Source organism: Zootoca vivipara, chromosome 16 (genome assembly GCF_965207765.1).
Source record: "Zootoca vivipara chromosome 16, rZooViv2.hap1.1, whole genome shotgun sequence".
NCBI classification, from domain to species: Eukaryota; Metazoa; Chordata; class Lepidosauria; order Squamata; family Lacertidae; genus Zootoca; species Zootoca vivipara.
This window is the reverse complement of record NC_142599.1, coordinates 35028192-35142687: the sequence shown is the minus strand read 5'-3', so window position 1 is coordinate 35142687 and position 114496 is coordinate 35028192. Positions and strand designations below refer to the sequence as shown.

Sequence of the window (114496 nt, the reverse complement as noted above, 5' to 3'; positions counted from 1 at the left end):
TTCTGGTGGAGCCTCCTGGGCTGCTGAGGCTCCGGACCTGTCCACCAGCACGACCCTTTGCATGTTTGCTCAGAAGTCGCCCCCACTGTGTTTAATGGGGCTTCCTCTCCCCACGCGCATGTTCTTATAGGGCGGAGGGTGTCACGCCAGGAAAATGAACATCAATTGTATTGTTTTGTTCTTTAACGGGGACAGGGGAACGGCCAGGAACTGAATCGCCAGCCTCCCCTGGGATGACCTTGCCAGACTTTTGGCGCTGGGAATCGCCAGAAATAGCCTCTTTAGGAAATCAATACTTCCCTCGCTTTGTTTTGGGTGGCAGAAGCTTATTGGCCCCCATCGCTTCACCGTCATCCGTACTTGTGGGGAGGGAACGGAGCCTGTCAGTCATGTGCCGCCAGCCAATGCGGGGCAGAGAAGCAGAAGGAAGCCATAGATCCAGGCCGGAGTCCCAACTGGCACCGTGCCAGTTTCCTTTTGTAAACTGGCAGCCATGTTGAGTCCTGGCAATATCAGGGCTTCAGGGACTGCTGTACAGGCGTTTTTAATATTTTATTTTAGGCTTGCCGCTGCCGCCACCTGTTCTTTTCTCCTTTCTTTTATTCTCTTTGATGAAGAGCCACAGCTCTCTGGCAAAAGGCATGCTTTTCTTTTTTTACAAATTTATTTATTTGGTTGTCAAATTAAAATTTCAGAAAGATATGTCAAACATAAATCATAAAAACCCTCCCCTTTGTGGGCCTTATTATTAATCATTACCTCCCGCATCTTGTATGATACTCCAAATCCTTTTCCTCTTCCATTATGTCCAGAATTAAACCTTAAACTACAAATGTTACTCCAATCCTACTACAATGGTCTTTAAGGTAAGTTATAAATTCTCCCCATTCCTTATTAAAATTTTGGTCTTCCTGATTTCTGGCAATCCCACCACATATGAGAAAAAGGTGTCTTAGAAGCCTGGAGAAGAGAAGGTTAAGGGGTGATATGATAGCCATGTTCAAATATTTAAAAGGATGTCATATAGAGGAGGGAGAAAGATTTGTTTTCTGCTGCTCCAGAGAAGCGGACACGGAGCAATGGATTCAAACTACAAGAAAGAAGATTCCACCTAAACATTAGGAAGAATTTCCTGACAGTAAGAGCTGTTCGGCAGTGGAATTTGCTACCAAGGAGTGTGGTGGAGTCTCCTTCTTTGGAGGTCTTTAGGCAGAGGCTTGACAGGCATATGTCAAGAATGGCATATGCTTTGATGGCATTTCCTGCTTGGCAGGGGGTTGGGCTGGATGGCCCTTGTGGTCTCTTCCAACTCTATGATTCTATGTTTCTATGACTCCTTTCATGCAAAAGGACCCATGTTCGATCCGCAGCAAGACATGGACTCAGCCCTTGGACACGTAATAATATTCAGCTAGTTGGACCAAACCAGATCATCCAAGTGTCCCTATTTTCCAACAAGGACAGTCCCGGATTTAAAGAAGCCATCCTGGTTTCTGATTGGATCCCAGAATGTCCAGCTTTTCCTTAGGACATCCCTATTTTCTTTGGAGAAATGTTGGAGGGTACGAAGCTCTGACTCGGAGTAAGGCAGCATTGCATGTTTAGTATTTAAAACAGTTTCAGTCCCCAGTAACTCCAAGTAGAAAACTCCCTGCCTGGAACCTTGGAATGCCACTTCCAGTCAGTGTAGACAATACTGGACTGAATGGGTCCATGTTCTGACTCCATGTAAGACATTTTCCTATGTTCCTTTCCGAAACATTTTGGTTTGGTTTGAAGGCAAAACCTTTGGCGGGGTGTAGCTTAGGTGGGCAAAGGTTCTGACTATGAAACAGCTGGTCTTGGGTTCAATTCCTGTTGCTGCCAAGATCCCTCCCCTAGGAGAGGCAGAACCCTCAAAACTTTACACTAGGGCCTATAATCTAATGGGGTAAGCTTGCACCTGATAGAAGTTTACAAGATTATGCATGGCATGGAGAAAGCGTATGGAGAAAATATTTTTGCCCTCCCCTCTTTCATAACACTAGATATCCAATGAAAGCTGGATGTTGGAAGATTCAGGACAGATACCAGGAGTTATCTTCATGCAGCCCAGAGCTGAACTATGGAACTCGCCTCCCGCAGGAGTCAATTATAGCAAACATCGTGGAGGGCTTTAAAAGAGGATTACATTTCTCCAACATTTCTCTGATGAAAATAGAGACATCCTATTCAACAACAACAACAATAATAACAAATTTTAATTTTTATCTTCTTTATACCCTGCCAATCAGAATGGGTTGCCCAGCCAATTTGGGTGGCTTCCAACATTTATAAACATAATAAAACATTAAACATTTTAAAGCTTCCCCATATAAGGCTGCCTTCAGATGTCCTCTAAAGGTTGTGGTTGTTGTTGTTTAGTCGTTTAGTCGTGTCCGACTCTTCGTGACCCCATGAACCAGAGCACGCCAGGCACTCCTGTCTTCCACTGCCTCCCGCAGTTTGGGCAAACTCATGTTGGTAGCTTCGAGAACACTGTGTCCAACCATCTCGTCCTCTGTCGTCCCCTTCTCCTAGTGCCCTCCATCTTTCCCAACATCAGGGTCTTTCCCAAGGATTCTTCTCTTCTCATGAGGTGGACAAAGTATTGGAGCCTCAGCTTCACAATCTGTCCTTCCAATGAGCACTCAGGGCTGAGTTCCTTAAGAATGGATAGGTTTGATCTTCTTGCAGTCCATGGGACTCTCAAGAGTCTCCTCCAGCACCATAATTCAAAAGCATCAAGGTTGTATAGTTACCTATCTCCTTGGCTCTAGGGTCGCATAACTCCATAACCCCCAACATTTCTCTGATGAAAATAGGGATGTCCTAGGCCTAGGCAAAACCACAAATGACAACTAGCCATGGTGGCCATGCTCTGCCTCCACCGGCAGGGGCAGCACTGCTTCTAAATACCACTTGCTGGGAGTCACAAGTGAGGAGAATGCTCTTACACTCAGATCCTGCTTGTAGGCTAATAATAATAATAATAATTCATTATTTATACCCCGCCCATCTGGATGGGTTTCCCCAGCCACTCTGGGCAGCTTCCAACAAAATATTAAAAATACAATAAAACATCAGACATTAGAAACTTTCCTTAAAAAGGGCTGCCTTCAGATGTCTTCTAAAAAAATCAGGTACAGTCAAACCTCAATTTGCGACCACCTCCGTTTGCGACCGCTTCGGTTTCCGACCACTGCGGACCCGGAAGTGTTTACATCCGGGTTCCGAGGCGCTCGGATGTGCAGAAGCGATCTGCGCAGCTCGCACATGTGCAGAAGCGATCTGCGCAGCGTGCATGTGCGCAGAAGCGTGCCTCGGGGAGTGACGGACTCGGGGAGTGACCAGCTCCCAGGAACCAATTGTGGTTGTAAACGGAGGTATGACTGTAGTTGTTTATTTCCTTGACATCTGGTGGGAGGGCATTCCACTGAGCGGGTGCCACTACCGAGAAGGCCCTCTGCCTGGTTGCCTGTAAGTTCACTTCTCACGGTGAAGGAACTGCCAGAAGACCCTCGGCACTGGACCTCAGTGTCTGGGCTGAATGATGAGGGTGGAGACGTTCCTTCAGGTATACAGGCCTGTTGAAGGACTTCAAAGGTCAGCACCAACACTCTGAATTGTGCTCGGAAACGCACTGGGAGCCAATGTAGGCCTTTCAGGACCGGTGTTATATGGTCTCGGCAGCCACTCCCAGTCATCTTCCCAGAGGCATCTGGTTGGTCATAGTAAAAACACCATCCTAACAGACCTTCCAGGTACTGTATTGAGATCAGCTGTGGGAGACCCCCTTGGTGGTTCCTCTGTCCTCAAAAACTCAGGTGGTCAATGGGATTCCTTCCCCACAGAGGGGCACCTGGCACCTTCTCTGCACAGGTTTTGGAGGAATGCAGAAGACGCACCTCTTTACACCTGAGGTGCGTGTTTTCAGGACCCACCCTGTTCCTGTGGCTGTAATTTCTTTTAAATGTTTTAAATCACTTTTATGTTCAGATTTATTAACTCTTCATGGTTGGCTTTTTTGTTGTTGTTTTGAAAACTCACAATCATACGGAAAAATAATTCAACAAAACGGTCACCGAATCCCACCCCAATCAAGCAAGTATGGTAAGTGTCTTCTAGACAAAATAGCCAAATTTAAAATAGTCGTGTTCTTGCACACCCATCCAAAGACATTGATACTGAATTTTAAAATTGCAAGCCACCCTTGCAATTTGAATATTAGAGCCACGGGTCCCCTAATCCCTACATTAGTCGAAGTTCATGACTAATCACTTATTTTTTTTATTTAAAAAAAACCAACACTGGGTGATATTCAGCTTAGTTTTACTCAGCATAGACCCATTGAAATTAATGGACCTAACTTAGAATGATAGAATCATAGAGTTGGATGAGATCCCAGGGATCATCTAGTCCAGGGATGTCCAACAGGTTGATCACGATCTACTAGTAGATCCCCGGGAGGATTTGGTAGATCACGGTTGATCGCTGGATCCCTTTCCTTATCATTGGTCAAATATAATCTGGCCCCGCCCCCTCATGCCGCCCTCCATTGTTGGACGATCAGTGAGGCTGTTTGTTTCCCCAGTGATCTGTTGGTGTGTGGCTGTTCCCCTTTTCCCTTAAAAATGGACAACAAATTTGTCCTGAACCCACTAAAAAAACAGGGGTTTCCTCCTCCCTAAAAAAAGCTAAGCAACTTTTTAAAAAACGGGGCTTTCCTTCTTAAAAAAAGAAAGCTCAACAACTTTCACCTGAACCCCAAAAAGGGGGGTAGATCACTGCCAGTTTTTAATTCTGTGAGTAGATCGCTATCTCTTGGGAGTTGGCCACCACTGAGTCCAACCCCTAGCAATGCAGGAGTATACACCCATATGGGGATCAACCCCATGACCCTGGTGTTATCAGCACCATGCTCTAACCAACTGAGCTAACTTTAGCAAGTTATTTGCGCTAGTTTTAACAGGTCAGCTTTGCGTAAAACATACTTGAATACTATTCCAAAATACCCCCCCCCCCCAAAAAAAAACCTTCCTTGGGCTATCTTGTTTATGAATTATGGGTGATACCCAATATTAAGTCATACTTCAGTTATTTATGCCCATTGATTTCGATGGGACATGTGTCTAGAAATCGGCGGCCCTCCAGGTTTTGCAGGACTCCAGCTCCCATCATCCCCTGGCCATTGGTCCTGCTGGTTGGGGCTGATGGGAGTTGGAGTTCAAAAACTTCTGAAGGCCCTTACAGATTCCTGGCTTCTTTGGTTGTAATCTATTGCATGGATTGGCAAACTAAGGTGCAGGGGCTGGATCCAGCCCAACAGCCTTCTAAATCCGACCCGCAGACGGTCCGGGAATCAGTGTGCTTTTACTGTACATAAGTAAAATGGGTCCTTTTATTTAAAATGCATATCTGAGTTATTTGTGGGGCATAGGAATTCATTCATTTCCCCCCCAAAAAATATAGTCCAGGCCCCCACAAGGTCTGAGGGACAGTGGACCTGCCCCCTGCTGAAAAAGTTTGCTGACCCCTCTTCTATTGCGTATCTCTATTTCACATCACACAGCAGTTTACATAACCTGGAACAATGTGCCTCAATTAAAACTATAATAAACACAAGTCCCAAGGTGGCTGTGGCAGTTGGTTAGGGGGCGGGGAGTGGATTTTTTATTTTATTTTTAATAATCTTTATTGCATTTCTTAAAATTTACAAGATGAAAATAAATTAATCCATACACCCACTTGTACAAAAAAAGAAAAGAAAATGATACATAAAAGATAGTATGAAAATAAACAAATCAACAAGAAAAGAAAATGATATTTATTGAATACACAAAATTATTTAAGGAGCACAAACCATAATTTGGATATTCTATACACAAAATTCCTTAAAAGACATTACCATCATATTCCATCTTTTCTATTTTCCTTTACCATCACACTAAGCTGGTTTGAGTCCCGTATATTTGACTTCCCTCTTATCTCTTTGCGGTTTACGTATTTCTCTTACATTTAGGTAATCTGTGTTCCATTATTCAATATAAAAATTCCCTTATGTCTGCGAAGTTAGTGTAAGCACAACCAAGCGTTGTTATTGGAACCATATTTTGTCAGATAGGGAGTGGATTCTTTCAGGAGCCAGAGACTATGTGTTTCCAGGGCTGTTTGAAGATTGACTAATACTGTACACAATAAAATATTTTTGGATATGCATTTGTTGTGTGTGCACAAGTTTGCAACATGTGTGTGTAATGTGTTATCTGCATGAAACGTAAGTGCAGGATGAAGTCTACCTGAACCTGTTTACTTAAAATGTTTTGGTTTTTGCCTTCCTTAATAATATATTTATTACAATTTAGTCAAGAGAGCGTGCTTCCCTCAAGGAATGATGGGAGCTGCTAGGAGGATCAGAGCTACAATTCGCATAGTGGTTTCAATCGCTCTACCCAGGGCATTCTGGGAATTGCTACTTGGGGAGGGGGACGGGATCTCCTAACAACCCTTAGCACTCTTAACAAACTCTTAACAAACTACACTTCCCAGAATTCCTCGGGGGAAGTTCATACCGTAGTGGTGTCTTCTTTCTTTGGCATCACTCATACCCAAGTATGATTGTCTTCCATGAACAAGGTCTTAACTGTGTGTCCATAAATGACCGCAGAGGCTAATTCTGGATCCACACGTCTTTCCACGGTGGGGAAATAGATTTCCGGGCGGGAGTTGATCACTTCTCATAGCGTGTTTAAATGCATGCTGTGAATTGGGTGACCTTGGGAAAGTCCCTGCTGTTTCTTCCAGCCTAGCCTACCTCGCAGGGTTCTTGTGATGATAACAGGGAAACAGCCTCATTGGGCTGTCTTGAGATCTTTAAAGGAAAAACGGGATATAAATGTGACAATGAACAAAGGAAAAACGCAACCAAGGGGGAAAGCTATGGCCCTCTGGTTGTTGCTGGACTCCAATTCCCATCAGCTCTCAACCAGCATAGCCAATGGTCAGGGGTGATGGGAGTTGTAGTCCCGTAAGTATTTGCCTTAAAACGGCCAACTGAAAGGTGTTTTGTTTTTTGTTTTTAACTCTGGGGCCATTCCACACACAAGACTAGCAATATAAACACCTTTATTCATTATAATGTGACTGTTTGGCAATTTTGGAAAGAGCCACTCCTGCCTCCAACCTGACTCATTCAAGGGTGGCTTGAGGCCTAGTGCAGGCCAGAAGCCCAAAGACTTCTGTACTTCTTTCCCTCTTTCTCGGCTTATTATTTTATTCTAATTCATTTTCAATGCCAAATATAAGGAGGGCAACAAAGGCGAGGGTGGCCAATAGGGGCCAAAATGCCCTGAGGGAAGAGGAGGGAGGCCAATCAGGTCTCCTTCCTCCTCCACCGCCCCCGCCCCTTTATTTTTTTGCCCGCCGACACATCCATCCATGAGGCAGCCGGTTACCCGGATGTGGCGGCTAAAAAGGGGACCCATTAAAAAGGCGCCCCGCGGGGAACTCCGCCGCCGCTCGTTGGCCTCACGCGACGCCACTCACCCGTCCGGCGGAGCCAATGGGCGCCGCCAGGCGGGAAACCCCGCATCCGCCTCGCCGGACCATTGGCCTGAGCGATCGTCGCTCAAACCGCGCCACCCAATGGGCGTCGTAGCTGGCCTTTGGGAGGCGGGCCGTGCCCGGCGGGGCCCGCTGCCCAATCAGAAGCATTGTTTGTGGTGGGTGCCGGCTCCGGCGGCGGCTGCTGGTAGTGGTGTCGGTGGCGCCGCGTCTGCTGTCCGCCGCCAGCCCGCCCCTTCCCCTCCCGGCTCCCCGCGCCGCCCTCCGCTCGGCCTGAGGGGCCTCGAACTCCACACGCGAACACCCCGTCAGGTGAGGGGGGGGGGAAGAATAAAGGGGGCGGGGCTGAGGTGGTGACTGACAGGGGCAGTGCCCTATGGGGGTCCCCCAGCGGGGGGGCCTTCAAATGAGCGGGGTTGTGAACCAGAGTGTTTTTTTGGGGGGGTCAGTTGGAATATTAGGGTTCCAGCGGGGTGAGAGGTTTTGTCTGCCGCACTGGGGTGTGGGGGGGCCACCCCGTGGCCTTTGGGCTTGTGGGGGGGTGGGGGTGCAGTGAGAAAGACCTTCAATTTTGGAGGGGGGAGGGGAGGGGTGCCATCTTGAATTTTGCAGCTTAAGGGTGCGGGGGGTGGGTGGGTGTCTGCGTGGCGTGATATTGGGGGCGCCACCCACGTGACTGGTGGGGAGGCTGTCCTTTTCAAGGGGTGCCTCTAGGGCCTTCATTGGATTTTAGGGTTCAGAAGAAAGCAGTCTGGGTTTTTTGGGGGGTCGCCTGTTGCCAAACAGGAGCTGCTGTGTTGGGGGGGATGTCATTTTAAATTTTGGGGTTCAGTCTGGGGTCGGCCGTGTGGTTTGGGGGATGCCTTTCAAAAGGTCCTTCTGCTGAAATACGAATTGTGTGCTGGGGGGTGTTTGGAGGAGCCATCCTCGATATTGAGGTTCAGAAGAAGGGGTAACTGGAGCTTTCCTGTTGCAGTGAGGTGAGATGCCGTCACGGTGGCTTTTGGGCCAGGATGTGTGTGAGCCCAATGAGGGATGGGGTAAGGTGTTATTTTTAAGCAGGCACTATCATGGAAATCGGGGATCTGTCTATATGGGGGTGCCATCCATGTGACTTATGAAGCTGGAGGATGGGTGCGGAGGTGCCTTCCATCGATCTGTCTGGTGTCATGTGTCCTGGCTTTTGGGGTTCAGAAGAGGGGAGTGTCTGGGGCTCTCTTACTGCAACAGAGAGGGCAAGGTGCCATCCTAACACCCTCGGGATTGTGGTGGGCGGGGGTGAAGCCTTTTTTTTAGGGAGTGCCGTTCTTCATATCGGGGTTCAGGAAGAGATTTACGGACACTCATTTCTTGTAAGGCATTTACATTACGTTACTATCTTGTGAATATTAAGCTAGGTAGTGAATAGGTCCTAAAGGATTTGGGGAGGCACTCCTTTTGAGAGCACTTGTTAGGAGCTGTCCTGAATATTGAAGGCTAGAAAGTGGGGGGGGGAGGTGTCTGTGGGGCACAGCTGATGCAAGCCATGGAGGTACTGTACCTTTCTAGTGACAGGGGTATGTATGGGTTACAGGAAGGGGGTGTGCATCCTTCCCCTGCCATCCTGAATATTGGGAGTTCCAAAGCGAAAGAAAGGTGGGGTGGATTATGAACGCTTGTCTGTTGTGGGGTGATTGTGATGTTGTGGATCCAGTTGAGGGCTCTTTTGTGAGGTGTTCTGTCTTGAATATTGGGGCTCAGTAGTGGGTTGTCTAAGGGCAGGGAGATGCCATTCTCGTGGATAACCATCTGGGGTTTTATGTGGGTTAGATGGAGGGTCAGGATCTCATTTCACAGAAGCCTGTCATCCACAGTCATTGATACAGAAGGAGATGCCTGTGGGGATGTATCTATTCTGAAATGTGGGGGTGCTGCTGTGAGAGGGTTTTGGCTGCAGTGGAGCTGTCCCTTTTATTTTTGCGGGGGTTCTTGGGAGATGGGGGCATTTGGTTGAGAGTGGTGCTCTTTTTTCTGGGATGGGAGTAAGTTTTCAACAATAAAGTTACAGAGGACAACTTTAACGAATGAAGCCTGAAGTGGGGTTTATTTTAGCCTGAATTTTTGGGGGTGGTACAGCAGAAACTGGGGGTGGTGATGGAGAATCTTTGGAAGATCTTTTTGGACTGAATGGAAGAAATGGCAGAGATTAAATACTGATGGGGAGAAAAAGCTGTAAAGGAGTTCCTCTTAGGGAAGGTGAGTCTTCAGGGAGTTTTTCTGTGGTGTTACTTGAGGATGGGGGAGAGAAAATGATAAGCCCGGCCTAGCAGAAAAGCCCTGAACGGTATCTCCTGCTAAGGGGTGACAGCACTGGCAGGGACAGAAGATAAAATGGGGGTGTACACCAGGCCTTAACTGCTAGTTTTCCTGATGGGAGCGGATTGAGGTTTTCGGGTGTCGCTGGCTGAGTATTAAATTGGCATGTCTTGGATCGGTAGACAATGCAACGATTGCAAGGAGCTTGTTTTAATGATGGGGGGCACACAGCTAATATGGCACCGAGTCAAGAGGGTGGCAGTGTCTGTGTGTGGAGTTGGGGTACCTGCTTTACAAATTGCAGCCATCCTCTCAGGAGAAGATGTGGGGCTTGTCTGTTGTTCCTTTCCACCTGTGGGGTGGGATGCTGGAAACCCTGAACCCTGCTTTGGATTTGATATGGGGGGGGGTGAGCCAGAGAAAGCAAATCCACTCTCGTGCCCCCCCCTTCACTGCTTTTTCATCTCCAGGCAGGCAGGGGCACTTGGAGAAAGGCAAGCCTCTCCACAAGAGCTTGGGGTGTGTGGTGAGGGGAGTTTATCGTCTGTCTCGTCATCACATAATCCTGGTGAAGGGTTTGAAGTGGAGGCAGCTGAGAAATGGGGGCTGGGGTGGGATCATTTTAAAAAACCAAAAAAAACCCCAACAACCTAGGGTTGTCTTCCCTCCCAAATCTGGACTGCGTGAGTATCTTAGCCTCTCTCTCCCCCCCCCCCCGCTTTATCATAGATTTAAGAATTGGGGGGAGGGGAAGCATTGGCACCCCCCTCATGCCTTTTCTTCACAGAGGCTAGAGTGAATCTGCTTTCTCCACCCACTTAGCTGCTGCTGGTGCCGCCACTGCCTCCCCTGTGGGTGGTAAGAGCAGGCTACTTGCATCCTTCACATTAAAATAATAATGATGATGGGGAGGGAGCGACTTCTCTCTCACACACACCCTGGACGCATCCTTCCTAGCCAGTGGGGCAGAGGTATGCCCTAAGGATGTTTCCTAACTGGAGAGGCACATGCCGGCACTGTCTGAAGAGCCCTGTGGGGACAGCGGGTGATGCGTAGGACTCCTTCTCTCTCCCCCCCCCCCCGCCTCCTTCTCCTCGGAGAGGACATTTTATTTGGGAGTGTGCTGCTTTCTTGTTCTTCTGCCAGAGTGGAGGGTTAATGCTTCGGAAGCTTTGACCGGAGATGGTGGAATCTACTGTGGGGGCGGGGTGGAGGCGTCGGCGTCTGGCCGCCTTATTGATCGCCTCCACCTGACGGTCATCACCAGTTTTTTGGGGGGGGGGACACAATTCCGCTTTCTCCCCCATCCCGCCCAGCTGGGTTAAGGGGAAGGTTTTGTCGAGCACAGAAAGTGGGTGGGGAAGGGGTCCAGCCCCTCATCTGGGATTACAGGAGGGAGGAGAGGACGCATGGTTGTAACAAGCAACCACTTAGCGAGGACAATGGTTATTAAGCATCATGCGCAGCTGATTGGAGGAAACCAAGTCTAATTTTTTGTGCGTTTTGGGGTGGGGTGGGGGTACTGCTTGCAGCTCCAACTTCCTCAGTGTACCAAGTGGTGGGTGGGGAGGACTCCCCTCCTTTGGAGATTTGGAAATAAAACCCTCCCAGCTTCAATCCTTAAGGCAGATGCGTTTCAAACTGCCCGAGGAAGGAGCCGCTTTGCTGGATATTGGCGCCTTTTTTTACTGGAATGCCAGAGCCCCACCCTAGCCCAGGGCCACAGTGAGGTGTGTGTGTGTGTACACCAAATTACTGTGTTGGGCACATAGGTAGGTTCCTGAGCTGGGAGGTTTTTTGGTTCGGCGCTCCCTGGCCTGGAGCCCTTGTGGGACGCCTCCTGATGGAGCCGATGGGAGGAAGGGAAGTTGAACGTTGTCTGTATAAACTGGAAAAACCAATAAAAAAGTTCTATATTAAAAAACAAATGCATACACAGTCTGGGCCATTGTGCAAAGCTCTTTAGTTTGCTGCAGCAACAACCTGGTTTTGGAAGATCTCTGGGCATGGCTGCTGAGCCTTCATTGTCATGTCTTGGTGCGGTACAAATCTGATACCTAGTTCTTCACTTCTGTCGGATTTGCGCCCACAAGTTTAGAATTCCTTTCTCCACCCCATGTGGGTTGTTTAGGACTGGGCTTTGGAGCACCTGACTTGTAGGGCCACTGCCATGAAGAGAACAGGATGTAGCCCAGTGTGATACAGGGTACCTGTTTTGCATGCAGAAGGTCCCAGATTACGTCTTTGAATAGGGCTGTGAAAGATCTGTGTCTAAGGCCCTGATGTGTGGCTAACATAATAGTGTTATTCAGAAGTTGTTGGACTCCCTGGTCCCAGCAGCCTTGGCTAGGATGGCCAATAGTCAGGCTGCTGAGAGCTGCAGTCCAGTAACTATAAGGCATCATGTTGGTTCCCCCAGTACAGAAATTGAGTTTAAAAGAGGATTTGACACATTGATAGGATATGCCTATCAATGGCTGCCATCCACAAAGGCTATGTCCCACCTCCCCACTTTGGCCAGTATACTTTTGAACACCACTTGCTAGAAGCCATAGGAGGGAAGGGTGCTATTGCACTTAGTTCCTGCTTTTTCAGGCTTCTCCTTGGGGCATCTGGATCTGTTTGGCACTGTGGGAACAGGATGCTAGACTAGATGGGCCACTGGCCTGATCCAACAGGGCTCTTCGTAGGTTCTTGATACTGTGCTAGATGGACCGATTCCCTGTGAGGCAACTTCCTGTGTTCCTAATTTAGGTGAACACCTAGATTTTAAAACTTCTTCTCTCCCCCATCTGCCACTTCCCGCCAACCAGTCAAGACTGGTATTGGTCCAATGCCAGTGGGCTGGGCCCTTACTGATCTTTGCTGGTAATTTGTTGCAACCAGTTGGTTTGGTCCAGCTGAACAATCTGTGATTGGACCCCATGTCCCCATTTTACTTTTGCTGTTAAAGCAGTTGGAGGGGGTAGGTGGGTGGGCTCCAACCTGATTGGTGCTGGGGAGCATTTAAGCCATCTCCTTTAAGCCCTGCCATGCTTCGATTCTCCTCTCAAGATGCTGTCAGTCCCCGGGGACACAATAAGGGTTTCTGGCCCTGATCCTCACTGTTCATCATCCCAGAATGATTTGAGAGGAGACCCTGTCTTAATACAAAGTCAAACCCATCAGTGTTGTCTACTCCAAGGGTGGGGAACCTGTGCTTCCCACCCACCCCCATTTGCTGCTAGACTACCAACTCCCATGTGTCCCAGCCAGCACATTGCCTCACCCATAGTTTCCCAAACTACTGAGTTCATTTACCCCCTTTAATGAGTCATCATTGAGCCCAAACCCAAATTCTTAGGGATGTGCATGAAATAAAGCCAAGAAATAACAATATACAATCAACATTTATTAATCATTGGTCACCATTACTAGGAATCATAATACATTTAAAAAGAAATATCTTATTAAATTCAAAGCTTCCTCATTGCCAAGGGAAGTGCGCTCTGTGCATGCTCATGACCTTTATTCTGAGGCTTTTTTTGCGCTATATATCATTAACTTCTTTCCCACTCCTAAGTTGTTTTCAGGCTCTTAAGTTTTTCATTCCCCCACCTCACAATCCCATCAACCCCAGGGGGCCAGTATTGACCTCTTTGGAAAAACCCTGGCCTGGCCAATGGTCAGGGGTTATAGGAGTTCCAAGGGAAGCACAACATAAGAAGTCAGGCCATTGGTTCATCTAGCTTAGAACTGCCTGCACTGACTGGCAGCAAGTCCAGGATTTCAAACTGGGGTCTCTCCCATCCCTACATGGAGATGCCAGGGATTGAATCTGTGACCTCCCTCATGAAATGCAGTTTCTCTGCCATTCCCCAAATATTTCCTGTTCTACTCTCATGCACAATTTATGCAGTGCATCCACAAAATCGGGTTGCTGTTCTCAGTGCCAATGCCTCTAGATGCTATGAGGATTACCACAGAGAAGTGCTTTGCTGCTGGATTGGGAAGGCCCAGAAAGCAATAGAAATTTCTGAAAGTGGGCCTCCTGTGCCCCCAGAAATTGTTGGGGAGGGAGAACTTTTGATAAAAGTTTTTGACAAGGCTGTAAATGGCTTTTCCTCTTGAGTGCCTGAATGCCCCTTCTTCCCAATCTGCAGTGTGGAGATGCAGTCAGTGACTTAAATATTCCCACAAGCTGCCTTTCCTGTTTCCATAGAATATGATGCAATTCCAAGCTCCTCAAAACATTTATAGAGCTCAGCTTGCTAGGCAGTAGAAAAGTGTAGACGGGGGTGGGGATGGGGGGTAGAAATGAGATCTCCCACCCATGTATCCTCTCTTACCCCTCCTGACTGGTTTTCAGTGGGGTGGGGGCACCCATATTTAGCCTGCAGGTGCCAGAGCATCAGCAAAGGGTGATCAAATTCAAACCTACCACGTGGGCATGGTGACAATAAAATGGATGGGGAAAGTCATGTCCTACCCCTCAGATTCCTTGGGAGGAAGTGCATAATTTTTTTTTTCATTTTTAAACTCCATTTAAATTCCATTCATTTCAGAGCCCATTAAGTACTCGGACAAAACGAACAGCTTTGTCCAGATGGCTAACTGCTAGCAAAGTAGACATTTGATCAGTAGATATGAAGAAAGTCCTTATAGTAAGCACAGTCCATTAACAGCACCCCCATCAATTTGTTCCCTATAAAAGAACGCTCTTAAATTTGCTTTTTCCACCATCTGTTGTTCTATGCCCTTTCTTTCTGCCTTAGGTGGGGGTTGTTCTTAACCTCCTTGCTCATAACATGGGCCCCCGGTTCTAGCACCCTGGTTCTAACAGCAGAGAGCGCCACAGCGCTTTCACTGGGATCTCCAACCTTCTTAAGCCCATGTGTACATCTTGCATGTTTTGAGCGAGTGCCATGGGTGCCACACACAACCTGTTCCCTTCTCTCCCACTTCCCAAGGATGGTGCCCCCCCACTTCCAAGAGCTAGAAAGTGCACATACCCTCCTTTCACTTTCCCAAGAGATCTGAGTAAAAGTCAGATATGATAGAATTAACCCAAGCCTTGAAAAGCACGCAGAGGTGAAAGAGGAAGTGGGGAAGGACGTCACTCATCCAACTTCCTCTTTCAGCTGTGTACTTTTTAAGGGAGACAAAGGGAACCACCCACACTACCTGATGACCTAGGGGACAGTGATTAGTGGGGGGAGCCTCAGAGGGTTTGCCAGCACCATGGGAGGGCCTCAAGGACACCATTGCACCCATGGGCACCACACTGACAACCCCCTAAGACATTGTGGACCACAAAGCTATGAAACTTTTTCAGGCTTTATTCCAAATGTAGGGATACAGGCAAGAGTTATACCAAGGGCTTGGGAAAAGCTTCTAGCTGTCGTGTGACCCTCTTACTATGTCCAAAAATGTGGGTAGGAAATTGAACTTCCTGCTGTTCCTGATAGGGGTGGAGAGGACCTCCTGCATGAAAATGCCTGTTTAGACTTGTGGGGCTTCCCAAAGCTTTTTGAATGGCCAGGGCGATACGGTATATTCCGGCGTACAAGACGACTGGGTGTATAAGACGACCCTCAACTTTTCCAGTTAAAATATAGAGTTTGGGATATACTCGCTGTATAAGAAATATGACCCAGTGTATAAGACGACCCCCAACTTTTGAGAAGATTTTCCTGGGTTAAAAAGTAGTCTTATACGCAGGAATATACAGTACTTCTCTCTCTTTTTAGCTGAGGATGGCGAGCTGTGCCTGGGCAGAACAAGGGAGCTCCAGTGAAGGTGTCTGGAGGGAGCAAAGGGGAGGAAAAGTGCAGTGTGACCCTTTTAACTGCACCATCCTCATTTTTCTGAGGAGGGGTCTCATAGCGATGGCACCTGTGCCTCCATTTGAAGATGCCACAACATGAACACCTTATTTTAAAAGAACGGGTACGCCTTTAAAATGCTAGGTATTTTTTAGGATATTAAGACTGAAATGTGCCTCCAGTTAACTATCAGTAGTTTGAGAAACAGTGTTGAGCTTTTGACTTAGAACAGGGGTGGCCGACTCCCAAGAGACTGCGATCTACTCACAGAGTTAAAAACTGGGTTCAGATCAATGTTGTTGAGCTTTTTTTAGGGGGGGAGGAAGGGGGATGCAGGGCAAAAATATTGAGATTTTTAAGGGGAGCCAAAGTTTTTGAGCTTCTTTGGGGCGTGCCAGTGATCTGCCAGTGATCTACCACTACTGGACGTCTGCGGTAGATCACTGGCAGATCACTGGCACACCCCAAAGAAGCCAGACTTAGGAGATGGGCCCCCACCTTTAAACCACACTTCTTCCCAAGGTCCCATGTCCATGTCTCCTTCTTTTAGTCAAGTGGGGAAATTCAGGCCCTGGAGCCAATTGCAACCCACCCCGACTTCACTGCCTGGACCTTAGGAATCTCCTTAGGTTGCACACTCCAACTCCTCCCCTCCTCCAGTGTTTTTGTCTCACTGGAATGTACCCTTGAACTCTGATAATGCTGCTTGCTTGCCTGCATAGAGGATTAGAGAAGGATGTGTGTGTAGAAACAAGCCAACTGTAAGAAGGTAAAATTTACATTTGTTGCTCCTCCCACTTTTGCCTCTGGCCCTGCCCACCACTGGAACTCAGGCTGAAAGGGGTTCCCCCACCCCTGAGCTACGTTTTGGGAAATCTCAGGTACCCAGTTGACTAGGGGTTCTTCCCCCCCCCCCCCGATCCTGCCTTTCTATCAAACTTGGGGTTATTCTTCTCCTAGCTTCATTTGGAGCCAGCTTCTAAAAATTTCCTACTGACGCCTTTAAAAATTTAAAGTTGTTTCCCGGCCCTTGCTCTTTGTCCTTGCCAATAAAATACTAACTTTGCTCTTTTGGTAACAAGGCACATTCTGTGAAGTCAGTAGACATTTGCCAGATTTGCAAAGAATTCAGAGTGTGGAACTGGGTGGTGCATGTCTGTTTGTTTTAGGCCGGGATACTGTCCCTTTGGAGTTAAAGCTTTAGGCCAGTGTTTCCCAAATGTCTTAACCAGCCTAACTTTTTAAAGAAATAGTTGTCAAACAGTAGCTTTCCATTAACATGGGTGTAGGGAACCTTTGACCCTCCAGATGTTGCTGAACTACAACTCCCATCAGACCCAGCAAGCATGTCCAATGGCCAGGGGTGATGGGAGTTGTAGTTCTCCAGCACCTGGCGGGCCAAAGTTTCTTCACACTTTTAAGTTCTGTTGCGTCAAAAATGGCGTACGTTTGTTCACTGTTTCTCCAGAGGGTAGGACAAGCACCAGTGGCAGTGAGGCTGCATAGGATATATATATATCTATGGGTCTGGACTGTTGATGACTTGAAAAAACTAAACCAGTTCCCCACCATGCCAAAAAATGTGCATGTTAGGAAGAAGAATGGAAGCATGTTCAACCTCCTCTGTTAGAGTCATTACATGCCTCTGAATTCCAGATCCTGGAAATCACAAGTGGGGAGAGTTGCTGTTGACTCGGGTCCCGCTTGCAAGCTTCCCATCGGGGCATTTTGTTGGCCCCTGTGGGAACAGGATCCAGCAGGGCTGATCCAGCAGGCCTCCTCTTATGTTCTTAACTTCATTCTTACTAGCCTACCAATTTTATGTGCATAATGTTGGGGAGCAGGGATTTGAGGAACATTTAGCCATGCAGACATTCCCCACTGCCTTTAACTCTCGTCAAAACACAGATATTTACCACCCCACTGAGAACTAAGACCCTAAGTGGAACAATGTAGAGTTACCTTGGTTAACAACTAATTAGGCCAGAGGCGGCCACAGGATAATCTCTGCTACCGCCTCCCCCCCCAAAAAATGGTTTGAAAGAAGCAGTCTGTTGTAGCCAATAGAATAGATTGTGCTGCTTCAGAATGTGGTAGGCACTCAGACTACATAGATTGTCAGGAGAGCTGCCATTGCAACCTACAAGGATCCTGTTCTGAGCAGGGGATCAGACTAGATGAGCTCTTAGGCTCCTTCTAATCTTCTGGCATGCTTTTATTTTTTACAAAGTTACAACCCATCCTGGGACATTATGGTGAAGGGCATTGAAAAAATCTGATAAATAGTAATACTAGTTAGCACCTGAACCCAGGGCAGCAATTCATACAGAGCAGTGATGGGAAAACCTCCTCTGTGGGTGAGTACTGCAGGTTCACTGAATTTCTCTCTCTCTCCCCCCACCGTAATTTGACTTATTTCTCCTGATTGGCCATTGATTGCACTGCATACTTTTGAAATTTACTACAGCAGAGCAAGTTCACATGGCAACTCCTGCCCCCCCCAAAGGACCCCCCCCCCAGCTGTTTCTCCACTTGCTTCCTTTCCTGCTCCTTTGTTAGGCTCATTTATGTCACTTGGTGGCACCCATCAACCAGCCACTCGGGGCTGCTCAGCCTGCAGTCTCAGTTGGCGGTATTGAATCCTGCTTCCGAGAGGAGCGCGGACGACATTAAGTGAGATGGATAACTGGGAACTGTTCGGGAGACAAGATTTTTACTGCTGACTAACTCCCTCTCCCTCTCCCTCTCCCTCTCCCTCTCCCTCTCCCTCTCCCTCTCCCTCTCCCTCTCCCTCTCCCTCTCCCTCGGTTTGCTTGTTGGGGTTTCCATCCTCTCTTCTCTCCCCCACCCCCCAACCCTTACAGTCTCATTCTTGTTTGTATGAGGAGCAAGATAATTCACTTTAATGAATTATAAAACTTGTTTCACTGCAGTGGGTCTTCATTTCCCCCCCACCCGCCCTCTTCTTGCTGCCACAGATTTACTGTTTGGGAGTGGAACAGTATTAAGTTAGATCTCATTCCACTTGTTTCAAAAGACCACAATTCCCTGGCTGGTATGTGCAGTGGGAGCTCCCGTGAGATATTTCACTTGGGTGAAGGGATGCTTGCTAGGGGAGAAGGTTGGATGTGAAAGAGAGGTTGTTGGCTCTTAGCAAGGATCAGGGCTCGGGCCACCAGAACCTGGAGGGTTGGCGGGGGGGGGAGGCAGAAGGAGGTACATGGTCCTCATCCAGGCAGGTCTCAAGCTCTAGAGAAGGGATGGGGAAACTTTTCCAGCCTGGGGGCTGCATTCCCTTCTTGGCAAGATATTGAGGGCCACTTGCCAGTGGTGCGTAGTGCCAGAGGCAAATGTGGGCAAAACAGGGAATGTATATTTTCCCTTTGTACAGTAGACTACTACACACACACTCCATTCATACAACCACTGTTATCAAAATTCAAGGACAGAGGGTGGAACCTAGCAGAGTCCCAAGAGCCCAGATAGAGAGGGTTGGAGGGTCGTATTTGGCCCCTGGGCCTCAGGTTCCCCACCTTAGATGTCACTAAAGCTGTCATGGCTGTTTCAACAGGTGTTCTTCCAAGGTTACATAGTGAAACTAGCTGCCACCCCGTTTGCTGCCTAGCAACCCAAAGCCAGGTAATCCCAGATCTTACAGTCCTTGGGATATCTCGTATCGGCACTGGGACAGCCTGAGAACGATGACGCATGTCCTTTCCCTAGGTCTTAGTTGCAGGTGGATATTACTTGAATATTTGATAATATCTGAGCAGCCCATTTTTTGCAGGGGTGGGATTGGTAAAATGCCAATCCACTTTGGGGCTGGGCAGCCATAAGATTGTCCAGTCTCCTAACCCAAAGTATTTGTGAGCAACTTTCCTTCTCGGACATAAAATCCCTTCCCGCTTGCATTTTTAAGAGCTAACTGTGGTTAGCGTTAACATGTGCACCAATCTCAACACCAACCATGGTCAGTTGCAAATTTAAAGATGGAACCAGGTTTGCAAACTCTTGGTTTGAACTTACTGTATATTCCTGCGTATAAGACTACCGTACTTTTTAACCCAGGAAAATCTTCTCAAAAGTCGGGGGTCGTCTTATATGCTGGGTCGTCTTATTAATATGGCGAGTATATCTCAAACTCTATATTTTAACAGGAAAAGTTGGGGGTCGTCTTCTACGCCCAGTCGTCTTATACGCTGGGATACACGGTAATCACAGCTAAGACGAATTGCGCCCATGACTAGCTCTGAAAAGGATAGTTGTTCTGGGAAGGGAACAGGGACTCCTAACAAAGCTCTGGGAAGGGAACAGGGACTCCTAACAACTCTCAGAACACGTAACAAACAACAGCTCCCAGAATCCTTTTGGGGTAAGCCGTGACTGTTTAAAGTGGTATCATACTACAGTGGTGCCTCGCTTAACAAATGCCCTGCTTAATGAAATTTCCGCTTAACGAAAGGATTTTTTGAGCGGAGGTTGCCTCGCTAGATGAATTCGTTTTACGAAAAAGTCGTCTAGCGAATCGCGGTTTCCCATAGGAATGCATTGAAATTCAATTAATGCGTTCCTATGGGCAAAAAAAATTTCAAAAAAAATTCAGTGCATTCCTATGGGATTCGCTAGACGAATTTTTCGTTATAAGAAAAGACCCGTGGAACGAATTAAATTCGTCTAGCGAGGCACCACTGTACTTCAAATGTACGGCACAAATGTGGCCTTAAGTCACGTCCATTGGTGTCAATGGATATACTGTACTCTGTGCATGACTTAGTTGAAGACAACCCAAGAATTTTCAGCTCAGTTCCACTAGAGTGCAGGAAAGGCACAGAATATCAGCTTTTCATTTCAATTTTTTATAGCTCTTGTGGGCTTATTTACAAGGCTGGGTTAGGGGACCAGACTGTGTCGTCTACGCTTGGCTTTGGCGGTTCCAAAAGCCCTCTTTAAAAGTTTCCTGTTTTCATCCCTCAAAACTTGGCTTCTCTTCTTGAAGTTGTACACAGAGTTGCAGTGCTTTGATTTTGGCAAATCTGGAGGCCGCCTGTATGGAGACGCTGTTCAATTACATTCTTCAGACCATCTTAAATTGTCTCGGGAAGTGGTGCAGGTAAAGATGGCTACTACATCTGTTTGTTTGCTTCGTGTGTGTTTGTTAAAAAAAGATAATTGGGAAGCTTCTGCCATCTTTTTTTTTTTGCCACAAGCAAACTCCTCACCCGCATTCGGAATGAGGGCGGCTCTAGCGTGCTTCTCAATTTTCCCTCCTTTTTGAAAGAAGAAAATCCATCTGTTCCGGATGCTGGCATTCAAAATGGTTGCCTTACCCCCCCCTCACTGAACAAGACCAAATCGATTACGTATCTCTCTTCCGCCGCCACCCCCCCCCCTTTTCACCTCTCTCCCTGAGTCATTCTCTAACTCAGGCAAGTCTCCCATCCTAATTCAATCAGGGGCGGTGTGTGGGGGGGGGGAGCAGACTTCACAGCGGTAAAATACTTGAGGGCCTTCTTTTTTCAATAGCTTATTGTTCAGGTTTCCTCGACCATTATGGGGAAACAAACAGCCACAAAGGGGGGGGGGAATCTGGGCATTCAAATGGGTGCTACCCAAGAGAGGTGGGAGAGAATACCTCACATTCCTATGCTTCAGAATCAAATTCTCAAGGCACCTGGGTTTGGGGCTCTTTTCTCTCTCCCCCCTCCTTTCTTTCTTTTAGCCCAGGTGTCTAGTATACTTACCAGTTTGGCAGTATGGTTGGGTGGCAGAGTTCCACCAGTGCACAGAAAAGTCACAGAATGCCACTTCTGCAGTTTTATTTTGATTTTTAAAAAATGGTTTCTAGGCCTTATGGCTGCAGAGGTAGGCTTGGTTATGTGCGAGCAACGCCAGCAGAAGCCTCTGGCTCCCACTATTCCAAAGGTGCCTGAATAAAGGTTGTATCCAACTAAGTCTTACTCAGACGCATTGATATCAATTGACTTAAACAGGGCACATTCACACCACTGTAACAGCACTTTAAACCATCCCTGAAGAATCCTAGGAACTGTAGTTTGTTAAGGGTTCTGAGAGTTCTTAGGAGACAACCCCCCTCCCATTTCCCTCATAGAGCTACAATTCCCAGAATGCACTGTGAAGAGTGATTGATTGTTAAACCACTCTGGGAATTATAGCTCTGGGAGGGCAATAAGGGTCTCCAAACAACTCTTGTCACCCATAACAAACTACAGCTCCCAGGATTCTTTGGGGTAAGTCATGACTGTTTAAAACAGCATCATAGGTCTTGACATATATCAATCAATCTCTTTTACAGTGGAACCTCAGGTTACGGCGGGGATCCGTTCCGAAGGCTCCGCCGCAACCCGAAAACGCCGCAACCAAAAGTGTCGCGTCTGCGCAATTTAGCGCTTATGCGCGTGCACGAACCCAGAAGTAGCCTGTTCTGGTACTTCCGGGTTTGTGCCAGTCTCAAGCCGAGGGTGACATAAGCTGGAGGCTCCACTGTATTGGCATAGAAAAAGTGCATCATATACATGGATCTTGACATATACAGGATGTGAATGTGGCCTTTGTCAAGTCCATTGATACCAATGATTCTACTCTGAATAAGATGTAGTTGGAGACAACCTGAGGATTTTTTGCTCAGTTCTTCCAGAGTGCAGGAAAGTCACAGAAGATCATATTTTAATTTCATTTTTAAAAGTTTCTAACCCTCAGGCCTTCAAATACAGGCTTGGACGTGCGTGTGAAATGCCTGCCTAAACCTCAGGCTTACCCAAAGAGTGGCTGCATAAGATTTTTCAGCTATCAGCAGAGTAAAAAAAAAAGGTAAAGGTAAAGGACCCCTGATAGTTAAGATGACTCTGAGGTTGCAGCGCTCATCTCGCTTTACAGGCTGAGGGAGCTGGCATTTGTCCACAGAGTACCTCATGAATGTTTTAATAACTCCCCTCCCCCAATATCTAATAGTAGCAGTGCTAATTATATGCAAGTAAGCATATACAATTCATAAAATACAATTTTATGCTGGTTGCAGAATTAAGGCTTCTTGAGCGCAGAATTTGGGTTGGCTTGGGTAAGGATTTTGGTTTGTGTTTATGCATACAGGCATGCATAACTTTAGTACAAAGTACAGTATCTGCAACCTGTTTTTAGTGCAGAGAGACTCTTTCAGGGAATGTAAGTATGTAAAGTGCGCTACAACGGGAAGGTGCCCATTAAGAACACAAGAGCCCTGCTGGATCAGAACCAGTAGCCCTTCTAACCCAGGATCTGGCCTCCCATAGTGGGCAGCCAGATGCTGCTGAAAGCAGAGCAATGAAGATGATAGCTGGCCCCCATTTTCTCCTAGCCTCTGGTATTTGGAGAGAGAGAGTGCTTCTGATCCCAGAGGTTCCATTTAACTATCACTCCCTCTAATAGCAAACTCAGGATGCTGAGTGTTGATGGCTTTGTGGTCAATATGAAGTTACTGAGTAACTTGTGGGGAGGTATCAATATGCTTAGGGGAGGACCACAGAATGGTGAGTATCTCCTGGCAGGGGTTGGGAAATGGAAACCAAGGGGGTAGAGGATTGGAATTAGAGTGTCCTGGAAGACATCGTGGTAGGCACCTGAACAGGAGCACTTCATGCTGCAACATTTTGTTGCAGCTCCAACTAGTCATGGAGACTAGCCATTGGCAGAGTTCTTCATTCATTCATCCTATCCCCATTTAAAACCAGAGACTAGCATCACATCTTTTGCCAGGGAGTTCCATCAGTTAATTCCATGCTGTTAGAAGAAGCGCTTTCTTTTGTCTGTCCTGAAGCTGCTACCTGATGGATTTCAGTGAGCCACTAGGAGCATTATACAAGCTTTTATTGAGCCCCAACTGGAATATTTAAACCAGCCTTACAAATAAGAAAGTATTGATGCTCACAATGGTTGTTTTGTTTGTTTTTAATAGTCGCCCTGCATTGTGTTATTAAGGGAAGGGGGGGGGATCCAAGGTTTTAATGAGGTCTCCCTACCTGTTGCTTGGAGGCAAGTCTGACTCACCATAGGCGAGTGAGCTACTTGCAAACTCGGCATTGGTTGACTGGGATATTCTTGAAGAAATCTTTCTAAAGAGACCCTAATTTTCCTTTTAAAAAACCAACAACCTCAAGCTGCATGTTTGCTATGAAACTACAGCATCCATAAATCTATGTACCTTTAAAAGAATGGGAATGGAGTCTGCTTTTTCCCCTCCCTGGTTTCCCCCTTTGCTTGCCCTCCCCCTTTTTCCTCACCAGAACTTCTCCCTGCCAGCCACACCACATTTCTTCATAAACCTTAACACCTTAGAAACAGAGTGAATTATACAAATTAAATGTAATTGACTTGATTTGCATAGTTCTAAGTAGAAAATTCAGAGTGTGTGGAGTGGGAGAGTTAGGATTTCTGTGAATTCCAGTGTGAACAGACCTGATTTACACCCCCAAGACTAAATTGTGGATCGGAACATAATTTTGCCCTTTCCCGAATTTTGTGATGCAATTCTCAGCTTTAAAAAAAAGTCAGGAATGTTTTCAAAATGTGTATATTGAGATAAAACCCATTGAGGAATGTGCCCATTGAGATGAACAATGCAAAATATAGTGGCAAAACGTTTATTTAAATTTGTGTTTGAACGTGTACCTTAAACATGAATTTTCTTGGAGTTTTCTATGAATAAAATTTACTGATTAACGTGAAGTCTGAACTGGGCTTAAAAACATGCACATGTCCGGTAGGCCATGACTGCAAAGAGACTGATCCATCCATCCCTAGAGGGGAATACACCCTGCCCTCTGCATAAATACCCATTAATTACCTTCCTTGTTTCTGTTGTGGGCCAGATTGGGCCACTTTTGCTAATAAGCTCAGCTTGGTTGGCGCCATGCTGGAAATTCTACAGTAATTATCAGTTTGAATTAGGGCCACAGCATTTTAGTTAGTTAAGACTAATCATATGAAAACATCTTTTGATCAACCAAAAAGCTCTTCTGGTTAATAAGCAGGCAGGGTGAAACCACTGCCCCACAGGCTCAAAGGCAGTCTCCCGCTGAGTACCATTGATTGAGGAACAAACAGAGCCGCTCTTTGCTGTGCTAGAGGGCTTCCCACTGTTGACATCTGGAGGGCCACAGTTGCTCTGTCCTGACCAGTAAACAGGACCCAGCCTGATGAAAGGTCTGAATTCTGTGGGACTCATCAAGCAAGATACCATTTTTGGCACAGGTGTGGTCATCTAGGGCGGTATTAGCAACCTTCCCAATAGTGTCCCAAAATTGACAATTTTGCTATCATGTATGTTGATGGCTGCCATATTCTTCTACAGAGGACCGGGGGGGGGCAGTTTTGTTACATGGTGGCATCTTGGCCAACCATCCCTTGTCTTGGATCAGCCTTTAACAGCAGGCATCCCTGAGGTGGACAGAAGGGCCTGGCTTGAGGCAAGCTGCTCCAATAATCAGTCATGCATTCCCAGCTGGGGATGTGCAAGAAATTCAACCCAGCTTGGGTTTTGAGGCGAGCTTGCATAATTCGCACTGTTCGAAACCACATAAGAACCAAAGGACACAGCCGTCCTCTGAAATCCACGCTTCGACGAATTTTGCAGTGCACTTCTCCAGCCTAGCAGCCCAGTAATGCAGGTCCTGGGGTTAAGGCATGAAAGAAAATGCATATATCATCGAAAACGCCATTTCATAATGCATAATATTAAAGGAAATTATTTGCTGGCAGTGGGACGGGGACGTGTACATTAGGCAAAATCAGCATCTAGTAGGCATGTCTATCAGGAGAAATTCGCACTCAGTTACTGATGAATTTTCAGGAGGACCGTTTTCTTTGAAAAATCACAAATTGACGGGGGGAATCACAAACTGAACTGAACTTGAGAAATGAGAAATGAAATGGGACAGCTTTGCCCATCCCTACTCCCATGTTGAGGCCAGCTTGCATTGGCCTTCCCATGCTGGTGGGAAGGGGGACTCAGCTATTGGAGTCAGCCAGGGTAGTACATGTGTTGCATTGCTACCTACTGTAGTAGAAAACTCCCTCCCCCCCCCACTTACACACACACATTTGTGCATTTGCTCACTTGGAAACATTTACTTTGGGGTGAGCCATCAGGTGCTTTGAATGCACAGCCCCTGAGTTTGGATTAGTCTGGACATATTTGTGATTGACCCTTGTGAGGGTGGGGGGCTGGCATCTACCATGGATAAGCTCTCTTCAACATAGAGCGGATGTGGGGAACCTTTCACTCTCCAGAAGTTGCTGAACTATGACTTCCATCATCCCTCACCATTGCCCATGAGTGTAGGGGCTGGTGGGAGTTGTAGTTCAGCAATGTCCTGACAACCTAACGTTCTCCCACAGTTGATGGAGAAACAAGGGAAAAAGACATGAGCAATGTGTTGGCTAAACTTTGGGTACTAAATTGAAAGCCACCATGAATCTCGAGATGGTATGGTAAGTATGTTGCTCTGTCTTTACAACTCTATGGTGAAAGGCTGATATTCCTGGCATTAGCCATTAGAGCAGGCACCCCCCAAACTGCGGCCCTCCAGATGTTTTGGCCTACAATTCCCATGATCCCTAGCTAACAGGACTGGTGGTCAGGGATGATGGGACTTGTAGTCCAAAACATCCGGAGGGCCGAAGTTTGGGAATGCCTGCATTAGAGTGCCAGCCACTTATATTTAATACCCAAAGTGCTCCTAAGGACTGGACTGGGACTAGGCCCCTGGCTTTCCACCCTGACCAATGGCCCAGATAGACCCGGTCAATGGTAGGTTGACAAAGAGTCTGGCCAATCAGGGCATGTTGATTAGATTTCCTGGTTTGTTTGCTCTGTTCACTTTTGGGCATGTGGGAGCCTTGGGGGGAGAGAGGTGTCTGTCAGAGCACTCATCAGTGCAATAATTCCTCCAATAGAACCTGCTGAGGGCACCTGCCTTGGAGCATTGGAGCCTAGAAGCAAAAATTGGTTCAGAGACCGCCAGGCAGAGCGATTTGCCGAATGGCCGAAACCAGTCTTGGAGGCGGCCCAGGAAAGTTTGAGCTGAGGAGGTTATCTTGGTTAGCATGTCTACATGGCTTTCCAGCCTACCTCGCGTGGCCTTGTAGCAAGAACCGAGAGTGTGCTGGCCTTGACACTTTTAGCACTTAGGTCGTCACAGTTGGCCTTGGGTTGGAAGATGGCATCTGCAGCTCACAGCTGACAAGGCATTTTGCAACAGCAGAGTTCGGAGGCAGGTTTTTGACCCATCATGCTCAACTGAGCACCCGTGACACATCTTGTGACCAGTATACAACTGTGAGGGGTGGGTGAGTGTGCCAAGGCTTCTCCCTTACTCAAGTTCTCTTTCACCCTCTCACAATATTGCGCACCTTTTTCTTTTTCTTTTCTTTTTTTTTGAATAATAGGCTGTGTGTTGGTTCCACCTTCCTGTTTTTGCTTGATTCTCCTCTTCACAAGATGTTCCACCTTGGGTGCTTCAGGTCAAAGGTGCCTCCCGACGGGACATCTTTAAAAAAAACACCAGCCAGCCAACCCACACCCATCCAGGGAACTTATTCTTAGCAGCTAAATGGTTAAAAGACCCTTGGAAGCCAATGCTTATGAATGAGAGAGGCAAAGTTTGGCCAGGTGCCAGGATATGCTTTAAGGAGTGGGGGCAACCCAGTGAGAGCGTGAGAGAGACCTGATGATGGGATCCTTATGGGGGGGGGAGGCAGGGAAGGGAAGAGGGGGCACCCGCACAAGCCACGCAGCTGACTGCCTCCAGTGCCACGACCAACTTAATTTTTATATTTATTTATTTTTTTCTTAAGCGATAATTCCATGTCCTGAGGTTACAAACCGGCTGCAACTGGTTTTATTTTTTTTCCTTCTTCTCTCCCCTTCCCTTCCCCTGCCCCCGCTAAGCATCATGGGTAAAAGTAAGCATCCCCCCCTTTTCTTTTGTTTAATATAACGGCACCACAGATGATTGGCAGGGACGTGCCCGTTCCACGACTGGGCTCCGGCAGGTCCCTGGAGGGGGATGGCACGCCGCGGCCATCCATGTTCCACCGAGGGGGCTTCTGGTGAAAAAGCACCCTGGCTTTCCCCCCTACCCTCCTCGTGGGCTGGCGAACCGACTCCCCCTCCATCCGTCTGTCTCTCCCCTCCTCTTGACAAGTCAGGGAGGGAGTGGGAACACGCTACCTGTAAGTATATTCCTCCCTTTTTTCTTTTTCTTTTTACTGCCTTAAAAATAATAATCTCTTTTTAAAATTATTATTCAAACAAAAGGTTCTTTAGGGATTAGCTAAGTCCTTTCCCCCCAAAAAAATGTTTCATCGCTCTCAAACGTCGGGTTTTGTATTTTTATTTATTTTTTATTTATTAAAAAAAAACCTTACTGTCTTGTCTAAATACAATCATGGATTAATTCATTGATTTTTGGCTTTTGACCTCCCTGCTCCCCCCCCCCTTTTCACATGGCTACCGGTCTGGAGCCACAGAGGAAGAATATATTTTGTGCTGGGGGTGGCATGGGCGGCGGTGGAGGAGGAGGCAGGAAGGTGGCTTATTTCGGAGAATGTGGCAAAGACATTCTATTGTCTCTCTGGCATGCTGATAGTTTGATCGAATACCCGAACCTTCTCTCTCTCCCCCGTCTCTCTCTCTCTCCACCCCCCATTTCCATCTCCACCCCCCCTTCCTTTTCATGTCAGCTACAACCCCACTCTGTGAATGGAGGCAGCCAGCTGACGACGGAGAGCGCTGGCACGGTGCCAAGGGCTGGGAGACGCGTTTGCGCGTGTGTGGAGCTTATACGGCGAGCACAAAGCAGTGGCAGGGAGGTGGAAGCGGCATGTGGGGGGAGGGAAAAGAGAGAGAGAGAGGCCTTCCTTGCGGTCTAGGAAATCGCAGCCTATTATATAAGGGAGTCTGCGTCACTCAGGCTGACGGGAGGAGAGTCGAGGGAGAGGAGAGAGAGAGGCTGGTCTCTTAAACCTCCTTTTGTCGTCCCCCCCTCCTCTTTTTTCATTCTGTTTACAGTGATCACTGAGCTAATGCTGATGGCTTATATTACCCCCCCCAAAAAAACTTCCTCTGCCTTCTTGCTGAAAGAAAGAATGAAAAAAAAACCCCACAGCTTCTAGGCAAGCCAGTGTTCCTGGAGGATTTCTTTGCCACCTTTCCTTGCAGAAGGGAGGGGAGAAGAACTCCTCTTACACACACATGCACTCCCCAACCCCCTAAAAAAAAATTGACCTCTCGTCTCTCTCCGAACTGACCCACTAAATTCGAGGAATGAGGCATTTCTACCTTGAAAGGTTCCTGGGTTCCTCCACATCCCTCTGAGTCAAAGATTTCGTTTGGTGGTGTTGCTTTCGTTTGCTATCGCAGAGCGGCTTTCATCGCCTGCTTCTTAATAATGTTGTCTGCTTCGGTTTGTTTGGGGCTTCGAAAGGGATGTGCCACTGTGGTGGTTCAGCTCCTGCAAAGGTATCCCATGTTTATGTTTTACTGGTGTGGGGTTTTTGGTGTTTTTTTTTTTTTGCACCCTCCACTTTGAGAAGCCGCAAAGTTGTGTTGGCCAGCAGGAGTTTCTCTGTTGTCAGGGAGAACGGCACTCTGTACCTGCTCGGTGTATGTATTTCCACGTTGCAAAGCTTCTTTAGCTAAGCGCTAGGTGAAAATTCACGGGGAGCTGAATTCAGTGGGAACGAAGAGTTGTGAGCCTGCTCTTGCTCAAAGGCTTCCACTCTGTCCATGGCTGAAATGAAACCCAAGGCCCTAAGAACAGGAGCGGCCAGTGCCTGTTGGGACTGGCAGGGCAGAAGGCAGAGAGGCCAACCATAGCTGGAGCCAAAGCCAAGGGCAGGCTGTAATCCTACAGTGAACACAATGGGGCTTCCTTTGCTGGTAGACTGCTCAGGCAGGGACAACAGTGGTGGCTGGTGCTCATTGGGACTGATGGGGTGGAAGATCAGGAGCCCAACAGTAGGTGGTGCCAGAGACAATGAGAGGCAGAGCCAACCAGTTCAAGTTTCCTCCCCACCCTCTTCTTGCTAAGTTCTACGAGGGTCAACATGGAGACCAAGAAGCTGGCAGGCAGGGCCACCCCCTGGACTGGTTGTTGTAAGTGGGTAGGTTGGGGCTGGCTGAGGGCAGATAGAGGTTGGTGGGGCTGTGCCTTGTTTGCCCAAGTGGACCACCCTCCACTGCATAAGAAGACCCCTGGATCTGTCCCTTTGGGCATTCTGTTTCCCACAGGGGCTGAGCAGGTCGCCTCTGCGAAGGCCCCAAGTAGACCATGAAAGCCATAGCCCATTCCTGTACCTGTGACACACATACACACAAATACACCCCCGGAACTGGTACTGGAGGTAAACTGCCTCTGAACCTAAAAGTTCCATGTAGCTATTGTGGATAATCACATCTGATCAGCTTACCCACTCTGAATGTATCTCATCCTTTCTCAAAAGGATGAGGAATCTCCAATGGACTCCTATCCAAAGGACTCCCATCAGCCCCAGCTAGCCATGGTCAGCAGTCAATGGAGGAGTATCCTAGGTGGATCTTATTGTCCAGCACCCCCTTTTCCTCACAGCGGCCTGCCAGGCCCTTCTGGGAAGACCACATCTGCACATGAAGGCAGTACCTTCTGTTTGACTATGGTTGTTGCCGAGCATTTGGAGGAATATTGTTGCAAAACCGGGTGGTTCTGCTGAGTTATCATGGCGAGCACCGATTGATGCTGAGCTTTAACCCTCTATGATGCATGGAGATGGTTGGTGCTGGTAAAGTACCAAGTTAAAGCCCCTGGCTGACTGCCGGATGGAGTTGTAGCTCAGTGGCAGAGCAGGCATTTTGCATGCAGAGGGTCCCGGGTTCAATCTCCAACATCTCCAGGTAGGGGCTGGGAAGGACGCCCCTCTTGAACCCGTGAAGAGTCACAACTCTATCCACTTGAAACTCCTTGTTTCAGTGGGAGTGAATGGACTTCTCTGAATGTTGTCTGCAGTCGCTCTCCTTCCCTTGCTTTCTCTCTCCCCCCTCTCTGCTCTCCACCAGTGGGAGTTAGAGGACTGGCCTGTGCTCCCCTGGCCTACTGATAGGACAGAGTTAGGTGGCAGAATCCTGAGCTGGTAGAATAGACTGTACCACTTTGGATTGCAAGTGGGGGCTACTGCTTTTAAGCATTCCCCATTCATTTATTAAAAATGAAAGACACCTAGCATCAGAAATGACTGTATCAGAGGAGAAGTTCCAGTCCAGCCTTCTCTGTCTGTGCTTATTCCCCCTGCAATGCAAAAAGCTTTCCAAGATGTAATCCACTCCCTTCAATCTGACTTGACACAGTCCAGGGTTTTTTTTAAGCCACCACCTTAAAAACCAGGCCTGTTCTGTAGAGTAATGTGGTTTAGAGCCCTAAGCTGGTAGAACAGACTATAACGTTTTTTAGACTGCAAGTCTGGCAAAGCATAGATCCCCCTCCCCTGCATTTAAAGTACAAAAAGATACTTCCTGCAAGTAGGAAACAAATGCAGCAAGAAATAGGCCAGGCTCCTTGCTGTTTTAGATTTATCCTTGGGGAAGTACCAGTATAGGTGTTTGGGGCTTGGGTAGCTGTTGATGTTTGGGGCTTGGGCATATGTCCCTCACTTGCAGCCTGGAATGGCACAGGGACTAAGGAGCGGTCATTAAGAAACCCCTCCTGAACACTCCATTCTGACTCTTGTCGTCTCCAGACAAGTGAACTGATGTGAGAACCCAGGTAGAGTTAGGCGCTAAGAAGGTGAGCCATGAGTCTGGAAGGTCCCCGATAAATTTTTTTATCCTCTGTTGGGAAGCCTTTGACTGGCCTATGGGCAAAGCTGGCTTTTGTTTAGCAAACTGCTTTTCCCTCACCTGCAATAGAAACATAACAAGAGCCCGTGGGAAATCCTCAGGCAGGACCTGAGCAATAGCAGCTCTCCCCGCTCGCGGTTCCTACTAGCTGCTGATAACCAGAGGCCTCCTTCCTTCCCACAGTGGAGTGAGAACATAGCCATCATGCTGGCAGCCACTGATAGCCGCATCCTCTGTGGATTTGTCTAAATCTCTTTTAAAGCCATCCAAGTTGGCGCCCAGCAGTACCTCTTGCAGGAGTGAATTTCATAGTTCAACTGTGCTTTGCATGGAAAAAGTAGTTCATTTCATCCCAAATCTTCCAACAGCTTCATTGGCTGTCACCGAGTTCTAGTATTAGGAGTAAGAGGTGTATACAATGATGAAGAAATATATACAATATAATTCATGGTGTAGAGAAAATGGATAGAAAGAAGTATTTCACTTTCTCTACACCATGCATAATTATGTTGTTGTTTAGTCGTGTCCGACTCTTCGTGACCCCATGGACCATAGCACGCCAGGCACTCCCTGTCTTCCACTGCCTCCCGCAGTTTGGTCAAATTCATGTTCGTAGCTTCGAGAACACTGTCCAACCATCTTGTCCTCTGTCGTCCCCTGTGTATATGGCTTATTATGTTTCCCCACCCCACCACACGGAGGATAATAATGCAAGGGAAGCCCTGCTAGTTCAATTCATCCAGTGCCTGCTGTTCCACCAAAGGCCCAACAACCAGTCCTTGCCAATGGATCTCCTCCCAGCAACTAGTATTCAGGATTAGGCAGCCTCTGAAAAATACAGGTGATGCTTACAGCCATCAAGGCCAATAGGTATTGATAGGCTACTCTACTCCCGCAATTCCTTTCGCTAATATCCATCGCCACAAACAGAGCCCAAGGAAGCTGTCCTCTAGCCCAGTAGTGGCTACTCTGAGTAACAACGACTCTCCAGGGTGTTGGGCAGAGAAAGGTCTTCCCTCTGTTACCTGATCCTCTATAGTTAGTGATGCCAGATACTAATCCTGGCACCTTCTGCGTAAGCGCACTTTCTTTGTGATGTGACAGTGAGTTCCATAGATTAATTCGGTGCTGCATGCAACAAGTACTTCCTTTTGCGTCCTTGGAATCTGCTGCTAGTCAATTTTGTGGGGTGACTGCCAAACCCCAAAGTTTCTCCATCCATAGTTTTATAAACTCGCTGTGTGTGTGTGTGTGTGTGTGTGTGTGTGTGTGTGTGTGTGTAAGTAATATGGCATTGTGTTCTTCGTCCTCGACTTTTCATCCCTTTTCCCCAGCGTGGAATTTGCCAGCTTCACCCCTGCACACTGAGTTGAGATGTTTTCCATTGTGTGTTGGACCACCTTATTGGGCTGGTGTAAGGATTAATATGGTCATACAGAGGAAAATGCTGCAGAGGCTCCCCCAAGTTCTTTCATGGATGTGAAGTGTATACTGTGTATACCTTTTGAAGCAGGATAAACTGCCCTCTGTATGCAGCTAGGTAGTCAAATTTCATGTACTGTTCCTTTCAAATGATTTCCCTTTCTTCAAATCCCAGGTAGCCAAAATTTCCCCCCATCCATCCTCTGTTCATTTTTGCTTGCTTGATCCTCCCTGCCCTACCTCTGATGTTCCTCTGGGAGAAACCGTGCAGCGGTAGGAATGTCACCAGTCTAAAACCCCAGACGGCTGCTGTCAGTCAGTGTCAGCAGTACTGAGCTAGATGAGCCCGGCTGGTCTTACTTGGTATAAGGCAGCGTCTTACGTTCCTATGTTATGGTGAAGGGCCGTAGCTCAAGCACCTTCTATGTATGCAGAAGGTCCCAGGTTCAATTCCTGGCACCCCCCAAGTAGGGCTGAGAAGGTTCCAGTCTGAAATCTCGGAGAGCGGCTGCTGGTCTGTGTTGACAATACTGAACTGAGTAGTCTGTATAAGGTCACTTCCTGCATTCAACAAGCCCACTTTAATGCCGAGAGCTGTTGCAGTGTCTTGGGTGAGCTGCTTTATTACAAGGTGAGCTTCCCAGCATCTTTGGATAATTTGCTTCCGACGAGCTGTAAGGAAGATGCGGGGTGGGGGGAAGAGCCATTTCAATGAGCTTGCGCCGAAATGGCTCCTACGGATAACTGTGCCGGCAGCTGCTCTCTCTGCTTCCTTCGAAAACAAGAGTCCAGTTTGTCTGGGGACGTCTAGCTCTCTCTCATCGCCACTTCTCCGTACACACTTTCTGAGAACCGTTGTCTTGCTGTCGTTGGGGAGCGTGATTTGTAATCCCCACTCCCACAACTGTAATGGATCACGGTGGAATTTGGATCGCGGGCTCCTTGGAAGAAAGCTGTGGTTTGTTTGTAAGGCGAGCTTCTTTTCCTTCTCCTCAGTCTCCAAACTCACAAGGCACAATTGCTGCGGAGAGTATCTCTTTTTGCCAAGTTGGGTGCGGAATGAGAAACGGGGGTGGGGGTGGGGGAGAGAGAGAGAGTGTTGTGCCAGCATAGGCACTGGAAGGAAGAGGCAGGGTCTGAGCCAGTCTGAGAAGGGTGGCTGGGAATGGCTTGGTCTTCTCGCATCTCTCCTCCCCGTCCTGCTCCTCGGACCGCCTGGCTGTCAAGTCCCGGTTTCCTTTTTTGGCGATTGTCCTTTTTATAGCATTGTATGGAAACGTTTCATCTTGGGAGACAGCCATTTTGTGCGTGTCCTGTCTCGAAACGCATCTCTCTTTCTTTTCTTTTTTAACAGCAGTGACATCCGCTCGCTCTCGGAGAAGCTGAGGCGGAGCAGCTTTTGATGCGGGGGGGGGGGAGATCTGGCAGTATTGAGTCAGCACCAGCACCCCTCTCCCAGACCCAGAGGGTGGGGTGGGGGGAACAACCTCTGCAGGGTGGGCTCAGAGCAAGGCAGAAGAAACTGTGCCAAAGGCAGGGACCACGTGCGCCCGTGTGATTCTTAGGATTGTGAAATTTGGAATCTAGATGATCTTGTACAGTAGAGTCTGTTGTAGGCTGAAGGTAAAAAGCAGGATGGAGGCTGTCCTGAGCAGAGAGGTATTTCAACAGCTTGTTAGCCAGCATGCTACGTAGATGGGGCTTTCCACCTAACATGGGCAGTGAGCCCCAGAATGCCAAATTCTGGAGACAGACAGGAGCTGCCCTGCAAGTGGGATTCCCAGGGGCAGTTGTTGGGCTGCTGGGGTGAAAATAAGATGTTGCACTAGATCGGGCTGGGGAACCTTGCTCAGCCTGAGGGCTATATTCCCTTCTGGGCAGCCCTCTGAGGGCCATGTGCCAGTGGTGGGTGGGGCCAAGGGCAAAGTGGGCAGATCAATGTATGTAAATGTTACCTTTGTGCCGTAGGTCAGTTTCCGCACATGCTCACACACCCTTCTCTATCCTCCATCCAGGCAAGCAAGCATCCTAATCACAGAGTTCAAGGAGACCTTCCAGGCAGGCAGAATCCTCTCTGAAAAGGGGTGCAGCAAGGCTGGTGGGATGTGTGGCCTGAGAAAAACGGGTCATGGAGAGGTATGGCCCAGGGAGAATCCGAAGGGCCAGATGCAGAGGCCTGGAGGGCCACATTCAACCTCCCTCCCCCCTGCACTGGGCAGACATTTGGTCTGACCCTAGAGGGCTCTCTTTGTGTTTTCAGATGACCGGGAGTAAAGAGCCAGGGGAAAGCCGTTGTCTCCATGCCCTGAGAGTGACATTTCAGGGGGACTCTGGCTGTCCAGAGTTTGGAAACAGAAGGGGGGACTAGAAGGCCCCTTGATCTGATTTGGCAGGGCAAAAAAAGCATCACACTTCTACAGGGTGGAAAGTGCCCCATTTCCAGCACTGGGGATCAGCAACTGGCAGTCCCTGGGGACAAATCCAACCCCTGGCGGAGTATTCTTGTCCTCTCATTTGCCAGCATTAGTGAGGGATGTGGGAATGGTGGGGGTTCGATGCTGCAGGATTCTTTGGCGGTGGTAGGGCTGGCAATTGGGCCTTCTTCTCAAAGCAGCCCTCCAGAAATACTCAGTTGCCCAGCTCCCTCTGGAACAAGATATTTGTGAAACCTTGCATGTTGTTTTCCCATAATACTTGCTGTCTCCCAGAGAATGAATAGCAAGCTAGAATAGAATCCTGGGATATCCATAGATGGGCAGACAGAGCAGATGACCATGCTGTAAGCTTGCAGTGGAGTAGTGCATGGTCTTCTCTCCAGGAAGTGGTAGCTGAAAGGGTATGTTGCTGCCTCTGGAGCGGTCAGGCTCTGGGACCAAATGTTCAGATCCTCCTGTGGATCCCAACATCCTTGAAAGTGCTGCAGCTCAGTGGTAGAGCATCTGCTTGGCATGCCGAAGGTCCCAGGTGTCAATCCCTGGCATCTCCAGGTAGAGCTGGGAGAGAACCCTCTCAGAAAACCTAAGAGATCTGCTGCCAGTCAGTGTAGACAGTACCAAGCTAGATGGACCAATTGACTGTATTGTTATAGGGCAGCTTCTTAAATCATCCTGTTATTCAGAAACATGAGGACTGGAATCTTGGTTTATTATTGGGTAAAGGTAAAAGGTCAAGGGCCCCCTGACCATCAGGTCCAGTCGTGTCCGACTCTGGGGTTGCGGCGCTCATCTCGCTCTATAGGCCGAGGGAGCCGGCGTTTGTCCGCAGACGGCTTCCAGGTCATGTTGCCAGCATGACAAAGCTGCTTCTGGCAAACCAGAGCAGCTCACGGAAACGCCGTTTACCTTCCCGCCGGAGCGGTCCCTATTTATCTACTTGCACTTTGATATGCTTTCGAACTGCTAGGTGGGCAGGATTATTATTGGGTAAAGGACTACAACTCATAGGGGTAGACAGCCTGCTTTGCATGCGGAAGGTCCCAGGCAGTCTCTAGGTAGGGCTGGGGAAAAACTCTAGTCTGGAATCCTGGGGAGCCTATGCCCATCAGTGTAGGCAATATGGAACTAGATGGGCAAATGGTCTCAGTATGAGGCAGGTTCTTGGAGTTCCTATGGAATACACTGGCTTGAGAGTAGGAAGAGGGCCTTTTCCATGGCCGTGCCTAGGCTCTGGAACTCTCTCCCAAAGGAATCATGTCTCACCCAAAACATAGTCAAAACCTTCCTTTTTTAAAGATGGCGTTTGACTCATAGATGATTCTTTTGTCTTTATTTTTATGATTATCCAGGGTTTGATCTGCTACTCTGGTGGTATTGGGAGTGGGTGTTGTTCAGTATTTAGTGTCTTAATGTCTCTGTAATTGATATTTCAAATTGTGCTTTGATCTTCTTATTAGCCTCCTTGAGTTTTTAAATACCGGTAAGGAAAGGAAGGGTGTAAATGCATTTAAAAGAAAGCAGAGAAATTTACCACCACCCAGAATTGCACAATTATGGGGCACCAACAGCAGCCTTCTGGGCACGGCGTATGAAACCCCCAAGGAGAGGAGTGTGTAACATTCTTTTAAGGACTCAAAAACGTTTCTTCACCTAACAGTAAAAACTGCAGGGGGGGGAGACACTTTTTTTGCCACACCTTAATTGAAACCCAATAAGTCCCCAGAGGAGCAGACAGAGCAGGTAAAATTTGCTCTTGTAGTCCATCGCCAACCACAGCGAGGGTAGGAACAGGGCAGAACAATGTCTTTGTGGATCTTTTGTTGCTGACGACTCTTGCTGGAGAAGGCCTAAATGCCTGCAGTTCTTTAGCAACTAATTAAAATGGAAAACAAAATTGGAACAGGAGCCAGGAATGTCGACTGCACCCACTGTCTCCCACACAAACCTTGCCAAGGGCACAGGCAATGGGCTCTGCGAAGACCCTCCCTCCTGCTGTTGGCTATAACTGAGCCTCCTCTTTATGCACCTTGCCTGCTGGCTTTATGTGTAGGCCGAGACTCAGGATTTGAGTAGCTTTGAGTCATGTAGGAGAAGAAATCTTGAGAACATCTGGTGGTGGCGGCAGCGGCAACCCAGGACAGACAATAAAGAGAATCCTGATCACCCAAAGAAGAGCATCTGCTAAAGCCTCCCTTTTCTCCATTCAAGAACTTATTAAGATCTTTTGTCTGCAGGGATTTGGTTGGGGGACCCTTGGGCTTTGGGGGCTAGGCAGAGGGGGCTGGTATCAAGACAGGCATCTGAACTGAGGTTGTCTCTACTTCCCTGTCATATGCTGCAGGGATGGGAAATCAGGCACTCCAACTACTACTGCTCTCCAACTCCCATCATCCCCGACTGTTGGCTGTGCCGGCTGGCAATGGTCCAAGGCGGCATCCGCATTGATTACCCAATCGTAGAGGCCACCCATGCTAGAACGCTTCTCGCAACATGGATTAAAATGGCTCAACACTCCATTCTACCGAAGGGAACCTTTTACCCCTTCTCCCTTCCTTGCACACCTTGCAGAAATGTGGTGTGTAACCAACTGCCCTTGGATGACTTTTTCGAAGAATTGGATTTGTGAAAGGAGCGCTGAAATGGCAGCAGTTGGAGAAAATCATAAGAACGTGAGAGTAGCTGGATCAGGCAGGTCCAGCATTGTGTTCTCACGGTGGCCATCCAGATGCTCGGTGGGAGGCCCACAAGTAAGACCTGAGTGCAGCAGCAACTGGCATTTCCAGCTCCAGCTGTGAAGGCACAGCGTAGCTGTCATAGCCTGTAGGCACTGCTATCCTTCTCCACGAATTTGCCTAATCCTCTTTTAAAGCCATCCAAGGGCCATCACTACCCCTTGTGGGAGTGAGTTCCATAAGTTTCAATCCACATGCAGAGTCACTCTGCCTCTATGCGTCGGATACTTGATGGAAGTGAACAAAAGAGAGAGAGAGAGAAGGCCACCATCTTCATGCTGTGGTTGTGGGTTTCCAGAAGGCCTCTCTGGTCAGAAGCCCAGTACTAGTAGCTCAGTACTAGATAAAGGACTAGGTAGACCTTTCAGTCTGAGCCCAAGGGTGGGGAACTTCAGGCCCAAATGTGGCCCTCCACACCTCTCTCTCTGGCCCTTGGGACTCTCCCTAGACCACCCCCCTCCCCATGCCATAACTTTTTTTTTGGCCTGGCTGGAATGTACCCTTAGCCTGTGATCATGTCTCTTGCCTTGCCTGCATGGAGGACAGAGAGGATTGTGTGTGGAAGCCCCTGTGTTCCAGCATGGCTGGAACATTGCCCACTATGGAGCTCTTCAACCTCGAGTTCACAATCCACCACCAGCTTAGGCAATAGTCAGGGGTGCTGGAAATTGTAGTCCAACAATATCAGGCGAACCAGAGCTTGAAAACACTGGCCTAATCCATTGCTCCACCCACTTTTACCTCTGGCTCTCCCTGCCCCTGGCATGCGACCTCCAGAAGATGGGTCACAAGTGAGTGTGGACCTCAAGCTGAACAAAATTCTACACTCCGGTCTGACCTATAAGGCAGTTCCCATCCTTTTGCAATCAATCGGTCGCTCAGAGCATAGTCTGATTTGTGTGTGTGTGTGTGTGTGTGTGTGTGTGTGTGTGTGTGTAGCTTGAAACAGAACCAGATGAACGGCATGCCAAAGCCCTTTGGGTGAGATGCTGTCCAGCCTCCTCCATGTCAGCCACGTGGCCTGTCCTCATTCCCAGAAGCTTTGCAGGCCACAAATCTATCTGTACGGAGAAATCTGACTTATTTGATTTCTCTCAGATTGCTGTGACTCCAGGCCTGCGTCGGATCAGCTGGCTGTCCCTTGGGTTTTGTTCCAACATTCTACTTTTTCGCTTCTCCTTCCTCCTTCCCCCTTGCTCTGCATCTCCATTGCTTTCTTGGTACCTTCACTGTTCCTGTTTGCCTGCTCCGCTCCCCAATGGTTTTACAAGCCCTCGTGGAGCTTCCTGGGGAACTGATTTGGGAACGGGGAGGGCACAGACTCTGCCTCTGTTGGGATTTAAAAACCAGCACCTCCTGCATACGAAGGACCTGCTGGATCAGGCCAGCAGCCCATCTAGTCCAGCATCCTGTTCTCACAGTGGCCGATCAGCATCCCTAATGGGAAGCTTGAAAGCAGGACTTGGAGCACAAGAGCACTCTCCCCTCTTGCGGCTTCCAACAACTGGTATCGAAAAGCAGTACTGCCTCCGACCATGGAGGCATAGCATGGCCATCATCGCTAGTAGCCATTAATAGCCTTCTCCTCTGTGAATGTGCCAATTTTTATTTTAAACCCATCCAACTTGGTGGCCATCACTGCCTCCTGTGGGACCGAATTCATAGATAAACTCTGTGCTCCACGAAGAAACACTTTTTCCTGTCCTGAATCTTCCAGCGTTCAGCTTCATTACGGTAAATATCCATGAGTTCTAGTGTGGTGAGAGAGGGAGTAGAAAAGCTTCCCCCTATCCGTTTTCTCCATTCTGTGCATAATTTTATAAACTCACATCAATCCTATCTAATATATGGTGGTTTACCTATTCATTTTCCCCTAACTATGTTTGCAATAATTTTCTAGTCTTCATGTTGTCCCAAAGCATGAAAATTAGCGCAACATTGTGGTGGTGGTGTTTTCCCCCTGGGAACCATGGCTTTCCTTGGAATCTTTTCAGGGTTACACTGTGCAGAGATTGATAACGTTTAAGGCAAGAATGAGGGAACCCAGACCTGTGGGGAATGCAGGCCTGGGGTCCATCTCTCAGAGCTTTTCCCATCCCCTGCTTCATGCCCCTCCTTGAATGTTTTTCCCTATCTGGGATGACTTGACTCCTTGGATTCTGATTATGCCTCTTGCTTTCTTGGATGGAAGATAGAGGTGTGTGTGTAGAAATTAGCTTACAGTACAAAGTTAAAATTTTCATTCATTGCTCCACTGATTTTGGCCTCTGGACATGGCCGCCAATGGCAAGGTGGCCCCTGGAAGGTTGCCCAGGCAGGGTTGTGGCTCTCAGACTAAAGAAGGTCGCCCCGCCCTGACTTAGAGATTACCTTTCTCTCTTGAGATGTACCAGGGAGTCTGTGCTGCACATTCCAACACTGTCCAAAGCAGGGTCGCTGAGCATGTGAGGCAGGGCTTTCTCAGTTGTGGCTCCCAGACTTCAGTATAGCCGCACTCAGGAGGCCTGTTGAACAGTGTTTGGAATTCGCCAGGCACATTTTGCACCTGACTATTGGCCACTTGCGACCAAGTGAAGATGCCAGGATGGCACCTGACATCTCTCTCTACCATCTGGAGGTACATGCCTGGGGATCCTTGGATCTTGACTCTTTTCACACACTAGCAACACATCCTGTAGAATTCTATCCATTATATTTTATCCACACAATCGGAATGAATTCCAGGAAACAAAAAATTGCATTGAAAAATACGACACTTGAGCCATCTGGTCCAAAATTGGCAACTAGGCATTTCATTTTGGTGACAGTAACCCTGGTTTAAGGAGGCATTTGGTGCCTAGCTTATATATCTGAGTTTCTAACATTGCTGTTGAACCTCTTGCCCCACAGCCTTTTGTAGGCTTGTGGACCACCTTGTTTATATGGGCCTTGGGTTTGGATAAAAACCACCAGGGTGGCTTTCATTTGACTCAGTTTTATCTTTTGTTATCAAACTCCCCCCACCTTTGTTATTCTGTTGTTTTTCCTAAATCTCACCATCAGAACATGGGGAACTTTCTTATGTGCAGCAAAACCTTAGCTCAGTTATGTCTATGCTGACTTCCCAACCCTCCCTGTATGCAAGTCCTAGGCTCAACCCCTGACATTTCCAGAAGGGACCAGGAGAGGCTCTGTGCCTGACAGCCTGGGGAACGTCTGCCAGTCAGTGTGGACAATGCTGTACTAGATGGACTAGTGTTCTTAGTAGAACACGGCTTCCTGCGTTCCTATGTGGCAGGTATAGGACCTGGGACCTTTGCCTGGCAAAGCACTTTGAGCTACAGCCCCACAAACTCCTGTCTGAAACCTCAGAGAGCCACTGCTAGTCAGTGTATAGATGATACTTATCTGGATGGACCAATGGTTTAACTTGTTATGTCTGGGATGTGGAGAATGTGGCCCTCCAGGTTTTTCCAAATTCCCACCTTCCCCAACCATTGGGCCATGCTGCCTGGGGCTGATCGGAGTTATAGTCCAAAACATCTGGAGAGTACTAGGTTGAGGAAAGCATATTTAAACAAATACAACTTACCAGCCGGTATAAGACATAATGATTGTGACTGGGTGAACTGAGCTGAGGTCTGAATTGAGAGGAGGCGTCTGCTGTGCTTGCAAGAGGAAGAGGGGAGGTTGGGCAGGAGCCAGAAGCCAGGTTAAGTGGGGTCGTGCCAAGTGGGAACTGTGACAAAGGGACCCTTGTGCTAAGGATAGCCAGGTCAGCCCTGAGGCCACAACATTTGATGCAGATCCTTCCAAACAATAGCTTGAGTTTGGACGTAATGCTCAACCGCAGATCAGCGCCATGGGAATGGGCCTTGGCAAGCACCCTCTCTCTTTGCTTCTGGTGCAGCCCCAGGGACCAGATCAGAAGCTCTCGCTTAACCACAGTTACTCATTCCACCCAAGCTGTGTCACTTTGGTAATCCAAACAGTGGTAAACAAACCAGGATTGTGAACCACAGGTTGAAGCTGGCTTCTTTCCCTAAGCCAGCCTTCCCCAACATCGTACCCTCCAGGGTTTTCAAAGCATCTGGTTATAAGAACAGGACTAGATGGGCCTTGTGATATTGTGGGACTCCCATCAGCCTCAGCCAGAATTGCCAGTGGTCAGGGATGGTGGGAGTTGGGAGTGAAATTAGGGGAAAGTGCCCTAAACCATAGTTAAGACTAACCAAAGTCTATGCTGGTTCGGACATAGTGAATAACTATGGTTATCTGAAAACCAAAGCAAATATTTCCTGTTTCCTCACAGCCTTGCCTGAGGAGTGGAAGGGAAGTTCTCAAGCTCTGAGGCTGATGCACAAAACTTCTTGCCCGTTGTTTAGTGTTACGTGCAAGCTCGGCCAATCAGGCGGCCAGGATAAAAACCAGTAGGGGCATAAGTCTTGAATGGCAGGAAGGCCCTGTGGCTTTCTTTAATCACTAGGCTCTCCTGTAGGCCTTGAAGACCTGAGTGCTGACCTTACCAGGGATCAAACACATGTCTCAAGAAAGTGCATCTGTGGGTTCTTGGATACCTTCCTTGGCATCCCAAGGTCAGACAAAGCAAACAGTCACTTGCAAATTCTGGGTTTTTTGGTGGGGGGGAGAGGGGTGGGGGAACCCTATTCGTGTCACTCCCAGTCCTTGCCAGAATTTTGTCCCCAGAGATCTTGGTCACATTGGGATTAAAGGAGAACATAGGTGTGCCCCTCACCGCATGTTCCCTAACCCCAGATGATGCAGCCAGAACAAACTTTGGTTGCAATTAAAATAACTTTGCACAGCAGTAGGGTGTTTGTACTGAGGTTTCTTTAGTCCCCATTAAAGCAACGGTTTTCTGTTGGGAACTGTTTCCATAACCATCTCCTCTGGAGTCTGGGAAGGGTCTTTTTCACAGGTATAGAAACTAAGGGGCAGGGGGGTAGGAATATTTACCAACCCGCCAAATTATTTGGCTGCAGGCATCTTTGCTAAACAGAAATGAAGTTCACTTAGGAACATAGGAAGCTGCTTTATACTGAGCAACCGTTGGTCCATCTAGCTTGTTATTGTCTATATTGACTGGCAGCGGCTCTTCTAGGTTTCAGGTAGGATATTCCCACCCCTGCCAGGAAACTGAACCTGGGGCCTTATGCATGCAGAGCAGATGCTCTCCAGTGAGCTGTTGTGGGTCTCTAAAATACAATACAGTACAGTGGTACCTCAGGTTAAGTATTTAATTGGTTCTGGAAGTCCGTACTTAACCTGAAGCGAACTTTCCCATTGAAAGTAATGGAAAGTGGATTAATCTGTTCCAGACGGGTCCGCGGAGTACTCAACCTGGTACTCGATGGTTTTAAACCTGGGACCTTCCGCACACAAAGCAGATGGTCTTCGGCCCTTCCCCATACATTTACCCAGGAGCAACCCCAAGTTTGCAACAACTGAGATAAAGAACTCCCCTACATGAAAAGGTTGAAGCATTTGGGACATGCTAGCTTAGAGAATAGGCAAGTAAGAGATGACATGATAGAAGTTCGTAAAATTATGCATGGCATAGAGAGCGTGGGTAGAGCAAAGTTTTCCTCCCTCTTTCGTAAGCCTAGAAAACATGTGGGCGTCCAATAAAGCTGAATGTTGGAAGATTCAGGGCAGATAAAAGAAAGTGCTTCCTCATACAGCGCATAGTTAAACTATGGAACTCACACCTATAGGAGACAGTGATGGCCACAAACTTGGATGGCTTTAAAAGAGGATTGGAGAAATCAGGGGAGAATAGGCTTTCAGTGATTAATGGCTACAGTTGCTGTGCTTGGCTTCCGTTCTAAAAGGCTGATTAAACTTGCTGGAAACCACAGGAAAGAAGAGGGTTCTTGGGCCAAGGTCCTGCTTGCATCTGGTTGGACTCTGCAAAAACAGTGTATTGGACTAGTTGGGCCATTGGCCTGATCCAGCAGCCAGGCTCCTCTTATGTTCCTAAGACTACAGTCTTAATCTGTTACTTAAATTGAGCGTGGACCCTCTTGGACTCAGTGAGAATTGCTTCTGAGCAAATTTAGGATTGATCCAGCAGCCCATTTGCAAGCTTTGAAATGTGTAATACAGTAGGTGAGGTACAATTCTTCTCTGTGATGCTGAATTTTAGCTTGTGGGGCTGGTGTTAAGTACCCACGTGCCTGTTTTGTGAGGCTATTTTTGTTTGGGTGCAAAAGGGAAGAGGAAATGTTAAAGGTATTGTTTCATTCTAACTCAGAGTGGTAGTGGGGGTTTTTAACTGCTTTTTTGTTAAGCTTCTTTTTCTTTTTTTTAAAGAAAGCGTCTGTGTTGGAAATTTTTGTCCAAAAGGCAATGTTATCAAAATGGAATCAATGAATTGGTTAAACAAGGAGGTGATTAATCAGCAGTGGAATGATTTAATCACCTGACAAGGACTGGTTTCTGAGACATGCACTTAAGTGTGTGCGTTTGCACACAAACACAAAGAGAGAGGGGGGAGGGGAGAGAGAAAGAGTCTGCAGTGCACATCTTCCCTCTAAACATGTCCCTGCATGCCTGACTGTCTTCTGGCTCCAGGCTTGTCCTCCAAAATGCGTTCCCAGCCAAGCCTGCTCTGGAGGTGGGGGAGGTTTGCCTTCAGGGCTGTGATAAAAAGTTGTCTGAGGACAGATGAAAGCATCCCAACATATTGTTTATTGAGCCGGTTTTGCTGCTCATGAAGACTTATACCCCACTTTTCTCACAGAGGCTCGGTGACAGCTTATGATGCGTCCTGGCGCTACCAGTCTGCTTACTGGACCAGGAACGAAGTTCTTCCATTAATTCTCAGAGCCCTAAACAACTTGGGCACTGAGTGCCTTAAGGACAACCTGCTTCTGATAGTGGTCACTTCTGGTGGTTCTCTATTACCTTGTGGTTCCCTGGTTCATACCAGGGACTGAGCCTTTAGTGTCATAGCTTTTAGTGTCCGTCTCTCATAACACTAGAGCGGATAAAATACCTTCTTCACACAATGCATCACGGGAGGCAGTAATGGCCACAAACTTTGGCTTTAAAAGAGAATTGGACAGATTAATGGAGAAGGCTTTCAACAGCTACTAGCCATGACGGCTATGTTCTCCCTCCACCGTCAGAGGCAGTAGGCCTCTGAATACCAGTTACTGGAAGCCACAAAAGTGGAGAGTTGTGCTTGGGTCTTGCTTTATGCTTTCGCACAGGCATCTGGTCGGCCACTGTGAGAACAGGATGCTGGACTGTATGGGCCACTGACCTGGTTCAGCAGGACTCTAATTATGTTCTTGGGTTCTTATTAATCTCTTACTGCAACAGAGCTGGGTAGTCTTTGGTCTGGTTGCACTGAGTCATCCATGGAGCCCCAGATCAAAGGATGTAGGAAATCCTGCTATCCTCTGCTGAGGCTCAGTGTATTGTTTTTATTTTTCCCAGTCTTCCCCAGCCCTCTGGATCTTGCTAGGCTCCCAACTCCCATCATCTTCCCTGACATCTGGCCATGCTGACTGTTGCTGGGACTAACAGGAGTTGTGAGTTCAGCAGCATCCAGAGGGTACTACATTAAGCAAGACTCGGATCAAGAATGAGGATGTCCTGAGCTTCAGCAGAAGACCGCATAGAGTTTTCTGAGCCCATTCAGCAACATCAAATCATTAGGAATCTTTTTTTTTTTTGCATGTTATGTAATGCGCTTGGAAATGATTGTTAAGTGAGAAACCTTCACTATAGAACATAAAGAGGTGTGAAAAGTGTACACTGAATCCCATCAACATCAGGAGCAAAAACGGGGAAGGGAGATGAGATAGAAAAACAGAGGAACAGGCACACTGCTCAGTTCTGGAGCATAGGATTTGTGTGGAGGAAGCCAAATTCATCCTCTGGCATCTCCATTGAAACAGGCATTTCTGGAAAAGACCTCCAAACCCAAGACTGCGGGCAGCTCCCACCAATCAGAGGAGATGGTCTGATTCCCAAGCGGCTTCATATATTCTGATTAGGGATGTAAGAATGAGGGTGATTTCTTTTTCCACCTGCCTTCGTCACAGCATTGTTTCCATTCCACTGCAGTTCAGCTTCTGCCAAATACTATGTTACTCGTCTTGCTGTGCACTGTTTGACATACAGTGGTACCTCTACTTACGAATTTAATGCGTTCCGAACGCACATTCGTAAGTAGAAAAAAATTGTAAGTCGAATCCCATAGGAATGCATTGGGAGAAAAAAATCGTAAGTCGAAGCAACCCTATCTAAAAATTCGTAAGTAGAAAAAATCCTATCTAAACCGCATCCAAGATGGCGGACAGAGCTTCATTTGTAAGTAGAAACATTTGTAAGTAGAATTATTCGTAAGTAGAGGTACCACTGTACTTATTTAAGTAATTCATGGATTTAATGTCATTAAGGACTTGTTTCCACACCTTTCTTATGAATGCTAAGGAAACACAGTTTGAATGGTGAAGAACTCCTCATTTATATCTACTTTGTGGACTGAAAATGGTGAATACATGTTGGTGTTTGATGGATTTAATTTCTATTCTGGGCATGGGACGAATAAGCAGACACCAGAAATTTCTGTTTCCATTTTTGATGGACTTCTCTGACATCTCTAGTTCTGATACACTCAATATCAGTCTGCTACACTCCTGTCCTCGAAATCCTGTCTCAAATGTCACTATAAAAGCAAGCTGCTTTTTAAAGCTACTCGTTTATCCACATCATATACAGCCACGCGCAAAGCAATAAATGTCCGAACTCCCATTCTTGCCCAAGAGGAACCCAACAATTCTCTATAAAGGAAATCAAATAGTATATCAGGACTAGCATTCTTCTCAAAAGCTTCCCAGCTGTATGTAGCACCTTGGCTCGTATATGGCAAGCAAGTACCGTGTTTCCCACATTATAAGACACCGTCTTATGTTTATTTCACTCAAGAAAATAAGCCTATGGCTTATTTTCGGGGGGTGTCTTTTTTATTGTTACTATAAGTACGGTACCTCCTTACTGGGTCCTGCTGGCTCAGGGCTCGGGACGCGCAGCAAGCCGCCTCCTGCTGCTGCCAGATCCCGGAGGCGGCCTACTGGGTCTGGTTGGCCTGCATGGCCTGAAGCTGAGCGGCGGCAGGAGGTCCGCGGGTCCTTCCCTGCCACCAGGGCGCCGGCGGAAGCGCTGCTGGTCCCTTCCGTGCCGGCGGAACGTCGTGGGCTGCATGGCCCGAAGCTGAGTGGCGGCGGGAGGTCCGCGGGTCCTTCCGCGCCGCCGGGATGACGGATGGCAGTGGGAGCACTGCTGGCCCCTTCAGCCGGATGAAGGAAGCGGCCTGCCGGGTCGGTGCCCAGCAGCGCTGCGCGGAGCACCAGATCGAGTCAGTGCCCAGCAGCCCCGAGCTGGATTGAGGAGGCGGTGCTCCGTGCAGCGCTGCTGGGCGCTGACTCTGCAGGCCGCTTACTCGATCTGCTGCTCCGCGCGGCGCTGCTGGGCACCGACCCGGCAGGCCGCTTCCTTGATCCGGCGGAAGGGGCCAGCAGTGCTCTCGCCGCCCGTCACCCCGGTGGCGCGAAAGGACCTGCGGACCTCCCACCACTGCTCAGCTTTGGGCCATGCAGCCCACGACACTCCATCGGCACGGAAGGAGCCAGCAGCGCTCTCGCCGGCGTCCGTCGCCCCTGCGGCGCGGAAGGACCTGCGGGCCTCCCGCCGCCGCTCAGCTTTGGGCCATGCAGCCCACGACACTCCGTCGGCACGGAAGGAGCCAGCAGCGCTCTCGCCGGCGTCCGTCGCCCCTGCGGCGCGGAAGGACCTGCGGGCCTCCCGCCGCCGCTCAGCTTTGGGCCATGCAGCCCACGACACTCCGTCGGCGCAGAAGGAGCCAGCAGCGCTCTCGCCGGCGTCCGTCGCCCCGGCGGCGCGGAAGGACCCGCGGGCCTCCCGCCGCCGCTCAGCCTCAGGACATGGAAACTGGCAGGGATGGGGGATGGGGGAGCGCTTTCCCTCCTCCGCATCCCTCCGTGTAACTCTACCCTGCCAGGCGAGCGCTTGCGCTCTAAAGGAACGCAACAAGGTATGGCTTATTTTCAGGGGGTGTCTTAGATTTCACAACTGCTTAAAAATCCTGCCCTGGCTTACTTTATGACTACGTATTAAAAAGGGGGAAACACGGTAGTTGCTTCCAGCAGAAGCTTCCCTCTTAGACTGTTGAGTGCCTAAAAATATGTGGGCAAGCAATATAGTGAGATATTTTTGTGGATTAATGTCTTCTAAGAACTTGCATGCAAGGCTGTCAAATGTCAGTATGTGTCTGAAGAACTGTATTTTACTTGTTCTGAGAGGAGGGGGGAGCAGTCATTAAGGATAAGGGACAAATTCTGTTTGGTTCACATATAAAGGTGAAAGTACCTAAATTGCACTTTCAGAAACAATACGTGAATCGAAACAGCTGTCCTGCAAAATTCACACCTCGCTGAATTTTGCAACACAGTTCTCTGGGCAAGTGGGGTCAAGTGTGCATAAAAATATATCTTATCAGTGAAAATAATATACAGGCATGCATATTAGGGGAAGTTGCTTTGCAAACGTGTGTATTAGGCAGAGTTGCATCCAAAATTGTATGCTGGGTGTCGTTCACACTAGAATTCTGATCAGTTTTTGTGAAGGCAAATCACAAACCAATGTGAAAATAACTGAACTAAGGATTAGAAATGAAAGAAACTTGAAAACTGCTAGTTTACTTGAAAACTCCTCTCTCTTTATTCATTCATTTTCCTACATTTATATCCTGCCTTTTCTCCAGTCCTGGAACTAGGGTTGCCAGACTCAATAGAGGACAGGACTTCTGTGCCTTTAATTGCCCTGCTCTCTTTTGAGTCTGGAAACCTTAAAGAGAAACCAGCAGACCCTTTGCTTGGAAATTAAACAAAGGGTCTGCTGGTTTCTCTTTAAGGTTTCCAGACTCAAAAGAGAGCATGGTAATGAAAGGCACAGAAGTCCTGTCCTCTATTGAGTCTGGCAACGCTATCTGGAACCCAAGGCAGCTTGCATGTGGTTCTCAGGAGGTATCCCATCCAGGCACAGACCAGACCCAGGCCTGATTTACTTCTGTAAAGCAGAAACCGTGTGCCTTCAAACCATACCCATGCAAATGGCATTTTGCACAGTGGCCCACCAGATGCCTCTGGGAAGCCAGCAAGCAGGGTATAGAGGCAGCAGCCCTCTAGGGTTTGGTTTGGTATTGTTCCCAGCAATGAGTATTGAGAGGTTGACTTCTTCTGCACTTGGGGGGTGGGGTGTCTGTTTTTAGCCATTGTGGCCAATAGCTACTTTTTGGGCTCTCCTTTTCTGTAAATTTGCCTAGGCCAGGGCTCAGAAACCTGTTGCCCTCTAGTTGTTCTTGGGCTCCAACTCTCACCCATCCCCAAATAGCATGGCCGATGGTCAGGAGTGATGGAAGCCGAAGGCCAGCAACATCTGGAGGGCCACAGGTTCCCCATTCCTGGCTTTGGAGGTGTGATACTGAGTGTCACATCCTTGCCATCCTTGTTTTCCCCCTAACTGTATCCTCTGCTCTCCCTTACCATGGCAGGATGGACCGTATGACAGAGGACGCCCTGCGCCTGAATCTCTTGAAGCGGAGCCTGGACCAAGCCGATGAGCGGGATGATGTCCTGGCCAAGAGGCTGAAGATGGAAGGGCATGAGGCCATGGAGCGCCTCAAGATGCTGGCGCTGCTCAAGAGGAAGGACCTGGCGGGCATCGAGGTGCCCCATGAGCTGCCCGTCAAGCAGGACGGCCTGAAGGTCTATGAGGAGAAGCTGAATGGGAACATGAGGCCCCACACGGACAGCCGGTCTTCAGGGAGGCCAGGGAAGGAAAACATCAATGAGGAGCCAGTGGACATGAGCGCAAAGAGAAGGTAGGGAGCCCTTTTGTGTTTGCATGTATATCTTCCTATATGCATAAATATGTAAGGCTGCCATCATGCAGCCCCCCTGGAGGATTTGTCGTGCCTTATCCTGGGTTTCCATGAAGAAAAACCAAAGAGACCAAGAAAATTGAGCTGAGTGGTTGCATGGGGTAGGAAGGGGAAGCACTAGGGAGTAAATGTGGGGGGAATGGCAGGGAGTGTTGGTTGGTGAGTGGAGCGAGCCAGTGCATGAATGAATGAATCTATACCACATTTCATCCTACAGTCATAGGGCTCTGTACTGAAGGTAAAATAAGAACTTCAGTACACCGGGTGGGGTGTAGCGGTCAGACAGGGTCGGACTAGTACCTGAGAGAGACCAGGGTTCAAACCGTCCACTCAGCCTTGAATCATACTGGGGTGACTGGACCAATTGATATCTCTCAGCCGAGCCTACCTTGCAGGGTTTTTGTGAGGACAAAACAAGGAGGGAGAAACCCACATACATCACGTTGAGCTCCTTGTGCAGGGGAGAGAGCAATACAAATGTAATAATGAGCAAATAATGGAAATGACAGCGACATTTTTTTAAAAAAAGCAAAGCAGCACCATAAAATGACAGTACAGTTGGGGGAGAGATTCATCAAATCCATCCAAACCATACTACCCTCACCCTCCAAATGCTTGGCAAAGGAGGTATGTATTTGCATGTCATCTAAAAAGAACAAAGCAGCAAGACATAACTTGGTATGGAGGGAGTTTCATATTTGTCTTTAAGAAGGATAGGAGCACCCTTGGCTCAATGATCTATTTATCTCCCCTTTTTGTTCTTGTCAACACTGTGCAACCGTGTGGAATGTCTTAAGACTGTGAACATTACATGTCTGAAACTTTGGCAAGCCACTGCCAGCCTGTGTAGACAGCACTGAGCTCGATGGACGAAAGGTCTGACTCTGTATGTGGCAGATTCCCATGTTCCTAACTTGATGACATTTTTTAATGATGTAAATCTAACTCATCACATTAGAAAAGCCATACATACAATAATTGCAGTCTGCTTATTTTGAATTTATTTGCTTTGGGTGCCCCTTCCTAGGCCTTTCCTTTTCCCAAAGGCAATGAGGGGAGTTGTTGCCAATCACTATCTGTTCATTTTTTTTTCTTCAGAGGAACACAGTAATTGACAAAACAGATGTGTTATAGGATCTGGGTCAAGCTCTCACTTCCATACGTCACTACTGGGGAAACCATAGCTTTAACTATACAGACCTTTGTCGGCAAGGTGGTGTCTCTGCTTTTTAAGATGCTGTCTAGGTTTGTCATTGCTTTTCTCCCAAGAAGCAGGCATCTTTAAATTTCGTGACTGTTGTCACCATCTGCAGTGATCAAGGAGCCCAAGAAAGTAAAATCTCTCACTGCCTCCATCTCTCTCTCTCTCTCTCTCTCTCTCTCTCTCTCTCTCTCTCTCTCTCTCTCTCTCTCTCACACACACACACACGATCTCTATCCCTACCGTTATTATTTTATTTTATTTTATTGAGTAGATGTCTATACCGCCCTTCATTGGAAGATCACAGCGCAGTTTGCAATATAAAAACACAAAAATGCATAGCATAATAACAAACAAAAACAGTTTAAAGGGACATAGAGAGAACAGGCTGTCTCAGTCTGGGCAATAGCAGTGAGGTCTTGGGAGGGGACAGAGTCATGCCTCCTGTGTGGGCCACACTGCACCCCTGAGCTGACGCAGTGCCCTCAGGTGGAAGGTGACATAGGAAGCTGCCTCATACCAAGTCAGGCCCTTCGTCCATCTAACACAATATTGTCTTCACTGACTGGCAGTGGCTCTCTAGGGTTTCAAGCAGGGGGCATTCCCGGCCCTACCTGGAGATGGTGGGAATTCCACGCACGACCTTCTGCACAAAAAGCTGGTGCTCTGCCATTGAGCTGTAGCTCTTCCCTTCACCCCCAGCCATACCCTGGCTTAGTTCAGTCATGCTGCCGGTAACAGAGGAAGAACCATTCCAGCTGGTTTCTCTGTGCGAAAGGGGGACATTGCCACCTTGCCCATTGCCTCAGGCAGCAAAAGGCCCTGGGTTGGTCCGGCATCCACATCCCTACATCAGTTTTTCTTTAGTGAAATCTCAGCTGCTCTGGTATTTTGCTGGAAGGGTTTGCTCGAGTTGTTTGCTTTGTTTTGAATGCTGTGCTCAGTGGGCATTGCACAAAAGCATGAGCCCTTGCCTGCTGGATCAGGCCAATGGCCCTCTAGTCCAGCATCCTATTCTCACACTGGTCAACCAAATTGCGAACAGTTGTTCTCCCAGGAGGCCACACCTGTAGTCTCTTTGCCCCCAGTTCATGGGTATCTCACTACATCCTTCAATCTGCCCGCCCGCCCCTGCCTTTATCACTGGTCCAGGGGGAGGGAACAGGTGTCAACCAGCCCCAAGGTTTGACTGACATGGGCTCCATCTCAAGATGTGAAATCCTGACTCACTCGCGCAGCTCAGAGGCGCAGTGCCAGCCGTGGGAGGGAGCAAAGCGTCTCTAAGGCAGGAAGCGCCACGGGTGCCACTCAGTTTGGCGGGTGGCAGTGCTGATGGCAGCAGCCCAGGCTGCCTGCCTGCCATCTGCTCTTCCGCCCCTGCTCGCCGGTCATCATAATCCTCTTGTTCCCTTTGCACTCGAACAGAAGGATCTTCCGGGGAGCTCGGGGTGCGGGGCTTGGTTAGCAGAAGGCTGTCACCGACTGCTCAGAGAAGACCCCCTAAGAATGTCAGAAACGTCTTGCAGCTTAGAGGAGGCAGAGCATAGCCATTATGGATGGTAGCCATTGATACCTCTTTCCTCCTTGAATTTGTCTAGTCCTCTTTTAAAGCCATCCACCCCAACCCCTCTCATCAGGCAAGAGGAGGAGACAGGTGGAATTGGAAGAGCTGGACAGATCAGACCCAGGGGGACTGATCCGCCGCAGAGGATCTTGCTCAGTTGTGTCTCTATGTTAATCGGGGGTTAGTGGGGTAGTCTGTATTTTCCACCCGAGGTAAAATAATGCCTGTAGCAACACTTCTGCATACACAGCCTTTCCCCAAGCCCCCAAAGAAGTGGGGAGAGAAGCTCTGCAGGCTCTTTATGCTAGGGACGTGGAAATCTGTGCACCTCCAGAGGGTGTTAGATTCTGGCCGACAGCAGCTAGCATGGGCAGTGGTTAGGACTGATGGAAGTTAAGAAGCAGGAGGACAGGCGTTGCATTGATAAAGAACATAAGAAGAGCCCTGCAGGATCAGGCCAGTGGCCCATCTAGTCCAGCACCCTGTTCTCGCAGTGGCCAGCCAGATCCCCATGGGAAATCCCCAAGCGGACCCAGAGCACGAGAGCACTCTGCCCTCCTGCATTTTCCAGGAATTCAGAAGCACTATGGCCTCTGGCTGTGGTAGTAGCCATTGATCGCTTTCTCTTTCGTGAATTTGTCCAGTCCACTTTTAAAGCCGTCCTGGTCTTCTATGAGGGCAAGTTCATAGCTCGGCTATGCACAGTGTGAAGAAGTTGTAGTGGAGGGTTGCTTTTGGAACTCAACAATATGGTGCCCTCCAGGTCTGCCTGGAGTCCCATCATCCACAATGACCCCTCGGCTCATGCTGACTGCTGGGGCTGGCGGGAACTGGGGGTCCAACGTGCTCCAGAGAGCCACAGTTCTCCCACCCCTTTGCAAATCCTTTGCTTTCTGTGAAAGGCTGAGGGTTACAGAGCAGGTCAGGATCTGTGTGAACCTATGGGTTCTGAAAACAGCCTTTTCAGGCACTCAGTCTCCTTTCAGAATGGCATTTCCCCTCGCTTGATATTGATTAAAGTTTAGTGTGCTTGACGCTTTGTTCCACCCGCCCCCCCCCCCTCCTGAAGTGTGACATAAAGCCATCTGTGCTGGGGGAGAGCTGTGCAACATTGGCCACACCAGTCCCACATGCCTGTAGAGAGAGGGAGGGCGGGAGGGAAAAATCTAAGATCGCTATCAAAGGAAGAAATAATTGCAAGGAGTTGGTTCCCCCCCCCCAAAAAAAAGCTTCAACAAAAAAATGATGACTGAAAGGCTAAGGACCCGATTACAGTTTTCATAAACCATGAAGTGATTTCATGGCATGAAGTGAATAGGCAAAGCTCATGACACAGATTGGGATTGAAGCAGGCTAAATCCTACTCAGAGTAAGACCATTGATGGATTCTAGTTCATCATGGCCGTGATTTTGATGGGTCTAGACTAGAGTAGGATTTAGCTGGATGCAATCCGTTATACCGAAACGTAATCCGACTCATTGCTCGTGGAGCTTCAGTGTGCTTGAAGTTAATGTGTCCGTCTTCTGATCGTACGGAGCTCTGTGGGTGCACTGGTGTCCTCTTGCAGTTCCATACCTGAGGCACAGTGCATGCTATGATGTCTTGAAGCCGAGGCCTGTTGCTCTTGTTAGGATCCTAAGAAGTGCAGCTCTCATCTAGAGACTTATAAGAGCCCCTCGGGCTTCCATCCCTCAATGTGTCAGAGAAAAGTTTGAAAAGCATGGACGGAATCATTTGGGCCGCATGGTAGCAGAGGTTTTGAAAATGTATGGCCCCTGTATCGGTAGAATCTTGCGCGGGGTTCCTTATAACATGGAATTCCACCTCTTCAGAAATCCCTCTTTAGTAGGAGCATGCGCCTAGTCCTCTTGGGAGTGCTGCAAACGTGTAAAAACAGAAAAGCTGTGGCTTTTGAGGCTTAGTACAAGGGGAATGTGTGGTCATGTGCACATTACCCTATACTCCTCGTCTGGTGCTCTCCCACTGCTGGTTTCTGAAGCCGAGCACACGCCACACGACCCACATGCCATATGTATCCTGTACTTTCTGGAGAAATCCTGCTGTTCGGTGTGCTTTCCCTCAAACCTGCTTCCATCCGATTTGGAAAAATAACTCACCGTTAAGCTTGTGAGGTGTGTCCATTTGAGACAGCCATTGAGCATGCTCAGATGACAGCTTCACTTAATAGGAGTTTTGGGAGAAGTTGCAGGCCTAGGGAAAGGAATCAGGTACATTAATGCACTTCAGGTGAAGGCACGGCTGCCGGCTGTGTATGACAGTGTTAAAATGTGACTTGAAAAGTGTGGGGGGTCAAGGAGAGAATGATCTCCCTGTGTTTTGGTATGTTAATGTATACATCGCCTGTGTGTCTGATGCTTAGTGCATGGGAGATATGCGTGTTCATGAGCATGCTCTGCCCAGCCCTCCATCTCTCCTTCAGCCCCATTCCTAGTTATTCTGCTCCTCCCTTTCAACTGTTCCTCTCTAGTATTTGAGGCACACACACCCTCCCAGCCTTAATTTTACAAAAGCTCTAGTCGTGTGCACAAAATAAACTGCCAACAGCATAAATTTACACACAGTGCCCATTGGTCAGCCGAAGTCAAGGGCAGAGACAATTTTCCTGTTACAACACTGATTTGGGGAGGGGGGGTTCGTTGCCAACAAAAAAAAAGCCCTATGTGATGTCATAAAGCATGGCAGCAGCGCTTGGTTACCGCTGGATGACATCGCCCCGTCTCCGAGTGACAGGAAGTGGCGGCCACTGCTGGTTGCCCAGCGATTCCACTTCCAGGTCACTGTTTGACCCAGACCCTGCTTACAAATCCCTTCCTGAAAGGGAGAATCTTTCCAAGGTTGCGATGAGTATGGAGTTCAGGTATATCCTCTTTCCTTGTGAAAATTCTGGAACTTTTCTTATATCGCTCATTTTCTTTATATTGCAGTCTCTCTAGTTTAAAATTTATTGCCGCACGCCCTTTCTGGCTTTTCATGGAGCATTCCCCTTAGAATCAGTCTTCCTCTTTGCTCTCTCCCCCGTTTTTGTTGAGACCCTGCAGTGTGCAGCTCCTTCACAGGGGCCAGAAATATTCATGGTGCCTGGCTTGTTCATCTCCTAGAAAATCTAATTCCCTGCTTGAACCAAATTAATTGGCTGACTACGTGTTAATTGAGGATTAGAGGTTGACCTCCTGTCAGTTAATTGGTGGGGTTAACAAGCAAAGACCCCTGAATTCAGGACACACTGGCTTGTCTCCCTCTTGCACCAAGTTTTAATATAAAGCGGGATCTTGAAAATGTGACTTTTTATTCCTGTTTGAATAAGAGTAGCAGCTAATTTTCCCTCTTTCCTGGTGGAAGGAGCTTGGCTTGCAAACAAATCCACAAGCGTCAGTCTCCTATGCACCTAGGCTAGCAATATGTGGAGTGACAGTAAGCAGCAATTTTTGGTCACACACACACACACACACACCTCTCTGATTGCCTGAAGGCAACGCCGACTCGCCACAGGTGACTAGCTTAAATGACAGTTTGCAAAGCTGGTTTTCTTTCAGTGCAATGAAATCATGGGCAGCCAAAAATCAGTGGGGCTCAGCTGGCAATAGGTTGGCTGCCTGATCCAGCCTTAGGGCTCTTCTCATGTTATCCATGGCTAAGGAAGGGATTTCAGCCTTTCCCCCTGATTTGCTAGCTTTCTACATGCAATGCAGGCTTCTGTGTTTTCTTATGGGGAAGGATTGAATGCTGTGGCACTCACACGGGGCCTGCAGTCTGGAACAGTACCAGCCCAATATGCCTCTGAATCACAGGTGGGGAAGCTGGCCATTGAACTTTGGTCCTTTCGGGCAAGCTTCCCACTGTGGCACCTGCTTGGCCGCTGTGAGAGCGGGACACTGGCTGAGATGGGCCCTTATGGCTGACCCCAGCAGTAGGGGTCTTCTTAACATTCTTAGAATCCTGTTGTGATTCCGCACAATGTGCGCAGGAAAGCTCTTGGCGTCAGAGAGTGTGTGGTGCCTCTGACATCTCCACTGAGAGCACCTCAAGGCTAGGAAGGACCCCTGTTTAGGGTCCACATTCGCTGCACACACAGCCAGCATACCCATGTCTTTTTTCACTGTCAGATGTGTACAAATTCTGCCTTCTTGATCAGACCTCCAGTCCACCCACCGATGCAATCGAGTATCCCAATCAGTATTGCAGCAGAGAAGTGTAAGGAAATAGACATGGAAGAGAAAGCTATAGAGCCAATGATCTGTCCTGGGTAGAGATGAGCCCTAGTGTTTGCTGTCTCCATGGCTTCCTGCTTCAGGATTGGGCAGCCTCAGGCCTGGAGAGGGGGAAGAAAAGTGGTCCTCAGGACTCTTCCCCAGCCACACACCTCTCCCTGTGCATTGCCCTTCCCTGGGCCTTGCTTCACTTTTTTTGAGTGTTTTTGCCCAGCTGGAATGTCTCTTTGAACTCTGATAAATTAGAACAGGGATGGAGAACCTGTGTGGCCTTCCAGGCATTGTCAGACTTCCAACTCCCACCAGCCCCAGCTGATGTTCGGTGTTAACAAGGTCTGGGGGCCATCAGCATTTTTCTCATAATTCCCTATCCTTTCCTTTTCAATTCAGCAGTGACCAGGACAGGGGACGGCTCACACCCTCGCCAGACATCATTGTCCTTTCTGATAATGAGGCCTCCAGTCCCCGTTCCAGTTCCCGCATGGAAGAGAGGCTCAAGGCTGCCAATCTGGAAATGTTCAAGGTAAGTGGCCCCTCAGGCCAAGGGACTGAGCACATCCTTAAGCTGCGAAAGAGTGTGTGCAAGCTCTTGAGCCACACAGATCACTTCTTCAAGTGGCTGTTTGAAGCTGCAGCAAAGTGTCTTCGTAGGCTGCATTCATGCAATAAGTTTAAGGTGCTGTGGCACCACTTTAAAATGCCCCCCCCCCGCCCAAGAAGTCTGGGAGCTGTGGTTTGTTGAGGGTGCTAAGAGTCATTAGCAGGCCCCTTGTTCCCCTTACAAGAGCTACAATTCCCAGTTTCCTGAGAAGAGAGATTAATTGTTAAACTCCTCTGAGAATTGTAGCTGCATAATTCCTGGCAGGACAGGGGATGTGTCCATTCTCCAAATGAACTGCAAATCCCATCATCCCTGACCATTGGCCATGCTGCCCAGGGCTGATGGGAACTGGAGTCCAAGAATGTTGCTGAACTACAACTCCCATCATCCCTAGCCATGGTGGCCATGGCTGAAGAGTGGTGCTTCCAAACCAAGCAGTCCTGCTTGATGGGTGTGGGCTGGCAGGCGAACTGCAAGTGTCTCTTAACCCTCCTTTCACCTCCTTCTCCTCCACCACCACAGGGCAAAGGCATTGAGGAGAGGCAGCAGCTCATCAAGCAGCTACGGGACGAGCTACGGCTGGAGGAGGCCCGGCTGGTGCTGCTGAAGAAGCTACGGCAGAGCCAGCTGCAGAAGGAGAACGTGGTGCAAAAGGTAAGGCTTGGGTGGGGCCATTCTGGCGAAACACAGGAGGACACCCAGACTTCCCACCAGGGCACAACACTGCGCCTAGGAAAAGTCAGCTGCTGCATTGGATCCGTCCATCACCCTTTGCTCATTGGAGCAAGGAGACCATGGGTGTGTGGCGCTGATTTTCCTCCCTGTATATGGAGATACTCCGAAGCAACACCCAGTAGTGGCCAGGGACCATTGGGGACTGGTAGGGCAGAAGGCAGGGAGCCCAATAGCAGGTGGCACCAGAGAGCCGATGGCAAGCAGAGCCATCAAATTGTAGTTTTGTTCCCCATCCTTCTCCTCTCCTCCCTGCTGAGTTCTACAAAGGTAGAGTGGAGACTGGGGAGGAGGAAACAACCAAGACCACCCCCTGGGCTTATTGTGAGGCTGGGAGCTGGCTGAGATGGGGGGGGGGCAGTGTCCCATTTGCCCAAGCAGACTAGCCTCCACTGGCATCACCAGTCCCTGCAATGCATGCTCTCCCGCAGTCTCTGAGACCTGACTGACAAGGCAGTCCAAGGGCCTGTCCACTGGGCTGCCCCACCATTGCAAAGTGGGTGCACCTCCCCATTACTCCGGAAGTGTAAGTTTTATCTTTGTGTAAAGTGAATGTTGCCTCCAGTTTTGAGCCAACAAAACTCTGCTCCAGAGATGGAGAGCTTTAGAGCATCCCAATCACTTGAGTCTCCCTATTTTTCTTTCTCCCCTCTAGACTCCAGTTGTCCAAAACGCAGCATCTATTGTCCAGCCATCTCCTGCCCATGTCGGACAGCAGGCTCTGTCCAAACTTCCCTCCCGGCCTGGAGCTCAAGGGGTTGAGCCCCAAAACCTCCGAACATTACAGGTAAGAGGCCTGCAGCACAGCAGCGTGTCCCCTTCTGTGTCCCATCTCTTGAGCGCCTCATTTCTGGACCCATGGCGGTGTAGCTGTTGTGATGGGAGACAAGATACTCCTAAGCGTTAACAGTCAGAGAAGAGTTAAGGTGTTCACTTTTGTATATACTGAAGTGGTTTGCTTAGCTGCCTGGTGTCACCATTATTAGCCGCACGTAGTTGGCTTGTCCAAAAACTATAAATTCTGTATAATATCCAACTTTGTTAATTTGACTGTTGTCCAAGTGGGCAAATCCACACATCTTCTCCCCTTTCTGTGCAGACATTTTTGAAGACAAAGTGCTGTTGCCCCTGATCGCACTTGTGTGGTGCAGCCAAAGCACTTTTTATTCCAGTCAGTTTTGGTTTTAAAAGAGGACTGGACAGAGTCATGGTTAAAGGGAGCGATGTTTCTGAATAGCCATTGCTGCAAGCCACAGGAGGGAAGAGCTGTCTTGTGCTCAGGTCCTGCTTACCAGTTTGCCACAGGGGGAAAGGATGCTGTACTTGATGGGCCATTGGCCTGATCCAGAAGGCTCTTCTTATGTCTGGGTATCTTAGTGGTTTGATACAGAACCACACAGGTCCCTTTGGTTCCTATCTCTCCTGGTTGAGCTGCAGGACATGGAACCTCAAGGCCATGTGCTTATTTCAGGCCCTGTTGAATGTTTTCTGTGCCATACCTATACATACCTGGGATGCAGACTGACTGTAAATGGAGGCGGTGCCTCATTTGTTCCTGCCTCTTCTCTCATTTGCCATGCCTTAGAGCAGTAAAGCAGATTTTTCTGTTTAGCGCAGGGGCAACAAACCTCCATCCCATGAGTCTGATTGGGCCTAGACATGCCCACCTGCCCTAGAGCATCTGGTATAAGGGGGTAAAGGCAGAGCTTTTCCAGATCAACGGCTCCCCTCTTAAAGCGCTTCCCAGGAAGCCTTTTGCCTGTGCTGTTCAAACCAGATCAAATCCTTTATTATGCGTTCGCAGACCCACTAAGAGCATGCCAGAAATAAAAGCATGAGCAGTGAAACATGTGCTTGCTTAAAATACGATATAATGCAAGGGATAAAAGCATACATCTAAAATACTATAGGCTACAAATGATGAAAAACGTAAGATGCAAATTGGAATTAAAATGAAAGTATCATCTTTTGAGAACTTTGAACCCGCGCAGTTTGATTTCTAACTGTGGCGGGGGAGTCTGTTGATTGACAGGTGGGTGGCTCCACCCAACTTCAAACTTGACACACAGGGGCCTGGGGGGGATATAAAGGATCTGGCCTGCCATCCAGATCCAGTTGCCCACCCCTGCTCCATAGGTCTGTCCAGCTGCTTCCAAGAAATTCCCGCCACTCTCTCTCTCCCTCCGGCATCATTTTCTCAGTTCCCAGAAGTCCATCAGTGCTGTGCTGACCTTTATTTTTCTGTGCAAACTCCACCAAGTTGGAAGAAGAGGCCATGACCCTTTTCACTAGAATGGAAACCGTGCCAAGTGGCTCTGGGGCAGCACAGGGGCGGCTTTCTTGGGAAGTCAGCTTATGAAGACCTACCTGCGCATCCATGCCTCCGGCTGTCCCTGTAGAAAATGCCACAGTTCAAAGGACTGGAAATCAGTAGTGCAGTTTTCACTTCCGGGAAAGGTTTTTTAATGGACTTTTGGCTCATGGCCTTGTCCTGGCATGGGGATAAGGGGGTTAGGACACCTGTCCTATGAGGAAAGGGGGAGGGGGAGCTCCTGTATACCTGAATCTCCCAAGTAAAGCTGAGAAAGAGCTACTGTCCGTCAGTGTCAACAACACTGAGTTGCATGGACTCAGGATAAGGCAGCTTCCGATTTAAACCAGCCAGTTATCCGATGAGGGCTAGAATAGTAGCTGTGGTTTGAATGGATGGACGTGCCTTGCAGACAAGAGGCTGGGAGGGACCTCGTCTTGAAACCCTGGAGAGCCTCTGCCAGTGGGGTATAGACCAACCTTCCCTAAGCTAGTGCCCTCTGCCTACTTTGAGCTCCAGGTCCCAACTACGCCCTACTGGGAATGGCATGGGGGGGTGCTTTATAGGCGGACCTGCAGCACCGCAGAAGAAGTTGCAAATCTCGCCTTTGTTCCATGCTCTCCATCTCTCTAAAACACACGCTTTTCTCCTCTTTGGAGCAGGGTCACACCGTCATCCGGTCCGCCACCAACACGACCCTCCCCCACATGCTTATGTCGCAGCGCGTCATCGCACCAAACCCCGCCCAGCTCCAGCAACGTGTCCCTCCGAAACCGGGCCTCATCCGCACCACCACTCCAAGCATGAGCCCCGCCATCAGCTACCAGCCAGTGAGTAAAGCAGCCCGGAAAGCATGGGAGGGCCAGTGGGCCTGATCTTCTTACACGGCCACCTTGCCCACACAGCAGTTTGAAACTTCTGTTTTTGTGGCGACAAACTGGGGGTGGGACTTTGTGCAGCCCAAAGGACAGCATTTCCACATGGGTAACCTCAGCAGAGGGAGGGGCCAGAGGCAAAAGTGGGTAGAGCAATGGGTGCATACTGTACAAGATCACCTTTGTACAGTAAGCTGTTGTTGTTGTTTAGTCGTGTCCGACTCTTCGTGACCCCATGGACCAGAGCACGCCAGGCACTCCTGTCTTGCACTGCCTCCCGCAGTTTGGTCAAACTCATGTTCGTAGCTTCGAGAACACTGTCCAACCATCTCGTCCTCTGCCGTCCCCTTCTCCTAGGTTTTATTTATTTATTAAGGGAGGCAGGTGGTGCTGTGGTCTAAACCACTGAGCCTCTTGGGCTGGCCGATCAGAAGGTCGGTGGTTCGAATCCACACGACGGAGTGAGTTCCCGCTACTCTGTCCTAGCTCTTGCCAACCTAGCAGTTCAAAAGCACGCCAGTGCAAGTAGATAAATAGGTACCGCTGCAGCGGGAAGGTAAACGGTGTTTCCGTGCGCTCTGGTTTCCGTCACAGTGACCCAGAAAGCTATGGACAAACGCCAGCTCCCTCGGCCTGAAAGAGGGATGAGCGCCACAACCCCATAGTCACCTTTGACTGGACTTACAGTAATTGTCCAGGGGTCCTTTACCTTTACCTATTTATTTATTTTTTAGCTATTTATTAAGTCTATGTGTTCAGTTGAAGACCACATTCCAGACAGGCAAAAGCACTCAAGGAGGGTGTGGAGCAGGGCTGCTGGTGTGTGTGGGGGGATGGGGGTGGTCTGCAGTGAAGTGGCCTGTAGTGAAGGGACGTGGCCTGGAGAGAGTCCCAAAGGTCAGAGAGAAAGGCCTTGGAGGGCTGCAAACCTTAACGTTTTCTTTCTTGTCCCCTCTGTGCTCCTGCGCCTTTCCTCCGCAGCAGTCCAGCTCGGCCGTCCCCTGCCAGCGCACCACGTCGTCTGCCATCTACATGAACCTTGCCTCCCATATCCAGCCGGGCACGGTGAACCGGGTGTCATCGCCCCTGCCCAGCCCCAGCGCGCTCAACGACGCCGCCAACTCCCAGGCGGCCGCCAAGCTCGCCTTGCGCAAGCAACTGGAAAAGACCCTCCTGGAGATCCCGCCCCCCAAACCGCCCGCCCCTTTGCTCCACTTCCTGCCCAGCGCAGCCAACAGCGAGTTCATCTACATGGTGGGGCTGGAGGAGGTGGTGCAGAGCGTCATTGACAGCCAAGGTAAAGGCCAGTGTCAGGGAAGAGAGCAGCAGCATAGGCGGTGCCACTGGGTTGAAGGAGGGTGTCAGAGGGAAGTGAGCTGGAAATCCCATTTCCCATGCCTCCTGATTCAGTGAACAGGACCAGGAGACACGTGGAACTAGCCTATTGCTGTCCACCAGGGGGCCTTTTGGAGCCATCCTGTCACAGATAAAACTTTTACTTACTGGTATGCTTATAAGATTTTTTAAATCCAAAAACTTTTATTATTCTGCTCCGGGGTAGCCTAGCAATAGAGGCAAACTAGGCCACACTCACTTGCATTCCCCCTCCTTTTCTTTGCATAAATGAATGTTTAGCTTGTGCTAAAAGTCGTTGAAATTCTGAACCCTGGAGGTCTTCTCTGCACACACACACACACACACACACACACACACACACACACACACCGGCCTGGAACGGTTTCTGAGAGAAAGGTCCCCCGTGATGCATCTTCTCTGCGTTCTTCTACCCCTCCTTTCCCAGGCAAAGGTTGTGCTTCCCTCTTGCGAGTGGAGCCCTTTGTTTGCGCCCAGTGCCGCACGGACTTCACCCCGCACTGGAAGCAGGAGAAGAACGGCAAGATCCTGTGTGAGCAGTGCATGACCTCCAACCAGAAGAAGGCGCTTAAGGCTGAGCACACCAACCGGCTGAAGAACGCCTTTGTCAAAGCTCTGCAGCAAGAGCAGGTGGGTCCCCGTTGCCCTATCAGAGGGAGGGAGGGAGGCGAGCGGGGTGAATCCAGGTGAACTGGAAGAGGTGCGTGCTTCCTGTCCCTCTGAAGAGGAGACATAGCTCAGTGTCAGAACTCTGCAACCAGAAGGTGCCAGGATCATTCCACAATGGCACCTCCACAAAGGGCTGAGAAGAGGTTCCCTGAACGAAACTCTGGCAAGTTGCTTTCCATCAGTTCAGGCAACACTGAGCTCAGTGAACTCAGTATTAGGCAGCTTCCCATGTTCCTCATTGCTCAGTGTACATTTTGAAGGGCTGTAGCTCAGTGGTAGAGCGTCTGCTTTGCACGTGGAAAGATCTGGGTTCAATCCTCAGCATCCCCAGGTAGAGCTGGGCAAAGATCCTTGTTTGAAGCCCTGGAGAGCTAGTCAGTGTCGGCAGCACTGTGCTAGGTGGATCCAATCGTCCATTGACTCTTTATAAGGTAACTTTACAAGGTCCCTGTTGAATTCTTCGCCTGTGTTTTCCCCTTGCACATTTATTCAGCACGAATAAAGTGTTTTGGAAACCAACTTCGAAACAGTCATCCTAGCTTCCCCTTCCTCTTCTTGACCCTTACCCCTTGGGGCACTGGGATTTGTAGTTTGGGGAGGCAGCAATCCACTGAAATGAACGCATGGGGTTAGATTGGTAAGATTCACTCCCAAGGAATGGGAAGCAGTGGGAAGCTAAGTTTTTTCAGGCCTTCTTGAATGCCGGAACTGACCAGGCTGAGCAAGTGTTAGCTGGAAGTGAGCCCCACCAGCACAAAGGCCCCATATCATGCACTCACCAAGCTAGTCAGTTCCAGTGGCTGGCACACAAGCCGGGCTGTGGATATTAGACTGCAGGCAGGATCATCCGAACGCAGGTTGTTTGCGGGGTGGCCGGGTGGCCTCTGTGCTGCCAGATAACAGCCACACGGCCCAACTCATGACCAGCCTCTTCTTTTTCCCTCCCGCAGGAGATTGAGCAGCGGTTGCAGCAGCAGGCAGCATTGTCCCCCACCGCCACTCCCGCCAGCGTGTCCAGCGTTAGCAAACAGGAGAGCATCATGCGACATCACACACTCCGCCAGGTGAGAAGCCCTTCCTCGCCCAGCCCCTTTTGGCAAAGTGGCCCCTTTCACATCCCACAGCCGCCAACTTTTCGGGTACCCCCTCCCCTCAAAACAGCCTTCTGATCTTGTCCCCCCCCCCTCGGCAGCCCATTCCCCTCCCCACCAAAAGCAAAAGGTTGTTGTCATGTGGTGTGTGGAGGGAAGAGCATTCAATCCGAACATTCAGCAGCTGCAGAAGTTTTGTGGCCTGCTTCTGAAACTTTGCCGGCCGCTCACTGGCAAACCCTCTCAAAATAACCTTTAGCGAAGGAACGGAAGACGGCGGGCTGGTCCTGCTGTAACGATAGTTAAACAGACAGGACTAGCTAAAATGAAGGTTTGAGAGATTGTGAGATACATGATTTATGATACATATGAAGCAGCAGGGAATTTTTTTATACCCTCTCTCTGCTGCAAGAGTTCCATGTTTTGGAATGATGGAATATTGGAAAAACCTATCTGAAAATAGATTAAGTTTAATAATACACCGCTGAGTAATACAATTCAATGTATCTAGATACGGGTAGGTAGCCGTATTGGTCTGATGCAGTCAAAATAAGAAATAAAATAAATGTCCAGTAGCACCTTAGAGACCAACTAAGTTTGTTCTGGGTATAAGCTTTCGTGTGCATGCTTATACCCAAAGCTTATACCCAGAACAAACTTAGTTGGTTGCTAAGGTGCTACTGGACGTTTGTTATTTTTATTATTTCAAATTCAATATATGTTTGTTTTTATTATGATGATGTAATCATCATTATTCCTACCATATTTTTGTGACTGTCAGTTGTTTGGAACTGTTTTTAATATTGTTTTAATCTTTAATTGTTGTTAACCCACCCTGTGGCCTTAGCTAGGGTGAAGGGCAGGTAATTGATAATGCATCTTGTGTGTGTGTGAGAGAGAGGGGGGGGGGGGATGAACACTGGAGGGTGGTCCATTAAGGTGAATGGGGCGCTGTCCCGCCAGCTTCAACCAGCCCACCTGCCTGCACAACCGGTCCAGGGGTGGTTCTGGCTCTGCCTGCCATAGTCTCTGGCTCCACACACTTTTGGTCCCCTTCCTTCTTCCCCACCAGTTCCAGCAGACGCCAATCACACCTCCTTTATTGAATGCATTTGCTAAATTGAGTAGCAATAGTAATATTGAAAAATGAAATGCAGCAGAGCTTTGAGAACCCTGTGTGTCTTATGCAAACATTTATCTTAACCCTCCACACAAAATTTCTATGCGGTCCTGTCCACTCACAACACGTCTGGTTGCGTGCTGAGTAATTCTCGTCGGCAGAAAATGAATCTCCAACTCAGCACTGTGAATCGCCAAACACCGAGTGGAGTTGGGACCCAATGCTTTTATTTGTTTGTGTCCCACTCAATTTCCTGCTGTTCTGTTTCCTCTCTCCAGGCGCCGCAACCCCAGAGCACCCTGCAGCGTGGCATCCCCACCTCGGCCCGCTCCATGCTGTCCAACTTTGCGCAGGCCCCGCAGCTTTCTGTGGCAGGAGGCCTTCTCGGCATGCCAGGTAGAGCCTTCCAGAATTTGGGGGGTGGGGGCAGAGATGTGCAGATGAACCTGCCTTAATATATATCCTGCCCTCTGCCAGCCGATCCCAGCGGAGGTCCCACAGGAAGGAATCTTTCAGCCCCCGGAAGAGAGAATGGGTTGCCCAGATGGGGGGGCAGTTTTGGGGTGGCTGGTACACATTCAGACCACACGGCTGAACCTTTGTAATGGGCTGGGGGGGGGGGCTGTCACAGTGAGGGCCATGTAGTGTTGGAAGGGAAGACCAGTGTATTGCAAGACACACGGAGACATAAATCCCTGTGCCTCAGGACAAGGGAGGAATCAGTCTCTCCTTTACATGCATTGAATAATGCAAATGATGCGGACGATTTTGTTGAAACATGGCATCCTTTTACTGATAACCCTGAAGAATGACAACTACTGAAATCACAGATTGGGCTTTAGCAAACTTAACTAGATGGATCTATCCTGGAGTGGGGAGTGGGAGGCGAGTTGGGGTTCTGTTCTTGTATCTTTTTGCTCTTTTCTGTAATTGTTATATATAGGAAATTTTTAAAATGTATTCTTTTTTAAAAAAAGACAGGAAATAAAAAGGGGCACGTTTCAGCCAGGCAAAAGCACTTCAGAAGGGTGGAAATAGGGGCTGGGCAATGGGATTGGGAGGGGCCGCGTTTGGGCCTGAGGTTCCCCACCCACACATGAGACACATTCCCAGTAGGAATTGGCTGCCTGTGTCTCATAGCAGAAATGTTCCTACCTCTTCCTCTTCCCAGGTGTCAACATCGCCTACCTGAACGCCGGGATCGGGGGCCACAAAGCGTCCAGCCTGGCAGACCGGCAGCGGGAGTACCTTCTAGATATGATCCCGCCACGCTCTATATCGCAGTCCATCAGCGGGCAGAAATAACGCCAGCTGCGCCCCCCTCCCCACCCTTCCCCCCCCACCTGCCTCCCCCCCCCCAATCCGTCGCATGCAGTGCCTGTACTGGTGCCTACCATATGTGGAGGAAAAGACAAAAGACAAAAAAAGACAAAAAAGAAGACGACAAAAAAAAAACCCACAAAAATGAGAAAAAAAGACAAGAACATTTAAAAAAAAACACTTCAGTGACCTGCCCTCTTCCGGAACCAACTCTCCCTCCCGCTTCTCTTCTCATCTCCGGATTTTGTTTGTGGGGAGAGGCCAGGTGCACCCGTCCCTCCTCCATCCTTCCTTCACTCCGTTCCCGAAGTGAGAACGCTTCTGCTTGGATCCTGCACTATACACTATGTTAATGCTTTGTTTTACGCTCCCTTTTATTTTATTTTTTAATTTGTAATGATAACGCGTAGAATTTTTAAACTTGTTGTGTTCTTATTTTTATTTCCCTTTGGCTTAAAATGGACGGCTGAGAGAGAGCGCACCTTTTTTTGGTTTCTTTTTTTAAAAAAAGGAAATCTTCTCTAGAGACTTTGAAAGGCTCTTCCTCCTGAAAGCTGATCGGGGCTGACTCAGGGCTTTCGGCAGAGTTGTTACAGAGGCGCCTCGAGATGGGGAGGTGCAGGCCACCCCCATGGGTGTGGCCAAGCATCTAGAAGGCACAGCCCTGGAAGCTGATGGCGTCTCAGAGAGTCATCCCTGGTTTGGGTGGGTTTCTTTGTTTCCAAAGGAGTGGGCTAGAGGGCCATGAGCTTGCCGTTGGCAGAGGGGGGCACGCTTCTCTGAAAGGTCCATGCCGGGGAACTGACGCTGTCTGCGCCCTTGGAGAGAGGCCTCCGAAGACGAACTGTGTTGGGTTCTTTCAAACGCGCTTTGGCTCTTTTCACCCCTCTGGGCTGTCGGCTTCCCCCAAACTTGCCCCCCCTGTCCGGTCTCCGTTATGCCGCCCCTTGCCCAGGCCAAAGGAGCTCCAGGCGTCATGGCGGTTCCCCAAAGTGTTTCTCCGTGTCCGGAGCCGTCTCTTCGCTCGTCTCTCCTGCACCATTCGTGCCTCGGAGGCCACCGTTAACGGGCCAGGAACATCTTGCAGCGTTGCATCGGCGGAGGGTACCAGAACGTGAAACCGGCCTTCTCTGCCCACCCTTCAGTTGCCGGGGGAGCCCCAACGAGAGAGAGAGAGAGCGCCAAATGTTTCCAGGTCCACCACTGCCACCACCTGCAGGAGGAGGAAGCGAAGCCCTCGAGGTCAGCCCCGGAGGCATTGCCCTGACATCGAACCCTCGCGAGTGGAGAGCGAATTGCTCAGTCACATCCCAGGCCACTGCAGGAGCTCTTTGAGCCCTTACTCCACCCTGCTCTGCTTTGTTTAAATTTTCAGCTTTTTCTGCTCTGCTCCTCCAGTTGTGTCTCCGGTCTGAAGCGATGGGGCGGGAAAGGGAGCGTCCCTCTCTCCCTCCCGGGGTTCCCCCTCCCCGCTGGTCTTTTTTCCTCGCGTCCCCCTTCCAGAAGCACTGAATCAAGGACCCCAAAGCCCCCTGAACTCGCCCACACAGGCATCCCAGCCGGCACTCCCCACCAGGTCTGCGGTGTCCCCTCCCCTCGCCTGCGCCTCCTCCCCCCCCCTCCAATCACTGAGCACTTAACAAAGAAACAGAGGTGGGAGGAACCGCCCATGTGTTGGGAGGGGCCGCCAGATACTTTCCATAAGCTAGCAGAAGGTTAGCATTGCAGGTGTGTGTCGGTGTGTGTAGATTGGGATAGCTAACTCTGAGGTTCTCCCGCTCTTGATGTTGCCAGGACAATTGTCCCATCCCTAGGTTATGGTCCAAGCTCCCTGGGGCTGGTGGGAGTTGGTGTCTGGCCGCATCTTTGAGGGCCACGGGGTTAACTATCAATACACACACACACAAGACATGCATCCCAATAGTTTCCGTTTCCCTGGAAAGCTTTTTCTTTTTGCTCCAGGATCCTTCCGACTGTAGAGATGCCGGCAGGAAGGTTTCCTTTGAAAGAAAGAAAAAAAGGTTTTGCTGCGTCTTAAGATATCTCCTTCACGTGCTACACCCTTCCTCGCCTCCTTGAGGACCCCGAACCCTTGCCCACCCTCCCCAACTTGCTTAAATTTGATCTGCGATCTTCCCCCACCCCAAAACAAGTGCCATTGCCCTCCCCGCACCCCTTCCCCCTTTAGAATCGGGCGTTGCCAAGTGTGAACCAGTTCTAGCCACCTAGTGTTATTGGGGAGGGGGCGGGTATCCTTTTGGTCTTGTGTTGTTGTTTTCTATTAAAAAAACATATATGGTGATGTAAGAAATGTGCAATAATTATTGCCTCTGCCTTTCAGGGCCCAGGCAGAGGCTTTGGTGGCAAGCATTGAACGGTAGCAAACCAGCCACTACTTTGTAGTTTTGGGGTGGGAGGGCAAGGATTAGCCACTCCCCCTCCCCACCGCCATCACCACACTGGCGTGGCATATATGGCTTTGGCAATAGGGCAGAGGACTCCCCCACCCCACCCCCCGGAAGAATCCTGCGTATTGAATCAGTGCTTCTCTCTTCCCCTGGCTCCTCCCAGTCTTTTCCTACCCCAAAGGGTGATCCCCAACAAAGTTCTTCTCCAATGAGACTCCTTGAAATTAAGGAACCTAAGCTAGTCATCTCCCACCCGCCAGGTCTACTCTAAAACTAGTAACAACCCAAAGTTTGCCGTTCTAGATCAGCCAGCCAGAACTCTTCTCTTCCACACTGTTTCTGTTGGGACCACCTTTTGCCCTGTGTGCAAAATGTCCCTCTCCAAAAGGAGCCTTGAGTCTGCTCAGCAGACCAGCCTGAGGACCGCAGTTGGAGTTTTCTCACCTTCCCCCAGAAGAGGGTCTTCCCAGTGGCATTAGCAGCGAGCCTCCTTGCAGAATAAATTCGCTCCTGGCTCAAACTTTCCAGGCTCAAACTTTCCAGGTTGGCAAAGATATATCTCTCTCTTTTTTTGGAAGCAGATGTTTTGGGATGAGGGAGAGGCACTGATCGAGGAAGGATTTTTTCTTCACCTCTTTTTTTCTCTCTTTAGCACAGAGAGGGGAAGAATGGCTCGGGGGGGGGCATTTCTATAGGGGAGAGTGGGGAGACTGCCCTACCTTGTGCACTCAGGCAGGTAACTCCACTTTCGCTTCCCCCAGGAGCATGTCTCTTTAGTATAGAGCAGGATCATGGCCCTTTGGCACTTCTGCCCAGCTCCCCATCCCCTCAGTCCTCCTCTTTAAAACAACGTCCCTTCCCAGGATGCAATATTTGCCTGTGGCGGACACACAACCTCCCTCCTTTCCACCCACCCCATAAATCTCTTACCGTACTTTAAAATTGATTCCCATCTTCCTGCTTTCCTAAAGCCAACAAATGTCTTTCTCTCACATATACACACAAACCAATTTCTCTCTTTTGTTTTTCTGAGGGGGCGGGGGGTTTAATGTAGAAAACCATCCTTTTTCACGGTACAGAATTAAGGGTTTCCTTTTCCATCTTAGGGGTTTTTTTCTCTCTCTTTTCCAGATTAGTCATACGTGCTTTGTGGTTGATGGTGTTTTTATTTTTCTCCCGCGTTTCTTCCATGGGGGGTGGGGAAGAGAGGAGAAGCATAACTCGCCTCCCTTGGCCTCTGTTTCACACTCCTTCCCCCCAACCTCAGTTTTTTCCTCCCATTTTTTTCGCTCCCTTTCTCCTCCCCCACCCCACGACGAGCTCTTCTTAGCTTAACAATACTTGCTGCCGAAATGTTATAACTAAAGACTTTTCTTCGTTGTATATAAGCTATTTCTTGACACATTTAAAAATAAAAAAAGAGAAAACTGAAAAAAAAAGTTTGGGGGCGGGGGTGCGGGAAAACCGACAACAAAAAACAAACCGGGGGGGAAATTGTACATTTGTGTAGAGAAAACAAAAACGACAAAAAGAGAAGACAGCTTAGCCATGAATATTGTGAAAGTTCTTTAACGTCCTTTTTGTAGTGTGACCTTTGTGTACGGCGTTTAAAATGTGCAAAAGGCAGTTTCCTGGAGATAGGGGGGAGGGAGGAGGCTGGGGCGGGGCGCTATGCAGCTCATGTCGCCCGCCCCACACTTTATGCACCCCCCCACCCCAAAAAAGCTGAAATGGACTTGGTGGTAGCCATCATTTCCCCAAAAGGTGCCTTTTCTTTCCCTTGTTTCAGAAGCAAGGAGTCCCATGAACTACCAGCATGCACACGGACTTTGAGCCTTGGTAGAGGCCACAGGCCCAGGGGCTCCCTCCCCAAATACCCGCCCCCCCCCAACCCCAAGTTTTCACAAACGGGGGATCAAAACAAATACTAGTATTAAACTATAAATGTATTTGCACTGTTTGTAACGAATGCTTTAGGCTTGAGACAGCATACACTTCTCTCGACTGTTCCGCATCTGGCGTCCAGAAACTCAGCCCCCGCCGACCCTAATTTCCAGGGAGACACAGTACTTCTCCCTCCATCTCCCCTTTCAACCATTTGCTGATCCCTCTCGGTTTCATCGCCTTTCATTCCTTCCGCCTCTCAATGATCCGCTTTCTATCATCCCCCCAAACCCCTCTTAAATATCAATGACATTCTAGGGACTGTTTGATATTCTTTCCCCTACACCCCAAGAAAGTGCATGCAAGATTTGAGTTCCTGAAAATCTTGGGTTTTTTAAAAATTATGTGGACCGTGCTTCTATCCCTCATGGTTCCAGCACACAAGCAACACCTGCTAAAGTTTCCACTGCCCAGGAGCGCAGAGATTGCGCTCTGCTTAGCTAAGCTGTTCATCCATAAGTGTGAGTGTGCATGCATGTACATACAGGGTCCGATACAGGAAGGGAGAATGTGACTCGTTCCACATCAACCGGCCATTGCCAAACAAGTTCAAAGCCCATCAGTGCAGTGGGGAATATTGGGCTTAATGTCTCTCATACAAAACCTTTGTCAGCTTCAGCTTCCCAAGGTTCTTACCGTGGGAGTGGAAAGGTGTAATAGATTCTCTATGAAAGGCAAGCACTCCAGTACCTTTGAGATCTGTTGAGTGTGAAGAGAGCCGCTTAAATGCCTTGTCCGTCTTAATTGGGAGCCTGAAGCCTTTGCATGCCAGCACGTTCTGAGCAGAGTCTCTCCTTAACTTGAGGGCCATCCTTACGAGCTGTCAGACCCTCTTATGGAGGGCTCTTAAAGAAATGGGCCTTGTCTCTTATCTACTTTGGAGAACGACAATTCCAGAAATGGACCAAAGTGTGCTGCTTTCGCATCTTATGCAGCCCTTCCAATGCCTTTTGTTTATTTGCCCTTAAGATTCCAGGGCGTCTGATTCCTAACACTCCACAGAAAGTTTGGCTCCTTTTTCCAGTGCTATTTCATTCCCCTTTGGGCCAAATCGGGCGTTTGGGAGTAGCTTTTTGACTTCTTGGTCGATGTACTCTTTTTATAAAGCCAAGCTTCTCGTCTTTATGACATTACTAAACTCAAGAGGACTCCAGCATTTAAGGGCTGTAATTTTTGCAGCCTGCCATTATGGGTGCATTCTTTGTGACCTTCTGTCTTGCCAATATCACCTCTCTTGAAATTTATGTTCAAACCCCCCAGGTACGGAGGCTTCAAGGAAAATCTGAGCAAAGCTGTTGTGAAACCAGCATGTGTTCACCATTGATTTGAAGGAGTGTGTGTGTGTGTGTGTGTGTGTGTGTAACCTGAGGGACAGAATCACGTTTTTAAATTTTGGTGTCACATGACGAGCCCCCAGAGCTGACTGAATCAGTCCATCCCACGTTTGAGTTGCAGCATGCTGGATAACATTGATGGTAGCCGAAAGGCACTTTCTCACCTTCCCATACTTCCTGAAGTGTAGCCCTCCTGGTGTGCAGGTTGCATGCAGTGCTATTCCCACTCAGAGTAGACCCATTGAAAGCAATGGGTGTGATCAACTTAGGCCGCTTTTAATTTCTGCGGGCCTGCTCTTGAATATACAACCCTGTATCTTCACATCTCTGGTCCCAAACTCTGGTCCCGGAGATGTCTGCCCAGACCCCTCTCCCTCAACCATTCAAGCGATGGCGTGGTCCCAGTTCCCCCCTCTTCTGTCTCCTGGCCTGAATTCAGGGACCCACACCCCCAGTTGAGCAAAGTGTGCAGAGGGTGGGAGAGTCAACCAGATGAACATCAGGTTGTCCCTTTGCCGCCTTGGGGATGGTTGGCTGCGTGGGGAAGGAACGTGTGGGAATCCTTTGTCCCTCCTGATGTTGCTAAGCGACAGCTCCCATCCCTAGCCATTGACCGCGCTTGCTGGGGCTGATGGGAGTTGTAGTTCAGCAATATCGGGAGGGCCAAATGATTCCTACTTGTGGGGTGTGGACTCCTGGTGCCCTCCCTCACCCAAGCACTTCTTCCTTGGCCATCTCTTTTCAGGACCTGCAGCCATGTTTACCATTCCTCCCAAAGAGGCTGTTGACCGTGAGTCAATCTTACTCTAGTTCTTGAGAACCAACTACCACCTCTTAATACAGTCATAATTTCCCACACACACACATACTCAACCTCCACCTTCTCTCCCCCCCCCCACTCCCATTGTGGATCTTGTATCTCGTAGGGGTCCCCCCCCCTCCCTGAGCACAGCATGAGATCTCCTGCAAGGATCACAGCAAATCCGGGGAAGTCAGTTGCAACCGTCCTACAGCCATATGTTACAGAGGCAGGGTTCAGCTTCACCCCCTTATCTCTTTGGGTCAAGAGCAATGGTAGTCCCCTTGCTGGGGCTGACCAGGGGCCTAACTTGCCAGGGAGGCCCTTCCTCTCCTCCCCACACCCCCAAAACATCCCATTTTGCCACACTCCCTCTTCAGCCTTCAATTCCTCTAGCTCAGGTGGGAAGCTGCAGCCCTCCAGATGTTGGGAACCTGTGGCCTTCCAGATGTTGCTGCAGTGCAGCTCCCACCATCCCTGACCGTTTGGCGCATGGGCTGAAGCTGATGGGAGCTGGAGGTCCAGCAACAACCAGAGGGCCACCGATTCCCCATCCCCACAGCACGGGGGGCTCACGGCACCACGAGTCGTTCCGTTGCAGGAGCAGGGTGTGTGTGTGTTAAAAAGACAAAAAATAATAATCATGAGGCTTAGCGCGCGCACACACCAATTTGAAACCCAGGGCAGCGAGAGATGGCTGAGCTCGGGAGGGATCAGAGAGAATTGCAGCTGCAAATTATCGGGGGGAAGGGGGCAACCTTGGTGGAAATCGGGCCTTTTGCACAATTTTAAGAGGGCTTTTAATTTTAATTTTCCGCATTGTGTTTTTGAAAATCCGGTTTAAAAGGAGGAGGAAGGAAGGAGGAAAAAAAAAAGCTGTTTAAATATTGCCAATTGATTATGCAGTGACCTGATTAAAAATAATAATAATAAGCTAATTTTTGGAGAAAGGATTAAAAAAAACTTTGTAATATTTATCACTTGCAAGCTATGTTTAATAAAGAAAGGAATGGTTTATACATTTTGATGTGACTGGCGCATTTTGGATTTGCTGTCGGGGAGACGCGGGTAGAGGTCTTTGGATGCAGCACGATAGAATTGTTTAAATGAATACTTGTGTTTGCATATGGGTCACCGAGCAGCAGCCTTGGGCCGGGGGCGAAATCTTCAGGGAACGACTCGCCTCTGCCATTGGTCACTCGCCCAACTCCTTGGGTTAGTCCCCCTAGTTTGGGTTAGTCCCCCTAGTGGTGAGGAATAGCTAACACTGCCCTTCTAGTTACAGGTAGGTAGCCCGTGTTGCTCACCTTAGAGACCAACTAGGTTTGTCATTGGTATGAGCTTTCGTGTGCAAAGCATTTGGGACTTTCTGGTTTAGAGAAAAGGTGAGTTAAGAATCTCCGGCCTGCAGGACCTCCCTTACAAACTCACCTCTTGCCAGTTGTTTGTGGATGGATTTGTGAGCATAGGGTGTGTGCATGTAAATTCAGTGTGCACACAGCTTTGGCTCCGCCCATGGGTGGCTTTGGCCCCGCCCACCACTGGCATGAGCCCCACCCATCTTGCGGCTGAAAAGGCTCCCCCACCCGACTTAATCCATATTCTCCCCCAAGGTCCTGGGACCAAATTTCCTTCCCAGCCTTGCAGCTGGAGAACTTCTTAACCGGAGGGGGAAATGGGGACCTTCAAAAAGGGTTCTGAGGGGCCACTAACTTATGCCTCTTCCCCATAACTTTAAAAAAAAAATCACCCTTCAAAGATTTTTTTAAAAGCTTTTCTCATCTCAAGGCGTTTTTTAGTCTGTGGAAGTTGCATTCCAAACTAGGTGAGTGAGCAGTGAATGCCAGTTTTTTCAGGAAACCCTCCAGAATTTGCTTGGGCTAGTTCAGTTACGAAGGTAACTGATGGGCCATTAGGATATTATTATTATTATTATTATTATTATTATTATTATTATTATTTCCTATCTCGCTCTTCCTCCCAATGGAGCCCAGGTTGGCGAACATGCAATGTGTAAGGGTTAAAAATAAAACATTTAAACGCTGTCAAAACATTTACCTGGGAGCAAACTACAGAGATTTTTTGACACTTGAAGTGTATGTTTTTTAGGACCCAACTTAATGCTCGTAAGTGGTTTTAATACTGTGTTTTAGGGCTATAACCTGCCCAGGGACCTTATGGGGAATGGCAGGAAATAGATGATTAAAATAAACTTAGGCTGTAGTCCTGTGTTATGTGGTTTATACATTTAAAGCAGTAGCGTACCACTTGAAACAGCCACAGCTTTCCCCAAAAGAATCCTGGGAACTGTAGTTTGCTAGTAGCTCTGAGAGGTTTTAGGAGGTCACCACACATTTCTCCTACAGAGCCACAATTCCCAGAGTGGTTTAACAATCCAAGGGAAGAGAACAGAACAATACCAGATGGGCGGTGTATAAAAAATAAATTATTATTATTATTACTACAGTAGGAATTGTAGCTGCGCTAGGAAAATAGGGTGTCTCCTATAACATCTCTCGGCACCCTAACAAACTACAGTTCCCAGGATTCCTTTGGGGGAAGCCATGAATGTTTATAGTGCTGTGGTGCTTTAAATGTATAGTGCAGATGGAATCCAAGTCTACTCAGAATATCCATTGCATGTCCTGTCAAGAAACAATACTTTAAAAAAGCCGGACTCATACTTTTTAAATTTCATTCTGTGTGTTTCAGATTCATTGCCCTATGTCAATCTCTGCTAATGGGTGAAAACTTCCATTCCTCCTGCCCCCTCCCACAAAAACAAAACAGAGTACAATCAAGGGTTGTTTTGCACATTGTTTTTTTTTTTAATTTTCAACACAAGACAAGAAAGATTTCCAGACATCAACCCTGCATCCTTGAGGTTTTGAAACCTTCGGTGGCTACCTCTCTTTTGAACTGAGCTGTAAAATTGGGGCCACTGCAGAAGGTGTGATACAAACGGGTTTACTCTTGAGTAGGAATGGGAGAAATCTCTCCTGGCAGTTCATTGGTTTTGTTTGTTTTAAATCACAAAAACAAGGGGCCAAGTTCGCATAATGGTGTAACTTGAAATAAAAATAATCCTGAAAAAGTCATTTTCAAATTCAGAATGGAGGTTTTTTTTTAATTTTAAAAAGAAACCTTCAATAAGGTGAGTTTTTAAAATGATGCTGTACGGTACAACATAACAGAATTTTCGCTTTTTCCTCAAAAAAAAATCAGCAACATCAAAAAAGGGGAAATTTAGAATTAAGTGAAGTTTTGCAGGCCAATTTAAGTGAGGAGAATGTTTTGCCAATTCCAACTTTCCCCTTCCCTTTGCACATTAAATCCCCCGTGGTAATGGGAGGGAGTTCAACATTTGGTATCATCCTCCAAGTTGCTCGATCTTGTTGACACCTAGTTAATTCTTTGAATCGGCAGAGGAGCCCCCTGGAATTTCAAAACCACAAAGTTGCCTTTCCGTTTGTAACCACCAAGCATTGAACAGTGATGGAGAAGATTTGGGGAGTCCCTCTTGCATCTCCCCACCACACACCCCCAAACAAACATTTATAATGGTCCCACTTCCCTGCTCTTCTCCCATCACCTTGTGGCCGTACTCTCTCTCTCGCATAGGACGTTAGCTTTTCCGCGGCCAGGGGGCCTCCCTTCTCCAATAATTAATCTTCCAGGAGGACCCCGGGCCGTGGCTTCTTAAAGCTTGTTTACTTTGTTTCACAAAACAGAAGGTTTTTTCCTAACAATTTTTAGGTTCAAAAGCATTTTCTTGTCTCATTGGTAACTAGCCATTTCCCCTCCTTTACAAAGATGGGCGTAGTGACAGTGGTTCGTCGGAAACGTAGGCCAGGCTTCAAAACTAGAGGATTCTGTTGCCAACCCAACAAATCTCACGGATATGTCTTTGGGGAGTGTTAAACGTTTCGAGACAAGGGGCATTTTTTAGGCTGTTAAAAGCTCCTGGCTGGGTGTGCTCCTTCTGCTCAAAATATCCACCGTGATGAATGTGTATGGGTTGCTTTTAAAATGGGTTCATATTCTGGGAGCTGTTGAATTTTGGGTCCGAAGTGTCTGTGCTCGATGGAAGGTGACCTAACGTCATAGACTACCCCAACCTGGTGCCCTCCAGATTTTTTTGGACTGCAGCCAAGCACAGTCTGTCATCAAAGTTGGTGGGACTTGGAATTACCCAGCAAGGCAGAAGAAGACCTTAACCGGGCAATTAGGTGGCAAGAATGATAATTTTTAATATGTCATAGCACTGGGAATTTGGTTTAAGTTAAGCAAGGTAGCTGGTCAACTAGTCACCTATGGTGAGCCAGAATCTCAGCCAGGTGTGGAACCTTTAAAACAGGACAAAACCTGTCTCTTTTTTTAAAAAAAAGCGATAAATGGGTAAGCTTTTATATGTAAACAGGTAAAACTTTGGGGTCCGAAGTGACTACCACTTTTTCTTTTTCGCAAATGACATTTTTTTGTAAGTTGGCAACGTTTATTTGCCAGCCTGAAGTAGAACAGAGTGGGGGGAAGGTGGGACGGTTTAATTGCTGGAGAAATAATGTTCTATCTAGAGGGGGGCTCTAGAAACAGGTCCTTTCAAGAGAGGCCTGTCTTCGTTCCAACCCTCCAGATTTTCGTAAGAGAGAGAACCTATTTCTAGTAGATGTTCAGATATATATTAGGGCTGCCGTGTTTCAGCTGGTTAATCCAGTTTGAGAAAGAGGAGGAGGGATGCCTCTTCTGAGATGGTGTGGGAAGAGGAAGTCCCTCCAGTGACCGAGAAAGGATGCCTCATCTGAAAGCATACCAGGAGTGGGATTCCTTCATCTGTGAACTGAAAGGGGGAATACCTCTTCTGAGATGACATTGAAAAGCGGATTCTTTCTTGCTTGAGCAAGAAGGAGAGGTGCCTCTTCCAAGAAGATACGAGAAGAGGGATTCCTGAAAATTTAACAGCAAGTGCCTCTTACTGGACAGTGCATGCTGTTGTGATACATGTATCATCTTAGGAAAACAAAACAAAACGGGTTTGGGGAAGGGGGTTAGGGTTAGATTTAATTGGTCGATTCATGTGTTCATGGTCTTTAATCATGTGATACCCCTGATATAACGGATTATGGCCAGTATGCACAGAATTCTGAAACGAGATCCTCCATGAGCCAAAGGAGGCTTTTGACTTGGCCTTATAGCAAGCAGGTTTTGGGGAAAGGTGTTTTGCCCTTTGCTGACTTGCTTACAGAGTGGAATTCGTCAGTTCCACAGAGCCCAACATGTCCCAGATCTGGGTCTAATTCGTTTGCATGAAGCTCTGCGGGCCGATATTTACTGGAGGGTTCCTTATATCTGATTTTGCCACCACTGTGCGTTTGTTAGGAGAGCCCTTTTCGATACCAGGGCACTGGAGAAAAGAAAAAAGGTTTTTTTGTAAAGAAACTTTCAATGTGAACAGGTTATTATTATTATTTAGAAGCTAAAGGAGCTGAGGACGAGGAAAGCTCATTTAGTTGCAATCAAGTATTGTATATTTCTTGCTGCAAGACCTTAGGGGTACAAGATTTCTAGTGATAAAATGGGGAGAAGATCAGGCAAGATCCATTCCTGAAGAGGTTTTTCTATGTCTTTGTCCATATGGAAAAATATGTACGGTATTTTGTGAAAATACACTCGAAACTCAGCATACCTAGTAACATTGTGTCACATGGAGATATTTTAAGCCTCTTTGATTTGGAATATAAATTTCATTGGCTGTGTAATTCCTGCAAAACAGATTTGTGCACATCTGTGTCGTGGGTAATTTGAGGGATGTTTTTTCAAAAAGATAAGAGAGTTATTTCGGGTGTTTGCGTTCACTGTTTGAGCCCTGCATTGTGCATTTACTGGCATAACTGAACAGATTTGTTGGCAGTCAGCTCACTAGTCCTCAAGGTTATCAGCAAATCCAGATTAGCTGATAGCTTGCTCAGAAACAAGTTCCGCTGATCAGTTTTTGTTGTTTTAGAGGGTCCCACAGTTGGCCTTGTTCCTAACGTGTGGAATTCATAATGTGCATTCCCCAGTTAAGCTTCCTGTACATTTGTGCTTGATGAAGCTCTGGCACATTGCCCTGTTGGTTCACATTCAGAGGTAGTTGACCTCACACCTGGAAGCATTTAAAATGGTCTTTCCCAATCTCGTACCCTTCAGATGTTCATGGACTACAAAACCCATCATCCCTGACAGTTGGCCATGCTGGCTGCAGGTGATGGGTCCAATGACTGGGTGTCGTTGGACTCAAACTCCCATCACCTGCATCGTGCATCTATGCCGAATGTGCAAAAGCCACTGGAGAAATATTATTATTAATTCTGTTGGTCGAGCTCTGCCAAAGGTCAAGATTTCCCTGGCAAATCTGTTGCCAGAAATGGGATTTCCTTGGTTCCCTATGTGGCCTTGACTCTATTCTCCACTGCTTTCCCAATTATTTAAGTCTCTGGTGGTTTTCATTTCAGCGGTGCTGGACCATGGGCTTTGTAGTCTTAAAAGCTGTATGACTCACAGCAGCATGAGTTTTGGGTGTTGTAGGTTTGTTTGTTTGCTTGTTTGTTTGGGGGGCATGCAGGAGGTCCCAAATTCAACCCCCAACTTCTCCAGGTAGGGCTGTGAAAGACTCGGGTTTGAAATGCTGGAGAGCTGTTGCCAACCAGCAATAGATCGTGGTGAGCTAGATGGATCACTGGTGTAACTTGGCTAAGGCAGTTTTCTATGTCCTTGCATCAGAGCTGTGCCATGGGTTTTGTAGTCTCCAAAGCTGCGTCAAACCCAGCACCGTGGATTTTGTGGTCTGTCCAACTCCCAAGAGACTGTGATCTACTCCCACTATAAATGGGCAGTGATCTACCCATTGGATTGGCCAGAGTTGTTCAGCATTTTTTGGGAGGGATGAGCCAAAGTTGCTGAGCTTATTTTAGGGAGAGAGATCAGAGTTGTTGAGCCTTTTGGGGGGAGGGGGGCGATCACTGGAGATCATGAGATTGACCAGGGACAGCCCTTGATCTACCAGTAGATCGCGATCGACCTGTTGAACAGCCCTGGTCTTTAAAGCTGTGTGAAAGCTTAAGTTATTTTTTTTCACATTTATGTTTGGCCAACAATTGTGCTGCAAGATGGGGAGGGGAGTATAATTTTAAAGTTGTGTGATGAGCCAATGGAGCAAACATTCCCATATTTTAAACAGGTGCAAAAAGGTGATGCTTGAACAATTCTATAAGAGATGGCTTGTTATGAAAGTTAAATAGTTTGAAAAGTGGCTTGTCCATAGTGTAACGTGAGCTGGGATTGGGTGATGCTGGATATGTGGGTTTCTCAGTATGGGATATGTTTTGTGCTTAACTAAAGTGTTTCTTGTGTTATTTCCTGTAAGAAGGAGTAGTTTGGTGTGTTAACTTTACAACTATGGGGAACATTGTGGTCTTTGTGGTAGGAGGAGCCTACATGAACAAATATGCTGGAATAGTGATGAATTCATCACAGCTTTGCAGCTCTTAATTAAAGCAAATTTCAAAGGTAAAAACCACCACCAGGTTTTCAATTACTGAATCATAGATATGAATATGCTGAGAAACTCAGAAGCCAAGAAGTAACTGGGCAATGGGGGGGAAAGGAAGATGATGGCAAAGGGGAAAGCTGTGGTTTTCATCATCTACACCAGGGTTTCCCAAACTTCGGTCCCCAGCTGTTCTTGGACTACAACTCCCACCATCCCTAACTAACAGGACCAGCAGCCAGGGATGATGGGAGTTGTAGTCCAGCAATGTCTGGAGGGATGCAGATTCCCCACCCAGGGGAAGTTAAATATTTTCCGAAAAGGTTTTCAAGGAGATAAGTCGAAACAGGACAGAGATCTGTCATTCAGTGTCGCCACTGGCAAAGAATGGATAAGAAGTTGTAAGACTGTTGTAAGAGCAGATCCACAGAGGAAGAAACTGTCAAGGCTGGCAGTGGAAAGATTGTAAAGGAGCCAGTGGTATGCAAAGCTTGGGGACCGAATATTCTACCTTGGGATGCCAGGCAGGTGGTGGAAGAAGCCTTCTTCTGTTCAATGTTTCCGGAAACGAGCATCTCAAAGACTTGGGTTGGGCAGCTACTTTTGACATCACAATTAAAAAGTGGGCATCTTTGGTGAGGAGTCTGGTTGATGACTCAGTCCTTGTAAGAAGATACTTTAATGAATGTGGCTTTCTGCAAATGAGGGTGGCGGGCGCCAACCCTGAAAGGGGGCGTGGCTTCTGGGACGGGTGGGGATTTCTTAGAAGTGGGATTGGCAACCACTCAGGTGGCCTTGTAGCTTCTTACCAGACCTCAGCTGACGTTAGTAGATGTCAAGAGCGAGCTGAGCTGCATGTGAGGAAAGGGCTCAGAGAAATGAATTCAGTTGGCATTTTAACACGGACCGACCCGATTTGCGATTCCTGAACCAGAACACAAACTGAAACGCAGCTCCCCGTCCAAATGCGGCACACAAGGATGTGTGTGTTTGCGAAAGCGAAATCCCAGAGTTCATTGTTATATTTGGGGAAGTCGCTTCCAAAATAAGAAGCCTATTAGCTGCATTTTCTTTTACACGGTTTTTGCCTGCTAGTAGAATATCTACGGAATTTAATGCAGGATTCTATTTTTTAAAAAAAGAATTGCACAAACCGACACAAAAATGAGCTTAAGGTTGGGATAATGTGAAATGAAGAGAAAACAAAAGGGGGGCAGATTCAGCCCCCCCCCCTGCCAGCCACAGGGAAGCGAGTGGAGTCGCTCGAGTGGTTTCTTAAAGCTATATAGTCAATGTGTGACCAGAAATTGGACCACCAATGGGCATCTTTGAAGATCAGCTGCAACGGTTTTGAAAAGCACCTTTGGTTATGTTTAAATCGAGGTGGGTAACGGTGGATATGTAAAAACCAAAAGGAAAAAAGGAGGAACAACAGACTCTGGGTTGGGCCCGTTTTGATTGGGCAGTTAATTTTGACAGGAAGTGGGGTGCTGTTGGAAAGCTCCCCATTTCCTGTCTGCCTCTGGCGATCCCGTAGAACCACTGTGTGTGTCTCCGCTCTCTGGGAGACACTCGTCTATCAAAGGGAGGTGGGGAAATCTCAACTCTCGTCAACTAGGAAAAGACATCATTTTTGCCTAAAGCACTAAAAATAATCCAAAAGAAAAAGGTTGAGTATTATTATTATTTTTCATATTTTTTGGGTAGGGGGAAAGGGAAGAGGGGAAAGGGGAAATTTTGGTTATGATTCCTAGAGAAGTAACTAGGGTGGAAAACAGGGAAGAGGGGGTCAGCAAAGCTTTAGGAAATGTCTACCTAATGGTACTTTTTTTCCTTTTCCTCTCATACACAAAACTTTGGGTCAACAGGGCTTCGTTTTTCCGCAAGCGCACAGAGAGAATCACACCTGCGCGAGGCAATTTTTGAGGTCACTCAGACATGCGCTCTCTCTCGCATACAGTCTAACACTGGCTGGCTGTGCTTTTCTTGGTTTGAAAGAGCTGACAATCAAAATCAGGAAGAGAAGGAAAGGACAGACGGAAAGGACACCAGCCTGGGCACTGTGAAGCCATGTTCACACGGACAAAGCTTAGGGGGCTTTTGCTGGGATCATCTAGACCACGTATGTCCACCTCTACAGTCCGAGTGGCTAAGGTGTTTGGTCTAGGACCCACGAAACCAGGATTCCTGCTCAGCCATGAATCTTGAGTGGGTGTGACCTTGGGCCAGCCAATCTCTCTCAGCCTAACCTACCTCACAGGCTTGTTGTGAGGATAAAATGGGTAGGGGAGGAGAACCATGTTTGCCGCCTTGAGCTCCTTGGATAAAAGGTTTGGGTGTCAAGAATATCACCCTCCTGGAGCAAGGACAGCACTTGAAGCCAAGGCTAAAGTTGTGAACCAGCAGAATTTGGAGAGTGCTCTGGGGTGGCCCTAAGGCGAGAGGAAAGCTTTAGTGGTTTACGAGTGGAGGCCACCAAGGTCTAAGACACAATGTCGAGTGTGCTGGCTTTCAGAGACCCTGATACCAATCAGTCGATAGATCAGTGTTATCGATCAAGCCACCAACTCATTGGCAATCAAGTTTTGTACATGACGTTTCCAGGTTTCTACCCCTAAATGTTTAACGCTGAGGCTATGACTGCCCTACTCAGAGTAAACCCATTATAATTAATGGCTCTGAATCGGTTATGCCTGTTAACTTCAACCGGTATGCTCTGAGCAAGAGTAGCATTCGTGTACTTATTAAAAGTAGCAATTCTTTTCTCTCTGGCAGCCAGAGGAATGCTGAGCGTATTCCACTCCAAACAATAAAAAGGAGAAGAGGGGAGATGTGTTGGGCTTATGTGGCTGTGAACTTCATGGCCGAGCTTCCGGTTCGAGTTAAAACCCCGTCCGTTTTTTTTTAAGAAGCCTTCTGAGGAGGATGGAGCTAAGCTTCCACCACATCCTGATATGCCGGCTTTGGTGTCCGAGAAAAGAGAAAGAGACCAGGAAAGGAAGGAAAAGAAGAAAAGGAGAAAGGCGCTGGTGTAACCATAGTGTCTAGTCCTCTGATGTGGACACACTATGTCGGCCTCACGGTCGAGGCTCTTTAGCTCTAAGGGAGGTTCTGGAGGTAATTCTGGTTTGGGAGTAATTTGGAGAGCTAACTTATTGAGCCTCCAACCATATCTTGGATGGCCTCCCTCAGGGGACTGAGGGAGTCCGCCCACAGCCAGAATCTGGGTGGGACATTTTGGTTCTGTCAATAAATATGTTCCCCCCTTACAACTGAAGAGCCGCATGGCAGTCGGGCCGGAGGTCCCAGCTGCCGCGGCTGTTTCCAGAGGGCTAACAGCGGCCCCCTACGTCGTCGGCCACCGTCCTCCCGCTTCTGAGAAACGTCAAATGCTAAGGCTCTGTCCTCGCACACGGTTAAAGCTCTACATCTTTGGAAAGCAGTTCAGCAAACTTTTGTGTATCATCTTAAAAAATATTTGGATAGAGACGTCATATATATAATATATATATATCAAAAAAAGACACTCTGTAGGAAGCAGCAAGAGAAGCTATGGAAAAGGGGAAGGGAATGTGAGGCTTTGGGTGAAGCGTTCCCCCCCTGCCCCATTGCCCCCCTCAAGACAGGAGGACAGAGGTGGGTATTTGGGGGGGGTCCGCTGCTGCTGCTCCCACTTTTGGTTTGGCGATATTTGGTATGCTGGTGCCAAGCGCCCAGGCACCATGGGTGGGAGGTGTCAGAAAGGGACGGTCCTCGCCCCACCCCAAGTGGACCACATGACTCATCTGGGAGTAATTTTGGAGCCTCAACCTCCCCAAAGCCCCGGTAATTCGTAGGGGGTTTGGCTTCGGCACAATTTGGGCAGGGGGAGATCAGCTTCCACATCTATTCTTGAGGCAGCCAAGAATGAGAGTGGGGAGAAGTTGTCTCCCCCCCCCCCGCTTTCTGGCTTTCCCTCAAGATGGCTGCCTCAAGTTCCAGAATCTTCTGGTTGCCGTGGAAAGCTGCTCCCTGTCCCCCCACCTCTCTGCCACTACCCCTTCTCCCTTTCGGCAAGGGGGGGGCATTTAAGCAGCCAGACGGTGGCTGGCAGGTTGAGGTAGTTTTGGTATTTGTATCAAAAATAGATCATTCGGGAGAACTGGGGTGGGAGTAGGGCTCAGGTGGCAGCTGGACCGGACGCTGAGGGGCTGGCCGTCCAGCAGAGGTGAGGTAGATTCTTTGGAGGTTTGCGGTTGGAATCCTGGATGGGTGGTGGGAAATTGGGGTCAGGGGAAGGCCGTGCCTCAACAGAGCTGCCACTGGGCTCCTTGAGGGGCCTCCCCCTATTCCGTTCCCACCGGGCATTGGCTTAACCACTGGGCTGTGAAGGAGGGCAGCGCTCGACGGTCACTTCAAAGTGGGGAGTGTCATGGGCGGTGAGTCCATCGGAGGATGGGGGGTTCTGTGAGGAGAAAGGAAGGCAGGTTAACCGCATTGCCCTTTCGGACGCCGCCTTTTGGCCCTCGAGCTCTGTTCCTCACTCCCAGATGTATATATATCAGACCCTGCTGGCCGTCTCCCCTGGCCCCCGTTTGACCCTCTGAGTATAAGCTCCAGAGAGAAAATATTATGGAATTGAGGCCTTATTCACACTATGCATTAAAAAAACTATGATAACACTTTCGGATAAATTCTGAAGAATCCCGGGAGCTGTGGTTTGTTCATGGTGCTGACAGCTGCTATTGCCCTCCCAGAGCGATAATAATAATAATTATTATTATTCTGTTGGCGGCTCCCAACAGAATATTAAAAACACGATAAAACATCAAACGTTAAAAACTTCCCTAAACAGGGTTGCCTCCAGATGTCTTCTAAAAGTCAGATAGTTGTTTATTTCCTTGACATCTGATGGGAGGGCGTTCCACAGGGCGGGTGCCACTACCGAGAAGGCCCTCTGCCTTCAGCTCCCAGAGTTTCCCAGGAAGAGGGATCGATTACTAAAAACCCCCTAGAATTGTCGTTCCAGGAGGGGAATAGTAACTCTCAGCACCCTTAACAGCTCCCGGGTTTCATTGGAGGAGACCTTGACTGTTTGAAGCGATATGATAGTGATTTAGATCTTCACCCAGGGCTGCTGCAGTGGCCCTTCCCCCGGGGCACCTTGGTTCTACCTGGGGCAGCTGCTGAGCTAAAAGCAGGCATATACTCACACACACATCCATCCTCACCTGGGTAACCAGTTCCACCATCTCTGAAGGTTTTGCCCCACCCTCCAGCTTCCGCTGGTTTCGGGGAGGCTCCCGCGTGGTGGTCTGCACTGGTTCTGTTCCCTGTGGGATGGTCCAGCTTTCTTGGGTCCCTTTCTTACAGAACAGGCTGTAGAGAGAAGATGTAGAGAGAAGGGGTCCTTTCCTGAAACATTTCTTAAATGGTACATAGGAAATCTCCCTAGGATGATTATGGTGATGGTGATTTTGTTTTTAGTTTATTTTAAAATGAAGCCTGTATCTTTTATCTTTCTATATAATATTATTGCAAGCATCACGCTGCATTTTGCAGGGTCCGTGAGCAGGGGGAAGCAGCCCCTAGTACAGTCAAACCTTGGCTGTCGAACAGAATCCGTTCTGGAAGCCCGTTCAGCTTCCGAAATGTTCGACAACCGAGGTGCAGCTTCTGATTGGTTGCAAGAGCTTCCTGCACTCAGCGGAAGCCGTGTCGGACATTCGGCTTCCAAAAAAAACGTTTGAAAACTGGAGCATTTACGTCCGGGTTTTCGTCGTTCGGGAGCCGAAACATTCCAAAACGGGGTTGTTCAGGAACCGAGGTTTGACTGTAATACATTTTAAACTAGGATATCATATAGTATAATAGCATAACATCATCTCTTAAAGTAAAAAAAAAAAGATTACAAGAAACATATGTAACAACAGGGTCACAAAAGTTAGAAGCAATCATATGAGTCACATATACATGGTAGTTATAGTTAAGGAGACTGGGAGGGGACACTTGGAATAAACATTTCAGGAAACTATTACTTTTGTGTTTATATCCTGTCTTTCCTCCAAGGACATGGTTCTCTCCCCCCCTCTCCATTTTATCCTTGCAACAACCTTGTTGAAGTTGGTTAGGAGGAGAGGCAGGGACTGATTTGTATCCCAGGTCCTGTCCCAACACCCTAATCGTGATACCACACTGACTCTACCCATCGTGGCTGCAATCTATTTATGTATATAGTTAGGGCCTAGAGGGAGGCGGTGGCAGGAATTTCAGGAAGATCCACTGGGACATAAAAAGAGAAGTGTTGGGGCATACAATGTACCTCTAGGAAGGAACTACAGTCATACCTTGGTTTTCGAACAGCTTAGCTCTCGAACATTTTGGCTCTCGAACGCCACAAACCCAGAAGTGACTAATTTTGGAACCCAAACACCCAATGAGGCTTCCGATGAGGCTTCTGCAGCCAATCGGAAGCCGCACTTGGGTTTCCAGATGTTTTGGAAGTCGAACGGACTTCCGGAACTGATTCCGTCCGACTTCCAAGGCACGACTGTACTGTGAGTTTTGCAGAGGGCCCTGGGTGAAAAAACATGGGCAACTGTGGGTTAGGATTGAAAGTTCAGCGGGTTACATGGCACCACCGGGGACTTTTCCTGTGGTGTACCCCTCGGAAGAAGGGACACGGGTGGCACTGTGGTCTAAACCACAGAGCCTAGGGCTTGCCGATCAGAAGGTCGGCGGTTCGAATCCCTGTGACGGGGTGAGCTCCCATTGCTCAGTCCCTGCTCCTGCCAACCTAGCAGTTTGAAAGCACATCAAAGTGCAAGTAGATAAATAGGTACAGCTACAGCAGGAAAGTAAATGGTGTTTCCATGTGCTTCTCTGCTTCGCCAGAAGCGGCTTAGTCCTGCTGGCCACATGACCCGGAAGCTGTACGCCTGCTCCCTCGGCCAGTAAAGCGAGATGAGCGCTGCAACCCCAGAGTCGTCCGCGACTGGACCTAACAGTCAGGGGTCCCTTTACCTTAACCCCTAGAAGATTGTGCATGTGGGAATGGAGCCCTTTGGATGGATAAGGTCCTCCCCCCCCCAAAAAAAAACCTGCTGCTATATTTGGCTGTCAAGGGAAATTAGGAAATGCTGGGAGGTCCTAGTGATTCGTACAGAGCAGCCTCCACATCCTCACCTCTTGCGGTAGCCGAACATAAGGAAGAGGACACAGAATATAATGCACGCCATGCCAATGTGGACGCCAACCACGATGCCAGCAAGGGAGCTCTCCCCTTCCTGCCCACACTGGCACACTGAGTTGGCATCTGTGGGACAAAGCACAGTCGTTAGGGGACGGAGGTCACAGAGATGGAGAGGCAGGAGGGTGGGGGTCAGCAATCGGGAGCGGCTCGAGGGGGCAGGCTGCCCAGAGGAGGTTGAGAGAAGAGAGCATCAAAACAGCCCTGCTGGAACGCTCCAAAAGCCCACCTAGCCCTGCATCCTGGGCAATCAGGATGCTACCCATTTCCGTTTCTCTTCATTTCTTGTTTTCCCAGAGATTCAGTGGAAACCTTTAGGAAATGTTGCCATTCTAAGGTTTGGTGGTTCAGAACATCAGTCTTTTTTTAGAACGACACCATAAAACAATACCGTAAATACCATGTATCAATAGAAAGATAATGTAATGCAGAAGATAAAACACAATAAAGTGGGTTGAATTAGATCTTTGTTCTATCTAAAGTTATAGCTAAATAACCAGAAGAGGCGGATTTGCTTAAAACTGACAAAAGACTGATGTTATGAGACATCAGACCTAGGAAATCCCAAAAGTTTCCACGATTTTGGCCACTCTAGTGTGTATAAGTGTGTGTTTAAAAGAATCCTCATGAAAATTCATTAATGAAAATTCATTTTAGTGCAAATTTCTCCCAATAGACACACCTTTGTAATTTCGCCCAATTATAGGCATTTTTGCAAAGCAGTTTTTCCTTATGGAATGCACTTTTTCTGTTATTTTCACTAGTACTGTATATGCATTTTTGTAGAGAAGTGTGAATTTTGAAAATACACCTATCCCAGTTTGTGAATTGTTTCGGTAAATGTAAATTAGGTACATTTGCCTTTAAATGCGAAGAGAATTTAATTTATCCCCCATTGCCAGAAGCATGTGTGTGTGTGTGTGTGTTTCTGGTCCTTACCCAGCCTCTCAGAGTTCTCCTGGAGGGAGACAAACCGCACACTGCTGTTCCCATCGCCATTCCCGTTGAAGGCCTGGAGTTTGATCTCGTACATGGCAGATGGTTCTGTGGGAGAGAGTTTGGAAAGGCGAGTGGAGTGGAGGTCAGGTTTATGGAAGCCGACACTAGGGGGCAGCATTGATGGAGAATCTGAGGGCTAGCTAGCAGGATAAGCTAAGGGATATAGGGGGCGATTTCTCCATCATGTGGCAAGGAATCTGCCTCAGACCAGAACAGACTATTAGTCCATATAATTCTGCATTTTCTACTCCATAGGCCGGCAACGTCCGGCCCATGGGCTGGATGCGGCCCACAAAGGCCGTTTATCCAGCCCACAGGCCGCCCGTGAACCGAGCCGCCCGCTCGGCAAGTCCCCCACGCGCTGTGCTAAACCAGCACGTCACGGGGATTCGCCGAGCGGTGCTGGAAATCGCTTCTGCGCAATCACAGAAGCTGCGGACATGTGCAGAAGCCATTTCCAGCATTCCAGACATGGGCAGCACGGCACCAGAAATCGCTTCTGCGCAGGCGCAGACATGCACAGAAACCATTTCTGGTGTTCTGGACATGGGCAGGGCAGCACCGGAAATCGCTTCTGCGCATGTGCGGCCCATGGACGATAGTGCGTGCGAATGCTCCGGCCCATGGCCGGAAAAAGTTGCCGACGCCTGGTCTACTGTGACCAGCAGCAGCTCTGCAGGGCATCTTCCCACAACCACTGGACCCTCCTAAACTGGAGACACCAGGGAGCTGAAGTTACGGTCCCCCTCACAGGAGGCCCAGGAGGAGACTCACCCAAGTTGCTGAACGTGAAAGAGTTGGCCATGCCGGATAAGAGCTCGGGGCCCTCGTAGTGGGCGCTGGGCAGCTTTCGGAGGTAGAGCTTGAAGCCTTCAATTCGTCCCGGCTTGGCAGGCAGCTCCCAAAAGACGTGGACGGCACTGTTGTTGAGGATCTTGGTGAAAAAGCCCTGTGCTGCAGGGACTGAGTAGACCGGGGGGGGGAGGGAGAGATGAGTGACTGTCCTTCCCACCCAGGTGGAGAGAAGCAGGGATACAGCATCTCCCGTACCTGCGGGGTCTCAGTCCCATGCTATTGTCAGGAAGCTGTCAGTGGCTCCCGTCTGGTTGCCCGTGAATTATAAAGACAAGGAAAAGTTTCTTACAGTCCTTTTTTATTTCCATCTTTACAGAGAGAGGGTATAGAACCCAGCCTCTTGGATAATGGCATTGTCTCGAGTGAATCTCCACCCCCGTCTCTCCCACTTCCTCATTCGTCATCATCATAACCTCCTCTATGGGTGCTGCTACGTGCCCTCTATCTTTGAGCTCTTTGCTCTCCTACTTACCCTGTTTCTCCTAAAATAAGCCATACCCATAAAATAAGCCATAGCAGGATTTCTAAGCATTTGCGCAATATAAGCCATACCCCGAAAATAAGACATAGTGATAGGCGCAGTTCTGGAGGGCGCCAAGGAAGAGGCAAGGCTGGACGCATAATTAAAAAATAAGACATCCCCTGAAAATAAGTCACTGTGGGTTTTTTAAGGAAAAATAAATATAAGACGCTGTCTTATTTTCGGAGAAACACAGTACTATTATTATTATTATTATTATTATTATTATTATTATTATTATTGATTTCTTGGTTTACAAAGGTATGTGCAATGTCTCTTTTTTCAAGTTACATTTTCTATAGGTCAGTTTCATTTGTTGAGACATTAGGGTTACATTAGGAAGAAAAGGGGGGAAGAGGTGGAAGGGGGTCATGGTGAGTGAGGGTGGGGGCCGGGTGACGATGTTTCTATTTTACTTAATGTATGTGTGGGGGTTTTATGTCTGCGTCGCTTGTGCAGGTTCTCTTTGCCATTCACTTGCGTTCCTTTGGTGGTGAGAGAGGTTGGGGTGGGCCTCGGGTGTGGTTGCTTGTTTGTGATTGGCTGTGGTGAACTTTGTTTTCACGTGCGAGTGGAGTGGGTGGGTGTTTTTGAATCAGGTTAGCCATATTGATTTGTATGCTCTCCTACCTTTAAGGATCGCCAGGTTCTGGGAGATGGAGGGTCTGGGATGCTTTCTAATGACAATGTGTCAGCCAGGTGTTGTTCTGGTGATTTCCCAGCTTTTCCCCTCACCTGCCTCTGAGCTGCGACCTCCCTCAAACCCCTGTTGTAAATCTGTACTGTCTTTCCTCTTCCTCTTCCTGGAAGGGTCAGGATGGGGAGGCGGTCTCCACCATTCCTCCTCTGCCCAGTCCCTGACAGCTATTACCATTTGTGGCTGGTGCCCAGAGCTGTAGGGATCCAGGGTTGCTGTGTGCGTGCGTGTGTGTGTGTGTATGTGTGTGTGTGTGTGTGTAAGACCTGTTACTATTTTCGCAGCATCGTCCCTGTCTCCAATGTCCTATATTTGCCCAATCAGCATGAAAAGGGAGCATTGTAGCCACAGAGAAGATGTCCCGACCCTTTGTGCCAATTGGATGAAGGAATCAGTGAAGGAAGGTGAGTTGGCCATTGAGGACGGGCTCCTAGGGTCACTCTGAAGAAGGTGCGAGGGGAAAACAGCGAGGAGTTGTCCCGTATGCTTCCAAGCTAAGCATTTAGGAGCATTAAAGACACAAAGTGCTTTGGTTCCAAGAAAACGGTTATGCACATTCTGTTACGTACAATGGAACGTCAAAGGAAACACAGATTGAATCGTTCCAGGTAGCTCAGTTGGTTAGAACAGGGGTTGTCAACCTGGTCCCTACCACCCACTAGTGGGCATTTCAGGATTCCAGGTGGGCGGTAGGGGGTTCTACGGCACAAGCTGAATCCTCATTCCATCGAGCACTGGTGGGCGGTAAGGAAATTTTACCATCAAGAAAGCTGCATTAGTGGGCGGTAGGTATAAAAAGGTTGACTATCCCTGGGTTAGAACATGGTGCTGATAACGCCAAGGTTGCAGGTTCGATCCCCTTATGGGACAGCCGCATATTCCTGCATTGCAGGGGGTTGGACTAGATGATTCTCAGGGTCCCATGCAACTCTACAATTCAATGATCATCCTTACTAAAAAAAGATACTGGAGCACACCATGTTGTTTGCATCTAGCTGAAAGGCCGCATACAGTGGTGCCTCGCTTAACGAATGCCCTGCTTAACGAAATTTCCGCTTAACGAAAGGTTTTTTCTAGCGGAGGTTGCCTCGCTAGACGAATTCGTTTTATGAAAAATTCGTCTAGCGAATCGCGGTTTCCCATAGGAATGCATTGAAATTCAATTAATGTGTTCCTATGGGCAAAAATTTTTTTTAAAAAAATTCAATGCATTCCTATGGGATTCGCTAGATGAATTTTTCGTTATAAGAAAAGACCCGTGGAACGAATTAAATTCGTCTAGCAAGGCACCACTGTACAGTCATACCTCGGTTTAAGTACACTTCAGTTTGAGTACTTTCAGTTTAAGTACTCCGCGGACCTGTCTGGAACGGATTAATCCACTTTCCATTACTTTCAATGGGAAAGTTCGCTTCAGGTTAAGTACGCTTCAGGTTAAGTACGGACTTCCAGAGCCAATTACACTCATACTTCGGGTTAAGTACGCTTCAGGTTGAGTACTCCGTGGACCCGTCTGGAACGGATTAATCCACTTTCCATTACTTTCAATGGGAAAGTTCGCTTCAGGTTAAGTACAGACTTCCGGAACCAATTATGTACTTAAACCGACTTACCACTGTACTGTACAGAGATTTGCAATTATCATAGCAATGCATCCCTAATCATGATCTCTGTGTTACGGTTATCGCGCTTCTGAATTTGCCAAACCAAGAATGGAAGAGCAGAGGTCGGAGATACCAAGGGCAGGTGAAGCCGGAGCCAAAGACAGGCATGGCCAACAAATTCTGGTCTCGCCCCCGTCTTCCTCATCTACAAAGAGTGGCACTGAGATGGAGGAGGAGGAAGACCGCTCCAATGGGTGTACTCACTGCTGCCCAGAGTGGTGGCCAGGATGGGCTGGGAATCCTGGCTGGCGCCCAGGGGTGAGTAAGCCTTCAGGTAGATAGAGTACGTTGTCGAAGGCTCCAGGTTGGTGAAGACATGCTGGAAGGTAGTCTTGCTGACGGCTTCCTGGAGCTCCCGGCTGTCGGACTCTGCAGGAGGTGCGAGGAGGAAGAGAGCTCAATCGGCAATGCTATGTTTGTCGGATGGGATCACGATGGGACCTCCTGGCTCGGACCAAAGGCCCACCTCACCCAGCATCCTGTTCTCCCAAAGCATCCAATCAGGTGCCTTCAGGAAGTCCACAGGAAGGGCACGACATCAACAACCCTCCCCTGAGGGTTTGTCCCCAGCAACAATGTTAACCATTGGGGCTATTCACGTAAGAGCGGTCCTGTTGGATCAGAGCAAAGACACACACACCCCAACTTACTTGTGGGATCTCCTGACACCATAGCTACACAACCACTTGCTCCCATATGGCGCCGTTACAATATGCCTTCCACATTTGTAAGAAAACGAAATCTTTTACTGCGGCACCATCCCTGGTGTGCGTAGTCCACCAAACCTGTGCCCGGGAAGTGAACTTTGGGTGGGAATTTGGGGTGAGGCTCACCACTCACCTCCCGCCTTGCGGATGTGCAGCACGTAACCGATTATGGCCTCTGTCACTTCCATGGGGGGCTCGAGCCAAGACACCTGGATGGAGGTGGTGGACAGGGCAGTGGCCCGGACCCCTTCTGGGGAGCTGGGGAGCTCCTTGGACAGGGCCACAGCTAGCCGGGCACTGGCCTGGTTGGTCCCCGCGCTGTTTTCTGCAATGCACTGGTAGATGGCTTCGTCTGCTGAGGTAATTCGCTGGATCATCAGGGTGCTATGGGAAGTGTTTGGGGTGGAGAGAAGCATTAGCAAGACAAAGACAGAAGGCGTTGTGGCAGAAGAGGTGGAAAGTATTCTCTTTGGTTTAGAAAAAGGCACAACTGTGTTGTTTTTAATTCTGAAAACACCTAGTGGGGCAGCTACAGGCCAACATGTAGTGGCAATCTTTAAAACACCACTATTAAGGAACTCACATCCAGCTCTCACTGAGTTCCTTAATAGTATGGAATAGTATGGAAGTGAGAGCTGGACCATAAAGAAGGCTGATCGCCAAAGAATTGATGCTTTTGAATTATGGTGCTGGAGAAGACTCTTGAGAGTCCCATTGACTGCAAGAAGATCAAACCTATCCATTCTGAAGGAAATCAGCCCTGAGTGCTCACTGGAAGGACAGATCCTGAAGCTGAGGCTCCAATACTTTGGCCACCTCATGAGAAGAGAAGAATCCTTGGAAAAGACCCTGATGTTGGGAAAGATGGAGGGCACTAGGAGAAGGGGACGACAGAGGACGAGATGGTTGGACAGTGTTCTCAAAGTCACCAACATGAGTCTGACCAAACTGCGGGAGGCAGTGGAAGACAGGAGTGCCTGGCGTGCTCTGGTCCATGGGGTCACGAAGAGTTGGACATGACTAAACAACTAAACAACAACAAAGGAACTCGGCTGCCTTGACGGTTGTGAACACGGCATAGCATTCTGAAATGTTTTTTTGTAACCTGGCACCCAGTGACAGAGAAATGGGAGGTAAGGGTCCCTTAATGGCTGAGCAACTCTCCCTCTCTCTCCAGCCTTTGGAATGCTGTAATTCCTTTTAGGAATTATAGGGACAGAACTACCCAAACTGTATTGAAATTTATTCATGTATGCAACTACAGCGGCAAGAATGCTACTTGCCCAAAAATGGAAAGAAGAAGAAGTCCCAGAGAAAGGAGAATGGATACAAAAACTTAGGGGATATGCAGAAAAGGTGAAACTTACGGGAAAAAATAAGAAATCAATATAGCAAGCTTTTTATAAAAGAATGGAAATGGTTTATTGAATATTTACAAATAAACTGTAAACGTATAACCACGTTGGCAGGATTATTATAATAGCTTGCAGTTTTATAAGAGTAAAGAAGTTGAATAAATGAGTAATTTGGAATATGCAGAAAATATAAGAAAATAAATTTAAGGAACTGCAGAAAGAGGGGAAGGAAGTCGGGTTTCAAAATGTTAAAATGATTGTAAAATTATTCAAATGGATAAAATTGAAAATCATAAATGAATAATAATAATGGAATGCTGCAACCCCCTATGCTTCCAGGATTTTTTAAAAAAAGTTTTATTATTTTACAACAAGACTAACAGAGTATTCCAACAATTCAACAGGGGGAGAAATAGAGCATGGTCAGGTATAAGGTAAGGAGATGAAAGACAGAGAAAAATGTTAAAAGAAGCCTGTACAACAGAGGCAACATGGCAGTATTCCAAGATAAGACACACGGAGTGGATCAGAAACTCATATAATGAAAAACAGCAGCAGATGAAATCATATTTGGATGCAATTTGCCATCTGCGTTGTTTAACAAACTGATGGAGAAAAGGGAGATAAAAGAGTTCTTAATGGCTGAGAAATGTTCTCTGTCTGTCTGTCTGTCTGTCTGTCTGTCTGTCTGTCTCTCTCTGTCTCTCTGTCTCTCTCTCTCACACACACACACTCCAGCCTTTGGAAACTTACACTCATCCTGTGTTTCCTGAATACACACAGACACACACCCCAATTCCTCTACATAGGGCTCATCAGCAGGAAGGAGGATGGGGACAAAACTAGAATTAGTTGACTCTCCTCTGTTTGGCTCTGGCGCCCCCTACTGCTGGGCTCCCTGCCTTCCGTCCCACCAGACCCCACAGGGCACCAGCTGCTTCCACCACTGCCCAGCCCTGGCTCAATCCTTTCTAAGTGTGTTCCTTGAGGACGTTCCCGGTCTCACCTGTTGTTGTGCGTCAGCTTGATGTTTTCGCCAGGCGCCAGGACCTTGCCGTTCTTCAGCCAGATCAGGTGGGGTTCCGGCACACCTTGGGCCACGCAGGTAAAAATGGCACTGCTGCCGGGGGGCTTGGAGACGGATTGGGGCCATTGCACAAACTCCGGCGGGGCTGAGGTGGAGAGGAGAGCAGGGAGGGAAGTTTAGTCATGGTGCCAAGCCAGCATCTCAGGGTTGTGAGCATTACTGGCAATGGCTGGTTTGAAAAAAAGCAACCCTAAGGGCAGAATAACATGAGAAGAGTATCATCTAGGCCAGCATCCTTCTCTAAACTAAATGAACACTTCAGCGAAACTTCTCTGCCATGCTTCATCTGCCTTATCTAATTCATTGGATCTGTCTATCCACCCATAGGGACGCGGGTGGCGCTGTGGGTTAAACCACAGATCCCAGGGCTTGCTGATCAGAAGGTCGGCGGTTCGAATCCCTGCGACAGGGTGAGCTCCCGTTGCTCGGTCCCAGCTCCTGCCAACCTAGCAATTCGAAAGCACCTCAAAGTGCAAGTAGATAAATAAGTACCGCTACAGCGGGAAGGTAAACGGCGTTTCCGTGTGCTGCTCTGGTTCGCCAGAACCAGCGTTGTCATACTGGCCACATGACCTGGAAGCTGTACGCTGGCTCCCTTGGCCAATAATGCGAGATGAGCGCGCAACCCCAGAGTCGGTCACGAATGGACCTAACGGTCAGGAGTCCCTTTATCTTTATCCACCCATAAATGTTTAGAGGAGGGTGGCCAGAGTCAAAGCTCCCAAGCTCAGAGATTTTGCTTTGTATGCAGAAGGGTCCCCACCAGGGCCAGATTTAGGTTTGATGAGGCCCTAAGCTTCTGAAGGTAATGGGGCCCTTTGTATGTCCAGCTGTCCTTGTCAACAACAAATTGTCACTTTTTTGTGTTGAATATATAATATATGTTACAGGTAGGTAGCCGTGTTGGTCTGACGTAGTCGGGGGGGGGGGGGGAATCCTTCCAGTAGCACCTTAGAGACCAACTAAGTTTGTCATAGGCATGAGCTTTCTGAAGAAGTGTGCATGCGCACGAAAGCTCATACAAATGACAAACTTAGTTGGTCTCTAAGGTGCTACTGGAAGGGAAAAAAATTATATGCTACAGTGGTACCTCGGTTTATGAACACAATTGGTTCCGGAAGTCTGTTCATAAACTGAAGCGTTCATAAACTGAAGCGAACTTTCCCACTGAAAGTAATGGAAAGTGAATTAATCCGTTCCAGACGGTCCGCGGAGTAAGTGTTCATAAACTGAAGCGAACTTTCCCATTGAAAGTAATGGAAAGTGGATTAATCCGTTCCAGACGGGTCCGCGGAGTACTTAAACTGAAGCGTTCATAAACTGAAGCATGGGTGTAATTGGTTCCGGAAGTCTGTTCATAAACTGAAGCGTTCATAAACTGAAGCAAACTTTCCCATTGAAAGTAATGGAAAATGAATTAATCCATTCCAGATGGGTCCGCGGCGTTCATAAACCGAAAATTCATAAACCGAGGTGTTCATAAACCGAGGTTCCACTGTATATGGTAATTTATGAACCTAATAGGTATCTAAAGCCATTTCACATGCAGAATGTAGGCACCCTATATATAGAAATGAGCAAACCAGTGATATTTTAGGGAGCAGGATAGCAAGCGGGGCCCATGACTTACATCATAGGAGCCCACACAACACAAAACACTGTTGCTGTATGTAGGTTATATTTTATTTGTTTTTTATCTTATATTTTGGAAATGTACATTCAGGGGGTACATTCAGTATATTTTTGGGTGGGTCCACAAGAGAGTGGGGCCCTAAGCTATAGCTTGTGTAGCTTATACGTAAATCCGGCACTGGCCCCCAGGGTCAATCTGGGTAGGACCCCTTGGAAGGACCCTTTGCCCGAAACCAGTCACCCCTGAGCTAGTTGTGACTTGGTATAAGCTCCTACTTTGGAGGGGCTGTAGCTCAGCAGCCAAGCAACAAGGAGTTGCGATGTGTGTGTATGTGTGGCTGTAATTATGTTTTTGTTTTTATGGCATGGCATTCAATTTCATTGTACGCTGTGGGCTAAACCACTGAGCCTAGGGCTTGCTGATCAGAAGGTCGGCGGTTCGAGTCCCTGTAACGGGGTGAGCTCCCATTGCTCGGTCCCAGCTCCTGCCCACCTAGCAGTCTGAAAGCATGTCAAAGTGCAAGTAGATAAATAGGTACCGCTTCAATCGGGAAGGTAAACGGCGTTTCCATGTGCTGCTCTGGTTTGCCAGAAGCGGCTTTGTCATGCTGGCCACATGACCTGGAAGCTATACGCCGGCTCCCTCGGCCAATAATACGAGATGAGCGCGCAACCCCAGAGTCGGTCACAACTGGACCTAATGGTCAGGGGTCCTATGTACAATGACAATAAAGTATCTATCATCTATCTATCATCTATCTATCTGCTTTGCATGAGCTCCTTGGAGAAAAATGTGTGGGATATAAACACACAAAAAAAAAAATAGAGGGGGGGTTGGAGTCATGTGCATGCATAAACACGCATGGAATTGCGTGTGCACACCCCGTGTTTCCCCTCTGGCGCATCCACACCCACATGGCGCTCTGTGGACCAATGCCACAGTTTCCCGTGCCCCTTTCTGAATCTGTTTTGCCCTGCTCCCTTTCTTTTCCAGCTCTGAGGACTCAGATGTGCCAAAAATAATGTCCACTGCCCATTTCACAGCCTCTCCCTCAGGATCTGGTTGCCGGGGTCACCTCCCTCCTCCCCCCCCCGCCCCAGGGGGTGGGGGGTGGGGTGGGGCAGAGTTCCCGCTAGACACAATTACAAATCCACTCAACCCTGCCAGACGCACGAACTCTCTCTCCTCTCTCTCTTTGCAAATCCTGCATTATGCGGCATGCACACAAATTGCACAGAGGCGAGGCTCTGGAAATTTCGTACGGTTCACGTTTTTTTTAAAAAGAAGTTTTCAAAGAAGAGGGAGTCACACAAACACAGGAGCAAAACAGCTCTCTGCAATGGGCAGAAAATTAACCCCCCTCACTTATTAGATTTCCCACATTGTTATTAGTTTCTGAACCTCCTCCTCTGTTTCTACCCCCCCTTCCCTAAATGCACCAAAATGCTTTCCTGGTTCTCCTTCGCTAAGAAACAAAAAAAATCATTGTGTTAAGCGAACGCAACTCCTCCTAAATCATCTCTCCCCCCCCCCCGCCCCGTCCTGAATTGGTGCTTCCGTTTGCTCCGAAACCAGCCAATTTCTCTCTCTGGGCTCATCCACACAGTCGTTTAAGGTGGGCAGTAATCTTCCTGAGCCTCCTTTAATTCTCTGTTGTCCTTATGGCACTCTAACCCAGGCACCCCCAAACTGCGGCCCTCCAGATGTTTTGGCCTACAACTCCCATGATCCCTAGCTAACAGGGATGATGGGGATTGTAGTACAAAACATCTGGAGGGCCGAAGTTTGGAGGTGCCTGCTCTAACCCAGTGTTTCTCAACCAGTGTGCCTCCAGATGTTTTGGGACTACAACTCCCATCATTCCTGACCATTGGCCTTGCTAGCTAGGGATGATGGGAGTTGTAGTCCCAAAACATCTGGAGGCACACTGGTTGAGAAACACTGCTCTAACCGCTACACCACATTTAGTTGGCTATGACCCACATTCAAAGCGTTGTTATACCACAGGAGAATCCTGGGAACTGTAGTTGGTTAGGGATGATGAGAGTGGTTAGGAAGTCCCACTCACAAAGGTCCAATTCCCAGAATTCCCTTGGAAGAGGGATTGACGGTTGGACCAATCCGGGAATCGTGGCTCTGTGAGGCGAACAGGGGTGTCCTCTCAACTTTCAGTACCCTTAACAAATTACTGTTCCCAGGATGCTTTGGGAGAAGCCAAGACTGCTTGACGATGTATGCATATCCTCCAACCTTTCTCCGATGAAAATAGGGGCATCCCATTCCATAATGATAATTTTACGATTTATACCCCACACATCTTACTGGGTTGCCCCAGCCACTCTGGGTGGCTTCCAACATATATAAAAATATAATAAAACATTAAGCATTTTTTTAAAGCTTCCCTATACAGGATTGCCTTCAGACAGCTGGGGAGTTGGATAGCTCCATACCCTCCAACATTTCTCCAATGAAAATAGGGACGCGGGTGGTGCCTAAGGGCCTGCCGATCAGAAGGTAGGCGGTTCAAATCCCCGCGACGTGGTGAGCTCCCGTTGCTCGGTCCCAGCTCCTGCCAACCTAGCAGTTTGAAAGCACGTCAAAGTGCAAGTAGATACTGTAAATAGTTACCGCTCCGGCGGGAAGGTAAACTGCATTTCCGTGCGCTGCTCTGGTTTGCCAGAAGCAGCTTTGTCATGCTGGTCACATGACCTGGAAGCTGTACGCTGGTTCCCTCAGCCAAAAATGCGAGATGAGCGCCGCAACCCCAGAGTCGGTCACGACTGGACCTAATGGTCAGGGGTCCCTTTACCTTTACCTTTAAGGAAAAGCAGGACATTCCAGGATCAAATCAGAAACCTGGACGGCTTCTCTAAATCAGGGATGTCCCTGGAAAATATGGACACTTGGAGGGTATGTTTGCTTTAAGTGCAGTTTGCGAAGGGTGCTCAGAGTTGTTAAGAAACCCCCTCTTCCACTCCAATACCCAGAAATCCCTGGGAAGGAGAATGGAGTAGCAAACTCCACTTCCCAATATTCTTAGAGGGAAAGCCACGAATTTTAAGGCAATATGATATGGCTCTAAGTGCATGGGGCGGCTGTGGCCCCCTTTATGTTTTGAACTGGACTTTTTGGAGCCATTTTCGAAAGACATCTAAATCCCTCTTTGCAGGGCAGGCTGGATGTGGAAGGAATCGGGCTCAGGCGCCACAGCCCCATAGATCGGTCCTGGTCCCCCAGCTGCGCCACAGCCGGGAGGAGCCCCTCTCAACACCCCCCCCCTCCGCCCCACCCCTGGCCGCAGCGTGGGAGCAGCCTCGGAGGCAGATGTCACATTGAAAGGGCTGACACCCTCCAGAAAAGAAGCTTTAAGCTTGCGAGACGGGCCGCATCTCATTAGCTCGCCAAAGGGCTGGGAAATGAACAGCGGCCCCCCTCCCCGCCTCGCCCCCCAAACAAAGGAGAGAAGAGACGGCCCCTCACTTGAAAATGGCTTTGTCGTCCAGACGGGCCGGCATGGCAATGAAGAGGGGGCGAGAGCGAACTCTGCCCTTTCCCTGCGCCCCACAGAATGCGCCAGAGGAATCTGTGCACCCTCTCACACGCCCTTAAACCACCCCGAAACATATGCTCGCTCGGACCCTTGCTCTTGGCTTGGCAGAGCTGGGAGATAACAGAAGGTCAGGAAGCAGGGACTTTCAAAGGAATCTGAAGGGACATGGAGGGACCCCCCCCTCCTTCTGGATAGCCCCCTAGCCATCGCTCAGGAATACAGCACCTGCCTGGCAGGCAGAAGGTCCCAGGTTCTCCAAGTAAGGGTAGGAGCTGTCCCCCACCTGAAAACCTGGAGAGCTACTGGCCTTTATTTGAAAGCTTGAGGACTAAAACCTTGCATTCTTTTTAAGGGAAGGGCCGCAGCTCAGTGGGGGAGAATCTGCTTTGCCTGCAGAAGGTTCAGTCCCCAGCCTCTCCAGGAAGGCCTTCCCTGAAACCCTGGGCAGCGGCTGTCGGCCAGTGAGGACAACGGTGAGCTAACTTGGTCAAGAGCCTGACTCAGGCTTCCTCTGCTCCTAATGCCACAGAACACCTGCTTTGCGTGCAGGAGATTCGATCTCTGGCATCCATGGTTAGAAGCAGGCAGGCAATGGTGAAGAACCTTTATAACCTGAGCACCTAGATGGATGCTGCCAGTCAGAGTAAGCAATACTTGCCTAGGCGAAAAAATAGCTTGACACCCTCTAAGTCACCTTCTTAATGTTCCTTTCATCTCCGCAGTATATCGTTTTGCTCCAAAGAGCTCACGGGCAACTGCATGGCATGGGGGGTGGATTTGAACCCTGAGCTCGCCCAGGTCCAAATCCAACGCTCTAACCACTGTGCCACACTGAGAGAGGGAGCCACTGTCCCAACAGCCTGACTCTCTCCGTCCCCTTTTTAATCTAGGCAGTGGACCTCTAAGCCAGCCCATTCTGCTCCTGAACATCTCCGATAGCTTAGGGGGCCGACCCCCACGCCGAACACCTCTTTGCCTCTTAACAATGGATTTCCCACTTTCACCTCCAAGTCCACATTCATGTTTCATCCTAGAGAGAAGAAATCGAAGGGGATCTGGCAGCCGTGTGTGTGTGGACGAGGAGGTCATGACCTCTGCCCTTTCACCCCGCAAAGTCAAGTATGCCATTCCCAACTGGGACGTGCCGGCCAAACCTCGGAGACTCCTTCTTCACCCACCTTCTCGTCGCACCCTTGACCTCTCCTGCGGACCCTCAAGCAGCCATAGCTCATTTGCTGGAGGGAGTAGAGGAAGGCTTAAGGGGTGAAGCCGTACTCCTTGACTCCCCAACACAGACCTCTGCTTTCTTCATCCCTCCCCCCCTTTGTATGGAAACGGAGCCCTGCCAATTCCGAATTCAACGCCACCACAAGGGGTCCATTTGGCCGACGCCGTTCTCCTGACAGGGTTGTGGGGTGGCTGTGGGTGTTTTGTGGTTTTTTTTGCTCCCATCAATCACCCCCAGGCCCTTTTGTCCTCAGCACATGGGTCATGGAATCGACCCCACATCTCTTTATCTGAGCCACGGCCCAGAATCGATGGCCGCTCTGGGGGCAGGTTCGATCCTGCCTCTCATCAACCCTTGAGATGAGAAAGTGGAGGAGCAGCGGGGGGGGGGGAGGAGGCAAGGAGGGGTGGCAGCGAGATGTTCTGAAATGAAACTGATATCGGGGACAAAACACCTTGAAGAGAGAGAGAGAGACCCAAGACAAGGGGACATTGCAATTTCTGTCGAGCAGAAAATTAAGGAGGAGAGACGTTCATAGCAAGGCATCCAGGACTTTGTGTCCGGGAGGCAAAGGTCACAGAGGTTTGTAGCTGGGCAGGGGAGGCCTTACGGACTCAGAGATGTTCTACCAGCGTAATCAGGGATTTTTCATAGGCAAAAACATGGAGCCGAGTCAGGTCACCGGCCGACAGATTCAGAACCCCAGTAAAACATTTATGAGGCTCCAACAAAACCATTTCACCCTTCTTCATGGCTTGTGTTGACACTGATGGTGGTGATTACTGGGAGGGAAATTCATCAGTGTTAGGGGGTGTGGGGTGTGTGAAGGCTTGTCTGTTGCAAAATCCCAAGGGGAGGGGGAAACCTCTTGCCCCTGACGCTCAGATAGGCGAAGAGCCTTGAGGGGTTGAACAGGAACAATCCCGCCATCCCCAGTATCCTGATTCCGTCAGCGTCCAGCCCGATAGTCCACAAACACAATGGCAGCAGCTCTCCCCAGGATCTGGCGTTCAGAGGCAGGCTACACCTGAACATGGAAGTTCTGTTTCCCACCTACCTGGGCTATTAAAATAAGCATGACAAGAGAGGTTTGGATCCTGCTGATCCATTCTAGTCCACTTAGTGGCTAATCGGATGCCTGCTGGTTTTCTGGATTCCTCCACCAGGCATAACCCACATGCTTTCAATTCTACCATAGGGACTAGAAACTTGGGATTTTTTTATTTTAAAAAAAGAAAAGCTGCCAATTTCACTTTGTCTCATTTTATCATTTTCTCCCCAACAGTTGCAATATCTCCATATCTCCACATCACTTTGAGGTGGGGGTATGGTTGTTCTTTAAAAAAAAAAAATCCTCAATGGGAATTTTATCCTAGTTCCTAGTCTGGCACTTTTAATCAGTACACTGCACTGGTTCTGGACAAACTAGGTGTGACTTCTTGCTGAGAAAAGGGCATGCGCTTTGCACATGCTCAGAATCGCACACTTCCCTTTAATTTCTGCTCCACGCAGAACGCCACACACCGCCGCACACTCTCCCCACTGATGGCAGAAAAGACAAGGAATGCAATGCAGTCCGAGTACTCTAGCCAGACACCACCACCCTGGTCCGCTGATGCCCACTCACCTTGAACCATGAGGATGCCCTGTGCCGTACGGCGAACCCTGGTGCCAGGCCGGTTGGCGGCACAGACGTAAACTCCGGCGTGCTTCACGGACACGTCTGAGATCATGAGGTTCCCAGTTCCCAGGACCTGGATCCCTTCGACGCCGATGGAACGTCCATCTGTGTGGGGAGAGAGAGAAGGTGAGATGGTAAGATTTGTAGGGACGGCAAATGTGCCAATGTCACACAAACACGGACCTCCACAAAACAAGCTTCCCTCTCCCTCCATTATGGCATGAGGTCTGGTTACACACATATGCCCTCTCTCTCAATTTCCCCACTCACCCAGGCGACTCCAAGACACAATTGGCCGAGGGTTGCCGGTAGCAATGCATTCCAAGATGGCTGTCTGGTGCACCGTGATGGTCAGGTTCTGCGGGCCGGAGAGGATGACCGGCTCCTTGTAGAGCTTGGCCACTGAGACTGGTGAGAGAGAATGGAGGGGAAATGAGATAGGTGCCTCGTTCCCCTGAACTTCTGAGCCCATCATTTCCAAAGACCCAGAAAGCAACCTGAGTTTAGCATCCAAAAGAGGCAGCTCTTACTAATCTGCCAATTATGGTTTCCCTCAGTTTTTTCCTTGATTCAGCCGTAGGGACTAGCAACTTGGACCTTTTTAAATTAATGCTGTCTGTCCATTTTGGCTTCTTGTTTCCCCAGAGTTCAGTTCAGTTCTCCACATTTCCACATCAGCTTGCAAACTTATTTTCTAAGCCCTCACAAAAAATTCTCTGTATTTTAGCGTGCGTTTCTCATGATGGACACATTTTATTTATTTTTTGTATGCCGTTTTTCCTAATGCAAGGCATCTTTCTGTGTTATTTGTATCCATTCTTAGCCCTGCTCAGAGTAGGCCCACCCAAGTTAACACACATGCCCGATATAGGGTCAGCCATTTCAGCAATTCTACGTAGAACTTCGTAGAATCTTAGAGCTGGAAGGGACCCCTAGGGTCATCCAGTCCAACCCCCTGCAATGCAAAGGAATCTCAGCTCTCGGAATCTCAACTTTGTAAGATACAACCTTTGCTTTCGAAAGCACCTCAGAGAAACCCCTGCCCCACCTTGCCAGCTCCACACCCTCCCTCTCTGCTTCAGCTCACTAGCCCTGCGGCCAATTTTCCAAATAGCCCCAAGGAAAATCGGCTGGCTTTCCTGCCTCGTCCCAGATGTGATTCAGCTGTGGGTCCCGCATTGCAGAGGGCTGATTCTCACCACTAATGCTCAGCATGGCTTCCTGGCTGTAACGGGTGTTGGCAATGTTGCTGGCCACACAGCGGTAGGTGCCCACGTCGGAACGCCGCACGCCTGTGATCTGAAGGATCCCGGTGGGGAGCAGCGTGTACCTGGTGGAATCAGGAAGAGAGAGAATGAAACAGAGATGAGGTTGGAGGTGGGGTTCCCGCCTCCCCTGTGCCAGCAAGTGCTCTGTGTGTGGGAGGGAGTGCCTCCCCTTTGAAGGAAGCCTGCAGGCCTTTGGGACTTGGAGGTGGCTTATGCCTAGTGAAACGGATAATGTGGATAGGAAAAAATGGAAGGGAGAAGGGGAGGAGGAGGAATCCATCAGCTTTGCTAAGTGACCAGCAGCTGAGTGAGGCCCTGGACTTTGCCCCAAAGTCCTGCCTTGTTTTGATAGATGATAGATAGATAGATGATAGATAGATAGATAGATAGATAGATAGATAGATAGATAGATAGATAGATAGATAGATAGATGATAGATAGATACAGATAGATAGACATAGATAGAGAATATTTTTCATTAAATTTTCTGTTTTACAATTTCAAACAAACATTTTACAAACTGAACTATCCAATGACTTCCCTTCTTCTCTTTCCATTTTACATATCTTACATCCATCTGCATATTTTGTTGTAACCATTCCAATCAATTTTCCACCCTTACACCCATCAGGAATTATTTACTCTGTTGAATTTATCTTAACGCTGCCAGCGTTTTCAGCTGTACACAGCTATTTCCCATGTACTCAATAAACGTTTTCCAATCTTCTTTAAACGTACCGTATTTTTCCGTCTATAAGACGCCCCCATGTATAAGACGCCCCCTATTTTGGGGGACTCAGATTTAAGAAAATGGGGGGAGATGTGTATAAGATGCCCCCTAATTTTTGACATTATTTTTAAGGGGAAAAACCTAGTCTTGTACACGGAAAAATACGGTATGTTCTTCTTGCACTCTTATGCTGTATGTTAAATCTGCAAGTTGTGCATATTCTATCAACTTGAGTTGCCAGTTCTCTTTAGCTGGGACGTCGCTCCCTTCCATAGTCCTGCCTTGTTTGTTGCCAGTGTGGTGTAGTGGTTAAGAGCGGTAGACTCATAATCTGGTGAACCGGGTTCACATCTCCGCTCCTCCACATTCAGCTGCTGGGTGACCTTGGGCTAGTCATACTTCTCTGAAGTCTCTCAGCCCCACTCACCTCACAGAGTGTTTGTTGTGGGGGAGGAAGGGAAAAGAGAACGTTAGCTACTTTGAGACTCCTTCAGGTAGTGATAAAGCGGGATATCAAATCCGAACTTTTCTTATTCCTCTTCCTATTGCTGATTCCTGGGACACTTCCTTCCCTCAGAGGCCTGCCTTACGATCACTCACCACAAACCAAATCCGTAACACACAAACGCACCAGTCCCCTCCAACCGTACCACCAGCACCCCAGGCCCATTCAAAAGCTCACCGGTAGTCATCCGTCAGCAGGGCTGTGCGGTTGCGCTCCCAGGTTATTGTGGCTTCGGGGACGCCCTGGATAAAGCACTGGAACCGGGCGACACCTCCCTCTTCTACAGCCATGGATTCCGGATGCATGTGGAATTTGGATAGCGCTGCGGGGAGAAACAGGGCGTGATCATCACCGCCACCCCCAAGATGCATGCGGAGCTTCCCCCAATGAAGTCGCCTGCATCATCTACAGTCAGTGGCATAGTAATAGGGGGCGGGGGGGCACCACCCTGGGCAGCAGGCTGCGCGGGGGGCAGCAGGCTGGGCGGGGCTGACCACCTCCGACAGCAGTTAGTCCCAACAAGTGACTGCGACTAAGCACACAGCAACATACAAAATGGAGAAGACACACAGACACACTGATCAGAACATGCTCCTCCATGCTAGTACAACCCAACACACCCTCTTCTAGTCACATGTAGCGGACGTCTGTCCCAGCTCAGGAGGAAACAGGAAGTCTTCTCCTGAGTGCTGCAAAACATCCCTTAACATGTCCACTGTAGGAATGTTGTACTTGAATGTTTTACATCCCACAGAACGGACTTCCGGAATGGATTCCGTTTGAGAACCGAGGCGCGGCTGTATGTAGAACTGTCAGCATGCATGGCACTTTTGGGAGCAGAATGCAGGCGAGCAAGCCCCTGCCCCAAGGACATTACAGTCCGTGTGGTTTAAGAGATGGAAGAAGAGATCCCAGACCCAAGGATCTGAAGGCAGCCCTGTTTAGGGAGGCTTTTAATGTTTAATAGATTCTTTTATTTCATTTTTCTGTTGTAAGCCGCCCAGAGTGGCTGGGGAAACCCAGCCAGATGGGCGGAGTATAAATATATTATTATTATTATTATTATTATTATTATTATTATTATTATTATTATCATTATTATTACAATCCAAACTTGGATTAGTGGGAGAAGAGTAATAATGGTCAGCAAGACAGTTGGAACAGAGGGAGCTGCCTCATATCGAGTCAGACCATTGGTCTATCTAGTTCAGTATTGCCTACATCAGGCTTCCTCAACCTCGGCCCTCCAGATGTTTTTGGCCTACACCTCCCATGATCCCTAGTTAGCAGGAACCAGTGGTCAGGGATGATGGGAATTGTAGTCTCAAAACATCTGGAGGGCCGAGGTTGAGGAAGCCTGGCCTACATTGACTGGCAGTGACTCTCCAGGAGGTCTCTCCCAGCCTTACCTGGAGATGCTGGAGATTGAAGCCGGGTCCTTCTGCCTGAGGAGATTCCTGAGGGCCAGACAGAAAGGTCTGGAGAGCTGAATATGCCCTCCCTCAGGCCTGAGCTTTTCCACCCCGATGTATAAATTACAGAGTTAATAAAAACCATGGAAACAAGACAAGGAAACACTCCCACTAAGGGCGGACTTGGGTCATATTTTTTGTAATATGGCACCCTGCGCAAGCCCAAAATTTGGCACCCTCCCAAAACAGACCTTCCCAATTATGGAACTTCTCCATTTTGGACCCTCTCAACTTGGCACAAATTAGGCACCCCCGAATGGATCTTCTTGGTTTGGAGCCCCCTTGGCTTGCTCGCCCGTTGCAGGAGAACTTCCCGCACCACCCTAAATCCAACGCTGCTCCCAGCCCACCCGCTGCACCCTTTTTGAACCCACAGAAGACTGCGCCAAACGGTGGCCATCTTAGCCGCCCCAAACTCACTCGCAATTTGCACTCGGGCCTTGCGGCTGACCAGCAAGCCGTAGCGGTTCTGGGCAGTGCAGCTGTACTCTCCAGCGCTGGAGTCGCTTGTGATGTTGGCGTCTGCAGCTCCGCCTCCCCGGGGCCGCCGGTGCACGCTTTCCAGCCGCAAGGAGCCGTTGGACAAGATGGCGGCATGGCTGTTGTTGGAGAGGGCTGCCCCGTTCCGGTACCAGGTGATGGTGATGGGCGCCTCACCTTCCACTTGGCAGTGCAAGAGGAGCGGGCGATCTCGGATAGCAATCACGTCGCTGGGCTCCAAGAGGAATGCCAGCTCTGAAGGGTAGGCCAGGCCTGTGAGAAAGAATGAATAAGAGTTTGAAGAAGAGTTTGGATTTGATATCCCGCTTTATCACTACCCTAAGGAGTCTCAAAGCGGCTAACATTCTCCTTTCCCTTCCTCCCCCACAACAAACACCCTGTGAGGTGGGTGAGGCTGAGAGACTTCAAAGAAGTGTGACTAGCCCAAGGTCACCCAGCAGCTGCATGTGGAGGAGCGGAGAGGCGAACCCGGTTCCCCAGATTTCAAGTCGACCGCTCTTAACCACTACACCACACTGAGATTTACAGGCCTGGGAATCCAGCCTCCACCATCCATGGTGTTTGTTTGTTTGTTTTAAAAGCAACATGGTATTTTTTTTTATTTCATAAAATTTGCTTTGAGGGTTGTTGGGTTTCGTTTTGCTTTGTTTACAAACAAGCGGTGTACATGTTTTATGAAATGAATAAAATCTGTATACCGCTTGATTGGAAAACAGAAAACCCTAAGCAAAACCTGAAAGAAAATTACACACAAAAAAATAAGAAAACAAATGCGAGTATTCTTTATCCACTTGCCAAAGCCATTACCGAAAACAAAATACGTTGCGCGGTTAAGACAATTGTTAAAACCAGGCATTCTGTCAGGAAAGAGTTTGCTTCCCCAGAAGAATTTAACTGATCGGCTCCACAAAATTTATATACTACTTGATTGTATAAAAACAACAACCCAAAGAGACCTCCAAGTGCTTTGCAAAATGAAGAATAAAAGGAAAAACAGCTATTTAAAACATTTTGAAAAATTATTACAATCAACAATAAGCTGCTTTTTTTAAGGCATTCTGACAGTGAGTTACAGCTCTTGCCCTTGAAAGAAAAATAGAACTTCTCTGTACTCAAGCAACAACAAAACACCTCTTACTTTCAGATTTTTGGGTCTATCTAGCTCAATATTGTCTACACTGACTGACAGCAGCTCTCCAAGTTTTCAGGAGAGGGGACAATTCCCAGCCCTACTTAGAGATGCCAGGGATAGAACCTGGGACCTTTTGCACGCAAAGCAGATGCTCTACCCCTGAACTACTACAGCCCTTCCCTTAAAATGCAATAGTAAGATTCCAGTCCTCATTGTTCTGAACTAAGAGATGAATTTTAAAAAGAGCAGAGGAAGCTGGAGGGAGGGAAAAAGTGAGATATAAATGCAGCAAAATAAATAGCAGCAATGATTAATAATAACCAACAATGATTATTATTAATAAACAACAACAGCAGCCCAGAGTCAATGCAAGGGTGCAACAAGCAAAGAGGTGGCATTGCTCCTTCTCATCCTGCAATTCTCATGCCAAGACCCCACCTTCACTGCTCTCCCTCCCCACAAAAAGAAACCCTCACCCGCCTCCCCTTATGTCCCCAAATTGCCTCTGACTGCCAAAGAGCCTTGAACGGGAGTCTAAAATTAGCTCTGGGGACTTGGGGAAGAACAAGGGCAATTAAGAGCCTCTTGGCTTCCGAGTGGGGCGATTTCTATAGCTTCAAAGGGGCTAATCTCGCTTCCTTTCACCCTCACTTCCTGGCCCATACCACACCCCATTGGGGGTCTCCCTCTCTTCTCTTCCCCCCCCCTTGCCCACCCGCCCAACACATCCGAGAGGCATTTCATTCACAAGCCGTGTTTTTTTGGCCGCAGACCAAAGAGGGCCAGCTCCGTCTCTGGCCACACCCTCCGACAGTCGGGGTGTCTGCCAAAAAAAGGAACAAAAAAAGGAGGAAGGAAGTTGGATTTGGGGTGAGGGGTGGTTGGCACCACGCCGAAACGATGCGGCCAGCACGCTCTGCCACACGTCGGCTTGCATCCCAGACTTGGAGGGGTCAAGGGCGTGTGGGCAAGGGTTGCAATGCATGCACAGCTGGGGCCGGTGTGGTGCTTGTAAGGCTTTAGGGCAGAGTTTGGGGGCCCCCACTCAGTGGAATGAGCAGGAGGGTCCTCAGACACAGTGGGGCGGGCTGGCAGGAGGCGCTGTGCCCTCTAAACATGTGTGAGTTGGCGATGGGGCGCCATCACACCTGGAGCGTAACAAAGCTGACTTATAGGTGTCACACACACCCGGCGTCTGCCTAGGCCTGTTTTATCTCCCCTGCCTAGCCATGACTCTCCCAGGGTCCCAGGCACGGAAAGATCTTTCCAAAATCCCCAGCTCGAAATCCTTTTCTAACTAGAGAGGCCCAGGATTGAACCCGGGAGCTTCAAATCTTGTGCTTTACAATTAAGGAACACTGGTAGTGGTTTCCTGCCAAGAGCATTGGCCTACTGAGCCTAGTGTTGTCTACACGGACTGGCAGAGGCTTCCCAATCTTTCTCCAGCCCTAGTTGGAGATGCCTGGGATTTTCTACATGGAAAGCGTGTGGGTTAGCCCTCAGCTATGATCCTTTCCCTCAGTAGGCTGAGCATGAGACTCTTAATCTCAGGGTTGTGGGTTCGAGCCTCATGTTGGGCAAGGGGTTCCTGGATTGCAGGCGGTTGGACTAGATGACCCTCGTGGTCCCTTCCAACTCTACGATTCCGTGATTCTATAAAATACATTCAGGTCCCAGCCCTCACGTTTGTAAAGAAAGGGATGGTGGTTTGACAGGAACGAAAGGAAGCTACTTCATCACAAAGTTAGCCCATTGGCCCAGCTAGCTCAGTGTGCTGACTGGCAGCTGCTCTCCATGTTTTCAAGCACGGGTATCTCCCGGTGCTCCCTGGAGTTGTCAGGAATTCAACCTGGGACCTTCTGCATGCTCTGCCACTGAACTACAGCCTACCCACGCCAAAATAAATAAAGTAAGATTCTACTTCTGAGACGAGTTCCTGGTTCAATCCTTGGCCTCTCCTGTTAAGGCTGGAAGTTTCCCCTGCCTGAAACCCGGGACAGCTGCTGCCAGTCAGTGTAGACAATGTTGAGCAAGATGGGCTAAAGCTTTGAGTCAGAATAAGGCAGCTTCTAATTTAAGCCAGCCGTTTATCCAGCACCATGAGGACCAGAATGTTATTTTTATTTTATTGAATTTCTATGCCACCCTTCCTCATTGTAAGATCTCATGGCGGCTCACAGCATCTCACTTCACTTCTGGGGCCTGAGCTGAGCAGCGGTGCCTAAAATTCCTGAAAAGCAAAGCCAAGTCGCTGGACTTTCTCCTCAAGTTCACTCCTCAGGCTCAGCCCAGGGGAGAGGGCCTTCTCCGCAGGATCCCAAAGGGTGTCCACACACGGGTGCGGCCCACGTGGCCTGCCCAGACAACCTCCCTCTCTTTCCCCCAACCCCGTAATCTCCCAAACCAAACAGATGGAAACTGCTGTGCGAAGTGGGGGGAAATAAATAAAGAGACTTTAATCCCCTCAGAGGGAGGGCCGGCACAAAGTTAAACTCCGGGCGATGACAATGGGCTCTGTGGAGAAAAGGGGGGGCAAGGGAGGTGGGGAGACAGAATTGTGTCCCCCTTGACATCTTGATGGATGCCACCATTCAAGGCCGCCTTAGCAACTGCATGGCTGGCCGGGGAGGCCCCATAGCCCGGCTGTTGAGAGAGGCTTTGCGGGGGGCCCGGCATGGCGGACAATGGGCTGGGTCAGAAGGGGCCGAGGCAGGCCCTATTGTCCCGTCCCCTGCACGGCAGCCCCCCACCTTCCCCGCGCCCCATCTGCCAGCCCACGTGACAGGCTCGGGGTGAGGTTCCCATGACTCGCCCCATCACTCATGGACGTGGCTCTCCATGTCGGACCCTCACCTCCGCCCCGCCATCGGTCACGGGCCTAGGGCTGGCCGCCCCCCACCCGGTCACACACCCACTGTCCCTCAGGCTGGGCCGAAGAAGGGGGTTACGACCCCCAGGTTTCGCCTCCTTTCTAAATGCCCTCAGGCAGATTGCCTTTGGACTTGATGTCGGGGCGCAACCATTCGTGAAATGGAGTCGACGGGCCTGTGATGAGGAGAGGGTGCGAGGCTTGGTGTGAGCTGGCCAGAGTTGGGGGCTGCGTACACACCCCGTGTTTAAAGCACCTTTGAAGCACAGGCAGGCACCCTAAGGATCCTGGGAACTGTAGCATGCCCAGTTCACAGCGCCCTGACCAAACTAAATATGGTAGGCCATTGCACTCAATTCTGCACGTTCCACTAGTTCCCTGGGAAGCATACACACTGTTTATTTCAAACACAAGGCTTCCCCCAAAGAATCCTGGGAACTGTAGCTTGCCCCTCAAAGAGCTACAGTTCCCAGCACCCTCAGCGAACTAGAGTTCGTGGGATTCCCCCAATTCTGCTGGGAAGAAATGGGTTTCCCTTAGAGCAGGCATCCCCAAACTTCGGCCCTCCAGATGTTTTGGACTACAATTCCCATCTTCCCCGACCACTGGTCCTGTTAGCTAGGGATCATGGGAGTTGTAGGCCAAAACAGCTGGAGGGCCATAGTTTGGGGGTGCCTGATTTAGAATAAACACAGTTTTGTACTAGGAGCTCATGAAAGAAGAGCCCAGGAGTCAAGGTTCTTCTTCTGCCCCTGATTCTGATTCCCCATAATACCGTATAACAGCTGAGGAAATTCTCTTTCTTTCTCTCTCTCTGTCTCTCTCTTTCCAGGGAAGTTTGGCAACTTAAATACCAGTTTGTCTTGTTCTCTCTCTCTCCGCTCTCTACCTCTTGCCCAGAGGCGTCCGCCATAAGATATTGGAAATTGGGGGGTGGTGTGGTGGGGAGCAGTTTGCCATGTCTCTTAGAGGCCCCTATCTATCCTGTGATGGCCCCACACATCCCACAACAAACAGGGGTTGGAAAATGTGACTTGAACTGGCGTTGGATTTCTCATCACCGCTATACTACCGTGCTATATACATGATTATCTCTCCACTATCACCTTCATTCTAAACCATGCTTTAATTTTTTCATCTGCCAAAATGCAGGGGGCTGTTTCAAATACCAACCCACCCCTGTTTTTGTGTTGTGGTTTTTTAAGGGTGCAAGCTGAAGCGGAAGCAATTCTTTTTTGTGTGTGTGTGTGTGTGTCTAATTCCGGTGCAATCAATATTAATAATAATATATATATATTGGGCAACACCCCCTGGGGGGGTAGGAATTTGCCCCCCCCTCCCATTTGAGTTTGGTTGTCTCTGATAGAGTATGTCAGGATCCTGAAATCAACCCACGTCACTGATTTAGTGATAAGGCATTCCTTACTTCCACCACAACTGACTCCATGAAAATTGCACCTGTCCCAAATGTTGCCTCTTCCATCATCTGTCTTAGCTGTAAACCACTGCAGATTTTATTATTATTATTATTATTATTATTATTATTATTATTATTATTATTATCTAATAAAACACATCATGTGTAAGATCACTGAACTCTAGTTTTTTTTGA

General features: G+C 48.6%; 2 protein-coding genes across 7 annotated transcripts; one reads left to right on the top strand and one right to left on the bottom strand.

The window, feature by feature from the left end:
• Nucleotides 1-7728: 7728 nt before the first annotated feature.
• Nucleotides 7729-74699, top strand: GATAD2B (GATA zinc finger domain containing 2B). Of its 6 annotated transcripts, none has more exons than XM_088659966.1 (12): nt 7729-7893; nt 27682-27905; nt 49716-50045; nt 57491-57623; nt 58224-58355; nt 59089-59220; nt 61407-61574; nt 62604-62916; nt 63421-63623; nt 64613-64726; nt 66152-66269; nt 67045-74699. In XM_088659966.1, exons 3-12 carry the CDS (start codon nt 49717-49719, stop codon nt 67176-67178), a joined length of 1776 nt encoding a protein of 591 aa, XP_088516092.1. In that variant the 5' UTR covers nt 7729-7893; nt 27682-27905; nt 49716; the 3' UTR covers nt 67179-74699. The 6 variants fall into 6 exon arrangements, with proteins under 6 accessions (XP_088516092.1, XP_088516095.1, XP_088516093.1 ...); XM_088659968.1 differs by having other exon boundaries at nt 7735-7893; nt 57494-57623; nt 62601-62916; XM_035097921.3 differs by having other exon boundaries at nt 7736-7893; nt 62601-62916.
• A 10855-nt stretch (nt 74700-85554) lies between these two features.
• LOC118076256 (immunoglobulin superfamily DCC subclass member 3-like) lies at nt 85555-112691 on the bottom strand. Its single transcript, XM_088659921.1, has 14 exons — nt 112567-112691; nt 108803-109188; nt 107088-107232; nt 105607-105737; nt 104678-104815; nt 104354-104512; nt 96235-96400; nt 94007-94257; nt 93371-93535; nt 90205-90393; nt 89371-89475; nt 88368-88497; nt 86414-86561; nt 85555-85647 (listed from the first exon to the last, which is right to left on the bottom strand). The coding sequence occupies exons 1-14, from the start codon at nt 112689-112691 to the stop codon at nt 85555-85557; spliced, it is 2331 nt and encodes a 776-aa protein (XP_088516047.1).
• Nucleotides 112692-114496: the final 1805 nt, after the last annotated feature.

What these genes read in the sequence shown, in the direction of transcription:
- GATAD2B (XM_035097919.3), top strand. Translation starts at nt 49,717, where the DNA reads ATGGACCGTATGACAGAGGACGCCCTGCGCCTGAATCTCTTGAAGCGG. An exon ending in GAGCGTCATTGACAGCCAAG is followed by an intron (nt 62,917 to 63,420) that starts GTAAAGGCCAGT and finishes CTCCTTTCCCAG; the next exon opens with GCAAAGGTTGTGCTTCCCTC. An exon ending in AAGCTCTGCAGCAAGAGCAG is followed by an intron (nt 63,624 to 64,612) that starts GTGGGTCCCCGT and finishes TCCCTCCCGCAG; the next exon opens with GAGATTGAGCAGCGGTTGCA.
- LOC118076256 (XM_088659921.1), bottom strand. Translation starts at nt 112,691, where the DNA reads ATGCCGGGCCCCCCGCAAAGCCTCTCTCAACAGCCGGGCTATGGGGCC. An exon ending in GCACATCCGCAAGGCGGGAG is followed by an intron (nt 93,536 to 94,006) that starts GTGAGTGGTGAG and finishes CACCTCCTGCAG; the next exon opens with AGTCCGACAGCCGGGAGCTC. An exon ending in TTTCACGTTCAGCAACTTGG is followed by an intron (nt 89,476 to 90,204) that starts GTGAGTCTCCTC and finishes TCTCTCCCACAG; the next exon opens with AACCATCTGCCATGTACGAG.